A 144,179-nucleotide genomic window follows, 5' to 3' on the forward strand; every position below is an offset into this window, starting at 1 on the left:
TGCCTGCCTCCAGAGAAGGATTTAGACCCGCTCACAAGAAGCTTTGATAAATTAATAAACCTCCTCATTATTTACCACACTTGTCCAGAAACTGATTTCAATTGCAGCTCTTTAATTTTCCAGATAACATCTTTAGAGTTTGAGAAGATTTGCCTAACCAGTGCCTACAGTCAAACTGTGAACTATTATTCCTACTTTTATTAACAAGATGGGTCTGGATTTTGCTGCACTATGAGTTACACAAATATCAGGATGAACCCTCACAGCTCTTGCGACTGCTTGTTGGAGTCATGACTGTGGCTTTGACATTTGTGCCAGTTTGACAATGCAGTGGTGATCCATGCTTTAAGAAAACAGACTTATTTGTGTCTGGTCAATCATGAATTACAAAAAGATAGACAAATATGGGAGTAGTCTGGTCATGTAGGTTGGATCCAAGGGAGCCAAAGATAGAGTCAGTTTGGCATGGAAACCAGGGCAAAGTCCTGTTGAAGCTATTGTCTCCCTTCTGAGAGCTCCTGCTTGCAGTCCCCTCTGATCTGAGATCGTTTAAAAGGCAAATCCTGGTCCCATATAGCTTAAGCTATGCGAAACCCACTGCTCTAGAAACATGCTCCACCTGCATCTGAGACACTACCAGGATGCTGGGGGCATTGATAGGCCTGATCAGCCCCACCTGGCACCCACATCACAACCTGCCAGTGGTCCAGGAGATCTATTTAAAGCTCAGCCTAAGGCAATTGCTCTATTTGCTCAGTTATGGTTCCTCTTTGGCTGGGCTTTGACCTATGAATTGACACTCCTTTCACCGTGGAGGTGCCTGATGGCCTGGGCTGTGAGCAGTGCTAACATGCAGAGTTCTCTCCATGAAAGTTTAGGTAAAGCTGGGAAGATCAAGGTTTGGTTTCAATATCTTGGCTATTTCAGAGCATGGGGAAAGCTGCTCAGCAGCTGCTGTGAATGACAGGGATATGCAAGAGCCTGGGGGCTGGTAATGCTTCCAGTGGGTGAGACAGTGAAGTTGGGATTTCAGCACAACTCCTTTGATGCCTGTTCAGTGCAGCTGTGAGGATGACAGATGTGCTAAAATAGACTTGGCACCCCTGAAAAATCTCACCCTGCTGCATGGAAGAAGGCAAGAAAAGAGGTAAGAAAGGAAGGAGAAAATTGTTCATCTAATGTTTTTTGTACATAGTCTGAGATCCTGTTTGCTTTCATAAAAGCTATTCTTGTGCCTTTTAAAACTCCAAGAAATTTTTTTCTGTCCTCATGTGGCTTGTTGGAAATGCATCAGCATTAATTGATTTGTCAATTTAGTAGGCAGTATCTTCCATTAGTGCAAAGTGGTTAGTGTTAATACTCTATTGCATTTTTATAGAAGCGTGTTCCTAGAAATTATATCTTATCTTGTTTATACAACTGTTAGATTAAAACTTGTACCTGCCTGATTATGAAAATAAGGGAACACTCAACAACATGCAGTGATCATAGTGTGAAACTATTGTAAGATACATCTGAACTGCTGTGAAGCCAACTTAATGTTTTATTGTGTTGGGAATGCTACCACAGGGTATACATGCCAACTTCCCAAGGAAGTGCACAGGAGCTGCAGAGGTGAGTTTGGCCTCAATTTTCAATTCAGGTTCTCATATAAAATGGCACCTCTTTAGTAAACTCACAGGACTGTGTGTGTAATTGAAACTTGCAACTTGGCTCATACTTGGACCATTTTAGCATCATTTCTTACACTGAAGAGCAGTGGATTGCATAAAATGGCAAACACTCGAATTAAAGATACACCAAATGCCTTGTGAGATCCATTTGATCACACTAGTCCAGATCCATCTGTTTCTGTTGTTCTGTGTACTTTGCCAGGTTATTTAGTGTACAGAGAACCTCTGGTGTGAAGTCATGCTAAAAACACCCTCCTGCGGCTGCCTGGCACTGTATGTGTTGGCAGGGAAGGATTTACTCAAGTCTTCCTTCATTGCAGAGATTCCCAGAAGCCATAATAGCTTTTTAAAGACACTGACAGGCAGCATAATGCAGAGCAGCTCCCAGGATGCCCTAAGTTATACCAGAGGGGTAGCCTGGCTGTGGGCCAGGCAAGGAGAAGGCATTTCAGTGCTGGTTTGTTTGCCGTCTCTTGCTACCACTTGGCCTATTCTCAAACACCAGCCATATCACACAAGCAGCCTTCAGAGGTTTCACTCGGTGAAATTGCCATACAGTTCTCTTACAGAGAGAGCCACTCCTAATTGAATCTATGACTGTCAGTGCTCCTCCTGTGTCTTGGAAAGGCCTGACTTGTTAGAGACCTGCTCCATGGAAATGGAGAACAGAGGTCCCCAGTTGTGTGCTGAGAAAGTGCTCTGGTGAGGTCTGTTGAACAGCACGTGGCCCCAGCTGGTTGTCTTGTGATGAATAAGGTCATGACCATATGACAACACAGGAAAACTCTGCAGTGTCCTCTTCCTCCTCCAAAGAGGAATGTCTGCTGTCAGCATTTGGCACACACAACCATTGTATCCACCTTAAATTGGACTTAACCTGCTATGTGCTTAGTGAATGAGAACTGCATGTGACACCTAGCAGAACTCAAATTTAGAGAAACTCATTCAAATGCCTCTGCTTTCTGGCGATTTGCCCAATCTTATGTCCTGCCATACACTTGGCCACCTAGACTGTAATTTGAATGGCCAGCAATAGTGGCTGTGTTAAAAACCAAACAGTTTAAATTAATGCAACAGACTGAAAGTCTTTCATTGCCACTTCCAACTCCTCTTGTGAAAATATTCCTAATAATTCTGTCTGCAAAGGACTTGTACTGCAGGTTTAGGTATCCACTATTGATAGTAATACATTTTATTTAAATATTACCACAGAACAAAAGAACAATACAAATTAAATACATGTTAAGCTGTCTAATATTGAGGGAACTAATAAGAACAGTCTCTTTTTTTTCTAGGCAGGAGATTAATACTATTCAAATTCCATTTTATTTGCAATGGAGCATATGTATATATAGCCTAGTCCTGTTTCTCCAGTGGGCAGTTTAACTGTACTAATTAACACCTTAAATGGTAAAGGCCTCCTCTCTGCACTGAGCACAAGAGTGATGCCTTTTCTCGAAAAGCTGGGAGAGGAGAGAAGCCTATAAAATAAAGGTGAAGGTGGTGATGGAATTGGTTTTACTGGAGATCTTCCTGGAGGCTTTCCTACAAGACACTCTGCTAAAACAGTCCTTTCAGTGGGAGCAGGGAGGAGGACTGGGAATGCTGAAACTAAAACCGCTGTCCTGATCTCCTGTCCCAGAGAAGGGAGCCTGAGCATCTGTGACATGTCAAGGCATGGGCTCAGCTCCACTCAGTTTTCATCCTGTTTGGCAAACAGTTTGGATTTGTCAATGTGTTTCTGTTGGTATGTATTTGTTGATACTTGATGAATTGTTTTCTGATTTCTGTTCCCTGACAGTTTCCATCACCCACCTTAATTTCTGGAGCTGAGCTTTTTGTATCAAACTGACCTCTACAGAGGAACTGTTCTCTTTAATTGGGTGTCAATATGAGGATTTGGCCTGGCTCATACCTAGTTCACTCTCAGCCTTATCAGGGCAACTTTTGCATCATGTCTTGTGTTTTTAGCCTTCTAAGTACTGTTGGTGAAGAAAGAACTCAAACAGGACATACCAGTTTAATTTAGACTGTTGCAATCTCCTAATACAAAGGCACTCAACTTCTTAAGACTGCTCAGTTTCTGTAATTTGGGTGCTATTCAGCTTGCAACTGTAGAAATGTAGCTTTCATCAACATTTGAAAACAATCAGTCTTCTTCCTCACCACTGTTTCAGTCCTTACTCTGTTCCAGTTTATTTACTGTCTCTTCTGCTTTTGCTACTGCTCTAATAGCACACTTAAACTACCAAGTGAAGAATATATTTAATAATTATGCTTACTGATTCAACAGAAAGTGTCACCAGAGGACTTTCATATTCTTTCCAAACATTAACGCATTTCTGTATTTGTTCCCTATCTTCTAGTACTTGCAGGATTTAAGACTTTTACCTTGTGAGAGTGAAATATTGTTATGTTATATCCTTTGCAGTAGATTAAGTCTATTTCATAAAATGGGATAGTCTTAATTCTTACTGAAGTGTCTAAAGAGATGAGGATCAAAAGGCACTGTAGGATAATGGAGTAAGTCTTTCACATATCCACTATCTTCTCTGCAACCTACATATTGGATGCATAATTTTATGTCATTTTTCCAAAGTTTGGATAGCCCTTTTAGAATTAAGACTAAGGAATTAGTGGTTGTTTAAAGGCAAGACGTATGTCTCAAAATGAAGTTTTTCTGAAATATTAACTTGGGGTGAAGAAAAGGCAGCTGTATCATTTACTGAGACCTTTTAGTTATAGCTTTAGTTATAACAGGACACTTTAGGAAGCATTTAGGTACCAGGATGTTGAAAACAAAATATTCAGTATGGTCATTAAAGAAAGCACCTAAGATTCTCAGAACATCCTCCTTTCATTAGGATCATTTTATGATGGATTTGCCTCCTCTCCTCCATCATTCGTGTTTTAAAGGTAAAAAAAAATAAATGGTCCAGCATTGTTCTGAAACAATCCAGGGGAGCAATATATTCCGAAGCTGTATAGCCATAACTAATCACTTTCATTCATGTTTATGTCAGGGAAGAATTTTAACTTGCAATTAACTTGCAATTTCAGGCAGTTAGCGGTTGACCTTTTTCTGCTTTCAGGCTCTAAACCAGATTTAGCTATCTCTTCAGAGAACTAATGTGATTAAACCTTCATGTGTGTCAGAGCTCCACATAGATGAGTGGCAGAGGAACTTAAGATGGCTTGAGTCACCTTTCTTGGGAAACTCTAGAGCTGGTTACAGCATTCCAAACAGCTCTTTCTACATTGAATTAGAAACAACCAAACAAAACACTCAACCACAAAACCAACCCCAAACCAAAAGAACCCCAACAAACCAACCCACAAATCCCCCTGTTGAGATTCCTTCATAAAAAGGAAATGTAAAATAGTGTGAACTTGTGTCTTCAGCTCCTTTAAGATATTGCCTCTACATGTTATGTGGAGCATGTTAAGCTGACTTTCTATCAGTAACAGGGATTCCCTGTGACAGGGGATTTTGAGCCACGGAATTTGTAAATGTTTCTTTTGATGTTGCTCTACTGGTCCAGTGCAACCTTGTCCCTGGATATTGGCCAGTGGTTCTTCCTACCATTCAACAGACAGGAGTTTTGTCTTCACTCGTCTTGTGCTTGTATTTCCAAGTTACGAGAATTACCACACTGTGGCTGAATATACAGTTGGCCTCAGTAACGTTTCCACAGGATGTGGATTCAAAGGGTTTTTCCTCAGACTGGATTGACTGAGAGGAGTAACATGAGGATGGGGACCTTTTGGACTGAGTCCAGAGGAGGGCCATGAAGATGGCCAGATGGCTGGAGCACCTCTCCTATGAAGACAGGATGAGAGAGCTGGGCTTGTTCAGCATGAAGACTCCAGGAAGAGCTGATAGCAGCCTTCCAATACCTAAAGCAGTACAAGAAATCTGACGGGGGATACTTTACATGGGCTTGTAGTGCTAGGACAAAGGCTTTAAACTAGAAGAGACAGATTTAGGTTAGATACAAGAAAGAAATTCTTTACTGGGAGAAGGGTGAAATGCTGGAACAGGTTGTCTAGGAAAGTTGGGGCTGCCCCATCCTTGCCAGTGTTCCAAGATCAGGCTGCACGGGGCTTGGAGCAACCTGGTATAGCTGGATGTGTCCCTGCCTATGGAACTAAACGAGCTTGAACGTCCCTTCCAACCCAAACCATTCCATGAGTGACTCCGCAAAAGCCTCTCTCTACCCGTTAAGCACCGTTTAACCGCGGAAAGCCTGTTTCAAACACGCACAACCAGCAGACACCTGCTCAACGTACCGCTTCCCCGTCCCGCTGACCGGCGCGGGTACGGGGGGGGGGGGGGGGGGGGGGGGGGGGAGCTGGCGCGGGCCCCGCCCCGCGCAGCAGGGGCGGGGCGGGCCCCGGATGCAGTTGCTGTCCCGGCGGCGCGCGCCTAGTTCATGCGCGTGTCGTCGGCCTGCTGCAGCCCGCCGGTCGCGACATGTCGCTGGTGGCGGAGGCCTTTGTGACTCAGCTGGCCGGTGAGGGACGTGCGCGGGCGGGTGATGGCACAGAGAGGGACGCGAGCGAGCTGGGCCCCGCTGCGCACCGGGTCGCGGCCGGAGGGAGGCGGCGGGGCAGGAGACGAACCTTCGCGGCCTCGGTGGCCACGGCCCGGGATGACCCGGGGCTGGGGCGAGGCGGCCTTGTCTTCCTCGGGGAGGGGCGGCCGTGAGGGCTGGCGGCGGTCCGAGAACGTCGTCTGCCTGGCGCTCTGAGGCAAGGACAGGTCACGGCCCGACTCCCCACAGGGCACGGCGGTGCCGGTTCGTCTCGGGGCCCCATTATAGGGTTCCTAGGGCGTAGTTTCACTTTCGTTTAATAACTTCCCTGTCTTTAAAACCATTTACTTTCCCTTAGTGGTCCAAAAACCGGCATCGTATTTATATTTAAGCAGCTGGAGTTGAGTTCCGCAGCATGGGAGAGCGCAGTGCGGTGCCGTCCTCTCCCTGATCCCCATGGCTGAGTCTTGCGTTTCCCATGTTGCTCTTGTGATATACTGAAGCTGGGCCGCGTCCAGCTGGACGTGAGCCTTGTCATGAAACAGAAGTGAGTATCACTGTGGAGTTATGTAGCAAAAAAACTGATGTTAATCTGCTCTGAACAGGAAAAATCCCAACATGCACCTCTGATAATTCCAGGCTAGGAAGTTCAAAATACATTTAGTGTTTCACACTGAAAGTGTGTGCATTGATCAATTTCTCCTTACTTGTTATTCTCTGTTCCTGATTTCTTCCTGCTAAACAAGCAAATTGTAAAATATGGCAATGACAGACCCAAATTAAATACAGTGTGAAGAATATGTGTGTTTGAAGTGCTGGAAACAAGAAGACAAAGTTCTGCAACAACTGGCACTTTTCCCTCCTTGCTGAAGTGTTCTTGGGGAGATTCTTGCCTCCCTTTTGGGGTCGTTGCTCTCTGCTTATACAGTCTCATTCGTGTGTTAACAGTTGTACTATTAAGGTGGTGTTTTGAGGGCACCAGAGCTACTCAAGTACTTCTGGACCCTCCTACAATTTAATAAGCTTGAAACAGTAAGCACCTCGACTTTACCTGTCAGTCACAGGTTAAGTGATGCTCATTTTCTTTTTATAGGTAATTTGTTTGCATGTAATAGAAAAATACTGGCAACACTCCTTTTGCAGAGCAGAAATGGTTGGTGCTTATTTTATTAATCATGTACTTCTGCTGGATATGCAGGTAATTACTGTGACTCAAGGTGCAATACAAATCCTTGTTGCAGACCTGAATCATTCTTCAAAACAAAATTATTGTTTTGAAAGGCATTGTCTTTGCTTTCTCAGAAGCAAATCAGTGTCAAAAGCAGTTACCTGCCTTGAAAATAATAAAAACCCTTTTGCCAGTGGGTCATGTCCTTCCCAGCTTGTCTGTACTGTGTACCAGTCCCAGACTAAAACTAAATAATGGCAAAATCATTCAGTTTGTGCATATGGAAGAATTTTTTTTTTGGAAGGGGAGGAAGTTATTCAGGATATTGGCCAATACCCACCACACTTCTAGTTTTCCTGAGACATTGCACAGACACAGAAATTATTTCATTCTCATACCAAGAAGATATGAATATCCCACAAACGTAGGGATGTTTGTGCGGAAGAAAAATGGTGTATCTGCAATGAAAAAATAGCACTTAAGAGTGACACTTGTTTTAATAGTGTCTTATCTGTGGCTGTGAATACTCCCTTTCTGACATGTATGGACAGAAGTGTAAGATTGAGAATTTTTTCTGTGTCCATAAAAATGAAATTTCATAGGCCTGTCATTGGGGGTCCTGTTCATGAAGACAGCCGCTTTGTCATGGCGGGTAAAATGAACTAGTGCTGCTCTAACACATAACAGCTATGAAGCATGGGTCTTTGCATGCAGGTGTTTGAAGACAATCATCCCAGCATAGTTTGTTTTCTAGAAATGTTTTAAAAGCCAAGGGGAAGGTTTTAGTAGGGAAGAGGATCACAGCTTTGTTTTACACAGTCTTGCTTGTGTATATATTAGAGGTTTTTTTTTTCAAATACTACCTATCTTTACCTTTCCTCCACCTTATGCATTCACTTCTGATATCCCCTATTCACTGTCTTAGTAGAAATTGAAACGCAGAAAATACCATCTGAATATAAGAAAAACTTTTGTTTTACTGTGAGGGTGGGTTAATGTTGGAATGGGTTGCTCAGAGTAGTTGTGGAGTCTCCATCCTTGAAGGTGCTCAGTACCAAACTGGAGGTGGTCCCAGGCAACCTGCTGCAGCTTTTCCAGGACCTCCAAAAGTGCCTTCCAAACTCAGCTCTTCTGTGGCCATCAGTTGTTCAGCCCACTTGTGCTGCTGCAGTAGTTCAGCACCCTGTCTGTGTAACATGCATTCACCTGAACATGCTGAATATTGCCTGCTGCTGTAATGCATTAACAATTAAATACAAAACGATGACTAAATCACTTATGTGGAGTAAAACACCTGCTTTAGTGCCACTCAACTGTTTGCTTATTCAGAAGTATAAAGAGGTTGATGCTGTGACTCAGGGAATAATAAATATTTCTAGGCTTCATGAATTGCAAACATGTAATGTCATATTTTAAATAATCTATTTCTGAACTGTAGAAAATATTAATTAGATAATATGGTAGAGAATTTGTTTAGAGTAGCTCAGCATCAATCATATATTAACAGGATAGGAAATGAGTGTTTATACTGTAAGAAGAATTAGAGTGCCAGCTTTCAAGTGGTCCAGAACATTAATCTTTCTAACTGTACTAGTTTTGAGAAGCTGACTGCTCAAATCATCTATAAAAGATTGTTGAAAAGATGTTTAATTGATCGCTAAATTACTCAATATGCTATACTTTCCCCTCCACCCCCCCAAAAAAACCCAAAACATTAGCTTTAGATTAGTGATCAAAAGAGAGAAAATAATATTCTTGTTTGTCCTTTGATGTCTGGAAAATTACTTCTGTTTATTGCCATTGAGTTACGTCCAAGGATCTTAGGCTAGTTTTAATACTAAAGAAAATGAATGCAGTTTGAAAAACAGATGGCCTTCTGCCTTTAGATATTTTACATTCTTAGTGAGTCTACCTCCAATGTGACATGCCAGAGCACAAATAAATCTCTGACGTGCATGTTTTATGTATTAAGACAAGCTGCAATTTGGCTAAGAACAAATACATAGGGAATGAAACCTGACCACCTAAATTGTTCCTGCCCATAAAGACATAAAATTTAAACTGAGTATGCATTTTGTACATCAAAATGTGCATAGGTAAATGTTAACATTTCCTGCACATGTAAGGTGAAAAAATAAAGCTATTCTTGCTTAATAATAGGTTGTCTGCAGCACAGATTGCTTGAGCCTGCTGCAGAGGTGCTTGTAGTCAAAGAAGTGGTTTGAAAATACCAAGTTTTCAGGCTGTAGAATTTTATCTCAGTGCTCTTTTATGTGGGCTTTTTTTTTGTAATCAAATGAAAAGGAATCCCTTTAACTTTTGTTCAGTTTCAGTAAACAAGTCTCTTACGCTGCTCTTGCCAATTTGTGCTCAGGCCACATACATTTTATGACTTGATTTAAACCAATCCTTTGTGTGAATTGCCTATCTAATTTTTTTTTATTTTTTTGCTCAGGAAAAAAATGATTTTCACAGTTATTATAGTACAGTACATATTTCATTTTGAGGTAGTGTTATTTCTTGGTTTCAAGAAGCAATACAATTACAGTTCGTAATAGAATATGCTTCTGTAGTTGTTTCTGGCTCCATTAAGACTAAGCAGTGTTTCTCTAATCAGCATTTTATTGTTACATATTTTCTGCTAAAGTAATGTCTTCTTTTCTCATGCCAAAAAGAGACTGCTGTAGAGATAATGGTAACAAAATTAGTAAATAAAAAGTCCCATGTATTTTGATGTTGTCCAGTTTGATTTGCAAGTGAGCTTTCATCAGTTGTAGGATGATTCAGATATGAGTGCTGTTTAGGAGCCTAACAGTTCAGCTCACAGGAAGTCATTGGAGAACAACTTTGGAGAATAACCAGATTTTTCTTCTCTTTCTCACTCCTTTTTTTTCTCTCTGGTCCTTGACTGCTCTGTTTTCTGACTGTCCCCAGGCACTAACCTCGCTTTTTCCTGTAGGTTTGGACCCTATGAGCCACTTCCTTTTCAAAACAAGAATGAATGGAAGAGCTTGGTTGCTGTCTTTTGCTCTAGTTGGAAGGTGTTGCATGTTGCTGCGCTGCTGGGCATCTTCAGCTGTCTTTTTTGAAAGTGGGTGACAAACTGCAGGTGCATGCAAGCCATGGGGAGGGCAGAGAGAAAGTCCACACCAGGTTCTGAAATGTTTATTATTATTATTTTTAAATTCTGGCCTTCAGTTATTGAGAAGGTGACATAGATTTCACGTGAAAATGGATATTTTAATACAAACTGGAAGAAGCTACATGTAGTAGTAAAGCCTGTGAAATGCATAGGAAGGACTGGAAAGATCCAAGGGAAAAATTACAGTTATTACAGAGAATGCAGGACAAATTGATACCAGTCTCATTTGGTAGGGGAGGTGGGAACATCCAACCAAAAAATTGGAATATGCATACTGAATTGGAAGGTAAAAATGCTGAGATGGGAATTTTTAACAGTTCTGCCTTCTAGCAGTTTTATAATGAAATTGAAGCCAACGTAATGCTTGCATTCTTAGCAAGAACCTCCAGTGTCCAACATTTTTTTTCTCATTTGAATGCCGTATTGGAGAAACTCTGGATGCATTGGAGGGTGTTCATGGAAAGCCTTGGAAAAGAAAAGAGGAAGGCTGTGAGGATATGATGAAGACAACAGGATAAATGTTTTCAGATTTTGAAGCAGGGAATCTGCAGTGTTTCCTAGAGGTGAGGAAGAGCTATTGCAAGTGCCATAGTTTTGGGCCGTCTTAAAGGTTGAGCTTTAAAGCAGCGTTTTCCTCCTGGCTAGGGGCAGTGCTTGGTTGGCTGACTGCACCAGTGCTGTTTGCATTTCTACCCTGCAGAGTTCTCCTGCCTAGACATCTTGGCTTTTCTTGCCCCTTTGCAAGACTGGCACAGAGACTCTCTGTAGTCATCACTTTGTGTCTCCTGGTACTGCTGTGCTCAGGCTGTGAGCAAGATAAAGAGATAATGAAGGGGAGCCTTAACAAAAGGCCAGAGGGGCCAAGGCTGGGTGAGCAGGAGTTGTGTATGTGGGGAGTAGCTTTTAGAGCAGGTATGGGATACTAGGGTGCTGACTGGTGGGACAGATTTGTAGTATCTCTGTTGTGGATTACAGTAGGGGTGGCTTGGATGAGAAAGCAGGGAGCTAGCTCCTTGAGGCACTTTGCAGAAATGGTGCTAAGACTGCCTGCCAGACATCCTGAGGGGGGGAGGATTTCATACTGTCACAGAGAAGAGGGGATCTCAGTCTAAGAGAGTTTTCAAAAGACTGATTTAAAATATACAGATGTCGATAACATGGCTGAGAAACCTCCCAGTCCAGTAAAGCACTTAAGGCATTCATTAGTATCATACTTCTACCATCCTATTCTTCACAGGTCCTATGCTTGAAGTTTTACTTCTTGAGTAAGGGCCAAAGAGCGCAAGGTTCTTAAGTAGCACAAAGGGAAGGGATTGATTTAGAGATCTATAAAAAGCTATAATTAAGAATTACAGAGCTTTGAGATGGAGCGTTTATGCTGAATAACAGGAATAAGTAAAATAGCTCCAGCCTGTCAGGACTTTATAAATAAGTCTTTTGAGATCATTTAGCTGGCACGCTCTCTGATTTTTCTGAAGAAATCCAGATGTTGATTTAGGAACAAGTCTTATTTATGGATTTGATTTTGCTGAGGTTTTTGGCCTCCTCTCCTGATGGGAGGCATGATTTTGCAAGTGCAGAGCTGCCAAGTGGTCACCCTCCTGTGGCCTCCCTTAGCAGTGAGAATGCTGAGCACCCTGGAGGATTGAATCCACAGATGTGTGTACTCTGGAAAGTCAACTCAAAGACAGTAACAGAATTGGATTAAAGCTTAAATATGTGCAATTAACAGCTTTCTTGGAGGGTGAAGAAGCAGATCGTGTAGTGTTAAATGGCTGTTGCAGTAATGTCACACACTGACTCTCTTAGTGGTGCAGCCACAGGGAACTCAAGTTTGAGAATTGCTGCTGAGATTAAGTCTTTACATTGACAGTCTGCTTGATCAATAATTACCGAGCAGTCATGATTTATCTGAATTGTAATATCTCTACAGAGGAGGCCTGGGATGGATTTAAGCAAATGATGTAATTATTTGATACATGATTTAATGCATACTGTTTAACTTATGTGAAAGTCAGCTTTCATTTGGCAAGGCACTATGAGACGCTTTTTGGTCCCTTGTCAGCAGAGCCTGGGAGTTGCTGATGCTTTCATTTTTTCTTGGCCCTTGTTAGTTTACAGGATCAGGCAAATTACTTGAAATTGATTTGTACTGGTGCGGGTGGGTTGAACCAGTGGGTCTTATGGAAGCTAATTCACAACTTTCTTGTACTTCCTTTATTGATCACTGTTAATGTACAAGATGTATATTTTTAACTGCTTTGGTTCCAAAGTGGCTGCAGCTTCACTGGATTAAACAAAAGATATTCCTCCACATATTTCATGTAATAAGGATATAGAAGCACATAAATTCCTGTCATTTTCTTTTTAAACAATGTATTGGTACTTGAAAATACCACTGATTTGTATTATGAAAAGAAGTGATCATCTGCTCCATTTTGATGCATCTTGACATCAAGTGGCTAATAATCCTTTCTTCTCCTGGAGTCTGTGGGATAGCTTTCTGTGTGGTTTTCTTGACATTACCACATTCTAGAACAGAGTGAGCAGCAGGTTTCCCCAAAGCACCAGTCTTGGGAAACCAAAAAAAAAGGTAACTATTTTCCTGCTGATTGCTGCATAATATTTGGAGATTGTAAGTAATAATGTTGGATGTGGATGTTGCCCAGTTGTACGACTAAATTTCTTTTTAGTGTTTACTCTTGTGAGAAAACAATTTTGAGGTATCTCATTATAACTTAATGAAATTTTTACCTAGGGAGATGCTGAAGGAAACTATGTGGAAATAATGTGTAAGTTAATATGTTCGGTGTAATACTGCATTACAGTGATTCAAATGCCAACTTCTTTTTTTTTTTTTTTTTGTTTTTTAATAGAGGATATCTTGCCTCTTGGCTGTTTTAGCAGGCCTTTAATACCATGTGAACCAAACCGGTAAATACAGATGTTTTAGCTTTCCTCTTTTTTATGCAAGCTTAATATAAAAATGTTTAAGAAGATAGCAGAAAAGAAACTGGGCCATGCAAATTTGATTACTTTACAGAAGAAGTAGTCTTTATTTGTATACAATTTAAACTTCTTAAGATTTCAGGGAATCGCTCTCTCTGAGAAGATCAAGTATTCCCAGACCAGGTCCTAGCCTCACCTACACAACAGTACATAGTGAGCTGCGTGGAAGAGGTTGTTAGTTGACAGAGTGCTATGGTTACAGAAGCAGAAAGAAGATTTCAAAGGATAAATTGCTGGCATACTGAGAATTTAGTAAATTTTGTTTATAAGAGATTTGGGGCAGAAATTGCCTTGATTTACTTCTCACTGTATAGTTTCAGTACTTGAGAAATAATAACAGGATAGTTACATTCAGTGTTAATTTGGTAGCTTCTTATCAGGCATAGGCTAATTTTATAGCAGAAAATTATTTCTCTCTGCACTGCTTTTCAAAAATGTTCTTGCCCCACTGAGTTTCTGTGGTATTGGTAAGAGCTGGGAATAACATAATTGCAAGTTGGGTGTTTTTATACAAAAGCTTTCAACCTGTTGATAACTTCATTTTCTGTGCAGGAGGGAACATCTTGATGCCCAGGCCCAGAGGTCTGGGTAGTTTGACAAGTGTGCTAAACGAGTGTCAGACAAACAGGGCAAACCACACGGCCTACCCTACTGTTTGAAACTGCCTGTTCATACTAGACTGCTGAAATGGCGTAATTGTTGGTTAGCATATTCCACAATTTAACATGCAAAGGATTTAGCATCTTCTCATTTTCACAGTCAGGGTAATATTTTTTTTAAGTAAAGGATTAATGAGTAAGGATTAACGGCATAACTGTAAAGCATTTATTTCATTACATCTTTTTCATCATTGTGAAGCTGCTTGGGGACGGTGGATAAAAATGTCTGTTTCCCCCATCCATCCAGGCAGCACTGACACAGAATAGTTTCCTAGTAATTCAGAGTGTAGGAGGTGGAACTGAGTTTTGTATGCTCATAAAGAGATTCTGAACAGCCTGGACAAGGAATTGGTGGGGCTGAGGCACTGTAGAGCATCTTGGTAATGTGGTACTTTCTGTTGCATAGATTTCACTGGGGGAATGTTATGGCAGGCTCTCATTCTTTGAATTAAAATTCATCATTGTGCAAGTATAGTATGTCCTGTTTTGAGAGCATTAGTTGGAGCTGAGATGTGCGTAGGCCTCTGGTGAGCTGCTGATCCCTTGCTGATAGTGAAGTCCAATGGTCTTAAGTATTTCTTCTTACAGCCTATGTGCATTCTCTTCTCTTGTCCCAAAAGGATTTGAGTGGATAAAGTATTATTATTGAAATGACAGCCTGAAACATCTGGTAATGTTGAAATAAAAATGCTATATGGATATCTGTCTCTGGCCTTAGTGTTGCTAAGTAAAACGTCAAGTAAACGTCAAGTAAAACGTTTCAGCACAAAATCTGAAAATTGTATTTAAGCAGCATATTTTTAGTGGCAAAGAATTGGACACAGTGGTCATGACTCACTACATTTTGGAAGGTTTTTGTGAGAGCAGAAATGATGTATTTTCTAAGTCATTCTTTGACATGACAGGTGAGTAGTCTAGGAATCTCTTTTAATAGATAGTTACAAACCTGAATAATTAAAACTCCACTGGGAACATGCAGCACACCAGTTCACAGAATTTTCTTCTGAAAGTTTAATTTGACACCTAAGAACCCTGTTTATAATTTGAAATCTGCATTTTCTATGCTAAGCTTTAAAACACTTTGACTAACAAACACATTGAGCTTAGTTAAATTTCCACGCATTTTTAGTTATCCACAAAACCAGAGATGTTATGTAGGTGGTCTGCTTACTGGTTGACTTCTCCAGTTGTGATGCTGCATCTGCCAATTTCTCAGTACCTAGGATAACAGGGCTTACACAGTGATGATTTCTGTGTCCTTCTCCCTTTAATTTTCACTTCCCAGTAACTTTTGAACTCAGGCTTATTTCAGGCAAATTTAACAGCGAGGACTGATCCTGTAGATGATTGTTTCCTATAACTGGCATTAAAACAAGCAGCGTGGTAGAGGAGAATTAGGGAAAGATGATAGTATGAGGTTTGCTTGTCCTGATCAAGCAGCAGGCAATCCACATGAAAGACTAAATATCTGAATTTGTTAAGCATGGGAAAAGTTTTCAGTAGGGTGGGAAAACAGCTTTTACTAAAGACTGCAAGCCTGAGAGACAGACCCATTGAAAACCACACAATAGTAATTCGAGGCAGAAGGAAGAACCAGGTAGTTCCTTAAGATATGTAGAGAAGCTGATATGTAGAGAAGCTGTTCCTGTAAGGCATACTTCTAGGCAGTTATTTCATCCTGTGAACAGCTAATGATAAAAATGTCTCTCGCGTAGGGTGTAACACATAAATGTGATTCTGTGTTGAAAACTTCTGAAACTGAATTGACATCACATTTGTTAATTTTCTCTTTATATACCTAGAGTCACAGTAGCCGTGGTTAGCAGGGAAATGAACATTTAAAGACCAGAAGATTATAGTTGCCAAAGGATAAACTGGATTTGACTTCATTAGTGCACAAATGATAAGTTTGTGAGGAGTTATTATCGCATTAATCAACTTGATGGATTGGAAATATGACAGAACTGAAGCAGCGTGTAATATTAGTGCCTATTATTCTACAAATTATGTCTTCACCTACATTCATAAGGCAAGAGTCATTGCCGTACATTAAAGATGTTACACATTTTCTCCTCTTGTGGAGGCATGTGACATCCGTTCAGTGATTCCTCCTCCTCTCTTCCCCAGCAGAGTTCTGGTCTTCCTTAACTGCATGTTTTGACCTTTCAACTAATCGAAGCAGCTTGGGAGCTGATACTTGAATTTAGTGTACACCTTACGAACCTGGACCTCTCATGTAGCAGTGCCTATTTAAACTTCTTGCTCCATCAGAATAAAAGTATTTCATACTCCAGACATCTTGGAGAGGGAAAGTGAGTAGAAATTGGAAGATATGGAACAGATAATTAGTAGGTATTTAATGATTTGATTTCCAGAGGATAGCACAATCTTTGTGTCGTGCCTCCAGTGTCACTGAACATGATCTGCATGCAGTTCTGAATGCATGCTGCAGAATATTTTTTTCTAAGATATGAGTAATAAAACATGAATCATCATGTGAAGCTGATTGTTTTAAAATCCAGTCTGTGGAGTGATAGCAAAATCAGTTATCTTTTGTCTGGTCTGTAAGAACTGAAGGCCTCACTTCAAGGCTTATGAGCATGTACTCACCTCATCCAGACAGGGTCAGAATTGTGACCTCCCTCTGGAGACTATCAGGTGCCAATGGCAAGGGGGTATTATTCACTCATTTTCTTAGAACTGATGAAATTTTAAGTTTAAGATGTGCTAATAATGAAGGCTTAAATTTATATGTGGCTGTTTGTTCTCATTTCATTATTTGTCAGAAGACATATGTTAGTACACAACTAAACTGTCAATGAGTGAATGCAAAGATTTAAAGCTCCTTGCCTTCCCTCAAGTTAGGTGTGTGCTGCTGTGTACTAAGACTGTGGGATAAAGACTTCATATAATGACTAATGAAGTTATGGTCAGCAGATATGGATCATGGAAATCTGTTGTGTAGTTTTGGATTCTGTGTGCCAAGAAGTCTTTATATGTACCTATGTATGCATACCTATCTTCACAGCTGCATATAGCATAGTGCCAAGATCAGACTGGAACTAGTATTTGAATTTCTTGAAATATACCTAGCTTTTTTGTTGGAAAAAGAAAAGTCCACTTGACTTTTGTGTGTCTGAAATATTTCAGCCCCATGCTTGTGTAAAAATAGGCCACTTCCAGTTTGGGCTAGAATTCAAGAAGTAGATGTAAATCTGTCATTTCAGTCTGAAGAGGGGTAGGCAAAAAAAAATCAGTTGAAATGGGCACATGCGATTTGAAGTTCTCTGTACTCTTTTCGGCATGTAAAAAGGATGTTTTCCCTGGCTGGTTGCAGTATTTATGAGATTGATGTACATTCATGACTTATTTACTTCTGTAAGTATCTCGGAGTCCAACACTGGGAAGTTTGCTAAAGTATAGTAATAACGTTCTTAATTTCCTCATTCTGTTTGTTCTTGCAAGACTTCAGTGGACCTGAAGAAATGTATGTTAGATAAAATACTTTAAACAGTTAAGGCTGTAGTACTGCAGGCACTATTTTAGTCCTGTTTAAAGAAGTAAATGTACTTCCACCTGAAGAATTTTTACTCCAGGGCAAAACTTTAATGGAGAAACCATTAAAACCAATAACTGCTACAATAAAACATAAAACATTTTTTGATGACACTTAAATGTGATTAGTTGCTTTCTCATGCCCATACTAGTATAGCTTTGATAGGCTCTGTGCCTGAATGTTAGAAGCAGTGACCTTTGCAAAACTGTGTACAGTGTTAGAAGCTTTACAGTTCTATGTGACTTACATAAAACCCAATACTTCATGAATATCCAAAAAGAATGATAGTTAGGAAATTGTGTAGTCTTTTTTTTTCTTTGAGTTCTGAGGACAAAGACAAAAAGCATGACCTTACTGAAGCCAGTGGTGTATTTCTATTTGAACTACAGTTATTTATACACATCATTTCTTTGAAAAGAATAATTTATGTGATTAACACATCAATTTTGTTTACAAATAGCTAGTTTGCATAGAACACAAGGTTTGAATTGCTATTTAAAAATAAATTGTTAATCAGACATGAAGAAGGAATGTAATGGAGACAAAACAGTGTGATAAGGTGTTACCTTAATGCTGCCATTAGCAGTAAATCAGTACTGATTATATTTTTGCCTTCCCATAAATTCAAGTCCTGTATGATTGATATAGTGCAGTGGTTCTCAACTGGAAGATGTTATTGTCTTTTATTTCCTTGCCTATTTTTGTAACAACTGCTCAACTGTTTTGAGCAACTGATGATGCATTTTTTTAAATGCATATTGACATTCCCATTTTAGGGTTCACCATCATTTAAAGCAATAGGTAGTCCCGGTCGTTGTGGTGGGTAAGTTTCTGACATGCCCAAGTACTTGGTTTGGTGGGTATTACATAGGACCAGTGAGGACACAACTTTAAAAGGCAGAAAGCTTCTCCATTTCCCAAATGCATTCTTCACGCTTCGTTTAGAGGTTTGTGCTTCTCTCCTGTGCCTTGTTCTGTTCTTTCCAGAATTCTTTGTTTAGTACCTTAATGAATAGTTGCTCTTGAAAGTGGCTGGAATTATGATGGGAAAGTGCACAAGGATGTCTTTATGGTGGAGGTAAAAGAGCTGCTTTAGGTGTTTGAGAACTACAAGACCATTCTGTAATGTAGCATGTAGCTTGAATTCTAGCTTTTCTTGCAGCATTAAATTTTGGGACTTGGTTTTCTGCTCTGTATTGTCCCTCTGTGAGCAGGAGAGAAGTATGGGAGAAGAGAGTGACAGTGGGATATTTTTAGGGCAGGTAAAATCTTGCATCAGCATCTTTGCAGTTTGAGTTCCTGCTCTAGGTAGCATTCATGTTCAGTTAGCATCCGTGAACATGTTGTTTGTCTTGCTTAATTAATTCCTCCTCTTCCCACAGCTGCAGAGCCTTGGCCTGAAAATGCTGCATTGTATCAGCAACTAAAGGGTGGGTACACTGTTCTTTTGCAATTAATAAATACTTTATTTTTAGAAAACACATTAAATATGCACTAAGACAATTAACTGAAAGGAAACACAGAAACTGTAAAAGAGTCCTTTGTATTGTTTGTCTGGTCAGAGGTTTTAGCTATGCTTGCATCTGCCGATATAAACCAGCTATTCATGGCCTATAAGGTCCTTGGTTTATTATTGACTCATTATATTGGCTGCTGTAGGCAGTGTAAAATGATGTGGTTGCAGGCGCAGTTGGCAGATTTACTGCACCAATAGCTGAGGCAGCAGATTTTTGAAGTCTTGTGGTAAAGTGGGCTCTCAGTAAAAAGGAACTGTTAAAATGTATAGGCTAGGATGGTTCAGGCTCCCTTTAGCAGCTCTTCATATATCATCAGATCACATTATGGCCCCCATTTGGGGCTCAGCAGCCTGCTACAGTTGTCAGAAGACTGCAAAGTAATGAAGACTAATAGGTAGCAGCCCTAGTCTTCTAAGCATGGAATTTTTATTGCAGTGAACTTGTCATCTTTCTTTTGTGTGACAGACCTAGACACAGTGTGCAATATTAACTGCAAGCTGCTTTTATAGGTTTCTGAATACTTATACTTTTTAGCCAGAGGAGTTATGAAGATGCGGTTTTATTTAACTTTGATTAGAAGAAGAGTAATTGGCATAAAACTCAAGCATTTGGCTTTTAGTTGTGAACATTTTTTTAATTGTACTTTGAGGTAATGTATGATAAGTGCGATTGCATTTGCTGGAGAAATATTCCTGGTATTCTGGAATTCCTTTTTTTTTTAATTCTTCTTTCTTTTTTTAATATTCACATCACAGGTTTTCTAGTCCAGCTGCATAATAATTATATAAGTGCTCCTTTTTTTATGCATAAGAAATGCAACCCAGAATGGCTTACGGTTACAGGTCAGTGGCTAAATAGGTACTGTTGTTTGTAATTTTGTTTGTTTTTCTTTCAACAGAGGAACAAATTTTGCTTTCTGATAATGCATCTTCCCTTGCTGTTCAGGTAAAACGTCATCTTTTCTAAACTAAAGATGTTAATTCCATTTTATTTTTTTTTAATAATCACCTAGCTAAAGTAACTGTACTTAGCTAAATGAATAATATAAGCATTATTTCTATCAAAACCAATTACTTATTTCTTGCATCTGATGTGCTTTACATTGTCATTGAAGTGCCAGAGCTTAAAGGACATGAGGATTTTGAAAGACCCATGTAGAGTGCTGCTGCTTGTACTCATATTTATATTGGTCTATGTTTGTACAGTATCTGCTTGTCTACCTATTCTGGGGACTGTGCATGGTTTCTGTCTTTTGTCTCTTGGTATGCTAGTTTGTCTTGTAACATCTTGCATGAAGCTTATGGTTATTAATAGTATGATATAATAGTATAATAGCCAGAAGTTACTAATTCTCAAACCTCACACTGCCCCAGACTCAAAGCGTGTTTGCTTCATGCTGTGGGCATCAAATCTTTGTATGTCTCTGATAGGTTTTTCTTCATTTCATCATGTATACAGAGTTGAGATCCAATGTGGTTTTTAGAAATAGTCCATATAATTGACAAAGTTGCATCTTGAATTGACATAAAAGCACCTCTGTGGCTGTGAAGTCCTCATAAACTACATTAACCTGTTAGGTTCAGTAACCCCAAGTCTCGAGGGGATGTTTTGCCCATTAGTAGAGAGGGCCTGGCTGTCAGAAGTGGTGGTGAGCAGGATGTCTATAAGGTTCCTGTTCTTCAAAGCAACTTTGCTGCTGATGTGCTTAGTAGGGAGTTGTACTGTTCCCCTGCTTTTTGCTTTTTTGTGCGTGGTCTGGCTCAGAGCACCTAGAGCAGGCAGTCTTCGGTGGCTGTCCAGAAAGGTTGGATCTCATTTAGCCAAAGTGGGACACTTGGAGACTGTAACTGACATTATTGGTAGAAAGGTTAGAATCATTTGATCGTGGTAACTACTTTCAGGATCTCAAACTTTTTTCCTTCAAGCTAGCAATCTGGGAGATACCTCTAAGAGTAAACTGTCACAGCAAGAAGACACCTTTATCCTTTGCTGGAATGGGGAGTCATCTTTGATACACCAAATAAACGGCCAGTGTTTATTTATTTGGGCAGTGTGTTTTATGTTGTGCCTCACAGCAGTGCAAATAAGTGTTTTTGTTGTTCACTGTGCTCCTTTTAACTCCAAAACCTATATTTTTTGTGGTTCTCATGAATTTTTGCGCTAACAATATATATAGGTGTGGTTTGTATTTAAAATACACAGAAAAGAAACAACATAATTTTAACATTTCCTTTTCTAATGCATCATTTTGCTTTACTGTTTCCAGTCCATTGTTATCCTACACATGTCACTTAGATGATAAATTAACTATAATATATTAAAAATGCTTCTTTTTCTTCAATATTCTCTAGCTGGACAGCTGATAGTAGCCATGGCTATAAATATGGCTCTGGTAGATATCTGATCTTAAACTTTATAGAACAATTTTGTATTGGAGAATCATATCTATTTTGAAGAATCTCCATAACATGGTTGTGACTGCGAAAGAATAGCTATCCCTTGTGTCCTTGGTCCATTTTGAAATGATACTAGGATCTGTAGATCTGTAGTTATGTATTACTAGCTTAGTGATCAGAAAGCTTTAAATGTACCAGTGTGTTTCGCATAAGGGAATTGCTGAGTTCCTTTAGAATTTATCTTTTATTCTGATGTGAGCCTGTTTATCTTTTTACTGTTTTTTTGCTTGTTTGTTTGCATTTTTTTTCCCCTGGTACTAAATTGGGGGATAGCAGATACATATCTTGTTCATCACTGTTGAACTTCCATCTGGTGAAAACGCTCTTTTGATCAACTGGGACTGGGACTCCAAATCCTGATGCATATGGAGTCAGCCACCATCAAATCTTTAAGAAACACAGTTCGCAACAAAGACTGTAAATGTGCTGCATCTGGTCTTTCTGATCTTTCTCAAAATCTCCTTGGAGCACCTTTTCATAATACTGCTGCAATAGATTTCATAGGACATATATGCAGATATCTACATATAAAATAAAGAATAAAATCCAATGCCACAGTAAGTAATTAGAGTAAAAGCTGACTATTTTAAACTTGATGACCCTGCAATAGAGATGACATTTCATGTACATCTTGTCAACAGAGAAGATCAAGCAGACAGCAGAGCAAGTTACTCTCAGAGTAGGTGTAACAGATTGTTCTAGGCATTATGTTTGAATTAATGAGTGGTGAGAGCTGCAGACTCAACACAGGAAGTTGGTTGAGTCTTGCTGTTTTAATAATGATTTGACTTATGACTTCTCATTGCGCAGTGAAATCTGGGCTCCCGATTATAGCTACATGTCAGATCAGAGAGGGGGATTGCAAAGTAACTGTGGTAGTGTTCAGTAGTTAAAAACCGGTCAAACCAACAGCAAAAAAAAAAAAAAAAAAAGGAATTCCCTTTCATCTTGTGGAACCTCTCTGCTGATTCTGGTAGTTGTCTTTTGTTGTTGTTTTTTAATTCCTCTTCTGCCCATTGTTATTGGTGTCGTGGTTTAAACCCGGTCAGGTAACTCGTTAACTCACCCCCCCCCCCCCCCCTTCTTTCCCTCCCCCTACTCCCGGAGGAACGGAGAGTAGAATCGAAAAGAATGCAACTCCCACAGATTGAGATAAGAACAGTGTAGTAACTAAGGTATAACACAAATCACTACTGCTACCACCACCAATAATAATGATAAAGGAAATAACAAGGGAAGAGAATACATCACCTCACCACCAGCCGACCGATAACTCGGTCCCCCAGCCCGACCAAGCTCTGATCCATACCTCCTCCAACCCCGCAGTCTCAGCCCTTCTGGCTAACTCCCAGTTACATCCTGGGCATGACGTGCTGTGGTATGGAATACCTCTTTGGCTAGTTTGGGTCAGGTGTCCTGTCTCTGCTTCCTTCCGGCTTCCCCTCCTCCCTGGCAGAGCATGAGGCTCACAAAGTCCTTGGCCAAACCAAAACATCATTGTTATCAGCTTGTTCCGGAGCTAAAAGTCAAAACACTGCACTGCACCAGCTACCAAGGAGAAAAATGACTGCTACTGCTGAACCCAGGACATTATCCACCCCTTATTCCATACCATTCACGTCATGCTCAGTTCCCACATTTTCAATATACCATCACTCTTATCTTAGTGCATGGACCAGTCCCTGTAAAGCTGCTAAATCCATCTGGTCCATGATGTCAGGCTCCATCTCTTGTAACAGTCTTCCAGAGCAGGAGAGACTGTGTGCAGTGTTCACACTCGTGAATAATCTGCGCAATAGCATCCATTGCTGAGTCGACCGCTTGATCATGAGTCCATCTCTATGTTGCATCTCTGCTTTGATGGCCTGAAGTGCCATGGGCCCACCAGGCTCAAAATAATTCACTGTCCCCTTCAGCAGTTTCTGCAGCTTGTTGCTGGGGACTCCATACAGCTGCCTTCCATCTCCGATGCTTCCAAAGCACTGGAGGGGCCCAGTGGACTAGATACTTGCCCATACTGTCCCACACACCCTGCCACTCATGACTGTCCTTTGGGGAAAATCTCCTGGTCCTCCTATATCCTTGTCTAACCGCAGACAAGGCCCAAACCCGACTGCTTAACTTCTGAGATCAGACAAAATGGTCGTGGGTAAAATACAGTCTGTGTGTGTGCCAACATGCTGATCCCCATCACAATCAGCAGGCAGGTCCCAGGGATACTCAAAGGCCATTCAAAACCTTCAGAACTCTCAGTTGATGCTGCTGTACTTGTCACTGGGGCTGGTGTAGCTGCTGTGCTTGCCGGCTCTCCCACCACCAGCTTCTCTTTTCCTGAGTCCAGCTCTTCCTCCTCGGCCTTGCTGGGAAATGCTGCGTGGTCTCCTGCATCCTCCTGGGGCTCGGCGGGCGGCTGCCGGGGAATGCTCTCGGTCGTCGCAGGGGTCGGTTCCTCCTCGGGCCTCGGCTCCTCCGCCGCCTTCTCCCGCTGCTCAGCAGTCGTCTCCTTCCGCTCCTTGACCGCCCCGACCTCCTCCACCAGCAGCTGTGCCCTCGCGGCCTCCGGCCCCGCTCCCGCTGCCGTTTGGTCCCCGGGGCCGCTCTCCCGGGCCGCTTCAGCAGCCGCCGGCTCCCGGAGCCATTCCCCCTCGGCTCCCCGCGGCCTCACGAAGACGGAGGCGAGGACGAGGGCCAGGGCGGTGAAGAGCAGCCGGACGGCCAGGTACAAGTCCACGGCCACGTACAAGTCCACGGCCACGTCCGTCCCGCCCTGCTGCTGGAGCCTGCCCGTGTTACAAGTTATTGCCATAAAGCACAGTGAGACAAGAACCTTAGCCCAAGCCCCACACTTGATAAACACTAACACAGCAAATACCGGCTCTAAGTAATGTACTACATTCTGAAACTGTGAGATCAAGAGGAACAACTCTGAGAGCCAATAAATCAGCATTGTGACGAGTGACTATTAATCCGGTCAGATCTGTCGTTATCTCAATCCTTCGTGCCCCACGTTGGGAGCCAAAAAGAACTGTCGTGGTTTAAACCCAGTCAGGTAACTCGTTAACTCACCCCCCCTCCCCCCTTCTTTCCTCTCCCCCTGCTCTCGGAGGGACGGAGAGGAGAATCGAAAAGAATGCAACTCCCACGGGTTGAGATAAGAAGAGTTTAGTAACTAAGGTATAACACAAATCACTACTGCTACCACCAATAATAACTGATAAAGGAAATAACAGGGGAAGAGAATACATCACCTCAGCACCAACCGACTGATAACACGTCCCCCCCCAGCCCGACCAAGCACCGACCCATACCTCCTCCAACCCTGCAGTCTACCAGCCCTTCTGGCTAACTCCCAGTTACATCCTGGGCATGACGTGCTTTGGTATGGAATACATCTTTGGTCAGTTTGGGTCAGGTGTCCTGTCTCTGCTTCCTCCCGGCTTCCCCTCCTCCCTGGCAGAGCATGAGGCTCACAAAGTCCTTGGCCAAACCAAAACATCATTGTTATCAGCTCTGTTCCCGAGCTGAAAGTCAAAACACAGCACTGCACCAGCTACCAAGAAGGAGAAAAATGACTGCTACTGCTGAACCCAGGACAATTGGAAACAGAATAAATTAACAATTCCTTTATCTTTCACCGGGTTCAGATTCTTTGCATTTGTTGAAAATGCAACATAACTTCAAATGAGTTAGTGCATTATCTCTGGTACCTCTTGGTGTTTGCACTTCTTGTTTGTTAACTGGAAGTAGTGTATTATGCAGTTGTGTTGAAAGTGAAGCCCATTTGATCTTAGGCTGTAAAATCTTGATACTGAATGAAGTTTTATTTTCACTGCAAATGAAGTAAAATAAAATACCAATCAGTAACGATGATCCGGCTGCAGGAAAGATAACATTTTATGTAGAATGAAGGCTCTGTTCTTGTGAGATGTTTAGACCTCTTCCCATTAAAGTTAATGAAAACACATACACCTCCTGGGTAAAGCAACTCATGGTTAAAACCGTTGTCTGCTTATTTATTGTACAGCTTCCATTATACAGCATTCTTGCTTATCAGCCTTATCGTAGTAAAAAAGCCACCAAACCCCAGAAACGAATGTACAACTGTATTCCAATAAGAAAACAACTCCACAACTTCCAGAAGAGGAAAAATGGAGTTTTAAATAGTATTTCAGTCTGAAGCAGAGAGCCTGTCTAGGCTATTAATGCTTGGTACAGGTAAGTTTAGTGCCTAGGTGGAAGTGCTGTGGCTGAGTAGGAGGGAGTGGGTTAATACAACTGTGCTGTGCCAAGCCTTTTGCCGCAAATGGAGCATCTCTGTGCACTGTTCCAACTTGTCAGGAGGAGGAATGTGGATGTTGAGACTGTTATTACAGGGTCTTCTGAAATCCTTATGCAGGTAGTCTCAGAGTCTTGCTTAAAAGGCTGTCTAAAATGTTCAGGATTGTGAAATTGTCATCGCTGTCCTGAGATTCTAAAGCCTGTAGCTCATTGTGTTAGGATATGTATTAATTGCTCATGCAATTCATGTTGTTGTAAATGGTCTTAGTGTATTTCAGAAAAGTGCATTTAGAATTGTCTGTCTTAGTCCTGAATGACAGAAGGGTGTTTGGACAATTTAAAATTGTGTTACACAGACCAACTGCTTATTTACTTCAACAAATAATCAAATAAATATGTAAATCTTGTGTGATTAATTGGCCTCCACAGATTTATGATTTTTTTTTGGTGTGTACATGAACTGTGGTTTGTTTTTTCTCTAGACAAAACATTAGCAGAAATTTGAACTTGTTGCTGAGGCTTGAACAAAGGCTTAGTACTGAAATGAAAATCTGATGGTCCCTTTTTTAAAGAGAATAAAAGCTGGAATTCTTCATGATGAGAAATGCAGTATCAACATAATCAATCTAGCAGCATTGTGTTGTAGCTGAAAACGTGCTTAAATCCCAAGCCATACAGGTGCTGTTTGTGAGTGAAACATCTTTCATATAGTTCTAAGATGAAATTACCCCTGAATGAATAGCATCTTCATTTATCTTCAAAACCTCTGTGCTACCTGCGAATCTACTCTTTCTGCATTCTACAAGAATTACATTATACCATTAAAGCAGTGTTGTGCTGCAGTGTAAAATAGATTGTTTTGGAGAATGAATGTGGCTTTGCTATAAATTACGTTCACAGGTACAAAGGAATTTGTTATTTTGTTTAAAATAGTCACAAATATAATTAAGCTCTTAATTTATGTTAAACTACACATGTGGCCATTACCATAACTGGATTAGGAATTTAATGTGTCACTCAAAGAGTGATACTGAACAGTTTTCATTTATAACCTTAGACACACTATTTCAGTTACAGGGTCTGCAGCTGTTTGATATGAAAACTGAATTATTCTGTAGATTTGTTCATGGTTTTTAATTTTAAAATGTGTTCCTACAATAAAGTAGAGAATAACTCTTTAGTTGTCATCACATATTTTCCTTTGTATGCTCATGAAATAATGTAAAAATGAAAACAGAAAATGCCTTTCACTCATTCTTACAGCAGTATTGTGTGAGTGCTTTTAGAAGTGCTGCTGAGTCAGACATGGCTTGGAATGGCTCACCCTTTATTAAAAACTAAGCATGAATATATCTGCTTCAAATGAAGCCTGGAGTGTGCCATCTGAAAATAGTGTTCCTCATGTGGGAACGTAAGTTGTGAGCTATTTGAGTCTTGGCATAAGTAATTTCATTCTTGCCTCTGATCTCAGATACTGCAATGTGGATATGATTTGCATTAAGTTGTAACTAATTTTTAATAAGTATACGTGTTTGCTCATATGTATTATTCTGAGAGGGAACTGGAGGGGAAGAGGAGAGCATTGTGGTGGAACTCTGACAGGGTGATTCACTGCCCACTGTCTGTTACGTTTCCTATTGATGGTGTCCAAACAGGGAGGGGAGGGCAAAGGGGAAGAGAAAGCAAGAGTAAAAATGGCATCTAAAACAATTAACTGTAGGAAAAAATAGAAAACTCCTCCCTCCCTTTTCTTACTCCTTTCCATTGTATTTCATGCATAGTAATTTTCCATCCTTGTCATCATAGAAAGACACAATGGCATCCTTTTCTTGTATTGTTTCAAGGGCGGCAGCAGCAGCAGAGATGAGAATGTCAGTTGCGTGAGAAGAGGATGGGGAGGGTGCCATTTATTGAGAAGAGGATGGGGAGTTGTCCTGTGCCTGGCTGGGGTTTCTGGGCTTTGGGCTTTTGAACTGTGCTAAAGCAGCACAAAGATGATTGCTGTGATTATTTTTTTTTTTTTAGGTAATTGGAATCTAACCTATTACCTACATTTTGAATTTGAAATTGGGCAGGCTATAGGAAGACGAACAAGCCTTAAGCTGATATTGTCCTTTAAGCAATGCTGTTGTAAATGTATTCTCTATCTCTGGCAGGTGTCACCTGCAATGATTGAAGTGAATGATAGGTGTATGATTGTTGATTAATTTTATAACTAGTGTCACCTCAAAGCTTCCTATCAACCCTTTCATATAGCTTCTGATACTTCATTTTCACAGAGCAAAACATATGAACTGGTTTGTTCTGCACTGACTTTGAGAACAGAGTGGCTCATGCTACTCGCTGGGAGGAGAAGGCAGGGCAGTGCAAGACATAGGCATGTGTGGATCAATGTGCAGTCGGACAGAAAAGGCACCGAGAAGCGTCTCCATGCTTTTTCTTCAGTTTGTTTTTCTTCCTCCATGGCTCTTTCTGTCGTAGTCTGTAATGGTAAATATTGGGAGGGCAGGGAAGGGCAGGCATAATTCATGTGGCACATACTTTTTGCCCTCTGTTCTGTTTTTCCTCATGGACTTGCAGCAACTCTCCACCTCCCTGTTAGAGGAAGGTCTTCCATTAAAAACAAGATGTACAAAGGCAGTAGCAACTTTTTAGACTTGATGCTTTCAGTCTTGAAGAAGAGAAGTTCACTTCACAAGTGCCAGAAGTGTAGGTAATGATACAGGTAGAGAGGCTGGAAGAGTGTGAGAGGGAAGACAGCCTGCAGGGAAACAAGACAGCATAAGTGGGAGAGAAGCTGACAGACCCTACTAAGCAGAATCTTTATTTTTAATGCCTTTATCTGTTTCTTACATTAACCTCATCCAAAGAAAGGACACACTTTGTTCCAGAAATAACTTAGAGAAAAGTATTTGTAGCAGACATGATATTAAACAGAAGTTACTAAATGGACAGTTTTCCAGGCATCTGCTTCAGTCATTGACTGGTGCTGATACTGCACAAGAGATTAGGACCCTGTTTTCAAAATGACAGAAACGCAAATAATCAGTGGAATGTATAGATAAAGGAAGCACTCCTGCTGATGCGAGGGGAATAAACTCAGTTCTTCACAATCTGAGATTTCATTAACCTTGTTTTATGCTGCATTAACTAGTATAAGCCATGAAATTACGTATTCCATTTAAAAGCCTAAGCGTTTTGGTTTGATGTCCTTCAGTTGTAGTGAATTCTGTATATTTACGCTTGAACTGAGTTTTCTTTATTTGTGTAAAGTCTGTTGGGCAGTCATCTCTTGATCTTCTGTAACAGGGACAAGGGGAAAGAAGAATGTTAATCCCTTCTCTTTATGAATTGATACATATAGTTAACTCTTTGGGTAGGTGGTAAGCATACCCCCCCCCAAGTTTATGCTTTCCTGAAGGAATTTAGTTCTTTCCCTGCTTCGAGTTTATTTGAAAGAGTTGTTTTCAGAGTATCAATAAACATTTTCAGTGAGCATCCTTACAGTTACCTTGGACAAAGGAACTTTATCTAAAGTAATGTGTACCAGTTTTACTACAGGCATGAGAGCCAATACCCTCCACCCCCATTCTGAAGAACTGCAACTGCCGTAGTATTATTGCGTGAGAATCCCAGGTGCTGGAATGGATCCAAGTTGTGGCTGGCTAAAGTCACCCTGTTCATTCTCTGGTAGTACATTTTTATTTCCAGAGGAGAAAGAGCAGGAAGTTTAATACTGTTCTTTGGAATGAAAAGCACCTTTGAAAGGCTGTGCTCAGTTAAGTGTTTTATTTGTAATTTTCCTGTTACTGTCTTTCTTATCATTTTTAAGTGAATTTTCACAAGGGTTTGATTTTGTGTCACTTGGAATTCAGTTGGCCCCTTTCAGTCCCTTTTTAAGTTGATCAGCCAGATTTATGATGTTAACAATAATCTCTGATGTGCAAGAATAAGCCTGGATTTATTCTTTCAGATCTTTCAGATTGCTCAGCTTTTGATGCTGTGTCTTTGAAGGGGTGTTGATATCTTAATAAATTTCAGCAGAACTGCACTGGGGTGGTTTCAGCCTTCAATCTCTCACCCTGCACTCCAAAAGCACTCAGAGGAACTGAGCTCACTCCCTTTAGCTTATGGTTTCTCTCACAAGAAAAGCAAGGGTTTACTTGTCTGCTGAAATTATGTGTGTGAGGTACCCAAAGGGAAATGAGATGCTCTGAGCTGGAATAATCAGTGTTCCACCACATCTTTTGGCAGAGTCGGAAGCCACTGCGGTCTGATACCATCTGCACACCAAATGTGCTGGTTCCTTACATTCTACATGAGAATTCAAAAAGAGAACAAATCCTCCCTTGATCATTAGACTAAAGCATTAAATGAGATAGACTCACAAAAATTGCTGTTTTGGCCTGTTATCTCTAATATTGCTTTGATCTGTGCCAATTTCAACTATTTTGGTAATAGTTCATGCCACTTTCTGTTGAACATCAGTTATCTAAAATCTAATTTATGTAGTTTGAATGTATCAGAAAATAAGATACAAGTTTTCTGGTGCTAGATGTTTTTAAGAATGCATTGGTCATGATTCTTGTCTATCTCTTTTCCTAAAAGAAACCGTAATTTCCATAAATGTGAAATGCATTCACTGTGCTCTAAAACTCAAATACCTGTGTTGTTAATACTGATAATTGCCAAAGCCTGTTAGTTCAGTGAAAGCATGTAAGCTCTCTCATAGCAATGCAAATTGTAAGGCTTATTTCTTAGGCTGAGCCCTTGTGGTTTGAGGTAGTACTGTCTCCTTTTGTCAGTTGACATGTATTTTTAGCTAACTTGAAGGCTATACAGTGGACTATTAGCTTAAGCTGAATCAAGAAATTGATACTGGCCTACTTCTCTAGGTAAGGATTAGTTCAGCAGTGTGGATCCAATAAGGGCTGAACTTCTCTCATACTGTGGAGCTTTCCTTTGTTTTTCTGCAGAATGATATGTAAGGAGCACTTAAAATTTAATAGGATACAAATTACAGCGTGACGTATTGGTCTTTTAATTCCCTGGGCTTCTGTCTTTTTAAACATGTGATAGCAGGATTGTATTTTTTTTGAAAAAAGGTTTATTGTATAGCATTACATGATTTTTGTCTTCAACTCTTTCATTATTCAGTTTCCTCTTGTTTTTGAATTTCATTACTATTTCACTACTCATCTTAAAGTCAATCCTAAATATGGACAAAGTCTGAAGTGGAATAGGTGTTCGCATGTTGAAGGGAGTTCCTGGAACAGGCCTCATAAGGCTGCTGCAGAGGCAGCTGCAATGGTCAGTGTTTGTGAACCTTGCGGGACTGCTGGTGTGAATGCAGAACTGGATGGACATGCTCAGTTTTAATCTTGAATCACTCTTCAGTTTCTCAAGCTCAGCCCTGGTCATCAGTTTCATTAGAACTGAAGATGACTATTCCAAGGAAGTTTCCTCAGGTTTTTGGTTTGGTGTTTACTTCAGGGTCTGTATTTTTTTAATATTTTTTTTAACCCCACTGAAGGTAGAATGGCTTATTTCTAAGCTTACCAGAATCTGCACTTTATTATACAGAGTAGTGAGCATTTTTATTTAGTTAATATTTGTTCCCACATTAGAGCTCAATTCTAGTTCAGACTTCTCTCTCCTCTTTTTATTACAAAGTGCAAAAAAGGCACATGGACACAGTGTGTTTGCATTTCTGAGATGCCAAAATGGCAACGTATTCTCAATCCTCTTTGCACTAGGCCAGAGGCTGAAGTGGAATTTTCCTGCCAAGTGTAATAAAGGTTCATATTCATTGGTCTGTGGATATTTACTGAGAAGAAGGAGGGAGATAAAGTTCAGATTCAGATTTTTGATGGAAACTTGGCCGAACTCTTTACACTGAAAAGATTATAGTTCAGTCTCTATGCTGAGGACTGTTTTTGGTAGAAACCTTGTACTGTGTAGGAGCCAATATATGATGTGATGTACAGTAGGCAACAATTTGCTCAAGCAGCTCATGTAACTTCAGTTTTCTGTGCCAGTGTGTCTTATTTCTGATATGTTGATATGAAAAAGTAAAAATTGTGATCTGACTCACCTCCTTTTGCTTAACTGTGTCTCTGCACTTCCAAGCTTTTCAGTTATTTGTGTGTTGCCCTAACTCCAGTGCAGTTCAGACTTCTGAACTTGCAGTGAGAATAGTACATGACAATTAAAAATTCATCTCTAGCTTAATGCAGAATTTCAGAGTTAATTTAGTGCCTTACTGTGAAAGAAATTCACTCAGTCTAGACCAAATGGAATTTCACATATTTTTGAGATGAAATCGAACAGCTAAATATTAAGTAGTATGGTAGAATTTTGCTGTACTCCTCTTACCCAAAGGTGAGATTCTTAAGACCTGTTGTTTGATGCCATCAGTTCCACAGCACAGTACTGTTGAGATGATTCTGTTAGCTACTGGTGGAGCCTTCAGAAGAACAGTCTTTGTACTAGTTGAATTAGGGTGTATATTTTTGGTGGGTTAGATTGTGTCCAGGAATGTCAAGGGAGCATTTACTCTAAACCAAGTTTCTGCATTTTTGTCCATCTATTTCTAAAGAAGTTGCGTATGAAGCCCCAGTTTGGGCAGAAGACATGATGGAACAGCCTGGACATTGTTAGGTCTGGAGGCCATCAGACAAAGGAAGACATATAAGACTGACAGACCAATTCCTTAAATTCCATTAAAGAATTAGTCTTTTGGGTACTACTACAGTTTGCATGGACTTTGGGATGCTAAGACAGGAAGAGCCTCAATTTTTGGTGGACTCTCATGGGCTCTCAAACTTAAAATGCATGGTGATGTCCAATCTGGCTAGTGCCTTGTATTTTCTTTAGGTGATAGTTGCACCTTTAAGCAGTAATAGAGGTTCTAGTTGGGGTGAAGCATACTAGAGACCAATTTATTGGTAAATAGTGCAGGACCTGCAATATATGGCTTATGTTGACCGTGACTGGTACCCTCTCTTTGTGTGTCTGTCTATATGTCTCTCTGTCTGCATGTATATGTAAAGTAATTGGCTCTTAAAGTTAGGCTAAGGAAATCAAAAGCTGTATAAATCCAGGTTTCCAGGGGATTTTGCAGAGCCTCCACAGTTCTGAGGTGGCCTCTTGTCAGCCATCATCAGTGTCTTGTGTAGTAGCTTGTCATCCTAGTTCCTTGCTTTAAACTGGGATTTGGATTTGAGTTAGGTCATCTAAACCTGCAAGAGCCAATTTTGTAAAGCACAGTGCAGTTCTTGGATTTTTTTTGGAAAAGGAACAAAGCTTCTGGCTTTTTTGCCCAGATTGGGTTGAGGTTTGGGTACAAATGACTTGGAGAGCAGGAGAGAGGAGAGGGCTGTTTGGGTTATTTTTGTTTGTTTGATGGATACTGCAGAAGCCCCAAAGTTAGGAACAGGGCTGATATCAGTGTTAGTTCTTGCCTTATGGTCTCATTTAGTGCAGAGGTAAGCAGTCTCAAGGTTAAGGTTTAGGTTTCTTTGATGTCTCTGATTAGGGTCTGAGCATCTAAAACTGAGAGAGTGCAATTTACTGCCAGGTCCAGCAATCAGAAGAGGTAGGAGGAGGCTCAAGTAGAAAGTGCTGTGTTGCAGCAGCATTTTTCTTCATGATGGTAGCCTTCTTGGTTTCGGCTTTTTTCACCTCAAGCCACTGTGGATAAACAGGTATAATTTTGGAATCTGGAATTGTGACCTGTCTAATCGCAAAGAAAAAATGATTGCTAGGACTTAGCCGAGATGACCTGTGAGAGACTCGAGAAATTAAGAGGTTCCTTATTTGCCATGTTCTGCCCAAATTACAAATATTTTTCTTGATATTTTGGTATTCAACAGAAACATACTAAGGATTTTGTGGTGGTGGCAGGTGCTGACAAAAATTGGTATCCTACTGAGAATGCTTTGAATCTAAGTTTACAGGTAGAAACAGTAAATTGATCACTTATGCTGTCTGTGATTCACATAAGTTAAAGATAGTAAATACTTCCTCCCAAAGCAGACTTGTGCTCTCACAGTAGAGCATGTAGAGCAAAACCTCTGCTAGCAACTGTAAATACAATCATAGAATGGTTTGTGATGGAAGGGACCTTAAAGGTCACCCGATTCCAACCCCCCTGCCATGGGCAGGGACACCTTCCACTAGACCAGGTTGCTCAAAGTCCCATCCCAGCCTTCCAGGGGTGGGGCATTCACAACTTCTCTGGGCAACCTGTTCCAGTGCCTCACCTCCCTCACAGTAAAGATTTTTTTTCCCTCATGTCTAAATCTGCCCTTTTCTAGTTTAAAGCTATTACCCCTTGCCCTGCCATGTAATGTTGGATGGTGCTGTATGTGCTTGCTGTTACAGAACATGAACTTTGTTAGCCAGCTTTAGCCAGGAGAAATAACTATTATTCTTTTCAGGAGGGTTAAAATATCACTTAATTTTATACAGCCACAGCATCTGATTGTGTCTGTCAGATACCGGTTCTTTGCTCATCTTGAAAAAAAACAGTAACAGTAGATGAAACTTCATTTGAAGAATTCCAGTCAATGACTGGATAAGAAACAGTGGTCTAAGAAAGTCAAAAAAACCCCTTGTTTTTATTTTACCTGCCCTTTTTTCTTCCTAAAAGTAGTATGCAAGGATCTATACTTTGTAAGTGTGTGCTAAGAACTAGCTAAAACTAAGAGAAATATATTGAGAACACATTTGTTTGTCACTGGTGTATTAGTGCTTTTTAAATGCGACTCTTTGTTTCCAGGCCTTTTTACAAATGTGCAATCTGCCAATCCGGGTGGTTTGCAGGGCAAATGCCGAGTACATGTCCCCATCTGGTAAGTATGGCCTTCATTTAGATTACTATGTTATACCTCCATTTTGATACCATGGCAACTACGCCTTGTCTTGCTGATAACAGTCGGTCAGTGCTCCTGTGTGTGGGTTGCCTTCCCCCCCTCCTCTCCAGTGCGGTTTCTCCTCTGCAAACAGTTAAACCAGTCAAATGCAAAGTAACGCTGGCACAATGTATAACTGCCCTGTGGATGCAGTACCTATATAGAATGCTTGGACAGTTCAAATGCCTGGTGGAAACCTCTCAAGTGCCTGAGGGTGGTTGAATTCTAAAGCAGAAAAACATATGTTTCCAAAAGTGGCTTTATTCTGCATCCAGGGAATATTCCAGTAAATGCTGTTATGTCTTCCCATTGCTGGGGTGAGACAACGTTATAGAAAGATGATCTTTTTCTACCCTCTCTGGGAGATGATTGCCAGGATGTTGATACAGAAGAAGACTGAAGGGTGCACTGTCATTGTTAGGGGTGACAGGCAATTTTAAATCATCCGCTGATCCATGAGACTCTGGAAAAAATCCAAACCCACCAACAGTAAATTATTAGAAAGGTGACTGGTTGCCTGAAAACATCAGAGGCTGGCCTCGGAATGTTGCCTGATAATCAGAGTTGCTGAATGCAGGGCAAAATGTCTGGCAATCCTTGCACCCTGTCCTGGATTTTTGTTGTCTGAGAGAGGTTTTTATTTACCTGGTACCTGGCTTTGGCTGATGACTGCCACATGGAAGTGCCTGTCAGTATATGCCTCCCAGCTGCATGGGTTCTGTTGCTGCTACTGATACTTTGATCAAAGCAGTGAAATTATGCGATTTATAAAAAAACCCAAGTTGGTTGGTAGCAGTGAAAAACCAGCAAAATATGGAGATACATGAATTGTTCGTTAGTAAATAAAGGTAGCTTTGAAACACTGAATCCATGCATAGAGGAGCCTCTTATGTGCACAGAGGAGTGTCTTGCATGTGCAGGAGGACTGGTGACAGTTGCATGCTATTACTTCTCTGCCACTTGCACCCTTGTCCGCACTTGCTGGTATCTGATGTAATTTGGGTCTGAACACTTCCTTCTTCTGCTGAAAACAAGGAGCACAAGAGGGAAAACGATGCTGCTTCAGGTTTAAATGCAGGTAGAAATACATGTGTTCTTTTTGCCCTTATTCCTGCAGTCATTATTTTTATTACTATTTTTATTCACTTGCCCCATTTGCTTTCTTTATATTGGTCCTTTAACGATAATTCAGACATGATTTTAATTTGTTCCCTTCTCCCTCCCTAGTACCCTGTCTCACAGCAGCAGCAGAGAGAGATCTGCATCTCACCGTTTTGTGGGGGAAGGTTATTTATGTCATAGTCATTGTAATGACAAAACCCATTCTGAGGGATTTAGGAGTATGATCTTGGTGTGTGAAGCACAGTCTGGTTTAAAACACTGAATTCTGAAGCACAAAGGGGTCTGTGTTTCCTTCTGCAACATGCAGCATGTGCATGCAGATGAAGCCTTTGTTGGTGTGATGAACTTCATTTATTGCCCTTAGGCTGATAGAGCCAGTGAGAAGTGAATCTCGTGATTAAGACCATGACTGAATCTGCTATTAACATGAACAGTGTTTGAGCTAAGCTGAGCAGTAGGTTGTGTTTCAGTGAAAAGAGTGAATGTATTGATAATAACATATTTGGAGTCAGGTGGGTGCTGATCTTGTTCTTTGGGCTGCCTCTTGAGGCAGTTTGCCCACAGTGAGAGGTGGGCAAAGTAAAGTAAAAGGGTTTTCTGCCCCACTGCACTGTGCAGACTTATTTACTGCTTTTGGGCTTGGGGATTTTTTCAGTAATATAAAACATCCAACATTTTATGGATTATTTCAGGCATGTAAATAATCGTAAAGGATTTAGTCTTAAATATAAGGTTGATGTTTATCAATTGCACTTGGATGAAGATTTGCAGGACAGATAACCTGGTTAGGGTGGATTGGAGCAGGAGCCCTCAGCTTCACACCCTGAGAGCTGGGAAAAGGGGTATGAGGCAGCTTCTGTCATGCTTCTGGGCTTGCTGTGTGTAACAGGGCCTCTTCCTCTTGTATCTCTGCTTGCCTTAAAGCTTTAGCTCAGTTCTGCATGTAGGGAAGGTTACTAGGCATACAGACTTGGGAGCCCTTCACACCCTGACAGGTTCCATCAGTGATACAATTATTTCCCAGTCTCCTTTTCAGGACTGGCCATTTTTAGCCCTGCTCCATGCTGGACCCTGTGGGCTAAGCTTCATAGTCTGAATGTTGAGCCTTACTAGGGTTAAGTTTTAACCCCATTTTACTTCCATGATGGTGAAGCACCTCCTTACCCCTCCCAGCTCCCCAGATTGTGAAGCTGTGGGTGTCATACTGAGAACCTCTTCCTGACCGCAGGACCATGGGGCTAGAAAATGCCAGCTCACAACTGGAGAGTGAAGATTAGGGCAGCGAGTAGGAGCCAGCTGGCCCAGTTGTTGGAAATCTGAAGGACTGGAGGAGGGAGAGTCAAGACCCTTCCTTGCTGAGTGTGTGCTTGCACTTCCCCCTGCTTGCATTCCTGGGCACAGTGCCACATCTCCCGTGATCTTTTCAGCAGCCTTTTCCCCTCAAGTGGGTTAGAAGGGAGGGTGGGAACGTGTTGTGTCGTAAAGCTAGCCAAAGGCTCTGTCTGCTTTCCTGGGATTTCCCAGCTGTACTTCAGAGAAACATTGAATTAAGTCTTTCCAGCAAAGCAAAATCCATTATTAAAATACAAGTAGATAGATCTCACTCAATAACTTTGAAATACACAATTGCAAGTATTATGTGTAGAAGAGGTTCAGAAAGAAGAGGATGTTTGTTATTACAATGTTCTCTGGGTGAGCTATGCATGCTAGAGCTTTGCATGTGCTCATCTGAAAGAAACAAAACCCTGCTGATGTTCAGGGGTACCTACAATATTTAATTGCTTTGAAAATTGTAAATGATGTTTTACAGGTATAAAAGGCTCTTACTTAAAATACATTTCTCATTTTACAGGCAAAGTACCCTTTATTCATGTGGGAAATCAAGTAGTATCTGAACTTGGGCCCATAGTCCAGTTTGTAAAAGCCAAGGTAATAGTATGTTGTTTTTATCAATTAGTGAATAGCATGTTAATCCTGTTTAGCTTTGTGCTGATTTGGTGGTCTCTTCTGTAATGCTTCTTAAAAGAAAGATGTGCTGGAATAGGAGTTTGTTAAGGTGGAAATGTTTTTCTTTGTCATTTACTCAAATTCTGGAAGTAAATTCTATGCAGCATAGCTGTATACCAGTGCTGGTCTCTGGGACTGTTCTGTCCCTGGGTCGTGGAGCTCGTAAGCCCAGAGCTGACTGGTTTAGATCCTGAAATGTCAGATACCTGTCCAGATTTGCCTTCCCCTATATTTTAAAAACTACTGTATTTTCACTGAGCAGTTGGTAAAGCTGTATCATGGATATGAGTTTGGGTTTACTCCTTGCCACAGATACACACTAACGAGGAAGCTGTGTGCTCAAACTGTTTTCACCTATAACTGATGATAGGCTATATTTCTTGCAGATTAGCTATGTTATGTTATGTTATGATGATTTCTTTTTAATTCTTAAGGATGTGTGTAAAAATTGCATATGTAATTTGTTACTGAACTACGTAAGAGATCGGGTTCTGAGCCAAAGCTCATTGACTTAAGAAGTCCTTGGGTCAGGCATTGCTGAATATACCAATATCCTTTCTTCCATGTGTGTCTTTTTTTTTTTTTCCTCTTTTCCCCATTAGGGCCATTCTCTCAGTGATGGATTGGATGAAGTCCAGAAAGCCGAGATGAAAGCCTACATGGAATTAGTCAATAATATGCTCTTGACAGCAGAGGTACAGCAAACCATAGTAACTCCACATGCTTACATAAGTAACTATAGGCGAGAAAGCTTTAGGACGTTTTCCTATATTAGAAATACTTCTTGTTCTTAGATTAGGTTGTTAACTTTTGAGGAGAAAGGAGGCAGGAATAAATTATCTGTGTGCTATGGGTTGCTTGCTGAATGAAATGTTCTTGTAGACACAAGCCAAATGTATGATCTCCTCACCTAACTGAAGTGTGTCGTAGCAAAAGTAGTAACCAACTGGAAAATGCCAGTGGTTCCTGCGAACCCACCCAACCCACAGCTGGCCAGGCACCCTGCTATCACCTTCCACAGTGTATGTGCTCACGTGCCTAGTGGGAAGCTGGATTTGTGTCCATGGCCAATTAACATGATGAAAGTCCAGCATGGGAACAGTGTTGAAAATGCTGGGAACCTGCAGGTGGCAGGTGAGCCGAGGGCTGGTAACCTGTGCACTAAGTGAAGCTTGGGCAGTGGGAATGGGTCTATGGTTGTGGTTTGGATCTGGTATTGGTAGAGTAAGCACTAGGAACTGGGCTTTTGTCTTCCAGTTTTAAATTCTTTTCTACATTCAGAGGTCTAACAGAAGGAATGAAATGGACATTTAATCTAATATAGAAAAGAAAATTCTAGTTGTGAGAAATGATTGTCTCTGTATTCTCCTTTATTAAGAAGTTGTGGTAAGTGTTCTTTCTGTTCCTAGCTCTATCTCCAGTGGTGTGATGATGTTACAGTAGAGGAGGTGAGTGGTTCTGTGGCATTTATCATAATTAAAATTTAATGAGAAAACACTTTTGCTCACAATTGCAAGTCCCTACTCATAAATGAAACATTGAGGTTTATACCAGTAATGATACAGTCTTTTCACTTTAATTTCGCTTGCATATACATTTTAGGGAAGTTGTGTCATTACTGAAGGTAGCCAACTGCATAATAGATAGGGCTTTTGTATATGTTTCTGAAGCAATAGTTTTAAATGGTTGTGCTCTAAATTCTGCGCAAATAATTACAGCATATGACACAACTCCCTTTATCTTCTACAGCTCCCTTTCTGATAGAAATTTTTGAACATTAGCTGTTTTGTGCTTAGAGATATCTGTGTTTTCTTGTATGATAACACAGTACCTCTCTGTTTTTAAACAAAGATTACTCACCCAAGGTATGGCTCCCCTTACCCGTGGCCTCTTAACCGCATTTTGTCCTATCAGAAGCAATGGGAGGTAAGGCGAAAGATGAAAGCCATTGGATGGGCTGGGAAGACGCTTCAACAGGTCAGTATGAAAAGTGAAGCTTATTTCTTTACTATGTTTTCTTTTTCTTTTTTTTTTTTATTAGCAGCAATAAATCTTAAATTATGTGCAACCTGATGGGGTGGGAAGAAGTATGTTTTGCTATGAGCGTACATCTATGGAGATGTTAGTTTTTTAGACTATAGTCCTGAAAATAGGTTGTTAAGTTACAGCCCCCACTTCCTGTATGATGTTAATAGGCACACTTTGCAGGACTGCGGCTTCCCTTGTTAGAGGTCTGAAAAAAAACCCTCCACAAAGCAGTTTTGAGGTGCAAGTTAGTATCTTTAATTAAGCTAAGTTATAAATGTTATGGGAAGCACTTAATCAGAATTGCCTTATATCAAATGTTAGATTAAGTAACACTTAGCTACCTGCCTACTGTATAGGTCTGACTGATTTTAACAGCTTTTGATGTTACAACATTATATGTTCCATGTTCCCACAATCAGTGCAAATAGAGTAAGGAGGTTATTTTTTGCAGTGTTGGTATTTCCTGACAATACAGATTTCTTCTCTTTTGTGTCTTTTGATAGGTGCTTGAAGATGTAGATCAGTGTTGTCAGGCTCTCTCTCAGCGACTAGGAACACAACCATATTTCTTCAATAAGCAGTAAGTTACTGAAATATTACATACAGAAATGTGAGATACAGATATGTATCTATTCACACACACACGTATACATGGAAAACTCCTAGTTTATTTTAATGTTACATGATTAGTTGTGGAAATACGAATGTGTGACTGGAATATACGCGTGACATTCCAGAAATAAGTAATTAAAGGTCTTAAAAGAAAAGTTTCTGCAAGTTTCTGGTGCTTCTTTTTTTTTGTGGGTGGTGGGATTTTTCTTTCTTTTTTTTGTATTTATGGTTACTTTTGCTCCTGCTTGTCTTCTTTACCATTTACCACAACTTATGTAGGCTACAAATGTACACTGTTAGTTTCTCACTTAAAAATTATACATTTAAAGCCCTACTTGTATTTCTTGGATAATCTCTACTAGGAATGAATGTACATCGTGCTGTCCAGGACAGCTTGTCTTGTCCCTGTTAACACCGGGGCAGTTCTTAATGAACTAAATTAATGTGAGGGTGCCTGTGATTTTTAAGTTCTGGGGGAGAAGCTAGCCCTCTGTCAGTAAAGGATTGGTTGCAAGCAAAAGCTGAGGTTCGCATTCCCAGGGGAGAGAAAAGGAACAACTTGGTCTTCATGGATGTCCTCTGCTTTCACCAGTTTCTGCCAATTGCAAAACATTTTTTTTCCGCCCTTCCCTCCCCCCGATAATTCAATATTCTTGAAATGTTACGGATTCAGACATCATTGCATTAGTTCCATATTGTCTCCTGTGCATAGACTGGACTAGAACTGCTTGGGTCTGGATTTCAGTTAATGGTATTTGGATAGGTGGACGTCTTCAAAAGGCAGTATATTGTCTTGGTTGCTTTTCTGTGCATGTGAGTTTGCCCCTTAATCTCTTCCAAGTTGAAACTAGGTGGGTGGTATAAATTGAGTGGATACAGAAATATGCATTATAGAAGACAAGTTTGAATTGCATCTTCTCAAATAATTCTTGAACGTAGTATATACTAAATTTTCTTCCTGTATTTCTACAGAATTGTAGCTTGGGTATTTTGTTTTTGTTGTTTGTTAACCAGGTTTCAGTTACAACCAGTTTCAACCTTTAAGTTCTTTAGCACTCTGAAATACTACAAACAAATTGTGTGGTTTTTGTCCAGTATTTTTCAGTCTGTGACTTCTGGGAGCCTGTAGGAGGTAAATAAGAAAAGCAGCCTGTTGCTGACGTATTTAAGTTATTACACAAGGGTCCATATCTCCACTGGAAAGTTCTTAGTGATCCACAAATAGAAAGGCAAAAATTTGTCAGTTAGAAAACCCTTGTTCTGCTTACCTTGAACACTGGTATTGAACGACTTGAAGTTACAAATGTATTTTGAAAAAAAAGAGCGCACATGGGCTAGTTATATACAAAGGTCCAAGATGGCTATTCAGAAGGCTTATACTTAAGGTAGGACTGAAAGCATTCAATAGACAGCTGTTTCCCAAAATACCTGTTTTCTTCTGTGTAGTCCCCCTTCAAAAAAGAGATGTTGTCAGCTGCTGTCATCCTGGAGCTCCTTTTACTATTGGTTGAACAGTTCCTCACTATGTAAAAGCACAAAAAGACAAAAAGGGAATTGGGCATTTATGCTTCCCCCCCTTCTATATTTTTTTCCCTTTGTGAGATAATATTTGGGGCTTTTGGATATACACCTGCAGAAGAAAACCTCTTAAAATAGACATAATGATCATTTCCCCTTGTTACAGAACTGAAAGGTGGAGCATGATTTAAAGTTGGGTCAGTAACTCTGTCCAATTTTAAAAGTGTTATTTCCACATTTTGAAAGCAAAGAATGATGCCATAGTGAGAACAAGCAGTATACTTTTATGCTGTATGCACAGTTTTAATGTATTTGGTAAGCTCAGTGTTGCCTGATTCTTTACCAATTCTTAGATTGTGTAGCCATCAAAAAGTTATTCAGAACAGCAGGGTTTCTCTTGAGGACTTGCCTTCCAAAATACCTGTTCTTTTTTTGTGTTTGTTTTTACAGACCAACTGAATTAGATGCTCTGGTATTCGGACATCTGTTCACAATCCTTACTACTCAACTAACCACTGATGAACTCTCTGAAAAAGTAAAACACTACAGTAACCTCACAGCCTTCTGTCGACGAATAGAGCAGCAGTACTTTGAGGGTAATGATAAAGAGAGCTCCTCAACTGCTGCAGCCCGATCTGCTAAGAAGTCCTTACTGAAATAAGCATGTTGTTTGGCAGCTGTGTGAATTGCATTTCAGTTTTGGGGTTTGTTGTTCAATGGATTGATTTTGAGAATGGAAATGTGTGTTAGCTTTTTAAAGCTGCCAAATCATTCTGGAGCAAGAAAAACCTCTAAATGCGGGTTTTGTGTTGTAGAATATGCTGTGCACATTTAACCTGAAACAACTGTGTGGGCACTTCCATTTTAGAAACCTGTTTGCCACTTACCCTAAAGTGACCTCGGAAAATGTTGTATCTGTATTAAAAAAAAATAAAATACTTCAAAAAGTTTCTCTCTCATCTTTTCAAATACCTTTCTTACGAAGTTTTATGTCTATGTAGTTAATGAGTGGGATCCTACTGGCAGGAAGATCCTGTTGTTACCTAGTAGACTACAGTAAACTAGTTAGAATTACTAAGATGGGAATGAAAGGACTCTTAAAGATCTTAAATTTGTCTGCCTCAGCCAAAATTCATTCAGAAATTGGGTGAAAAAAATGTCTTGGAGCTCTGGAGCACACAAGTGATGTGATTTTATTCAGTCAGTTCTTACTTTGTGTCAAAAGTAGCTCCTGGCTGTAATTACTACTTCTTATGTGTGTCCTGTTTCTGCTTTTATTTCTTGTTCATCTTTGGATTTACATTTTTCTTTCTTTCCTGTGATCTCCCAGTTTTAATCCTCAGCTTGTCTTGCTCTAAGAAATGAATTTGCTGGGTAAGATCTGTCTCACTGTTCCGATTTCCAGTATGTTAATGTTGCTTCTGAACTTTGAAGTACTTGCTGAGGTGGTTCTCTTAGCAAAAGCACTTTGTACGAGCCTGTGGGTGGCATGTCTTGGTCCCTCTGTCTCCATGTTATCCTATGGTACATATAGGCACAATAATGAACAGTAAACAAAGAAATATAATTGTGGTGCTCCAAGACCCCTGGCAATGTGGAACTTTTCAAGAGAGATGTCCTGTGTGTAGGCAAGGACTTGATCTGACTAGTATTTCTTTGAATGCATTAAGTGGTAATTTTCTGTTCTGCTTTGTCAGTTGTCCTTGATGCTTTTTCCCAAAGCACCAACCACCCCAGGAATGTGCCGGTGGCAAAAACAGCCCTTGTGAAGTCCTAGGCACAACTGGGAACCAGCTCAGGCTGTTTGGCTAGTTGGAACTGCTGAGTTTTCTTACTATGAAATATATTCTTTTGACTGTAGTACTCTATGTCAGAATACTTAACAGCTTGAACTGGTTATGCAGTGGTCATGAGATTTTTGGCCATTTACTTCTGTCCTAAAATCTGAACAGAAAGCAGCTGTGTATCTTGGGCTGGCTGAGTCTCCCTTGACTGTGCCTCATGAACCATTACTGCTTACCATATCCTTACTGCAGGGGACCACTTGTCAGCTCAACGGGAAAATGGAGCTGAATTCTTACTTCTTTTCATCAATTTTCATTAAAAAAAAAAATAAAATCAATTACTGCTTTTTGTTGCAGAATTCCTACTGGAGTCAAATTCACATAAGCATCAAAGTGTAAGAGGGTCTTTGCCTTTTATCAAATCACTCTTGCCAGGAGAAGAAAACTGCGCTTGTCCTGCATTTCAGTCTTAAAATTTCACTTGTGTATGTTGAATACCTCTTCAAACTAAACCCCATTAACTTTTGACTGCTTATTGATAATTTCTGCCCTCAAAGTGGTCTGTAGCTATGAACCCAGCTATTTCTGTTGAACCTGCTTTTCTACACTAATGCAACTTTTGGAAAAACTGGAAAAGAATTTGTTGTGGCTTTTCTTCTTAGTTTGGGAAAAATATAATGATATACACTACTTTGAGAGAACATTCTCTAATAATTTCTAAAGCTAGCAATGCCATGGTGGTGGGGAAATCCTGTGTGAAAGCTGAAGTATCTTAATCCAGAGCAATTAAACTTGCCTTTTACCTCCTGCTGTTTCCAGAGGACCATTCATGAGTACATTTATAACCTAGATTCTGTAGTTTTGGCAGTTGTTCTTTTACCAGTAGGCAGAACTCCAGGAGTAGTTTACTCACTGGATTTCTAAACCCACCTATGCACAGGTATTAACTTACATGCAGTCTGAAAAAGGGCAGATGGGGATGTATTCCTCTTCTTTTCAGGCTGTAGTGGCCATGAGCTGCCTTGTAACCTTTTTTTAGCAATTGCTTTAGAACAGCATTGAATTAAACCATGCTTTTATATTTTGGCAAGGCTTCCTTGAGGCAGAGCGAGCTCTGGTAATACAACATTTTGAATGTTGAACAGCTCATTATTGCAAATGTTGTTTGGTAACATAGAGCAAGCTTTGTAGCTTCAGAGGATAAAAAAATCCCACTGAGGTAGCCATATGCATTAACCCACTTTGAATGTCTCATCTAATATATACACTCAAATGCTGTGGAAGTGGTTTGGCAAAAGACAGATACTCATCTGTTACAAACAAATTTTGTGTAAATCCACCTGAGCTGCTCAGACTGCACTTAAGGATACAGAGACAGGCAAATTACTGGCATTTTCAATATTGAAGTGTTGGGACAAGCAGAGACTGAGCTCTGGAAGCTAAACTGAATAGTTTCTGAAAGTTTAACCACCCCTTGTTCCTTGTGTGTGACTTTGATAACTTAATTAGTAAAACAAAATTAAATGGGGAAAAAACATTCCTTACTTCCTTGGCTGAAGAGCATACTTTATGTGGCGTGTTTGCCACAGGCTGCACCTCATTCTAAGCAATACCTAAACTTAAAACTACATGGAAAATCTTGGCTTTGCTACCAGTGTTGAAAATAGCTATTAAAATCCTAGCTGAAGGAGGTACTTTGTACTTCATAAATACAAAAAAGCATTATGCTTTTTTTAAATGACACTGCTAGCATGACTAGTGCTACAGAGCAGACTTGAGCTTGGAAGTGCAAGGGCCAAAGCTTGTACTCCAGGCTATAACTCCAGTAAGCTGCAATCCTACACAAGACACGAGTGCTGAAAGGACACAGATGCTGATTGCCCCAAAATGCTGTGAATAAACTGGTGAAGAAATCAGCTGAAACTTCTGAAGTTTCCCAAAATTAAGAAAAGAAGTAGATTTCTAACAGAAAGAATGGCAGGAGCAGCTGCACCATGGCTTAACATACATCCTCTGAGTATGCCCCACCAGGAACTAGGGGAGTCACTCAACCAAAACAGTACAGAGAGTCCTAAAAGTGCTCAAAACTACAAGTGGATGGACATTACTGAGTCTGAACAAAGTATAAATCACTTGCCCCTTGTGGTTTGCTTCTCTCAGTCTTTTGTTTCACATAACAGTAGTTTCATAGGGTTGAGCTAAATGTTAGTTGGAAAGTAGCAGACACTTTCCTTGCCTGATGGAACTAAAACAATTGGGAAAGTCCTGGTGAACACAGAGCTACTCCTCCACTCCTAAAATGCTTCTTTGGGGTTCTGGAAGAGACTGATCCCACTCAGCACAGTTACCTGGTTGTGTCCTTGCTGCATTTTGGTGTCCGGGTCCTAGCTGAAACACACATGGTGCCTGTTCAGATGTGGAGGTCTCATTGTCCTGACCAGCACAGCAGTGTATGCATGGCTAAACTGTAGATCCTGCATACCCTGCAGCATGGCATATACAGCACAGAAAATGGAGCAACATCTTGCTCCACCACAGGCTGTAACAAACTAGCTTGGATTTGAAAAGGGCCGGGATTTCAGCCACAGGCTAATTTATAGTTCATTGTTTCCAGCTGATGGCCCTCCCTGAGCACCTGGTTTTCTGTCCCTCTGCAGAAAGCTCTCTGACTGGGGAGTCTCTGATGCTACATTGTATGATGAGATTTCAAGACATGTGAAGGAGCTTTGGTGGTAGCAGCTTTTGCTAGGACCTATCACTCTTCACGTATCAGTAAAACATATAATACTGAGTGGTGTTAATGAGATTCTAATCTGCTATTTTTCTCTGCCTTTTATTTTGTTTCTCCTCCTTCTCCCCAAGGAAAGAAAAAAACCTGGCAATCTCCTGCCTCTTAGATGTACTTCAAGCTCAGTGTTGTGGTAAAAAAGGAGCCTAGCAGAGCCCTGCACATGGAGAACGCTGCTGAGCTGCACTTAATGATGCCTCTTAGGATCAGCTGTGCTGCTAGAAAACACTTCATTTCCTGTGGCTTTCTTTCTTTATAAGCAAAGTGCAGCTCCAATGGCTCTCCCAACAATTAGCACCCACTTGTTCTGCAGGTTTGAAGTTTTTTGCATTAGTCAGGTTGAGAAATTCATGGTATTAATCATGACTGAAGTTGTTATTTATCACCTGCTGGGTGAGAAATAATAATTTTGGCACTACTGGGGCAGCAGGCCAGAAGTACCAAATTAAGTAAAACATCTAAACACTAGCAAGGATCATTTCTCTGATTAATGAATTGTTACAAAGAAAAAGTGCTACTCGTTATCTGATCTTAGGATAAAAGTGGGAGTTGGAGGTAGGAAGCATTAGCAAAGTCAGGCTGTACCCTGGTGTAGTTTGGAACTTTCCTGGCTGATCTCTCTTCTGTCGTTCACTAACTGCGAACATGCACCCATCTGCGTTGCAGGGTTGCGGTACTTGGCTCACACACCCAATGCCAGCTTCTTAAAGTAGTATTTGGCAGGGAGCTCAAGGCCTGTTGTGTAATCGCCTCGAAAGAACTGTTGAAATGACTTTAACCTTCTAGGGCTTGTCCAGGCTGGAAGTTTTGCCATAGGAACAGTTGCCAGCCTGGCAAAATACCACTGTCTGAAGGCAGTAATGGTGCAGGAAACAAAACCAGTGACACCAACAGAATTGTATTTACGCCCAGGTAAGTGTATCCATACTGGGGCTGTCAGTCACCTATGGGATTAAAAGAGCCCACAGATTCCAGCTGCGTGATCAGAAACATTTCACATGTAAATACAAAAAGGGTTGGCCTATACAGAAGTGGTTACATTGAGATAAGGCCTGTGTGTGCTGCTACAACCCTAAGCTACCATGTCACCATGACATATCACATCGTCTCCCTGCAAGACCATTGCGGGGAGCTGAGGACCTGACCTCATAGCAATACCCACAGAAAGGCTATTTTCTGTGTTCATAAATAAGATGTAAAAACTGACTGTTAGCCTTGAATTGGTTGAAGAACCCAGCCTGCAAAAGAAGTGCCACAGTGAAACTTCAAGGGTAATTCTGTTTGCTTGTTGAAAACACAAGAAAAAAGTACAATTTTGACCAGGTTTTCTTGACTTCAAAGCTCTCTTCAGTGGCTGGCCACGCCATTCTCTCACTGCTAAGATCAACAGTTTTTGTCACCGATACACAGGATTATTGCCCGAGATTATCTTGTGAAAATTATCTTGTGAAAATTATCTCAGATGTTATCTCTTGGGCTGTTACATTAACAGCTGCCCACTTTCTTTTCTTGTCAAGACAATAAAAACTTCCCTTTAGGTCCACTGCTGTTTCTAGCCTGATTCCTGCAAATTCCTTTGCAGTTTTTATTGGCTCCTTTCCTTAGAAGTGTGTAGCATCTTGATCTACAATGCCTTCTAGCCAAAAAGTGTATAGCTGAGATTGCCGACTATCTGCATGATCTTTTTCATTTGCAGTTTTAAGTCTGTGTTGTGGCATGTTTAAGGAACCAGTTGATGAAGATGAGCAATTTGGGGCATTATGGGAAGGGTACGTTTTTATCTACTTAAATAAACTTCTCTCCAGCATATTTTTTGTAGGTTATAACATTTTGTAGAAGGCAGGCAGGCTGCTGGGGGGGCGTGTGTGTGTAAACATCACATACCTGACTTTGACATGTGTATTGCGTACAAACGTTGAGTGCAAAGGTCTTGCTTTTATGCCAAAGCACACTTGTAGCAAAACCTAAACACACCACTGTGGAAAATGCTACCTGTCATCTGATGGAAATGGTTTTGACACACAGCGGACAGCTCCTGCAGACCTGTTTCTATGGAGGCGCTTTCATTTGGTTCAGTGCATCTTCCTGGGGCCTGTCCTGCTGCCCCTTCTCTCTGACATCTATTTGTGATCCCCCTGCTTTTGCTGCTGCTTCAGGCTTTTCCTGCACCGGGGAAAGGAGGGTCATCCTTAGGAAAGGTTTTCATGCCTGTGGACTGTATTCCTCCCTCTGATTTGAAAGAGATTCCTTGTGCCAGTAAAATCACTCCAGCGTGAACAGAGAAACCAGCAAGCTTTCTAGGAGTTGTTTAGGCAGACAGCAACATCCTGCAAGCCTTCTGCTCTGTGTATCTATAGCGAGTCCAAATGCTACTGCCACAGGAAACACATGGTGTTTCCATGAATGATGATGCTGAAAATCTGCTTTTCTAAGTTACTAATCACAAACAATTCCAATGAAAGGTAATTTGTGTTACTTTTTAAACAAGGTCCGACAAAATTCAACATTGGAAAAATGGAAAGTAAGATCAAAACTCATTTGGATAATGCGGTTTTCTCCAATTTGTTTGGGATTTTGGTATTATAATACTAAGAAATTATCAATGTAGTCATAAACTGTAATTTACTGAGAAGCAGGCCCTGAAAAGCTTGGAAGCGCAAGGAACAGAATCCTCACTCCCGAGGGGGTTAAAACTGCAAAATGCTTAAACGAAGCTTCCAAAAGAGGGTAAAACTGATAGTGAGAAGAGAATGGCATTGCCTTTCAATCCTTAAATCAGCTCAGTGAGTTCCTCAGTATATCGTCCTCCTCACTGCAGCGAATTGGAGCCATCTCTTGCACCAAAGCCAACAGAAATTGTTTGATGCATCCCATTTGAAACGTCATTGATCTGTAATTGAACGAGTGATTTCTAGCCAAAGATTACAAAATACTTGGCAAACTTCTCCAAGTGGGTGAGTCAGAGAGAAAAACCTGCCTGACAGAAGAGCAAGTCAAGCTACAGCAGTTGCAAGTAATTTGTCCCAAATGTGAACAGGACAAAATCTAGAGCAGGAGGCTGGGTCGCCAGCTCCATGCTCCAACCACCACACTGCATTCTTTGATGCTTTTTTAACCACAACAGCCTCTAAAAATCACCCTTTCAAAGGCATTTCTTGGTAGTAATAAATGAACCATCCAAACCTAAATAAAGAACCCAGCAGTTGAGATTATGCAATTTAACAAATAGAAATGATTAAGATTGCCTTGTCCTCTGCTTATTTCCAAAAGAATAAAGCCCAGGTCATTTGTAAAGCCTTTCCCCTTCCCCTCTCCTTTGCAGCCCCTTGGGAGTTACCCAGGAGACAGCACCACTTTCCTCTGCTTCCCCATCTTTAAAATATATTCATTCCAGTTTTCAAATTGCTATTTTGTAGTGCTAAATCTTTACCCGCACTAATTTCTCCAGGTCAGAATCTCACCCTGATTTGAACAAAATCTGGAGTCAAATATTCACATCAGAATGCTTTTGCCTTGCTGTGTGTCAGATGCCATCTCCCTGCAAATGTTTCACACACCTTGGAGTGCAGCTTGTGGAACTGATGAGGTGAAGAGCACTGCAGAGCAGCTCTGTGCTGGTAATCACAGGATTGAAGAAACACATACATCATCTGCCACATAGGTTGGCATTTCAAGTAAAAAACCTTCACAATGTGTAAGATGTTGGACAAATGATGGCCATATGCATGTTTGTCTCTGCGCAGATGTCTTTGCATTCTCAGCTAGGAAAAAGCTGAGGTAGGCTTTTTTTTGCCAACAGTTTAATATTAGTGACACAGTTTATGTCCTCCGCAAAAACAATAATGGAGGATAAGGTGACATAAATTATTTGCAAATCGTTTGACATATGCAGGGCATTGTCCTTGCAATAATCACCATCAGTCTGTCAGTTTAAGATATGAACCGTGCCACTGCCATTTTATATCATTGTGTTAAGCTTTCACATGTTGTAATTTTACAGATTTGTTCTTTGGAGAACGCTGCAACACAAATCAAGTCGTATTATGTTTAGTCATACGCCGTGTGGAGCACCTCCCTGCAATTAGGGGCGCAGGGAGATGAGGAGCAAACAAACAGTCCTAGATAAGAAGCAGCTCCTCAAAAGTTAGGATATTTCCTAGATACCATTACTCAGCTTTCATGGTCATTATTCAAGGCAAGAGGAATTATTTAAATTCATGCTAACATCAGTTGCTGGCTGCACGAACAAAGTGAGCACTGGAAAGCACCATACTGACAGATTAATTTAAAACACCCTTGTCTGTTTTGTTTCTCTATAACAGTCAGGCAGAACATTTGATTCTTATGAATAATGTGGGGTTTTCTAAAGTAAATATACAGTTTTCTTTTCAGCTCACAAAAGATCCCTTCAAGACCCGATAGGTGCCTGTAGTATTAACCCTGCTGTCCCATAGACACACAGAATGGTTCTGGAATAACAATGAACTCAGCATTGTCTCTTTTATTCCAGGCAATTTAATTCCCGTGTTATAGCTTAAAAAAAAAGCCTGAACTGCCTATTTTTTAGTTTTTTTTTTTTTTTTAATTTGAATCGCAGGTTACTGTGGGAGTCATTCACAAGTACATTGTATGTGTATTCAGTGCCAGGTACTTTACATAAACTGTTTGAGAAATGCATTAGTCTGCAAGTGTATTTAATTGGTAAAGGAATCAGTAGGAAATACTGCAATATACATTCTGGAGAATCACTTTTCAGAGACTTTTAACTGTATTTTGAATACAGAAACATTATTTGTTTTCCCCTGGGAAAGTTCCCCACATTCAGTTGTCAGCAGAACAGAATCTTTCTGCTTCCAGTGAGCCCTTAAACTAGAAAGATTTATTGCACTTACACCCTTGAAAGAACATATCTTTTTCTTTGAAGGCAGCCATTATCACCATCCCATTTTATATCTTTTCTGATAAGTGCAGGCAGTAAAGCAGATAAACTCCTTGCATACCAATTAAAGACACATACACACTAAGACACTGTATACTATCAGAGATGCTCAGAGTAATATTCTTCCTAGCACAGTAGATATATCTAAGGAGTTTGACTTTTATTATTCTCAGCTTTACACCTCTGACATTTCTAAAACCAGGGAGGAAATTAATGAATTCTCACCCAAGACTCCATTGTCTAATCTTGCCCCAGTGCTCATGAATTATGGAAAATGACAGATCAGCTGATGACGTACAACAGGCTATTTTAAAACAACCCTTTCTAACAAAACCCGGACCATGAAATGCTCACCACTGAATTTCATGCCATCACCTGACAAAACATTGGCCTCTTGCTAATTGAGACCTTAAATAACTGTCTCGCTTCCTCGCATAGAAGACGTTGTGCTCATGTTTTATGCACAAATGGTATGAAAGCCAGACTGCTGAACCTCAGAAAGCCTCTATTTTTTATTCTCAGATAGGATGCTGAAGTGCAGACCTAGCTCCATTTTGAGATTGAGCTCAATAACTTTTTAAGGTTTGTAAACACAACCTCTTCCACCTACCTGTGTAACTACTTATTCTTCTAGTACATTTTCCCAGGCAGATAAAAGGTCTCAGCTCATCCTCAATGGTGAGACCAAGAGGATTTTTATGAGAAGGGCCCACTCAGCTGAGATAATTTCAAGGATCTGGCTTTAACAACTGAGCCTTAGCAGCAGCTGTGCAAGCCCAAGGGTTGTTTGACCCATAATGCTTGGGCAGCCTATGAAGCCTTTGGCTAGGACATCTCCCATACCTTCTCTGTCCCAGTTAGTGTGCAAATTCAGTGGGCTAGGAGCCACCCTGGTGCATTTCTTTCCCAATAAATAAAAGCCCCTGAGCACTACCAAAGGCAGTAATGCCAGTGAGGGTCTGCCCTGCTCTCCCCTCACAGCTGGGACCACTGAAAGCTTTAACCTGCTCCCCAACAACCCCACAACCAAGAAGTCCCACACACCCACCTCCTTTCTTCTTCTGCACTCCAATTTAAGATATTTTAGTATATTTACTCACAACATTATTGTCAGGTGGACAATCAGCTGTGTGCAGTGTTATCTGTGAACTTATTTTTACCTCTCCAAGAATCTCACCCAGGGTTTTTCCTGAAGCACAGCATCTGAGCACATCAGTGACTGCCTTGTGTACAGTGGCTGAGATACCAGTTTTCTGTCAGGGTTCCCTTTAGATAAGAAACTATGGAAAGCCATACATCTCATTCAAAACACCTGAAAGAGCTGAAGATGCAGAAGGCACTAATCAGTAATTAATACAAATAAAAGAAACAATCTTTCATGTAGGTGGTAATAATAACACTCTGGAGTTTGTTCTAATCCATCTTTTTGTCAAATGAAGCACCAGGGAATTTGTCTGCAGCAATCGGAGTATTTTCAGAGCCTCTGCTTTGATTTGCAATATGTGGTTTAGTCCTGTGTTAACAGAATGAATAATCAAAGGGAATGGTTTAAAAACTGATAAGCTAGGCTTCAATATGCAGAGGAATTCTTCTATGCCTTTATACCCAGCTTACAAGTCAGTTATCCAATTTAAGAAACCCCCTGTTCACCTTATGCAGAAATTGAAAAAGTGCAACAGTACCCATTGCACAAATTCTGATAGCTCCCTTTCTTCTGCATTAAATCACTGAAAGCAGCTGGAATAAGGGGCTTCTACCCTCCCTCTCCAGAGAAACAGTGTCTTCCAGAACATCAGACAATCCTGAAATCCTTTCAATAGCCCTGTATTCATTATATTTAGTGACAATTACACAAGTGGCTTCCTGACTGCAAATATGATTCATTACTCTGCAGCAGAAGTAATACCTCTAAGAGACTATGCATTGAGTTGACCCAAAATAGCTGTTGAAGAACAGTTGTTCCTGAACTACTCCATGGATAGATGTTTTTAAGTGATTATAACCATATATAAGAAGAACAGATTATCCTGCTGTGTAATTGTTTAGCACTACCCCCAAATCTTTATGTAAACTAAATTTCAAATATGGACAACAATAAGCAGTGTTTAACAAGGACTTTTTTAGGAGCAATTTCCCTGGAACATGCTGGGAGGTTTTAAGCCCTATTTTAAATTAAACAATTTGCAGTCAGTGTTTAGTCAACCCTTAGCTCCACTATTACCATCGCTCTTCAAGTTAAAAAAAAAGAAGAAGAGAAATATAACAGTAATTCTTTCTTCAGAGAAAAGGGAGTAGAAATTGAATATTTCAACCTTGATAGACCTGAGGATGCAGTTCCAGCTCCCTCTCCGCTCTGGAATAATGCAGACAGCTTAACCTTGCTTGGGACAGCACTACCCCAGCGCCTGCAAGCCTGGCTTCAATGCGGTGGTGCTGCCCTGTTATTGAGTTTGAAACCTACACAGTGCTGAGCAGCAGGGTTTCACTGCATGCACAAATTAGGAAGCCTGGAAATGATCTCAAAAGGTTACTCCCCTACTGCAGAGCCCTACACCGTGAAGACAAGCCTATTTTGCTTGTGCACTACCACTGTCCTCCTAGGAAGGGATAGCTCACAGGCCTGCACTGAGCACCTTCAGGTCACCCTCAATGTCCAAAGCAGACCTCAACAATGCTGTGTGCCACCCTGGCTCCATCTCCCTTACACAGAGCTCCTCAGCACATCCATTTCCTAAATTCACTACCCCAGAGCAAGGCAGGCAGCAGGTGGCCAAGGGGATTTTTGACATAGCCAGACTCATGCCCTTGCTCTTAGGACAGGCAGAAAGTAAGGACTAGGGGAAAATCGGGGCCTCACATCCTCCCTCTCAGTGATGCCAACTGCAGTTATCCGTGAACTTCAGAGAGGCCAAATTTTCGTCTGCATTTTCCAGGATTTCTGTGGGCACAGCAGGCATGCCCAAGGGGAAACCCAATCTACCAGCTTTCAAAAGAAGCCAAAGAAATACTCCATTGCTTTTACATGGATGATACTGAACACTTGTGCCATAATCTTCTTTCAGCTCCTTTTGTATTCGTTTTCATAGCAGTCGCTCAGAGTAGCCTTCCGGACTACAGCTACTGCCAAAGAGGAAGGCTGGGAGGCCTGAGCTCAGTATGAAATGATCCAGGTGGGTGCTCTCAGCTCAGCTTTAAAATCTTTATTAGTTTTTCAGCTTCCTGTCCAAGTGTTGTGCCTGCTCCCTTGATCAGAGCAATGGCAATTTAAACCAAACCTCACCACATGCAATGGCTGGTGCTATTGCTGAGCACCTCACTGATGAGGTCTCATCGTATTCCCAGTGTCCCATCTTGCTGCTCGTCTCTCTGATCTAGCTTGTAAAACAGCATTCTACAATGCTGGTATGTAATTTAAAAAACATAAGAAGTAATAATTAAACATTAAATCAGATTAATTTGAGGCTCCTTTGCCCTGGATAATAATACTATTAATTCTGTAGAGACAAAAGTAAGACAATTGTGTGAAAAGAAAGCACAAATAAAGTCCATAAAATGCAGAGGAAATATTTAATTTTGTTTTGTTTTAATTTTGTAATGCCGAGTATTCATGTTGTAATGTGGTGGTGACATAAATTATGCAACAGCAACAAACAGAGGAAAGCTGATAGACTGTTTCTCCTTAAAGCGCACATTGCTCTGGAACAGTTGAGTTTGGTCCTGAGATGAGACTGCCTACACAGGCATTTTCAAAGGGCTCTTTCAAGGCCGTTGTGCCACTTTCAGCTCTGACATGGGATCAAAATTAAAGCTGGGGAATCACATGAAACCACAGCCAGGCTGTGTGGGCCAGCTTCAGAGAGGACAGCTATAAGAGCTAATTTTTTGTGTTCTTGTGGGTGTTCCCATGCTTGCTGTCTTCATATCAAAGGTGCTCTGTTTATAGACAGCAATCTGTTGGTGCCAGGCAGTGATGGCTGTGTGATATGAGGGAGGTGAGGCACTGGAACAGTGCCAGAGAAACTGTGGATGCCCTATCCTTGCCAGTGCTCAAGGCCAGGTTGGATGGAGCAACCTGGTCTGGTGGAAGGTGTCCCTGCCTATGGCAGGGGGTTGGAACTAGATGAGCTTTAAGGTCCCTTCCAATCCAAACCAGTCTGTGAATCCATGATTCTATGATATATGGCCATGGCAAAATGAGCCCTTCCATGGGTTATCACTGGCTCTAATTAAAGGAAGACACAGAGGTCTCTTTCATTGGAGCTGAGAGGACAGCAATCTCCAGAGGAGCTGCAAAAGAGCACAGATTCATTTGACTGACTGCATGATGTCTGAATTAATGGCCAGGAAAAGAGCTATTATTGTGCCCTTGCTGGTAGGCTGCTTCAGAGAGCTCTTGCTGCACTATCTGCTTAAGTGTGCAGGCAAAAACTACGCGCTCCTCTACACTACTAAGCAAGGCAGGAGCCAAGCTGATGTGTCGAGCATTTCCTGGATCAATTTTACAAGGCTGAGTGTCTGATACATAATGAATGTTCAATAAGCTGAAATACAAATACTCTGCAAGCAGCAGGCTGTTAGTCAAACCAATGCTGCTCTAACTTTTAAAACAGATTTTTTGTTTTATTGACAATGCAGGCAGCAGAGACAAAGCAAAGCAGCATTAACCACAGCTCCAAGCAACTTTGGCTGCTGGTCTTCTTTGTGTCTCCTGGTTTCTGAGGCTGGGAAAAAAAGTCACTAATTAAGTCAATGTAGCTAATCTGGAGCTGCTGGGAGGAAAGGGGTGGGGTGTAATTGCTATCAAATAGCAATGGCTGTTGTGGTTTAATCTCAGCCAGCAACTAAGCCTGCCCCAGCCACTTGCTCACTCCCCCTTGGTGGGATGGGTGAGAGAATGAGAAGAGTAAAAGAAAGCTCATGGGTTGAGATGAAGACAGTTTAATGTGTAAAGCAAAAGCTGTGAGTGCAGGCAAAGCAACACAAGGTATTCACTCACCACTATATCCAGGAAAGCATTGCTTCATCATATGTAACGGAAACTTGGGAAGACAATGGCATTGCTCTGAAAATTTCCCCTTCCTTCTTCTCCCCTCTGCTTTATATGCTGAGTATGACATCATATGGTATGGAATATCCTTCTGGTTAGCTGGGGTCAGTTATCCCGGCTGTGTCCCCTCCTAACTCCTTGTGCAGCCCAGCCTGCTTGATGGTGGGGTGAGAAGCAGAAAAGGCCTTGATGCTGTAAAAGCGCTGTTCAGCAATGACTAAACCATCCCTGAATTATCAACACTGTTTTCAGCACAAACCCAAAACACAGCCCCATACAAGCTATGAAGAATATTAACTCTCTCCCAGCCAGCCAAACCCAGCACAGTTGTCCAGCACGCTTTTGACAGGTGGGAAACCCTTCTTCAAGCCCTTGGTATTGGGGGCCACTTCTTTGGGGGGAGGGCTTAATTCTTAAGAAAGCACTGTCAAGTTATTCTTGGTGTGTGTAAGCAATCTGCCTTCTCTCAGCATTTCAGTAACCTTACAAAACTGGAGCAATTTCCAGACCTAAAATTAAATACACAAGCTGTAGCAGGCTTGCAGGCTGGAACAAACTTGCAAGCAACAACCTGCTTCCAACATCGCATTTGAATGTAATACTTACATTTCTAAGCTCTTCAGGATCACAACAGACTTCTGGCTGAATGGAATTAACTCCAGACTAGAGTCTGCACTACATGGCTGGCATCATCTCTCACCAGGAGATGCTGGATCAAGGTGTGGAGGTACTTTAGTGTGACCCGTTAATACAAGTGAGACTCATGAGTCCCACCCCACCCCAAGTACAGTATCTAGGTTTGCTTTTGTGGCAAACTTTTCTGCTTTCAGGAAACCCCTTCTAGTAAGTGAAAGCTGCAGAAAAGGAAAAACTAAGGCATCAGAAATGACAAGAGTCTGGTCCTGGTTTCTGATTGCCACTTATCTTTGGGAGCCAGTAGACAATTTGAATATAAACAAATTACAAACCTCCATGAAAACCACCTGGCAGTGACCTCCTTGGGCCTTCTGCTCTAGCTGAGCACATTGCTGAACACCAGCACTGCTACATGGCCCCTGGAGGTGGTGCAGCACCAGAGCAGGTCAGCCAGGAGGATGTCAGATCTTCATCCTTGGAGGTCTTGAAACTTGTATGTAAAAGCCATGGCTGGCCTGGTCTGGAGACAGCCATAGTTCTGATCTGAGGACTGGAGGCTGGATTAGACATCACAGTGGTAGCCATCTGCCAGCAGCTCTGATGCTATGGCTCTGTTAGTCCTTCTTTCCTTCAGCTGTTTGGAACTTCAGAAGGCAAATGTTTTGGTCACGCATCTCTTCAGCACTTCTTCCTAGGGTATACATGCACTTCTACGATTCCCCAGGAAGAAACATGGCCACTTAGCCAACAAAAGAAGCCCCTCACTGAGATCTTGTTTTCAGGAATTCAGCCTTTGTAAATGGGTATGTGAGAGCTGATACAGAGAAGCGCACTGAAGAACTTTATCATATTTCTGTGGGATCAAGATAACTTATATTAAACTGTTAGTAGCCATCTAAATATTTAAACCAGTAGATCATGCAAAGAAACAGGAAAGATAAAGTTTAATCATGTAGCTCAGTTCTATTAAATATATCTGTGAAGTGGTATTTCTGGTTATTTGTGAGTGGAAAAACATTTACTTACTAAATTGTTTCTCATTTATAGTCATCATAGGTTTAGGACTCAGTGATTTGTATGGCCAAAACCATTAGATAATCTGTCCAACCGTGTAATGTGCAGAGAATCTCAACTACCAAACATTTTCTCAAGCCCATGGGATACATCTTGCTGTCATGGATCATTGCAATTGCAGGAATGGTACCTGTGTATATAACTTGAAAGTAATTGCTTTGTTTCTATTTAAGGAAACACAAGCAAACTTGCCTGAAGTACTCCTTGGGTATATATTAATAGTTGGCAAAACTTTCAAAGTAACCTTTTAAAAATTCCCTTTAACTTCTATGGAAGCTACTTACACACTTGAAATTAAGCACATATTGTAGTGCTGTGCTCCAAGATGATGATACATATACACAATTCTGAGCAGGAGTAAACCATCAGGAGTATGACATTGTGTTCCTCAGTTCTGAGAATGAAGTTTAAAAATCCCTAAATTATGTTAACAAAAATTTTTCTCTGTTAAAAGAGGCACTTTTCTAAACAATTTAGAGCTGGTATAAAACACAGCAACACCACAGGGTCTGGGGCCCATGGTCACTGTGCAGGAGATCCTTTCTTGTGTCCTGGAGGTGATGCTTTTGTCAGGCACCGTGAGTGACTAGTGGAGTGGCATCTGCAGAGACCGAATTACTAAACATGACTGAATCTCTAAGCTGATGCAAACCGAATTTGCCTCCTGGTTTACTGCAGAGGGCTTTTTTTACCCTGATTTTAAAGGCTTTGCTGGGTGTGGTATATTTTTCTCACAAGAATAGGAGCAGAACCCTGCCAACTCTCCTGGGACAATGCACGGAAAAGCTTTTCAACACCTGTTAAACTTATTTTTTTAACAGGAACACACCAACCAATTTTTCTCGCAGCTTGTTATCGGAGATGGTTAAACATTTTTAACATTTTTATTTGATTAAAAAAATTATTTTGAGCCATAGCAAATCTCAGCTGTTCTGATTAAGATTTTGGAGAACAAGAAACAATTCAAACCACAGTCTCATAATCAAAAATGTGAGTGATTTTAACCAGGCCAACACCTATATGAGAAAAGCAGGAATAAGATGACGTATCTTGCTGTGTGTTAGAAACAGTATAAAAATGCTCTAAGTTCACTATACTCATTTCTGAAATGTCCCTTCTTATGAAAATCTAAAAGAATCCATAATTGTTTAACAAATTAGGAAATATTTAATAAGAAACTTCCTCCGTTTTCATAGTGTGCCTTTACTTAGTCCTACCAAGATACTTACTCATGAGCCAAAGTTATTCAAATCAGCTTAAGGATAGTATGTGTGTATGTGCATGCTTGTACACAGACTCAGTCAGTATATGAGGAGCTCATACTGCTATAATAAGCTGGAATAGCAAGAAGAAAACACAATGAACAACACTTTAGAAGAAAGAGGTAAATAGGGAGGAATTACATAAATATAACATGCTACAAAATGTATTTCTTCTTTATTCACTTAGTGCTGATTCATTCTCATTAAACGATGAAATCAGCTTTGATATCACTATGCAAAAATAGCTTGATATTACAGCTAAATGCTACTTAGATATTACAGCTAAATGCCACTTATAATAACAGTTATCTGTTATAAAATGAACTTTTATATTAGAATATTCAAATATTTATATTGGAGTAAGGGCATATTGATTTGGCTTTTCCATGAATACAAATGCCTTCCTAGCAAGTGGGGACACTATGTTACAGTGATGAAACGTTTAAGGCTGTTTATTTACAGCATTTATTTTAGTGGCTTCTGGAAAAGAATATTACATGTTTAAACTGTCAGCAGTAGGACATGGAATTTATTTTCTCTGCACCAATTTAAAAGTCTTTTAAAACTTTTTTAATATGTCATGGCTCCAGGGCTCTTCACAGCTGGGCTCTCGAGAGTCAGAAACAAATCACCATTGCAGTCAGTATATTCAGAGGTCTTATTCCTATTAACTCTGGCTTAAGAACAATGTCCAATTCCAGAGCTGCATTTTGATCATCTTTCTCTTTCAGATAGTGCTCTAAGACCATGTGAGGCTCGCTACAATCACTGTATACCCCCTGTTTTAGACTGTTAACTTCATAACGATAGAGAGCTGATGCTGACCCTCCTTTCACTCCCAGACACCCTCTTTGCATGCTCCCTTGGCTGCAGAAAGTTCGTGCATACTTTAAAGCAATCTGGGGCTGATTTATTCAGTGCACCTGCACGAGGCTTGAGGGAACATACTGCACCACCCATCGCCTCCCAGGCATATGCATTCCCTCTAATTCTTGGTCATGACCCTGTCTCCTTCTCCCTCAGCTCGGCATTGCATATCTGAAATGCTTCACAGAGAAACATGTCCAAAGGGTGTTGGTTGAGCAGTGGGGAGATGGGGCCAGGACACGTGTGCTGAGTCTGGTGAAATCTGCTGCTGTTTGCGCTGGCTGTCCCCTTGGTGTGCTTTTCTGACCCGGGCACTGTGCAGAGAGTGGGTGAAGGAGTCTTACGAGTTTCACATCACATTAGAAGATAGATATTGTGGTAAGTCTTCAGGGAGGAAGCTTTGAGGAGAAGCAGGAATATGGCAGTCGTTACAGTTCCCTGAAATGGAAGCTGCTCTTTCCATGGTGCCTTCACAAAAGCAGAAGTGCCCTGGAAATCTTACAGGTCCAGCATCTGGCCCTCGGTGCTCTTTCTTTCCTCCAGTAGGAATTTTGTCTGTCTGAATGAGTCAGAGAGGAAGTCTCTTTGAGTTACACAGCAAGCCATACAAAATGAGAGACCGATGGTCTCCCGGAACGGGTAGCACTTTAGCTAATGTACACATGCACAAGGTCAGTGCTCCAACAAAGGAAGCTAGCAGATCTCCCAGCCCTTCTTTGGACAACCTGTTTGAGGATTAATCATATCAATGCTTGCTCCATGAGGTTGTGTGCATTCAGGCACTGTTCTCTCCTCCAACTCTTTAAACAAGGAAACACTTCCTTTCTAGGATACAGGGGTCAAGTTTGGTCCCCTTTTGACACCTCAAATCCTTTCAATTTGCCTGCTGCTGCTGAGCTAAATGGTGGCATGAGGTAATTTATTTGGGATCAGGGTTAAAGTGTTAATGAGAACACCACATTTCTCTGAAGCTCAGCAGAACTGAGAGCAGCATTCTCAGCCAAGAGAAAAAGAAATCCTCAGCACAAGAGGCATATGGAGCCATTTTAGTCCACAGTTGCATAGCTTCTTCTCAGGTTTCAATCTGAGATTGAAAGACTGTAAACCTGAAGGGCAGTTTGAATCCTCATATATGTGCAGGAAGTCCACGCATTCGGAATTACTATAAAAGCTGGCTAATTAGAGCCCTTCAGCTCCACTTGGAGTTGAGAGGACTGGTACGTTTAGCACCTTGAAGGATTAAGCTTCTAAATGTTCCTACTGCTGATAGCACATTTGCTAGGAGGATTGATTTGACAAGGGTAGCGATGTATGGCCATTAAATTGTTTGCAGATTTGACCTATCTGTCCATAATAAGAAATAACATCTGAAGTGCCATAACTCTGTCAAACATTTCAAAGGAATACTTGTTTAAAGATCGAATGAATTATGTAATCTCATAATGTCAGATTAGGACATAAAGCTATGGAACATGACACAGAGCAGCATTACAAGGCACTGTGTCAGAACTTTTATAAACAATTTCTTCTGGACCTCTCACGTGTTATCAGTTTGAGCAGTGACTATGACGCATTTCATGTTCCTTCTGGCAGCTGGAGACAAAATGATGTGGCAAAAAAGCGACTGGAAATATCGTCCAGGGGCTCTTAAAAGAGAATTTTTTCCATAGCAGAACAGTACAGACCTGCGGATTTTGTCCTGGTGTGAGAGAACCAGTGGGGAGAAGGGGAAAAGAGAAAGGAGAGCAGAACAATCATAATCAAGGAAAGCTGGATCAGAGTTACCCAATGCTTATGCCTACGTTTTCATGAGCATAATGGATTTATTTTTATTGCATATTGTTTGCCTGAGCATGAGACTACCTAGGCAAGATAAATATCTTTTACCTTGGAAAGATCTAACTGTTTTCTTTTCAGAATAAAACAGTTTGGAATTTGGGGACATAGAAATGCAAAATAAATTCCCACAAACTAAATATAACATCAAGACAGGTATGAAAAAACAGAGCTGAGAGAAGAAAAGGAAATAAATAGCAATGAAATAAACAGTGATCATTTTCTCTGAGACTCAATAAAGAAAAATTATTTCAACGTTCTTTAAGTGACAACTAGTGGAAAAATAAGAAGCAGCTAAAAAGCAACATTGAGAGTGCTTGGCTAGTGAACATCAGCTGGAGTTGCCTTTTCTGTCACTTTCATTTTATGTGTAATCATCATTTTTATGACCTTATTCAATTCGAAGTATCTATAAATGTATATACTTATATAGAAGTATATAGAAATGCCATATATAGCATTTTTGTGAATTGAAATTTAATCAAATAGAAGCATATGGTGGGGCACTTCAGCAATATCTACCTTACGCAGTGCAGAATAACAAAGCCCCCAGACCAGTGCTGTGATTGCAAAGGTCATGATTTTCATTACCATATACCACCTCTGCTACTGGCAAGACATGAGGGGTCAAAATGAAGCTATACAAGGGTGGGGGCCAGCTCCCATTCAGCTCCTGTTTTTCTACTGCAAAGCAGTGTGTGGTGAAGGGACTGCAGCCCTGCAAAAGATCTCAGGAATTGAGAGTTCAGGTCCATCAAAGCAGCACTAATGCTCTCTGGGATGTGCCACCCCTTCCTGGGGAAGCCTGGAGTGCAGCAGGGAAGTGGCGCTCCAGATACTGCCTCTCTTGCCTTGCTATATTGCTGTGCCTTGAGGAAAGGGTGGCAAAAAGATATCAAGATAGAGCTTGGATGGTGACCAGCTGAGCAGACTCTGGGTTTTTGTCTTGCTTGCCTTGGCACTGTGACTGGTCCTGCACTTCAGGAGTCAAGAGTTTTAGGGAGAAATGCACAAGTGCTGCCCTGATTAGCACAGTGGGTTTCAAATGAGCTTGTCTTCCTCTTTGAGCCATGGAGCAGCATGGGTACACATCATGCACAACGAGAGGAGGAGCTGGGAGCTCTCTGTGCTTCTCTACTGTTAGCATGAGTTTTGCCCAGTAGCTGCTCTTGCCCTAGCAGGATGGCAAGCCCACACCCTTGCTCTTTGCATAGGCAGCATCTTGCAGCCTGACCTTTGCTTCTGCCCTAGGACAAACTGTAGACAACTTCTCCTGAGACAATAAACAGGCTACTAACCTGGGACCAACACTTCTCTCAAAGGCCAGATGATCCCCTCCACCTTTCCCTATCTGCATCTCTCCATGCCGGAATCATGCAGAGCAGGGCTGTGTGGAAGCTGGGATCAAACTATGTTGAGCAGCACTAGCCTTGGTAGCAACTTCCAGGATGTACACTGGCCAGAAACATTGGTGCTCGGTGACTCCCCACGGATGGCTGCTCTCTGACACCTGTCAGCCAGCACCTTCACATTAGTAGATGCTAACTGGGTCAGTATTACTTTGTGTTAGATGTAATAGCACTTTGTTCCCTCCTTCTTCTTGCTAATAAGTAACTACTTCCTTACACCCTTTCTGGTCAGCCCTGCCTGCCAAATGACATGTCTGTCAAAATACACATTATTCAGAAACGGACCTGTTGCCAGCTCTGTGGGGCTGGGGGATGGGCTCATGTATCGTATCACTCTTCCCTTCCATACATCTCAATTTCCTGCTTTCTCCATGATTAATGCACATTTGATTCCCTCTACATAATGTAGACAGCGAAGAATGAATTATGCTGCTTCATTACGTTAACTAGTAACATGTCTTACCATACCTATATATGCTAATTACTGCTTTCTTGTGCCTTATGTTTGCAAATGAACTAGATAGAAAGAGTAAATACAGAATAATGGCATGTTATGCTCCCTTAATGTGTAACAGAAATCAAAGAGGTGGCCGAGAAAGTGTTTCTCGTACTACAGAGTTAGTCTAGTAAGTTTTCATAATTTTAAAGTCATCACTGTCCTTGTAACACATTTGATCTTTAATGCTGACTTTCAGTAGTTTTTACTGAATTTGAGGCATAAAAGATAGACCTGTCCTGCCATTGACAGAAAATAGATACCAGTGACTGAAAATAATTAACACATGCATTGGAAACACAGACTACAAGATATTGTTTGCACACTGAGTGGTTAATCTCTGCCTAAACGTTATACTAAATAAAACAAGCCAATATTGGCACTCTCCAGTATTGCATCTGGAAATAACAATATTATGCAGACTTGAACATATTAGTAGCTTGAAAACAGAGAGCAATAGCAGATGCTATAAAATACACAGAATCAATCCTGCTTGGACATTTATTGCATTAATACTATTTTCAATTTATTTAGCAGCAAAATGCTTTTATTACTGACTACTGACTATGTATGAGTGAGAATGTGTGTGGGTGCTTTACACACAAACATGCGCATGTTAGCCGCTCTGCCTGGCATAAACAATCTCTAAGAGGACAGCAATAAAATGTTTTGCATCATACAATATGGCATAAGGACAGAACACAAGAGAATATTGATGCCACAGATCCTGTCGTAGCTTAGAGACAGGGGATAAAAACATTACCAAACAAACAAACAGAATTTGACTAGAAAATTAGCACTATCAGCTTATCATTGAGAAATGCCATGGGATCTTTAACTACACACAAGAAACGAGCTGTTGGTTGTTGTTTGCCTTTTTTCCCCTGTTACTTCACAGAGCCTCCAGAAGCTTATGTAGAAAGAAAATCAATTAAATAAAAATGGACAATGATGAAGAAGTCAAGAGAGCAATTTTAAAATCAATATATTTCTTCAAAAAAGGCTCACAAGGTGGTTGCAGAATATGGAGTATAAGCCTGACATACCAAGCAGATACAATGTGAAGAACCAAAGGAAGATCCCACAATACTTTTGCATTTATCAGCAAGGATGGCATGGAAAGATTTGTAGTAACCCAAGGTTGTGCTAGTATAAACACATCAAACCAATCCTCTATTGCCTCTCCTGACTCCTAGAGGATAGCCAGTGAAGTTTCAGACACCAGGCTGTTTTTAAGTTGACAGTTTGGGTTTCAAAAACCCAAAACTCCAAGAGTCAGCCAAGAATGAGCTTTTGTAGTAGCAAACATCAGCACAAATATCACCAACTTCTGCTCTAAGTACAAAACATAATTCTTCAATTTGCAAATAAACACATGCCACACACTTCTTATAAAAGGCAACAATTAAACAATAAGACTCCGCCAAAGCAAAATATTCCATTGTGCACGCAATTTTCTCCCCAAGGAGAGGACTGAAGAAAGAACGAAACCCACATGTGAAATGTTAGTTATTTGTTTGACGCACTTTCGTGTGGTTCGCGAATACTGTGGTAAGGACAATACAAGAGAAATCATGGAAAAAAAACCCAACAAACAAATGAACTTCATCTTAATGCTTGCTTACAAGCTGATGTGGGCAACTTTATGAAACCATCAGCGATAAAAGTCACCTAAGTTGCCATAAAGTATGGTGATCTCAAACTATTTCACTGGATACATGATTGGCAGAAAAGGATCTGTGAATAGTGAATTGCTACAGTTAGCTGTATTTCAGTGCTGGCAGATTTGCCAACTGTAAAACTCAGTCCAGAAAATTTCTTGACCTTTTTTTGCTGCAAAAGGCAGAATTAAATATGACTCAAGTAGGCGGAGTATTGAGTCAAAAAATTCTTAGCCATATTCACTTTCACTTCAAACCCATTTCTGTTTTATTGCAAGTCTGATTCTGAAAACACAGTTCAAAAAGATGACTTTAAAGAAATTCCTTTTTTTTCTTTTTGTACAAAACATCTGTGTAGTGATAAACCACGATGAGCATGAGGCGTGCAAATACAACTCAGAGCAACTGGCACTTCTGTCAACACAGCACTGAAAACACTGATGTCATTTAGTATTTGTGGTAAGCCCCAAATATTCCTCTTGCAACAGAACATTAGTTGTCTTCTTCCTACGGAATTTCTGAGCTGGAATCAGGTCCAGCTATATTGTATTTTATTTCTTCCCTTACTCAAGGTTTTCTTTTTTGAATTCTTCAGTATCAGATGCACACAAGTTCACATCTGAACTTATACGTCAGGAAGTCCAACCTCTCCTTGAAAACAGACTTGTTGGTTCTTCTTTCAGCTGTTATTCTTTGCAGGTTTCTCATCCTTTCTCATGTTGATGAAACAAAACAATGTCGAGTCTTCCCTTCAACCAGTACAGCATTTTCATTGATTTTAGTCACAAAAAAATTGTAATGAGTTTTTAAATTAAATTCTTATTTGTCTCTAAGGTGTGCTTATAGATCATTAACACTAAATCTTTAATACTGCCACTGTGCTTTTTAACATCACCAGCATCGAGCATTTTTCCATAGGTACTGGCCAAATTCATGGCAGAGACAGCACCTGTGATACTCTGCCATCAACTGCCGTGAAGGGTGATACTGTACTGTACCTCCAGCTCTCCTGTGGTTAAGGTCCTAGGATCCTCAGGGATTATCATAAGAGCAGTGGCAGTGGCTGAAGGACAAATCCACAGTCTGTTTTCTGTCACTGCTACCCTGAGGTTGAGGTACTGTTCAGGTCTGTGCTGGTTGCCTCTGGACCAGGACTGGAAAACTGGGGGTAAAACCAAATATGAGTGGTATAGGTGAGATGCCTGGCTTGGGTTCAGAGGAGGAATTTGCTACTGGGTAGGCATCGTAAGTGTGTTAAACTGGCAGCATCACTACTAGAAAAACTCAAAACCACCTGACTTACTCCACAGCAGCCACACACTGAATGGTGACTTACTGCTGCTGAAATCACACAAGGCTCATGATGGTCACAGCCAGTGCTGTCACCCTTCACGCCGCTCCCCCTTGCGGCCTTCACAGAGCTCCATATTACTTTCTATGGGGACATAGTAAAGGATAATCAAGCAGCTAATTTGTCATATACTGCCTGTTTTGAAATAAATACTAGTAGCTAGGGTGCCATGCAATATGGAGCCCCAAGTGAGTACCTGCAAACACTGTATCTCTGCTTTGAAGAGCTAATCTGGGAAAACAGTCTCACAGACCTGGAGATCAAGCAAAATACAAAACCTACACAACACACTGGGTTGCAATTTATCTCCACACATCAGCCCTGCCTTCTAACCCAAATTCATCGTAATCTACCGAAGGCCCTGTTCTAGCAATGGGCTCTGCTACAATGACCCCACAGACACACGTGAGGCAAAGCTGAAACAGCTTTTTGGGATACTCTTTTGTCTATAACTTTGGTAAGCATCACACATTTGGAAGTATAATGATTATATCAAATGTAGCTTCATAAGGTACTGCAAGTCTTTACTGGCTACTTGACAGCTGAAGTCCTGTCAGGACTTAAGTTCACAGCACTAAAACCCCCTAAATATTTTCCATAAAATATCATGCTTTTTTGGAGTTAATTTTGTATAACTTCCTCTGTTTTTAAAAAGTGCTGTCTGATTTATCAGGAATGAACATCAGAGATGATCGTGATCTGCTCATGCCAGCAGTGGTGTCTGGGATCAGGAAACTGACACCAACAGACAGCACTCAAAAAAAGCAAAAAATCCCCCAAACCGAGTGCTACATTTCAGTATTCACATTTCAACATGTATGTTTCAGATACTTCAAACTAATATTCCCTGGCCTTTCACATATGCATCTGTGATTTGTTTATGGAAAACCTTGAAAATCAACAAAAGGAACCAGAACAAAATTAATAATCCCCTCCTTCAGCAAATTAAACTTCACTCTGCTAAATTAGTTGACCTTCAAAGTTTGCCCCAGGGGAACCACAGAAGATTGGAGGGTTTATCTGAAGAAATAAAGATGGAAATGGGGATGAAGAATGTGAGGTGGCCAGTGGAGTGGATGGTCCTGGAAAGGTTTGTTTAGTTACCTTAGAAAAAGTTCATTGATAGGGGGAACTGCCACCACCTCTGCATAAAGGTACATTTTTCTGCGACTTACTTACTCAAAGGGACTTATTTACCTTCACGAGAATGTGTGTAGAGTGGAGAAAGAAGTATATTTCACAACTGAGCACAAAGTGTGCTGCACCAGCTCAGACAGGGAACCGAAAGAGAAGACACTACAGAAAGATGCTATTTTTTTCAGTAGTCCAAGTTGAGGTACAGTGAGAGTGTTACTCAGCTAACACAAGTGGTTTTCAGAGTGGATATTATTCAAACCACTCCAGACACATCAACTGAGATGACGTAGATGTCTAAGAATTGTAACTCAGCTCTAGGGTATCTTCCCTCTGGTATTTCAACACATTGGGTTTCAGTTGCAATGAACTCATACAGCTGAACATCTAATAATAAAAGAACTGGAACGAGTAGAAAAGACAAGTGATTGTGTGGCCACTTTAAAACATTAAATATGGAGCATTCACCTGTTTCTGCAGACTTACGGTCTTATCCCCTTGCCAGAAGGGATTCAGTGCCACACCATATGGACACTTTTGGGACAAACATGCATTTCTGCTTATTTTGTAGGTTTTTTTAACAGGGGCTATTGATACACAATTTTCTAAAACTGATGATACAGGCTACCTGTGTGATGGTTGATGATGGCAACTGTGTGAGTAGGCATAGGTACATCAAAAAGACCCCCACAGTTTCTCAGACTACTTAAGTGTATCGTTAGTCCTGACTACTAGGGAGACTTGGACACATCTTGATACAGCTGTGGTTTTGCTAACTGTTACAGGCAGATTGTCACTAGTATGGTTCTTGCAAAGAGGTGATCTGACTAATATCTGAAAACACTTACATGCTGGTCGCATTGATGGAGAGCAGGAAGCGTAACCTTTGACCAGAGAAGTAATAACAGTGTAAACTTCTCTAAAAACAAAACCTAGAGGAATTAGTGTCCAGTATCAGTCACAAAGTGCATTTGGGCTCTCTATAAATCTTGCTGAAGCATTTAATGAAATGGTCATCTTCCTGTGTAATTTGAAACAGATGTAAGAGTTTTGCAATGAGGATGTTTAAACTTCCAGAGGACTAGGGCAAGAACCACAGGAGCGTATGACACTGAGGAGTGGGGGGATTTCATGGGCTCTGACCTGGTACCTCATACCCCTATACAGGACTTTGATGTCTGGAAAAGCAAGTAAGAGTCAGCTACCCCAACATGGGATTTTCAGCATCAGTATGCTGAGCAGGGGCCACCTACCTCCAATTGCTTGGAAACACGGAGGAAAGCAGGCATAAACGTAGGTGCTCCTATTTTGCGCATCCCTTTGTTTTTAACACTCCCCACATATATCACAGTTCATGGGTCAGAAGATTTTTCTGGAATGTGGAAAGTTTAGACTCAGTTGCCTCTATCCCTTTGTGATCCGACTGATTCAAATCTATCTGCTCCATTTCCAATAGAGTCTCTCCAAAGAGCATTAGATAAGGACTTCATCCTAACAACACTGAGGCATCCTCACTGGCTACTACAGCTCATGGGAATGGCTGGTCTTTTTCTTCCACTGCACGTACTGGTACCAGGCATTACCGTCATAAGAAATCAGCTTGTAGGCACAAGTCTATAAATATTAGTAAACAAGTGATGGACCAACAAACACATTTTAAATTGGCTTCCATTAAGTAATTAAAGAAGGTTTATTCTAATATGGTGTTTGGCATCAGCTAGGCTGCTTCTTTCTTCATCTGAGAAAGATTAATTGGGCTGTTTTCTACTTAACTTTCATCATGATAGTATATTTTTACTGTGATTTTCTATTTAATGTGCTTTTACCATGATTTTTTTTTAATCATCATATCTCGGCTCCCCTACTGTGAATCTTTTTCATGACCTTGACAAAGATTTCTTTTTGATGTCAGAACCCCTGTGTGAGCAGGTGTTACATGCTTTGGCAGTGATAGAATTATTCTTTCATAGTCTATAGAAGCTCTTAAGCTGCCTTCATCCCCATAGCATCTAAACTCCATTGAATAGCACATTAACTGGCAAGACTAACATCCATCATCTTTCCTTTGTTATCCTCTCTTGAGGAAGTGTGTATGTAGGAGAGCATATGGTTTGGGTGGTGTTTTCACTGTGTTTTATTTGTAAATGTCCATGCTGCTAGGTGTGTAGCTCAGAAAATTCCTCCCCTCACATGGAGCTGAGGCTGCAGAGAAGGTTCTAAAAGTCTTTCTCTCCTGCCATTTTTTACACTCGTGCCTTCAGTCAGTCTCTATCTTGTCCAGAAATGAGATTTATCGTGACAAACGATCTAGTCCAAGTGTTAAAAAAAGGGATCCTTTATTAGAGCATTTTATACCAATAAAGTGTTTTGCATCTATAATAGAGGTTTCCAAACTAAGAGTTTTTTTTTTAATATGGTCTCCCAAGTGAGCAGTAACACTGGCAGCTACAACCGTTACTCTTTACATACATAGCTACCAATAAAAAGACATTCAGTTGGAGTTTTGCCACGGAGTAAAGCTGATGATTGCTATTAAAGTCCATACTTAACATTATGGTTTACTTGTTCTTTTACTCATTCAGCTTCATATTCTAGGAACATCTCCAGGATAAGGGGATCCTAATATTGATGATACTAGAGTATTCTACTGAGAGGGTACTTAACCTTGGAGAGACGGACAGTCACTCTTTTATTAAGAGATGCCACGAAATCAAAATATACTTGACAGTGTTACCATGCTGACATCAAAACATTGTATAGGTATCACTCCTTTACCACACTTTAACGATGGATTAGGAGAGCGGTATTGCTACCCATCCAGGACATGACGATCCTGTGATTGTATTGCTTCACCTCATTCATGGTCTCACTTCTGTGGTGCTCCTCAGTCTTGGCTCACTGTCACTCCTCCTCAGGGAGAGGAGCTGCCAAGTCCTCTGGCACCGTCATTTACCCTTGTAGTAAGATACAGCAGCAGATTAAACAGGAAACAGACTCACTTCAGCGTGCCATCAAATACGTACATGATAAAATGCTCCTGGACCACAAAGAGTTCTCATCTAACCTAATGTGGCCAGTGTTAGTGCAGTGAAATACCAGCTCATATGATTTTGTTATCAACTGTGGTGAATTTATAAAGCTTCAGTTCTCAAACCGGTGATTTTTTGAGAAACATAACTTTTTACATTACTTTTTAGCCCCATGAATTCAAATATATAAGGCACCAAAACCATAAAGAAAACCAAAAATGTATTACTTTAAAGAAAGTGTCATTGTCTGGGGAGGGCTACAGTTGTGATTTTTGAACTCTCAGGTTTGATACTGCTAACGTTGCCAAGGATGAAATAGCCGTTGCTGGCAGACCTATATGGAAAACTGGAACTCTCTGAAATTGCTGTACCTCCCAATTTTCCCTGCTTTGTTTCCTATTTCACAAGAAATCTCCATTAATTATTCTTCTTACTCTTGCCACAAAGCCACTTATACCATTTCCTGTTGGATTTCATCCTCCACCTCCTGCACAATTAGCAAAGGAGTTCTTATTTGTGCTCAGATTTCTTTCCACTGTTCTGCTCTCTCCCCATCTCTCCCAGCTCTTTCCTTTTCTTCTGCTGATTTTTCTCCATCCCCTCACTCCTGACGTTAGCCCTCCTCTACACCTTCTGCGCTCTCCCTCTCCCATCGCACCCCTCCATTTTGTTTCCCTGTCAGTGCAGCAGCAGAAATCAAACTGACGAGCATCCCAGTCCCTTGTTGGTATTTCAGAGCTCAGGAGCCAGATCAATTTTGTGTGCTGCTAGCGGAGGCAAGGGAGAGGTGGAACGCAGCCTCCGCCAAAGGGGAGGGAGCAGGGAGGCAGCACAAAGGGCACAGCGAGGAGGCAGGCAGAGCGAGGCTGCATGGCGAGCAGGAACATGGCTCCGACATGGAGACATGCGGCTCCATCCATCGATCACCATGCTTCATCTCCCCTCTTGCAAAGGCTGTGAGCAAACGGCAGTGAGGGGATACCTGCAGCTGAAATGCCTACGTGCCTGCGGAGGCTGCACAGGCAGGTCTCCGTGAATTCTCATCGAGAGCTAGGAATGACTTCAGGATTTCCCCCGTAGGGGACTTCTGGAAGGAACTGAAACGTGTGAGTGTTTCAAGGCTTGACTGACATTTCAGATTGACACAACACAGATTGCTCCCAGGTCTGGGGAGCGCAGAGTGGCCAATTCCTTTTTCTGTGAACATAGCATCGAACTTGCTACCTTGCCAATGTTGGGATATCCTGAAGATGGAAGGAGCAATGTACACTACATCTACAGTCTTATTATTAGCAGTTGGCACCAGAGAAATTGTTACTGACCCAGTAATCCAAAGAAAACAACTTTTAACTTCCCATGTGCTGTGGTGGTGGAGCTCGCTGTTACCCTCCTGTGTTCTGGGGTTCTTCTTGTAGGGTCTGTTCGCCCTGGCACTGGGTGTATTTCCAAAACTTCCTCTTTCTTTGGTAAAGAGATCACATTATGCTGAACAGCCTTGGTATGCAGCAGCAAAAATACACACTCCTGAGCATGAATATCTCGTATCCTGCTGTGGGGAATACTGACTTGATATTTCACTGGCATGAAAACCCCATACTGTAATTTACCATATCGAAGGCCATACACCCCATACATCCCACAGTCTGTTGTTTGTGCACTGACTCATCTACAGCAACCCCTGTGTTGTTTCAACCCCATTCAGTATGATGCTGAGCTGCCATTCACAGCTACACACATTCTTCCCATCACCCCATTCAAGTATCCTGCCTACTGGACCCCTAGAGCAAAGACATATCAGGAAAAAGATCCTGAAAACAAAAATGAGTTAGAGGAGGTAACCAAATGCTTTCATTTATATCTTTGCTCCGCTAGATGTGCACAAAACTGAAACACAGCAGCCTCAATAAAGAGAAGAGGAAATGACTTCTGGCCAATACCAAATTAATCTGTAGCTCTTGCTGTCACAGAAGTCACACAGTGTATTCTGTGATAATTCTGAATAGGTGCTGCAGAATTTGCATTCAATGAATTATGATATATATTTAGTTTACATATTATTTTCCATAGAATTCTCTGTCCTTGTGTTTTCTGCAGGGAATCTAGGCAGTAAAAATATCAGAATTGATTATTCATATAGGCCAATCCCAGCAAACAACCTAAACTCCTCTTAAACCAGTTTCGAGCTTCAAGGTTGCTTGGCCAGGCTTTCTGAAGACCAGCACTCAACTGTTATGGACAATATCAGTCCTACTTTACATGAGTAGTCCTTCAGAACTGAACCCTGGAATGAGCAAGGCAACCTGTTATGGTGCTTCTGGATCAGTATGGAAAGGAAAAACTGCAGACGCCTTTAGATGTTTCCATGCATTTCCAAATAGGAAACATTCCCTACTACCTGAAAAGTCTGTGTGGCCAGGGAGACTTGACACAGGTCTTGCGTTCTCTCCATCCTAAGCTAACCCACGTTTGCAATAGATTTCCTTCTCTTTCTTCATTGAAACCTACAGTCCTGGGGAAGTAATTCACTTTCTGCAGGCAAAAAGGAGCACTGCACTAGTTGAAAGTACGTAGCCTCTGGTAAACAGCAGCTTTTGCAACATGCAAATGTGAAGGCATAGAGATGTACCAACACTGTAACATCTCTGCAGGGACTCAGTACAAAATCACAAAGGAAGGGACTCTGCCACAATTTAAAGCTCATACAAAATAACTTGTCAACCCACAATACCCGGGCTTTATCAAATAGATATTTTAAGAAGAAGTCTGGAATTCTGATTAATGCTCATGGTGTTGATGGGTTGTTCTCACTGCAGAGCAGTCTTGTTCTGCTTTGACCGGAGAAATATTTTAGGCCCAATTCATCCTCACTGTCTCTAGCAAAATTAAAGTAACAGCTAGAGCCTGTTCTTGGCCTATATTTTTTCCATCCTCATTTTAAATAATATACTGTATTTTAGACATAGCTACTTCCTCTAAGACACAGTCTGATAATGAATGCATCATTAATCTATAGTATGGAGACAGATAGATATTTGACAAAATACCTTGTAAATGGCTCTAACAGAGTAATATTGACTGATTCTGTCAATACTTAGCAAGGCATTTGTTGCAATATCACAGAATCATAGAACAGTTTAGGTTGGAGGGGACCTCTGGGATGTTATCTGCTCCAGCCTCATCCTTAAAACAACTCCAACTAGATGGGGCTGCTCAGAGCCTTGTCCAGTCATGTTCCGACTGTCTCCAGGGATGGAGGCTTCACCTTTCTGGGCCCCTGCTCCAGCATTTAACCATCCTCGCGGTGAATTCTTTTTTCTTACATCTAATAAAAATATCCTGTGTCACAACTTGCAGTTGTTGCCTTTTGCCATATCGCAGTGCCTTCGAGAAGAGTCTGTCTTCTCTACAGCCTCTGATCATTGCAGACATCAATAAGATCCCCTCTCACCTTCTTTTCATAAGGCTGAATAAGACCAGTTCCCTCAGCCTCTGTTTGTATGTCAGGTGCTCAGAGGCCATCTTGGTGGCCATTGCTGGATTTTTTCCAGTGCACCAACATTCCTTTGGTGACAGAAAGCATTAGACAATATCCCAGATGTGGTGGGAATAATTGCTGCCCCTGTCTACATGGCTACTATCATGCTATTATGGTACAGTATGCTGTTGTCCTTATTTGCCACAAAACCACACTGCTGTCTCTTTTCAGCTTCTTGTCCACTGGGACCTTTATGTCTTTTTCTGCAACACTGCTTCCATTGTCCAGTCTGTATGGTTGCACAGGATTATTTTGTCCAAGTTGGAAGAGACTGCACTTGCCTTCCCAGAGACTCATGAAGTCCCTGTCAGCCCATTGCTTCAATCTGTCAGGGTCTCTCAGAATAGCATCCCTTCCTTCCAGCATATTGACTGCTCCCCATAACTTCGTGTTGTGCACAAACTTGCAGATTATGCTCTTCGTCCCATTGTCTGGGCTGTTAATAAAGAGGTTGAATGCTCTGGCCACAGTGTCGATGTAACACGGAACCGCCTGCTAGCTGGACTTTGTACCTCTGAACACAATCCTTTGAGCCTGATAGGCCAGCCAGCTTTCTTCTTGCCTTAACATCCACTTATCCAAGACAAATCTACCAGTTTACCTACAAGGATAGTATGGAAGACTTTGACACAGGCCTTACTAAAGTCAAAGTAAACAAAATCCACTACTGTCCCCATGTTCATATAGGCAGTCATCCTATCAGGCTGGTCAGACTTCCTGCAAATCAGAGTATATTCTTGTGCTTTGAAGAGATTGTCCTTGCAGATAAAATATTAATGTAAATTAAATATATGTATGCACTTTGAACACTGCTTAAGAGTGTACACTTTCATTTAATGTATTTAAATAATTAAGAATTGGAAAGCATACCTGAAGGAAGGTTTCCTTGGTGCTGGGTATTTGGCATGCCTGGTACTATATACTGGTTTCTCATTCCTGAAACAGAGAAGTGGCACAAACAAAATCAATGCAAGCTTGTCACCAAATACCTGCAGATTCATGTTGTCTGCACAGGCAGTTTCTGTTGGGGACATTTCAGCAGCATCACAGGTGCTGACAGCCACTTGGAAAACGGAATGATGGTACAAGCTTTGAGCAGTACGAATTGCAACAGGAATGAATTGCAACGAGAATGAATTGCAAATCCTCAGCTCTTCTCCATAAAAGGGTGACTACACAGGTGAGATGAGTTGAATGACAAGCACTGTGAACTATATCCAAATGCAGCTGGAATATACTTTTGCTTTTATCCCCCCTCTCTAATGTAAATTACCTGCAAAGTTCTTCAGAGGTCTGGTTTTTCCTCTGTGTTGAGACCTCATCATTACAAAGCAGGTATTGGTCTGAATGTAAGCTTTCAGGAAATCATTTATTTACAGAAGTATTTATATGGTGTTAGAGACTCCTATGAAAGAAAGATCTTTTTAGGAAGTGACTTGTGCTCAGTGTGAGAATACAGTTAAAACCTTTGGGCTACTGTGTCCCACCTACGGAACACCTGTTGCTTCATTAGAGTGACATAGAAGAATTTGTTAATTCTGCTGTGAGCTACATTATTTCCAGTTGTGATAGAAATCATGGACTGCTTCAGGCAATAACTACGCTCTGAAAAATTTGCCTTGTGGCAGGACTGTGCTTCTGCTGAGCCCCTGGCCACCTGGGCAGAGCTGCAGAACCAGTCCCCTGCAGCACATCCAGCTGATCCATGGGTCAGAGTGCGATAGCCCATGGGGGCCCTATCTGAAAGCTGGACTCGAGTTCTTAACAGAGTACAGGTTATTTGAAGCACTTCACGTGTGTACTGTGCATATAAATAAAACATGAAGCATGCTATGCTAGCTCCAATTAGGAGCAGCAGCACACTTGTGTGAAATGGAACTGCATTACCATACAAACCGCAGGAATTTTCAGAAGCATCTAAGAAAGACTTTTCCAAATATTTGCAGACAAACCAAAGGGGAGACTAAACAACATGGGGTGAGAGTAGTAAAATGATGTTCCTCCTCTTTTTCCTAGAGAAAGAAAGGCTTAGAAGGAGCTGCAGCTGTGATTACATATAGAGGAAAATTCCAACAGTGTGGTAAATTATTAATTAATATTGATGCACTATCAATCAGTGTAGTGCATTTATGGAGTATTCAAAATTAGAGAGAGGCTGATTAGCAGTCTAGAGGGAAGGCCATTTGAGAAAGCATGGCAGAAACTTCGGCTTAGATTTGCAGTGGTATTTATCTACAGATTTCATGGGCGGCATTGAATCTGTGCATCCAGTGGTTTCATAAAGTTACTTACTAGGTACTTCATAGTGGAAAAGTAAATCTGACTAGATATAATATGTTTTTTCCAAATTAAATGTAATGGAAATGCATACACTGGACAGGGAGAGGAGTTCCCGCAGACCAATCCATCACACCAGTTCCAGAATTACTCATTTGATATAAGAAAATCCATACTTCAGTTATTTAGCCAAGTGAATATTGAATTTCTATTCACCCCAATAAAACATATTTCTCTGTCAGGGAAATATAAAAATACAGCTACTATGACAGTTAAAGACTACAGTGATTTTGGATATTATGTGAACAGGGATGCACATGTATACCAATTTTCTCCTGACATAACATCTATTGAACAACAATATAGATTAATTAAAATTGTTTCAGGAGGTTTTCTGCAGCATTTATGGTACTGAGATTCAACTTCATACTTATTAAAATCTATAACTTTCAAGACTATTTAGAACAGTAGTGCCTAAGTTTCAAAACTGCATTTTTGGATTGAGAAGACTGAACCACAGATGAAATTTTACTTATGATTTCATAATTTCAAGCAATAAATCAATCTCTTGTTGTTTTTGTTAAAACAGTGCCTGCTGACAGCCACTTTTATGGAGTGGTTTGTTTTATATTGTTTCAAGGCCAGTCGTCAAAATCAACTTTGATTCTTCTCTTTAGGATTGCTGTAAGGGTTAATGCCTGCATGATGTCGATTCATTCACATTTCCTATTCAATCTCATTGAGAAGTTAAAAAAAAAAAGCAGATTTGAAACTGTAATTCAGATTTCATTTTAAACTGCTTATCTCTGTTCACCTTCTGATTAAACATAATTTTTTTTGGAACCAAAATGTCACATTATCTTTATGACCACGCTCTCCATCAAAGCTGTAAAATCTTGATGGTTTACTGCAAGAAGGGTTCCCCTTACTGGTGACTCCGAGTACTACAGCACTCGACTCCCCAGTACGGTTTAAACCTCTAGGATGATTTAACCCGAAGCAGCTGAGGGTTTTACATCTTGATTTGAGAACCCCTCACGCAGTCTTTCTTCAAGGCTTATGCATATGTTTTGCAAACACATGCCAAATCATCTTCAGTGTCTTTTCCAACCTAGTTGATTCTATGATTCTAAAAACTGGCTACTAGTTACTGGATTTGCAAGTGTTCTGATGATGTTTGGATACTTTTCAAAACGAGGGACGTATCTGTGCATGTGAGTAGCCAAACATTATGTGCTAAGATACCAATCACATTATTTACAGCTATATTACGTAGACATGATAATTATATAGGATGGTTGGAAGATGTTACTGGCAGCTACCAAGATGAGACAGTGACAATCATGTAAGTCATCCTGTAAGTACTGCTGAAACCGTTTTCCCCTGCTAGTGTACAGAGAGAATACAGAAACCTCATGGCTTCAGAGAGAGGGGGCTTGCAAGTACAGAGGAGGGCAACACTTCAGCAGTGCATTTTCACACCATCACACAAAGAACCCCATGGGAGAGAGCTCAGGAGATGAAGCTGTACAGCTCATCCCCCAAGGGTATCTATCTACTCCTCTGCTTTTCATTTGGAACATTGGAAGAAATGTTTTTTCATTTCCCATGGATGCAACTAGGCACTTCACACTGAAATTTCTTCTGCTGGTATACACACATCTATAGCATACAAAGAACACAAGGTGAGAAGGTCTGTAGTTGTACTTCCTCACACTTAACATAAAGAACTAACCTTAATTTGGAAGGCTGTTTTAAATGGCTGCTGCAGCCAGGTCAGGGGCTTAGGAAACATTTCAGGTGCCTAAGCTAGCCAGGCTCCTCTGCTGGGTGGTTCTTACTGTTACACAGTTAGGATCAGCTCTGACAGAGCTGGGGGCTGCACTGCAGCATAAGATGAAGTATGTTCAACATCCATCAGCACTGAAGGACAGAGCTGCAGCCTTTCCCACTCTTCCTGTCACATATATTTTTTGCATATGCCCCTATACTTATTCCCTGCTACAGGCAGATGGGCTGTCAGAAAGCTGACTTGGCAGAGAAGGCTCCTTCCCTTACCGGAGCTCTCCTGTGGCTGGATTGCTGGACTGCAAAAATCAAACAAAAAATCCCATAGCCTTCACTATCCCCTGCATTCAACTCACACACAGGTACATGCCTCAATTCAAGCTCAAGTCAACTGCCAACACCTTCCCAAGACAAAAAGCTCCCCATACAGTAAAGAAAAGTGAAAAAGTATAGCAGCAATGAGCATGCTAAAACCCAAATCACCAGCATCACAGCTAAGCTTGATTCTGGCTAAGCAGTGAATGACTGTTCCAATCCTAATTGCATCCCATGCCACAGCCCCAGTGAGGCCACAAGGCTTCCTGGGACTCGACTGTCACATCAGGCAAAGGCAGACCGATCCAGGAAACCCCTGCTGCCAGGACATCCCTGACCAATAACCACTGCTTCCATGGCTCATTTTGTAATACCCCTTGCTGTGGTGGGTTTCTTCCTTTTAAGTCCCACCTTCAGGTTTTTAAGACGTTCAGCTGTGGGGGTTGGGTTCAGAGGCTGTATTTTTTTAACCATTTCCAGTCTTAATGGAAAAAAGACATTCCACAATGTCTGAGGTTGGAATAGCTTTTATTCTCGTGCACTAGAGGCAGACTCGGTGAGTATAGTACCCCATTAACTACCAAGCTGGAATTCAGAAAAATACATGAACTTCTCAGTTACACAACATCCCAAAGTCACATTCTTAGGGGAAGTTACTAAACTATAGATTCCCACTCATTTCTGAGGATTTCCTCTTCATTGTATGTGATAGCAACAGCACTGGAAATCTACACTGGATTTCCAATGAACTCTGAGCCTAAAAGCTGTGAAAGCAAGTCAGAACACTGGAATGCTGCTATGAAATAAAACAAAGCACAACAGCCTGATGCTTCCTTTTCCGTAGTCATTACTGTCATCACTTTTTTGCCTGTGTTCTCAGGCAAAAAGATTAAACTTCTAACGTTTCTTAAGTATCCCGTATCCTCTGCTCCAAGCACCAATCTATACAGGAGTGCTGAAAGCTGACACAGGAACCTCCTGACAAGAGAATCAAGCTCCAATGAAGTAACTTTTAATTTAAAGCTGAAAAATCTTATATGATGGTTGGTAGAAAACCATAAAGTGTTACTGTGCTCTGGCTTCCTTTCAAAGGAAAGAGAATCTATCCTACAAATGGCTAAGCATCTGAAGTGTCTGTCTGGCCAGGTTGTATGTTGCAGCTAATTTAGGCATCTGCTTTTGATGGTGCCTTTCTGGGCTGTTGTAGGAAGTAGCCTGTGCTAATAGTCATGCATGCCATTTTTGGCAAGGGGCCTGTTTCCTTAATTAAAGTAATTTCATTCATAGAATCAATAAACACACATTTCCTTCCTAAATATATCTTGAAAAAACATTAATTTAGATAAAGTGTAATATAGTATTTGGCCCTGCTATAATAATATTAAATAAATATTTGAAGGAGATTAGGGAACATCTTTGAGAATATCAGTACCTTCACTATGGGATTAATAGTTTGTCACATACTTAATTTAAAAAAAATATTTAAGCCATGTCAGAACAAGTAACAAGAAAAGTCTGGATTAAGGCTGCTTCTTTGGTCCCAAATTTAACACCACCTCCTCCCCCCATACAAGCAAAATGACATAAATTAATTGGTGCTTAGGATTTCCTGACTCAATGTCAGCTTCTTAACATTGTTTGAAGCATATTTATGTCCTGAACAGCTTTTTTAAAACAACCAACCAACCAACCAACCAACCAACCCACCAACCCCCCTACTTTTAGATGTAAGTTACCTACTTTGACACCTAAGAAGTTTAACTAGGCTTGAATAACAGACAGAATTTTGAGAACTGATGAATTTTAGGTTAGATGCCCCTTCCCCCAATTCTGCTCCAAAGAGAAGTTTGCTCTAAGCAGAGTCAAAGGTGCATATTGGTTTTCTCCTATTTATCTTTTCCTGGCAGCACTGAAGCCTTTCCACCATTTGATGAACCAGCAAAAGCTGTGTGTGTTTGGGACAGGCAGGCTACCCAGAGCAACCAGTGTGCTATCACAGGATGGTCAGGTGGATAGAGCTGCTCTCTAAACCTCCATTCTACCAGCATCTATATCAGAGGTGATTGCTTGCCTCCCCACCCAGGAAAGCCATATATCTTCACAGCAGAGATTTGAAGGCATAAAAAACAGCCTGTTGAGGCTGTGCTTTGCGCACAGCTCTGCCTTTCACTCCTCCACAGCAGAGAAACTCTGAGATGTCTTTCACCACATCAACCAGGGTGGAGACAGACTTGCAAGGTCAGGGAGTAAAGGGAAAAAAGCTTTAGCCCCCAGCTAAAAGGAGGGAAAGCTTTAGCCTCCAACTGCCAAGAGGTGACGAGAAGTCCAGTGCAGAACTGTACCTCTGCATAACGAAATCTCTTCCTGCCTTCTCCACTTTCACTGAGCAAACACAACAAGACATGATGTAAAGCAGGCATCACGCTGTCTCTCCTTGCCTGGTCCTTACCATCTCCTTAACTTCTCTCTGCACACATACACTGTAAGCTCCCTGCACCCTAAGTTGCACTCTAGCTATGTGTTTGCATAGTTTTGTTCTCTGTGTAGTGATGGCCGTGAGACTGGATCACAAGGAACTTTTAAAAACTGAACTGCAATGACCACAAAATGCCTGATCATGCTGAGTGATGCTTGGATACTCTCACCTGAAAGGTGAAAATGCAAGTTGCTACAGGGAAGAGGCTAACCCAAATTGCTGTGCTAGAGCAAACGATAATATACAGCTCAGAGCAGAAAAAGCACAAAAGATGCCCAAGGCATTTATCCTGTCGCTAAGAGCCGAAGTTCATCATGCATCTGTGCCCTAAGTCTGTGATAACTGTGTCGTGTGAATGAACAGATCCTGACAATCATCTTCGGCATGTTCGCGAACTCAAAAGAATGATGGTTTTCCTAAATGCACGGCTATATTAAGGAAGAAGAATCACGCATGCTCAGCATTAGAGTCCCAGTTGTCTGAATAAAAGACATTAATCACGTAACAGGACACACTTTTTCAAGCTGTAAGAAAATACTTATTTCCAAGAGAAATTCCCTGAATTCAGATACATCCTGGGATTTACTGAGAATTGACCGTTTCACATGCATTCCAAGGGACAGAGCATTTTTGGTTTCATGGCCTAGAAATCAGATGAAAAATAAAACTATAATTTGAATGCCAATGTTAAGTCCAAGTTAAATAGGAACTTAGGCCGCTCCAGCTTCTTGTTAACTTGGCTCTGTGTTGCATAATCCATCAGCCAGCAGACACATTATTTGTGGGATTTTATTTGTGAGAGCAGCTTCGCTCAAACCACTGCACTTACTTGCAACAGTAACCGACCATCTCTGGGAGAGAAAAGCAAAATCTAGTTTTTGATGTGTAGAAAAGCAGTTTGGCAAAATACATTTCAACAAAAGGCCTCTGTCTATGTTGAAGCATCCCTTTTCCCAACTGCACCAGGTACGATCCCAGGTAGTTGATTTTCCTTTATTGAAGTGGTTTTTGTTGTCTGGTGGTTCATGTTATTTTTCTTTAATTATTATTATTGTTTTCTGCTTTGCTTTGTTTGTTTTTTAAATGGGGGCTGGAGAGGGCATTAACTCTTCCACTCAGGACAAGATCCAGACATGATGGCTTCAACCAGTGTGAACAGTTGGTCTCCTTTTGAGATTCACTCAGCAATAGTTTCCTAAATAGACAAGTTAGCGAATGACCAGGGATAAGCAAAGTTCTTGTGCTGTGCTGTAGTTATTGTAATTTTGGCTGGCTATAGAAAACACCCTGTTTTAGAGTGTTTATAGGAAGCTGTCAGAATTCCTTGTTGTATATATTTTATATTTACTTGGAAATTAATATAGCTCACAGCGTATATAAATTTCACAGACTTATAGGTGGCAAATACATAGCACAGGCTCTTAAGAAATACTGTAAAAGTCTCCCAAGGTTTGTTTCTTCCCCATCTAAAATCTGCATTGAATGAAGCATCTGGTTGCCATTCTTAATTCCCTGCAAAATGGCTCAGAAAAGACCCATTTCTCATTTCCAGAAAGACCACTTAATTCTATCTGTGTGGTACTATAAAGTGAACATAAATTACCCATTCTCTTCCTACTTATATTATTGTAAGTCAAGAGACTTCAGTGCAACTAATCCTGATTTACATCAGCATAAGCCAGCAGAGACATAAGGGCTCTAAATTTCCTCAGTGTTTGTTTTCATACAGTATTTTCTCCTTCTGATGATTATCCATTAGCCTATAAATCTTGGTAGACCCAAACTCATACAGCTCATTAATTTTTGCAGTGGTTTGGCCTACTCTGGTATATACTTGAGCCAACTCTGGCAGTTATATCTCCTGATCCAATTTCCTGATCCCACAAGAAGGTGCTAGTCTGAGGAACTTAGTCTCAGCTTTATAGCCATACAGGAGCATCACTGTCCTGACTGAATGTCTTAGGGGTGCCCTAGGACACTTTCTCAGCAGATGCAGTAGTTGAATATTTACATACACTACTTCTGTAACTTCTGCCATTAACCAAAGGCACCAACTCAAAAGCCTGTCTTTAGCACTTGCAAACATGGACACCAGTGACAGTAATGGTACCTATAACCATTCCCAAGGGAAAGGATGAACCCCATAGGTTTCCAAGGTGTTCATCTCCCTCCTCACTGCTCTTTAGATAACATTTTGACACCTGCTGAGTGGAACAGATATCAGATTGAGTCTGGACAAACAATGTTAATCAATTAAGATAGCAGTTAAGAAATTGTTCTAAGCACTACAGAATTTTAGGACTTTTCATCCACACTGTACCTTAGGAAACAAATGACATACTCCTGAAACAAAACATTAGAACCATGATATCATCAGAATGATCCTTCCCTGCCTCATCAAGCCTTTAAGCTATGACTTGTTCAAGGGTTTTAGAAAGTTGATAACTCTTCAATTGTTACAGGGCACTGGGCTTGCATCGAATAGTTTTTCATTAAAGGGTGATATCACTAGAGATTTAGTGGTTTAAAAATACTTGTTACTTTGATCAATTAATGAGCATAACACCCCTGGTTAGTCTTCCCGTTCATATGAGCCCTCCTAAAGTGACAATTGCTGGAAATAACTCTATTCTTGTATAAGAAACTAAAATTATTGCGTAACAAAACATCAATCACATCTCCCTGCTTACAAATTCCTAAATCCTATAGTACTTTGTATTTACACAGTTTACATGTTTTTCCACCTGAATGATTTCAAGTAATTTTACAGATCACACTTAGAGATATATTACTTCAGCCTTCCCAAATGCCAAGATACAATTCCTCTAAGAAACAAGTCACTACGTCGTTCTTTTGCTACCAGCATGCCATCACTGAAGTTAGACAACATTATTCCCTTCCATAGTGAAGCAAAAAAAATTAAGTGACTTGTCTCAAACCGTACACCAAGTAGCAGTGCAGTTAGGAATGGATTTTGGATTTCTTCATTCCTTGTTTTTCTAACACAAGCAGTGTAGTATGATGAGGACACATGCTTTAGCAATGTAACCTTTCCATCCATGCTATTTTACTTAAAAAAATTGTTCATTTTGTCTTTGCATAGGGCTGCTATTGAATAACGAATACTGCATTTCCACTCCAGAGATACTTGCCTATCACCTGGCACGACAGGAAATTAAGATTGTACTTATAATTTGCAAAGTGCTTTGGGGCTTCTGTGGAGCAAAGGTACCTCAGAAAATCAAAGTATTTCATAAATTTAACTGAAAAGCTTAGCTTCAGAGTTGTTTCTCTGTGAGTAATAAATTAGCATTTCCTCTTCTAGTTGCTGTCTTTTGGTCTCTGCTATCTTTAATGTGAATTTGCAGCTGTCAAAATGAATAATATGCAGCATCAATTTAAACCCTGCTTTTCGATAAGTTCAGTGTAATAGTTTCACTTTGTCTCGATTCTGTTGATTGCTATTAAATTCTAGATTGTTTTAAATTCCTTGAGAATATCTTGGAAGTATCAGTTACAAACTGTACGCATTTGTAAGAATTCAGTTTGAGACAGAGCCCTCTCATTTGGCTGGAAAACATTTCTTTCTGCACTTTGCACTTAAGACAGAAGAGGTCATGGAAATATAATTTGCCACTTAAGAAAGTAGACTGTTTAAAGAGAAATGTTATAAATTATTGTAGAGATTAGAAAAAAAGAAAATAGCCTTCATAAAGAGCATGGACCAAGTTGAAGAACCATACATAACTTGCTTTTTGTTCATCTACAGAGTTCACGGCTGGTCAAAGTCATTGGAAGAGAATCAATCTGAAAACACGAAGCTCCCGATTCTCCCCATTCACAAAGTAAAATTCCCTCAACTTGGAAATGGAAAATGAGGTCATCAATTTTTGCAGGTGGTAAGATTTCTAAAATTATATGGCTTACAACACACTCCCTAAGAAACACGTTATTTCTGCACAACTAGATGTTTTAGCGCATCACAGCTATGTATGCCATTTGACAGTAAAATCCTGCAGAAGGTGTCCCCCCCGCCTTTTTTTTTCTTTTCGCAATATTTGTTATTCCAAATGCTTGTTGATACTCAAAATAAACAGCAACATTCACATTTTTTCTCCACTGAACACAGCTGACATGTAGGCACTTTTCACAGCCTCAGCTATTTATACAATATTTGTGTAAGAAATACCCTTGTCCCTCTGCTTTACAACAAATAAAATGCCTGTATAACAGAGATCAGTATTAGAAATGGGCTGAGAAAACAATGCCTAGGAATAGATTAGGGTTGGTCTTAAAATGGAGACTGGAGTTAAAATTCAGACTGGATGAGACTGAGATCTTGCTGGCTGGTCTTTTGAATTTTTTTCAAGAGCATGGATGATCTCATAAGGTTATCTGGAGGGTGTTCATAGTGTGCTTGACAAATACATTCAGGTTTTTACATCTTATTTGTTACTTTACATGTTCTTTAACTACAAACCATCCAATATGTGAATTTTCATCTGACTTGTATGCAAATATTGAGCAACCATTATTTAGGTTAGATGAGGATATTAATTCTTTCCTTTTTAATCTACATCCTGCTTTTAAATTATTCTTTGACTTTTTATACTTAAATCTGAACACCATATTTTCTGTTAATTATTCTGACTGAGGTCATCACTAATGTTGATACACTAAGTCATCTTGATTAAAGCTCAAATGGCAACCAAATTGCTACCAAATGTGTACTGGTTTCCATTTTTAATTTTTGTTTCAAGGATGCTGACAATTTCAACCAGAAAGATTCACTAACAAACAGTTCCTTACTGCTAATACGAGTCTTCGGTATCTTACTTCCCTGATCTGGAGCAATACTGTTTATTTTGTCCAGACCAACAAAATATATAGGGCGCAGCCTTGGCTCTTGGCCAGCTTCACCTAGGTCTTGACTCTAGTGTTGCAGGTGAAACTTCATTATATATGTGAACAGTTATTTGTGCTTGAAATTACATGTCTAAATTATCAGGCAGAATCACTGATGCAACCTTTGGCAGAGGTGCAATCCCAGCATGAATCAGTCAACCTTAGCATGATTAAAATGTACATACCTGAACACTGATTCTTAATTCCTCATATTGTTTCCAAATAAACAATGCAGTGCGAGAGAAAAGGAAATTTCCACACCAATGAGCTATGTCAGTTTAAGGAATTGCATACATATGAAATTTAATTTAATTGAAAAAAAGTGGCAAAAGATTATTACACTTTCAGATCCCCAAAGCCCATGAGATGAAATGGATAACAAATAAATACTATATAATTATAGGTATAAAGAGAGATGTAGAGAGGGAGAGTGATAGAGAAGCAGCTAAAAGTACAAGGTAGACAATACAGCTTTGCACAAAACACTACATAAGCATCTCTGCTCTTATTATTCATAGTCACTTACTTTTCCTATTGTATTTCTTTTTTTCATCTCAGTTTGCCATTTTTTCTCCCCATTTCCTTTCTTATGTTTTTAACCTGTAGCCCACATTGTCTACTGTGGTGTCTATCTCCTCTTTTCTAAATTCTTTCTGTTTAAAAAAAGTCTTTCAGAAAACTAGCACTGAGATCCCTTTTAGAACAATGAGCTGATCTGGCAGAAGACTTCTGGAGAGCTATTATTTCATTATTAAATGAAGCCAACTACCTTAGATGGTAAGTGGATAAGTAAAAATAGATGATTCATAGATAGCCGTGCATGCACACAATTCACATCTGGGGCTTCCCACAGTGATGGTACTTGTTGTTCTCAAATCTAGGCATTCATGCAAAGGGTAGTGAATCCAGGAAACTGAGCTTAAAATGTCATTTTAGATTTGTCGACTTGTTTGCCAGACACAAACTTGAATTCTGTTTGGAGCATTTGTGCATGGTGGTAAGAGGCAACTGCCTTCCCTTTTGCTTTTCATCTCTCCCTCCTCACCCAAGCACAGCAAATAACCAAGCAATTGGGTAGAAATGAACAAGAGTGGTCAAAGCAGGAGGGTTTCCTGAAGAGACAGGGAAAAGAGGTTGGGATTTCTGCTTCCCTTGCTAGTAAACTACATTCTAAAACCACTGTGAAATCTCTCACCTCTTTGTGAAGTGAGAAACTGCCCTGTACTCTGCCTGACGCTAGTGCTAGCCTCAGCCCAGCCTCAACACCTTTGAGATGCAGCTTACTCTTGTTTTCGAGCTTATCGAGGGTTGGTGAACTCCTTTCACCAGGAACTGGACTGAGACCATGTCTGGTTGCAGCAAATGTCAGGACATTCATGCTGCTTATGTTCCCCACAATGCTGACGGGAAACAGAAAAACTGCATGTCATCAGGGCCGTTCAGCCGCAGAAGAAGTGTGTTGCTTTATTCAGTGCCCAGAAATCCAGATTTACACTGACGTCAGAACTGCAGTGAATCCCAGCACGCTCCTGGAAGCTGTGAGGGCTTATAAAGCCACCAGACTCACAAGAGCCAGACTGCTTCCCCAGACTCTGCTGGGCACAGACACAACTGGGGAAGCAGAGCAGAAGCCTCCTTCCAGGGCTCCTGGCATCTGTGTGCCCCTGCCAGGTCAGATAAAGCTTTATGCCACTGGGAACATTTTGTGGGTAAATGTTGGGTTATTTGGGTTGATGTGACACAGGCAGCTCTGTTTTCCATAGCAAAGACAGCAACTGAAACCTGAACAGAGTATTACACAGAGCTGCAATGACTGTGTACGCTATACGACATTCATCATTGCTATTGAAGACTGACTTGGACCATAATAAATACATAACTATTTGATATATGTCCTCAAAAAGGTCATCCAGAAGCATATCCTGGGAAGCCCCCCCTGGCATGAAGTGCACGACCAGCCAAATTGTTTTAACTTGCCAGTGTATTTTTGGAGTTCATTTAAAACATTTTGTCATGTATATTCTCTTTTAAAGAATGATACATCACCACTGACAGGCAGTGCATACTGTTTTCATAGCCTCGCTTTCATAAATATTATGAACAAATATCACAGTGGTATTGTTATAATGAATTACAGTATGTGTTTCTTGAGAGTGCGCCAAAGACTGGTTTATATCCTCCATGAGGTTAGTGTCATAAGAAACGTGGCACAAATCTTTTCCCAAGGTTCACCAGTGTCTTTAGGCCAATAATGCTACACTTCTTTAGCAGTTTCCGCTGAACATTGATGTACAGCCATCTAAAATTCAGTTTTAATATGGTCAGTGATCTAGCAACACTTACCATGTTTGAAGTTCCTTTACTGTAATCTGGAAATAATTTTCATTTGACTCTCACCAACAGCCAAACATAATAAAACATGTATAAGCCAAGTAATGTTACATAGAGGCTCTCGGGACTACATGAGGTTCCCATACAGTCCCGCAGCATCACAGTTACAGAGTACTGCAGTGCAAGCAGAAAAGGATGCACTGAACTCTTCCCATCTACCCGTAGTTTATCTGGGAGGGAAAGAACATTTAGCAATGGTGCAGAGAAACCCCACCAGATTCTTATTCACACACTTGACCATTAGAGGCTGGGACAAGCTCTGAGCTTCCCCTGAGGATGCCTGGCTCCTAGTCACTGTGCACTGTCTCTGCACTAGAGAGAGACTGCCAGTCCCTTCACAACCTTCCCAGATGGACAGCTTCCTTCAGGAATGATGAGCCAGCAGGCACCCATAGAAGGACATGGCTGGATGAATGTGAAATTCATTTTTGTAAGATCTTGGGGTGGGGGGGTGGGGGGGGTGGAGGTGGGGAATGTCATATGTTTGTTTGCCAGCTGCTTATCTGGAGATAGGCTTGTAGCTGGAGCCATTAAAAAAAAACCCAGGATTTTAAGATTCTTTCTTTTTCCTGTTTTTTAATCTAGCCTACACTGCGAGAACAATAGTTCATTTAACTCCAGCTGTGTTCCACCACATTCATTTCAATAATATTTGGTCTACTGAACACACAGAATTAAGTACCTGTGTGTTCTGAAGTGGCATGGATATTTTGTCTTTAGGCTCTCGGAAAAAGTTCTCCACAAAAATATACTAAGGAGCAATTATATGCAAATATATAGCTGGCCGTGGCTGAAATGGCAACATTTGCTATCAGATACACCACACAGTCTGGTAAGCATGTTTTAAACATACAGAATAAGATATAACAGCAATTACCTTTGCGTCTTTGCTAGTCTACCTAACATATTAAATGCTGCCTTCACAATAGTAACCATCCGTAAGAAATTCTAAATGCCCTGACTCTTTCAGTATCCCAAGGAGTTTGGGATTTCACAATGCTCCTTTTGCTTCCCACACAAAGATATTGCTCTCATTACAAAAAGAAACCCACCCCCCACTAATGAAACCCAAGCAAGAAAATTTCCCAAATGATAAGGAGATAAAAGTAGTGAGTGAAAACAAAAAAAGTCTTTGCCTAAAAGAAGGAAAAACCCTGAGGGGCCCAGAGCTGCATTTTTTTAATTTGACAGGCATTTAGAAGTGTAATTGATGGGGCAGTTAACATGGTTCTTGACCAAACCAGTTCATATACGATAGCAATGTCACATTTATAACATGCCAAGAATCATGCTAATACGTATCCCATGAAAACACAACTACTTCATAAAACATAAAAAAGATCTTGTTCATTAATATATTAGAAGTTTCAAGCTGGAAGTGCTATACTGTCATATCATATTATCTCTGCAAATAAACACAAGGAAGACATTTTCACAAGCTCCCTCTTCCCTCTGTTCCATTAGGCTGTACTACCTTTGCTACAAATATGATGAAGCAAATTGTCTGCAGCCCAGGTTTACAGTGGAAACCAATTGCCTCCCACGCTGGGGAGAGGGAAGACCAGGTCATTTATCAAAAATCACTAATGCCTAAAGCCATGGGTCACTTTTCAACCTAAAGGATAATAGTTTTTCCTTTCAGCTACAAAATCTAGTCTAGACGTGCTTTCTGATACCTTTTGAAATGCCTTTTTGCCTAAAGTGTGCTCCAGTGTCAGTTACCCTTGTCTGAGGCTTCTTTATGTGAAGCCAGAGCCACCTGCCTTTCAGGCAGTAGGAAAGCCTGAAACAGATAGGCAGAAGAGTCCCTCAGTGCATGGTGTTGTTTTTTTTTGCAGGCTGGTGTTCACAGACTGCCTTTCTGAGTATATATATTATACTCACCTATATTATATATACTCACACTATATATATTATATAGGCACCTACTGAGTATAATATATATATGCACTTAAGAGTAAAATACATATATATACGCACACATGTAATTTGGCATTATTTTACCCTGTAAATATTTGTTACTATAGTAAGTTATGTGCATAATGAAGCAGAGAAACAAAGAGACACTCATAATGGAGGTGTGCCTCTACAGGTATTCTGTTTTGCACTAACAGGGTGTGGTAAGCTCCAGAAAAAATGTATGGAAAGACAGTTGCTGCCCCAAGGATCCAAGTCTAGCTCTGTCATCAGGCCAGACAAGCCATAACTTGATAGTCTCTACTGACAACATTAACTGGTTGCCTTATATTACACAAGAACTTTCTGCACACCACAGTGAAAATTAATCTTAGTATACCTGTAGCCCTCTGAGACAGCTTGCTACTAATTACAAAGCTTACATTTATTGCAGGTGCATGGGGTCACTGTTGACATCTCAGCTCTTAATGGCCTTTCTTCAAGTACACACCAGAGCACAGCATGTCTCTGTTGTTAAGTGCCGTACAGGTCTCAAACCACCAGTGGAGCCAGCCGTCAGCGAGTAATGACAAATTCACTAGTTGCATTTAAAATTCCTACTGTATATTATGAATTGCTATAGAGAAAAGATCAGAAATGAGTACTCGGTTGTCCTCTACCAAATGACTTCAGAAAGTTAAAACACTGCACCATTCTACCTGCTACATGACAGCAGTTTGAAGTGACTAAGTTCAAGTAACCTGAAGGCTGTGCATTCCCCTCAACCCTGCAAAGCACAGATGAGATACAAGACACAACACAAGCTCCCTCTGCCCTACTTTTCTTCCCTATTCTGTAGATCAAGGACTGTGATCTGCAGGAGCTGTCAGTCCTGCAATTTGCACAAACATTAATTTCCCTGAAAGATAGCAATTCTAGCATAGAGTGGGTCACCTCTCCATGCCAGTTAAATTAGATGTCCATGAAAAAAAGGAAAAGCTCCTGGATACCACCACATGATAGCTGTAAATGTTAATTTACGAATCATGGCTAACTTGAAAAACATGAATAAAGATGAAAGTGAAAACAGTGACTGAAAACTTTATGACTGAACATGCTGAATTTGAGTAGTTATGATTAATGGGGGTCACATTTTGTTCCCTTTAAATAGCTGAGTAATTGCTGTAAATCCATGAAAACATTAACAAAAAGTGAAAGGTTTTAGCAAACATCAACCCACACAGGAAATGTGTAATGCATTACTACAGGGCTGTACCAAACCTAAATTCTTTATAGCTTGTGATATTACAGCCAGTTTTCCCTTCAGTTTCTGGCATCATTGTCCATTTCTTCACCCAAATATGATCACAAAACATCTCTGTTTTGTGATCCAAATACAAATCCAGTTATGTGAAAATTATCATTAAAACCCCCCAAACATTCACACATCATTGGCTAGTTTGAATCTTTACTTTAAAAAAAGTACAATCACTGTGTTCATGGATCTGATAACGTCACTAATGTAACAGCTAAAAATAGCTGGGGCCAAAATGCGGATGTGTCAAGAGGCAGATCTCGAACGCTGATACAAATATCTGCACTGAGTTTCACTTGGTTAGAGAAAGCAGGAGACAACTTAGAGACTCACTTTTGTCAGAGAAATCTCTATGATGTTACATTCAAAACATGATCAAACAGTCGGCAGAGGGGAGAAATGAAAGGTCCTGTTTGGTCTGTCCCTAGAGCTTGGACACTCTGCCCATCACCCACCAAGCTGCCCACCAGCATGATGGCCCTCAGACAGGAAACCTTGCGTGGCTTGTCATAGATCTAGTACTCATGAAAAATACCTGTTTATGCTAAAAAAGCGTTACACTTTTCAGAGCAGAAAATCTCTGAATTCTCATCTCCTGCACCTTACCTAAAGAAACCTTACAGGCACTTCAGGCAGACTTTACAGTTAAAACTGTTTTAACTGTCTCCAGCAACAGACATCTTATCCAGAGCTCCAGTGGTGATTTAACACCCTCCCAGAAGCCTACACTTGAGTTCTTCAAACTTAAAATGTAACATGACTGCTGCTAAAAACTGAACATGCAGCAAGGTGTATTTATCAAAGTCATTTCCGTATTTGATGAATACTGCCAAGCCGTGCAAGTTACATTATCGAACTGTATCTGACTTAAGCTAAAAATATCAGCCAGCAAATGCCAGACACGGAGTATAAGAATGTTCCTTGTTGGTGCATATTTACTCAATCAACTCTGCAGACAGGAGCACAAATGACCCACAGGGAATATCTTTCACCTGTCAGGCAAAGCTTGGGTTGGTTTACTGAAGCACCAAAGGTGTTTATGTTCTGAAAGCCCTAATGTCTGCAGAGACTCTCTTCTCTAATGAAAATCTGAAACATTTGCATCATCTTTAAATTTCTTCAGGTTTTGTGTTCTCTGCTTCCGGTATGGCTAATGACGTAGGTTCATAGGAGCTAAAATTTCCTTTGTTAGCAATGAAAATACATCCTAATTCCAAGTACGTTTCTATCTTTTTTCTCTCAATAACAAATGTCCAGCTTCATCCCACGACTTTTGTTTTCTTCATCTGTCTTGCACAGATATGCCATAATTTTACCAAAAATACTCCTTTCCATACTGAAAATGAAGACATTTTCCCTTTTTCCTTGTTCTTTGAAGCATTTTTTTTTAAACTCTTTCCTCCTCAGTATCCTTTGGCAGTGGTGAATCTCTGCTTTCCTGCAGAGATCCCTTGAATATGTCTTTCCTTCAAGCCTGGTATTGCTGCTGCTTGTACCAGCCAGGACAGGCTGGATAGTAACTAACTTCATGTGCCCCAGTCAGCGAGTCCTTTGCAACTGTCAAGCCCAGAGCCTGGGTTTATTGGAAGGCACTGCTCAAGGCTAATGCCTGGCAATCTGGGTATGAGGCTTTTTTGGAAGTGCAAACATAAACTACTATTATTGGTGGTGTCGCAGTATTAGCTGAACTGAGCAGCTTATACAGGATGCTTCCGAAATTAATGATTGTAGAATTGACCTTCATTTTACCTTCATGAAACTGATACAAGGATTCAGTGTTGTCTTCTCAATCCACAGTGTAAGTCTTTGCCACTGTCCTCTCATGCTCAAGATGTTTCTGTACCAGAAGGAAATTGTCAAAGCTAGTTCAAAGTAGGAGATTATTTTCAACCCCAGATATGTGGGTTTCTGATGTCTGAGAAGATTCTATGCCAATGTCTATCAGGTGAAAAGGTAGGAATTTTCACAAAGTACCCAGGTTGCAGGGGAAAAGCCTATAGTCACTGGCCACTTTGGTACTGTGACACAAAAGGGTGGTTGTGAAGGTTAAAATCAGACTACTGAAAAGGAGCTGGGCAGGACTTCCACAGTAATAGCCTCTAAAAAAGCCGTGTACGAGGCCCAAAGGACAAAAGATCCAGAGTGCCAGGGCATGGAAGAGATGATGATGTAGACAGCAGGAATTTAGCTATGCTGGGAACCAGGGACCCATATAAAACAGAGGAAACCTGTGTAGGTTGCATGGGCTGCCTGTTCATCGTGAAAACCAGCACATCACTATGAAGAACTAAAACAGCAGACAAGCCAATAGAGGCAGGAATACTCAATTCAGACTGATGCAACCTATGAGGTGGTCCTAACTAAAGTGCAATGCATTTCTGAGAATCAGGAGAAAAACAAGGAGCAGATTCTGTGTGAATAAGGAAGGGTAAATTAGACTGCCACCATGCTTACTGAATTGCATGGGCAACAGTAAGCAGTGGTGTAAAAACAATACCTGGAAGTATTTCTACATTAATTCAAGAAGCCTAAAAAGTTAAGAGAGGGAGCTAAAAGGCTTGGCACAAAAAAACAACCTGCTAGAAGAGGTTTCTTGAAGTGTGAGGGAAAGAGGATAACTAATGAGATGTGGTACTACCTATTTGATAGGAAAGACGGAATAGGACACACAGGTCAGGGAGAGGCACTGTATGTAAAGGATATTATACAGTGGGACAGCAGAAAAATATTAGGGGAGGAAAAGAAATGCAGTGGAATCCTTGTGGGTGAAAAGCATGGACATTAATAATAGCATAGCTGTACCATCAACCCTCTGAAGAGGGCCATGCCAGAATCACTGGCTCAGGAAAAGCTTCAAGAAATTAGAGAAGCTGCAAATGTAGGTGAGGTACAAATTCAAAGAGACTGCAATTAACCTCACCAGACCGAGTTAATGCTTTATTAAGATACAGAAATCTACTTTTTTTGACACACAAATGCCTGCTACTTAAAAAATGTATTGGAGTTGGTCTCAGCTGATGCACAGGACAGCAGCTAGTAATGGGAGAGGTGTTCTGTATTGGTGATCATCATACAATATTGCTTAAAACTAGGAAAAGAGAGAAGGCCAAATAAATCTAGTCCGTGGCTATTCAATTTCAAGAAAAAAAACCATATGCTGAAAAAATTAGTTATTATAAAAAAGTAAACCCCAACACCACCTCTCCCCTCCAAAAACTCTGAAAGGCTTAGTTCAAAGGCCAGTAAGTATATGAAAGCCTGATAGGGATGAAATACACTGTACTAGAAGACGAGGTAATGTGTGACACAAACCATGAAAAAAACAAAGCAATCCAAACCACCTCTGCATGGATGGCTTAATAGGAAAGCAAAGGAAACTTTCAACATTCACTATCAGAATGAAAAAAACCCAAACAAAAGAAGTCAAGAAACATCAAAACAAAGCAGAAAGCTTTCTGAAGTAAGGACAGAAAAATCCCATAAAATAAAGCAGCTCAAATGTAAACAGGACATAAAGAGAGTTAAACCAGAATTTTAAGAGCGACTTGTAAATGATGCCTAAACTGATAGTAAAGCATTCTTTGAACATCAAAAGCAGGCAGCTATCCTGCGATTAGTGGGACCAGTTGATGACAAAGGCATAAAAAGGAAAGGGAAGGAACAGCTATCTCATCTATGTAGTGTCTCCTACACTACACAGTCTAGGAGCATTCCACTGAGAGGGGAAAGCTAAAAAGGAGGTATGAACACAGTTTATAGTATCAGAAAAAAAAGTGGATAGCGGAATGCAAGCAGGATCAAACAGAATGAAGTCCTGGAATGCTAGGAAAAGTAGTAGGGGACACTGTGAAACTGTGTCTGAAACAGGAGACTGATTTAATTCAGATCAAAGTACTTTCCACCAGTGAATAGTGAATCTCTGGAAATTGCTGCTAGAAGCAGAGTATCAACAGTTTCAAGTAAGAAACGTGACAAATTTATAGGAAAAGGACCCTTGAACACTAGAAATAATATACATGGCCTCTAACATCCCTAATGCACAAACTGTTATGCTGAGAGCATGAGAATGTACCCTGGAAGTGGCCAAATTTGCATGCTTAAGACTTAAACAGTCTCTCCTACTGCCTCTGCTGGAGACAGAAGCAGGCTACACCGATCATTGGTCTCATGTAGTCAGGCATCTTCTAATGAACTTTTGACAGCTTCTTTATCTCAGCTTGTGTTATGTTGCCTTTTTCATCTCCCAGCTGGACAGCCCATCCCATAACAGTCTGTGTCATTCTTTTACCATTTCTGATAGATTGCCATTAGTCCTACAACTCAGATACAGATGTTCTTCTGGGGCTGATGTATGAAAGAAATCTGAATCATCCATGAGTTGAATACCCAAAGCCAAGGGGACACCATTCCACAGCAGCAGTTATAGAGAAATAAAAAAACCTAACTCTTAGCATGTTGCAGATTTAATTCTCAATATCAAATACTTTTTTTTTTTTTTTTATAAAAGAGCAAGAAACTGAATTGGGAAACATGTTCAGAAAATTGTATTAGCATTTATTAACCAGTACATTGCAGAAGTTAGTATCCTAGTGAGACCTATTCTAAGAGTAATAAGTAAAAAAAGTAAAGGAAAAGTTGGGGAACATCAGATCCCAGTTAAAAGGAGGAAATACACTCTTCTGCTGAGTAATTTCTGCAGCTTTTAATCTACAGTGTTGCAAAGCATACCACAGCAGTAACAGTTAGTGAAAACATGAATAGTCTATCCCAAAAGAATTGTAAATTACAGCACATTAACAGAAGCCATTTGGATATGGTCATTAGTACAAAAAATAATGAAATAAGGAGCAGCACCCCCACTGTCCTTCACTAACAATCAGAGGAAACACGAACAGATTCCTCAGCGCACATGTACCAGACTCCCATCTGGAATATCCTGTATTTTCTTTCTCCTCAGAGTTTGACGAAAGGTGATAACAGATACTACAAATCATCAGCACAAGCTCACTCATTGGCTCGATGGAAATTCTGAGCAAAAAGATGTTGACAACAGTATCCCAACCATCTCTTTTTCTGATTTGTTGGTGCAGTACAACACACAATCATCACAGAGAGAGTTTTACAACCATTGCAATAGTGTTTTCTATTTATAACTATTGGAATGTGAATTTATGGTCTGTGAAAGGCTTTACAGTTCTGACTGACAGCCTGGGAGTCTTTTATTTCATAAACACTACATGATTTAATAAGCAAGAGATCAGGAAGCTGATTCTAAGAAATGAACCTACAGAAAGTATTTTTCAATCTGAAGACAACCATGCTAGTAAGTCTGAGGTTATGTTCTTCATGTTGTTACACACAGATGCACATGTCTTGCTGTACAGAAACACAGCAAATTACATGGTTTATACAAACTCCTAGAAGGAAGAAAACGTTAAACCAGCATGCTGGGGAGACAGCTGAATCAGAAACCCACCATAAGAAATAAGTCACTTTTCAAAGGAAGTGTAATACATGCTTTTTCCAAGGACCATTTATTCGGAACTAACACATCGTTTATTTTGAGTGCAGCTTTGGAAAAGAATTTGCAAGGGCCATTATAGTTAAATCCAAAGATTAAATTTCTAGTTCAGAATTTTCAAAACATTCTTTGCTAGTTTAACTTTGCTCCCCTTAAAGTCAAGAACAGGTTTTTCCGAGGATTTTAACGGGAAAGGAACCGAAGCAAACAGAGCAATTCCAAGATTTCTTCCATGCAGTACTTCAGTTTTCCTCTTTAGAGCAGTATTAGTTACATTCTTATGTAGCTATGTAGGCAACCTGGGCTGCAAGAGCTGGCTGAAGAGATAAAGTTCTTATTAGCGCAATCGGTCTAGGAGTTCAATCAAACTGTTAAATGTTTTGTTGAATTAACTTCATACAAGAATTTACTGATGGGTCACATCTTTCTAAATGTGAAAGCTGTTGGCAGAACTACATTGTCCAACTTCAGAAGCTCTCAGTGAACACTACAATAGGTGCCAAAGTTTATACTTTCACAGGTTTTCCAACTGTCTTAAAAGCACTGATAATCTTAGCCTAAAACATCCTTGTGAAGTGGACTATACCCATGATTGCCCACCTCCTCTTTTTTAGTACAGATGAGGAAGATAAAATATAGAGGCTGTAGCAGAGAAGAACCTACGTGGAAATTTGCGGCTTCAGGCCATTCTTATGCACAGAAAAGGAGAATTGCTGATGGGGAAAATATTGACCAGCACAGTTAGCTGCTAAAAGATAACTTCCTGCCTGAAGGCCCATGGGCTCCAGGAGGCTGGAAGTTGCACAATAAGACAGCCAAGTAATCATTAAAGTATTGAATGGAAAGGGGAAAGCAATCAGTCCTTGAAGGCAGGAAGGGTCTAAAACAAGCTGGACACTTGGAAAAAAAAAAAAGGTGAGCATGAAAAATACTGTGAGTCTGGTCCCCTTTTACCAGGACAGGGTGAGGTTCACCTAATTTCAGCTGTCTAACAGTTACAGAAGTCCCACCTGAGCTGACTGTCCATCCTCCCTTTAGCATTAATGGAGAGATCAAGCACTGCTGGGGTTCATCCCTCCACTTCAGAACGAGTTCCAGCACAATAAGCTGCAGGCAGCTGAAGCTGATGACATGAAACCCACCTTGGGAGTGTCAGCTAACAATTATTTTAAGATGGGGCAAATTTTCAATGAGTAATAGATCTTCAGCTACTCAGGACTGCATGTGGTCCCAGGCAGCAGAAAGCTGTACAGCCTGCAACTGCATTGGGCAAACATGCAGCCCTGGCTATATTAACTAATTAACAATTAACTGGTTTCATCCCATCTGCACAGAACCTAATGCAGTAGATGTCTAGCTAGTGCCCCAGTTTGTGATTTGTGCTCACATACACCATAGCATTTGATAAAACAATGCTGTGTTTCATAAACTGCACACAGATCCAAGGTTGGAAATTACTAAAGGACATAAAAAGCTTGCATTATTACAATCAGATTTAGCTGCTTCAGTGAATAGCATCACCAGATATAACTTGTCCTTGAATTTGCATAGACAAACCCTGCTTCCTCTCTTCAAATTTCTTCTTGTATATGTCCTTATAATATGAATGTCCACCACTATTCATAATCAATTGAACAATTGCTTCCTCACCTTTAACTTTACTCCTTTAGTTGCAGAAGTCAGTAACTGAGATGACAACTTTAAGTGTTATACTTATTTTCAAAGAGGAAACTGCTACAATTTGCAATGGAAAAATTACTTTGAACATTTTCCAAAATAGCAAAAAAAAATTACATCTGTCAGCAGCTGGAACAGATCCTACATTTACTTCTTAGGTACAGCTTCCTTTTGATATTATGGAGATTGAAGGGCTTATTTTCTCAGCAGCAATTTAGAAATGTCATCTAGAAGCTTCAGGAAGATAACCCTTAAAGGTACTGTAATCACACCTCAAAAAGAAAACTGATTTAAAAATCATCACTGACCTACACTTCTCCCTCTGGGCACACTACACACCAGGCTAACATCTGCACATCTGTTCTTCATACCTGAGTGTATCTCAAATGCAGAAATACAGAAAATAAACTACTGTCTAAATCAACAAGATATTGTATTACACTTTGTGGTTCCCATTAACTTAAAGCCATCACAAAGTCTTGGAAAGAAAACCACACCATTAATCATGTGCATTTAAAATTACAATTAAGAACCACCTAGACACAACTGATTGGTATCAAAACCTGGAAATTTATTCAGATTCTGATTTGTGCAAGCCTGGCCTGCAAAACACAAAAGTAAGTGATATTCAAAATGGCTGCTACCATATGGTAGTAGCACTTTTCTTTCCAGCTAAAGCAACCTATTCTGCTGCCCAGTCTGTCTCTGAACTTCTCTTTATCCTACCAAATTCCCTTTTCTTTCTGTCTTTTTGATCCCCTAGATAGCCAGCACTGCTAATTTAGCATCTTGAAAATACATGTCAGCTCATTTGCTATGCCTGGCTGCATGCAGATTTCACTGTTATTACCTTTTTTATTTTCCTTTTCCTTTTTTCCTACAATGATATGCTGTCTGTAATAATAAGGTCACAAAAGCTTCTGCAAAAACAGTCTAATGACATTCATTAGCATGTATGATTTCACACAAGCATAATCAACAGGTCAATATGCAATATATATGTTCTTCCAGCTGTTGCTAGATGTGATCACCACTAAGATACGAAAGAAAGGAGGAGAGGAAGAATAATTCTAAAAAACAACCCAGAATAAAAAATATTTCATATAGAAAATAAATGCATAGCAAGCACTAGTCTTCCATGCTGAACCTATCCACATTTAGTGGTAGGTCATTGTTCCTACCCCTCAGTGACATGAATGCATTCTTCTCTGGCCCTACAAGCATCACTAAATTGGGAGAGGCAATGATCTTTCATGGCCTTTCAAAACCCTATTTGGAAGCAGATGTCTGATGAAATCCTGTGCCACTGCACTTGTGAAAGAGACAATTCGAATACTTTGCCTAAGACAACGTCATAAAGTATCACATCAAACCAAAATGTTTCACACTGAAAATCAAGCATCTCCTTCAAACTCCTTTTATAACACAAACTAACACATTCAAAGGCATCTAAGTGCTTTTTGCATATCCTTGCACAGCTCTGCCTGCAAACCAACTGTTTTGTACCTACTGATACTAGTACATGGACAGTGTAAGTAATGCAGGTGATTGGGGTATGCCCTATAAAGGGTAAGTAACAGTAAGAAAAAGACCTATTAGGGCCTATTGTGATAATGCGGTCAAGAGTCAAAGCAAAGAAAGAACAGCCATCAAAATTTCTATGCGAATTATTCACACAGTATCTGTGGAAAATCAGTACTGAAATATTTCAGTTTGAAGATGTGATTTCAAAACACACACTTCAGTATTTTGCTGAATTGGATCCTCAGCAAAATAAATGCAGATATTTAGCTCTCACCAGGAACAGAAGTGTTTTTGGAAACCCTCATTCCAGTTCCCAAGACTTTGTAGTTACAACATATAACCACATCAGCCCTGTCGCAAAAGAGTTCACATTCAATAGCAATGGAACAGATATAACACCTTAAATCAAACTAGAGACACTTGTCCTGAAAAATACATGAAACACACCCACAGCTCAGCAATGCTTTTCTCACTCATGTTAATTGGGTCCTTCTTCAGTGCCTGCAAATGCACAGGAACTCAAGCTCACTATTTAACTCTGCTTTCGCAACTCAATTCCTACCATTTCCTGGGACTGTCCACCATAAAACAATTACATGAAGTATTTCTGTTTGATGTTGTCTAATTCTAGAAGTGGCTCATATAAAAAACGAACTCTTAACACATTACACCTAAGATAATTTTTTTTCCAGTACTCATTACCACAAAGTCGCTATTACTTGTCCACCCAGATTGAAGTATTGTGGGGTTTTGGCATAACATTCTTTTCACAGACAGATAAAATAAGATGGCATTGTTGCTCTGCACATGTTTAGCATGCTCCTAGAAGCTAAAGGCACAGAAGACAAACCCTCCAGACACCGTTGTGCACTTCCTAGAATGGCACAAACACTGCTGCATTTCCCTTCAGTTTGAATATTGGTCCAAACCACCCACTGCCTGCACACAGGAACAGTGGAATGACACAAAGTATTAACACGAGAGCTAACAAAAGTGAGAGGAAGTGTCCTCTCCAGTCAAGCCAAATTTATGAATTCATCAGTCAACACTACATTAAATACCTAAAAAGAAAAAAACCCACTTGAACTTCGACTTCCTTTCAACGCACTTGATGCTGTTTACAGTATTTTAGCATGTGACCAGATTTTAATACAATAAATGTTCTCAGCTACTGTTGTAGTACTCAGTGTTTAACCCTGCAACACCCCTGGCCCAGCACACGTGACTGCTGCCAACAGAACGCACGCTCAGGGAGCTTAAATCTCAGCAGCGAACACGCCTGAATGTTTCCCTTCTCAGTACTGCAAATGCTTGCAATAAATTACTTGCAAAATATAGGCCTGACTCACCGCCACATTACACCAATGCACTGTACACAGCTGCCTTCAATAGAGTTACACTAGTGTAAAAGAGAAGTAGGGGAGGGGTGAAGCAAGCCCTGCGTGCAGATAATTAACTATCTTTTTCATTGAACCATAATATACTTTCTCCATAAACTGGCAACAGAACCAATCAGTGTACACGTTTCATTTCAAATACAAAGTAATTTTAGGAGCTAGCATTATTGTACCATTTGAAATATTCTCTGTTACCATCAAATGATTCCCTCTGTAATTGATGTCATAAAGAATATCTGTGTTAAGCTGTCTTCATTTCCACAGTTTTCAATCCTTATGATGATCAATTATTTATATACAGACTAGATGAAAGGCAAGATTGTAATGACTCCAAGAGATTTAAGAGTGATATAATAAATCCTGAAAGCAGAACTCAAGCGGGTGATAGTAACAAAAGCCAGTACTGGACGATCTTATTTTACTATTTTTAGAAGTTCCCTTTCTCCGCACTCCCCAGAAAAGATCACCAGAACAGCACCTCCTCCTGGAGTCCTTCTCCTTTTGTGCTATAGAAATACAGCTTCTGCTTCCCATGAGATCCCTGTCACCCTCACCCTCTCCTTTTTCTTCCTTTAAAAAGAAAACAGAGCCTGTTTGTTGCTGTCCTTATCAGTCCAAACATTTTGGTTGCCAGGATGTCCTCACTGAGTGGCAGGGGAAAGCCCTTGATCTAATTTTTGAAGAAGTGCTTCCGTACAAAGTACATTAACACATCTTCATCACACTAATGATGACTCAGGGCTTCAAAGTTTACATTTGTATCCAAACTTTCCAAAAACATCTGGCTGTCTTTGGTTCAAGGTCACAATAAACATAAGCATTGTCATCAGTCAGTATCCCTGTCATATGTAACTTAAAAAGGACATACACTTCTTCATATAACTTTCATATAACTCTCATCAGCCTTGAAAAAGAAATCTGGCAAAAATACCAATGACTTAGATAAATCAAAGACTTTAACCCATGCTTCCGTCTGCCTCCTTTTATTCCACAGTTCTCTAAAGAAAAGATTCAACAGCTAACAGTCACCAGTCTATTTTCTGTGATCGCATTGAGACATCAGATATGTCTAAGCATGTGGGTTTTGGCTTGCTTCCAAGTGTAGCTTCCATCTGTGTTTAGGGACATATATCCTTATTAATTGTTCAAACAAAGAAACTTACACCAAAGGATATCCTTTGGATTTCTCTCAAAATATAATACATTGCCCTAGTCTTACATGCCTTCATGCTTGCAGTAATTCTTTGTAGTAACTTGAGCACATGCGTTGTTACAATATATATTTATTTGTTGCAGCACTGAGCAGTAATTTGGGCAACTGTAAAGAACTTGATTTTCAAATTTGCTCTTCATTGCATGAACCCCAGGCTCAGTTGGAAGGTTTTCAGTTGGAACAACAAGAACAAAGGATCAATAATTTTTCAGAATCAAGGCCAAAATCTGTGGTTAAATATAGGGCAAATTCCAAACCCTTGAAGTAATAAAAGAAAAATCTCACATTTTATTTCAACAAGCACTTCAGAATTGTTACTTATATTAAAAAGATGTACAGCAGTTACACATTGCAATGTCATCTTACATTTTTAGATTGTACTAAAGACGGTGTTTCCTATAGTGCTAGACAGATGATGTGGTTAAAAGATTACATATTCTAGGACCAAGTTTTGCAGTAAAAAAATTCTGTTTTCCTCAATTAAGACTCACAAAATATGGTCCTAATTGATTTGTATAACAATAAATGTGGTCATGGTTACAATTAGTGCCAAAGTCTTTTGCCAATTTATTTCTCTTTTGCTCCTTCGGGATTTCTCCTTTTCATAATACACTTGCAAGAAACAATAACTCTTCAAAATGTCTGCATGGAGTTCATTCTAAACGATAAAGCAGTCCAGTCCAGAAAGCAGCTAAGATTGAGCTCTTATGTCAACAGGTAGAATTTACAGTCCTGCAAAAAGAAATGTTTAACAGTCAACTATTTAGCTGCAATAAATTAGACTCTCACTGTGTTCTTCTTATCACTGCAATCTATAGATGAAAAGCAGTATATGGTAGCTAATTATTAACTTTATTTATTACCACAGGCAGGATTTTCTAGTAGTACTCTGTTCCTTAATGTGAAACTAGGGATCAGAACTTCATGATGACCTGAAGCTGATTTCTTAACAGTTTTGATTTCCTGCTCTTCATAGTCACCATAAATCTTGTTTTCTTCCTCAAAACTTCAGATGTTTCTAGCTTCTTATCTATCAGCCTCTAAAGTGCTTCCAGACTCCCACAAATGTTTCAGCAGACTCTGCAGGCTTGCCTGCCACTCTGCTAAATGCCAGGCCATATATCTCTTTTGGGGCAGTTCCCCTCTGAAGAAGCCATACCATCCAAAAAACATGTAAGTAAGAAGGACCCAGAGGCATCCCAGTCTTGGCTGTATTTAAAGTCTGAACCCATGCTGTCATCCTAACTTGCCTAGCATACAAACTGATTGGACAAGACTGTGCTTTAGATCACCAGGCTAAAACAAGAGACAAGCTTCAGCAATTCTTACCCAGATCATGGACCGTATCGTCCTCTACTGAAAACTTTGATTGCAGAGCTGTCATCATGCATTGGTAAGTTTCCAGCCTTAAACCTGGTTGTCTTTAACAGGAAGGTGGGGACTGGAGAAGGGCAGCATGGACACTGGCGAGAGTGGTGGTGATGAAGGAAAAGGAGTTTGCAAAGACATAATTCATCACAGCTTAAGCATTTGAGAACTGGAATAAAAATGAAGTATTTTGCTCTTGCCCCATCTATGCTCTTTACAAATCACAGCCACCGGAACAGATCGATAGAACAGACATTTTTCTGTTCAAATCTGACTTAACCACTTGGTTGAATCCCTTGGAAGTGTTCTCAAGGAGCAAAACCAGGACTTCTTCCCAGCTCTACTGTGAGCTGTCAGGAATTGTGACACTTCTAGGAAAAGCATGGGGCAAAGTCAGAAGGAAAGGAAAAGGGGATTTAAAATGCTTACATAGCTGTTAGAACTGCTTCTGTAATACAAAATGCTAACAGCAGTGCAGCTCAGCAAAGCCATTCTTTTGCTCAAAAGTAATCTTTAAAAGAAAGCCACATAATAAAGGATATCCTGGTGCTGAAAAACAAGCAGCGTAACATGGAAGGACAGTGTGGTATGGAGTAAGAAATCTTGTATGACACACTGGCTCCTCGTGTGAAAAATGGTCTAAGATGCCATTTATTACTTTGGTCTGCGGTTCTTAAAAGAATACAAAGTGAATATACAAAAGGCTTCTCTCCTTCGATAGCATTATCCTTTCAAGTGTGGCAGTATGTTTGATTAATGTCTAGCAACTAAGGGATAAGGTGTCGCATTTGTGTCGCATGAAATGTGAAATGACACAGGACTCACTGTCATGTTTCCTGATGGTGCTTTCATGTTCAATTTTGTTGGGTTTTAAGCTGTTTGTTTTGCTTCTGCTGTTTGCATGGGCTCATGTGAATAGTTCAGGATTTGGGTCATGTGGCTTTAGTCACATGTGGCAGAGTTGATAGTATTTTATACATTCTTCTATAAATAGGTGCTGAGAATATCCTGCCTCATGGCTGCATTTGACTGCTAGATGCAGCATTCACAGATGAAACTCCCTTGTGTGAAGCAGAGCTGAATGTTTACAGATGTGTTTGACAGAGCTAGCTTTTCTGCTGAGAACTCTTTCCAAATCATGTTTCTCTTACTAAAATGAGGGAGAGTTCATAAAATGAGAATCTATGTTTGATGGAAAACATGCTGCTAGGAAATAGTATGTTCATGTTGTGAAATATAGGCTATAAAAATGTGAAGAACAGTTGTATGATGTAGGTAGGCCATATTTCTCTAATTTTGTGGAGGTAAACAAATCAGCTGCAACCCTATTTATTCAGCTTTACCCACACCTAGGACACCCTGTCTTGGCTGGATGCTTCATAGGTGCAAGAATAAATGACTACTCTCCCCAAGAAAAACTCTGTGCTCTTCTATAAGCTTTTAAATTATTATTTTTTTTTTTAAGTGACAATTTTGTTCTACCTTCTCCACTGCCTGCAGCTGCCAGAGCTTCCTTCTCTCTGCCCCATTTGCAGCCTCAGGCAATGGGAGTCTGCTGGGAAGTACAGGAATGAAACAGCGTTCCCAGGATTCCTTCTTTCCCCACATACCCTAACATGGACCTCCACTGCCAATGTAATTTGTTGCCCTGACAGTTATAAAATTACCCTTCTGATTCTAATTACTTTTCCAGACAGATGTCGCTAGGTTGCTTTGTTATATTTTGGATGCATTCTTTTTACTACTTACTAATTCACATTTCTAAAGGACAAGGCTTGCCTAGGATCAGCAAAAGGCAGAGAAGTCCACATATACTCTCAAGCACCTCTCTCTGTTGCTGCTCGCTCCCTCCCTCCTCCTCTCCGAACTCTTCTGTGCCTCAACATTTCTGTCCACTTTGCCAAGTCCCTCAAACATCTGCTTCCTCCACCCCGCTCTTGCACTCAAGAATGTCTCTGGCAAAAGCCTGTGACCAGATTGACCTTCCCCACCAGAAACCTATTCTTCCCTCATTTGGTCTCGCCCCAGCAGAACACCTCTTCCAGCACAAATAAGCCTCTAGACTGCAGTTTCTAGGGACCTCAATTCAGATCATCTTTGCCTTTTTCTACTTCCCTTTTCACTGCACAGTATCCAGAAAGAAGTTTGACAGAGCATGACTTGGGTTTCCTCTTATTAGCTTGCCTTTGGTGACTACCCAAGTCTCTTCCATATAGTGTCTACTGCAGATGCACAGGCTTCTCAGCTTTTTCCTCCAGCCAGTCAATGACCATCGCCCAAACTTCCCCCTCAGGCTCCAAAACACAACAGAAACACAACTGATTTCTTTCATCTCTAAGATCATCCTGTGTTGTCAATATTGTTACACAGAGGTGGAGCTTGTTTTCATCCTGCTTCCTGCTAAGATCCTCTCTAGTACAGGTTTTCTCTTCACATTTCAATAAAAATGTCATTAGAGTTTCAAGTGATGGTTTCCTAGACAAATCTCACAGCCACTTATTCCATTTTCATTCCCTTCATGCATCATTATTCTTAACATTCTCCAGTGCATATGTTCAAATAAATATTTACCTCCTTGTACCCCAAATATCACTGACATCATCATATCCCAACTGCCTTATTTCTTGAACTGATGCTTTAGAAGGACTCTCCTTCTCTCTCCTCCATTTTTTTCTGTGGGATTTCTGCACATCAGAATTAACTTATCTTTTAACATACCTCAGCCTCTTTTCAAAACTAAAGACTTGTTTGACTCCCCATGTTCAAGGAAGGAATCTTTATTGGCATCACTGAAACCTAACAGATATGTGGCCACCAGCTAAAACTCAGCACAGCTTCAGTACAGTCTTCCTTCTTACTCTATTTTAAGCACTTGCCACTATCTATTTCAATAGTCATAGTGAACTACCCCACATAAATACTAGCCCCTATGGTCATAAACTTGAGAAGATTCTCTTTGCCTTGACCTCCCTAGTGTTCACATTCAGACTGGGTCTAGTTTTCATAGAGGAATTGCCCATAGCTCTCATCCTTTTGCAGCTTGGCTGAAAACCTTTTGTCATCTAGCTGAAGTAGCTTTGCCTCACTCTAAACCCAAGCAAGTCACAAAGAACCTCCTGCTAGCTTCAGCTCTGGAACTTCTCTCTAAGTATCTCTTGAGTTACTGCTCCTTCCTTACTGTATTTTCTTCTTATTCTTCCCATGGAACAAATATAGCACTAATTTGATTTCTGAGAGGCTTAAAACATTGAGACTAAAACAGCCATAGGAAAAAAAAAAAAACCCAAAAAAACCAACCAACAAACCAAACCCAAAATTACTCACCTCCCTCCTTTTCCCCTAAATTGAGCAGAGCTCTTGCAACAGGCAGGAAGGGGTAAAAAAGCCTGGGAGACCAAAGCAGCTGGTCTCATCGGACAACCACACCCAGCTGTTTTATATATGGGACAGGAAGAGGAAATTAGAAGATGGAGTAGGAGGATAATTCCCCGTTAGAAGCTTAATGTGTAAAAGACTGTTGTATTAAAGGCCATATTTGTTTGTACTCCAGAAAGATTTGAACAAATAGGAAGTATCGCCACTACTGCAGAAAAAAAAAAGGGAAAGCATTTTTATTTATTTATCCTGTGGTTTGTGTATTTTTTTATCTTTCCTATGACACTTTTGCCTTGAGTATGTTTTACCAGGATGCCAAAAATTGAAACTGTTTTTTTTGATTTACCTTTCCGATTTTTACATGTTTTTGCTTTACACAGTCATTTGTCATAAACTGCAAGTTATGAAAATTATTATCTTCTTTAATTTCTATGAAGGTTTTAGTCTTGACTCCATGCCAATTTAAATAATTCTTCCAACCAAAACTTTACCCAGAGGATCACATAGCATGCTTGGTGTCCAAAATGCTTGTATTAAATTTTTATGTCCTATCAAACAGCCGGTTTGGACTATCCAAAAGGTCACTAGAGCAAGCAGCTATGTCCCTTTTAGTTTGTAAAGCATTGTTGGAAAATACTGTAGCTAGATTGAACTTTTAAACTCAGTCAGTAACAGAAGCAGCAACAAGAAGGAAATACCTGTTCTCCCCCTGCTCCTACTCTGTGAATAATGTATCAGTTTCTCTGTTACAGTGCTAACTTTGTTAATACCTAACTAAATTCCCTAGTTCATAGGAAGAAGCCTCCTCTCATACGGAAAGAGAGAAATACTGAGTCTCCCATCTTTCTACAGTTTTTGATTACATCATTTTTTCATTAGGCATAGTTTGTATTACAAGCTACACACTGTTTAGAATTGCCAATCTTGTCAGAATCTGCAGAACTGCTATAAGATGAAGCAAATTCATTTCTAAACCTCATTACACTCTATAACTTCATTCTTGTTTTTTCTTTCATTAATAAAAAGACACAGTCCATGATATATTTTCTATGAGTCACTGAAGACTAATGGAATCATACTTCACACACATGAAATGAGAACTAAGTAAAAAATGAATATGGAAATTAGTACGATGCATTTACAAATTTACCGTGATGGCACTAAAAATTACAGCAACATAAAAAAAGTGCATAGTGACTGCAGATCTATTTCATGGACTCATAGTTCCTCTTTTTATCACAGAATATAACTTTTAAAAATGTTTGAAAAGTTTAATTTTTTACATTTAGTTTCTAAACTCTTGCAAAATATGTCTACTGTATAATGAGAAAGTTTTAATGTAAAGATCACCTGGCGTATGTGAAAAACAGACATCATCATTTTAACCTGGTTCTTATAATCATTACCCGTTCAGCAGGTGTATAGTGCTGTATTTTTTCTTTGCATTTTATCATCCTTAAAGCTCAGTGTGAAAAAAAAACCCACAATAAATTATTGCTGTTGATACATCTCAGGTTGATAGGGAATGCTGTTAGAACGTCTTCTGTTCCATGACATTCATGGAATGGAGTTTTCTTCAGTTGCACATGTCATCTGTAATGATGATGCTTCTTTCAAGTCTGGGAATAACAAACAGAAGTGGTTCTGCATGAACTAGTTGTCTAGAGAAGCCACTTGTTGTAATCATCTCACAGTAGCTGCACACCAACTGAGTTTTGATGGTGTTCCACCTTCTATAGGAAGATTCAGGCATATGGTAAATTCCCAGATTTAATCTAAACCTGTCTCAAAGCAAAATGAGCCTTGTGCTTGCAATCCAAATCCTGTCAGTGCCATGTATTGTTATTTACAGCTATGCCAATGCTATTTTTTTACTAGGATTTTTTTTTATTATTATTACTTTTACTTTTACTTTTGACAACATCACTACAGTTCCAATGAAATGCATTACTTCCAAGTATTTGGCATCCCTGGAGTAGAAATGGAGTATGTGAGCTGCAAATGAGGTTTTCTTCACATACACAGGATTGACTTCTGTGAGTAACCCTACTGAAATCACTTGATTGACTTGCTTTTTAAGAAGTCTGGCGGCTTACATACATAGTAGAATCTCATATGAAATATTCTTCAGATTATTTATCTTTGATGAATACATACTGAATATGGGAGGAGGAAGCAAAATGTTTACACTCATTTTAGCCATAGCTGCTAACTGATGATATGATATTAAAATAGATATTTGCATTTATTTGTATATGCTTAAATATGAAGACTGAAAACCTGAACCAGCGTTCTTAAGTATGTCTTTATGGACCACCTAGTGGACAACCTTTATATGGCAGTTTCATACAAGCTACATCTGCAGCATGACACACTCCTCTTTTGGAAAAAACCCTATGAATCTCTATAGGGGTGTAAAGGACAGGGGAAGAAATGCACTCAGTTACAGCTTTGTTGCAGACTTCCAATAATATTTATCTTCTCTTGATAAAAGTGTAGAAAGAAAAATGTGTTGCCCAAATAGATATATTAACAAAATTAGTATGTTGAATTTGTTATGTTGCTTTTCTTACATAGAAAAACACTGGAACAAATGGACTGTTCAATGAAACGTAGAAAACTGTTTTTTTTTCCTACTAGATATATGTATAAAATTCAGTAAAATACCTGCATAGTTCTAACAGAACCTGCATAGTTCTAACAGAACCTGCATTCCACGCAACTACATGTTGCATCTTCAGTCTCCAAACCAGAGTAAATTGTAAAGTGGAAGCAAACAACATCTATATTAAAAACTAATGATGTAAAAAATGTCTTCAGTAATAATAATCTAAAATGTGAGTAACCTCAGATATGCTGCCTTCCTCCATTATGGAAATTTAAGAATACATTTTCTCAATTCAACTGTATTCCACATAATTAGCAATACATATCCACCCTATTACATAAAGCATACCTTGTCATGTGCAGTGTGGAGCTATTGCCTATGTTATAAAGAATAAAGATGTATTTGTTTGTCTTTGTAACAGGATTTCCTCAATTTATCTTCATTCAGATTTGTTAAATATTCATTTATTCATTGCAGAATTGTGCATATTTCCTTATTCTGCACTCAGACAAAGTGTTAATAAGGGACCTTAACTACAAACCATATTTTTCTGTCATTTGGTTGTTTCTAAATATACCAGGAAGCACTTGAATGTACACTAAATACACCAGGAAGCACAGCTTGATGGAGGTATTTTTTTCCTCTTGCCCTTCCTATTACTGACACAAACCAGCATATTTTGTAAAATGTAAAAAAGGGTTTGATGTTTTGTGCTAATTGTTCTGCTGTCTTACAGGTGCTGGAAATAAGGCAATTACTGTGCAGCAGGAGTGTAAATGAATTTTTACATTGCATTCTCTATGGCATTTAATTGTTGTTTCTCATTATCTTATAAACCAAACTCTTCCTATCTCAGGGACCCCCTCTATACCCTTTTTATGGTCCAGGGCCAACTAGTTCTGGGAAAGTTTTTGGGTTCACAAGTAATACGATGTCATGGAAATTCCCATGGACCAAGTAATTTCTGTGGATCATTCTACTGCTGGAGACACAGAAGAGAGAGGGGAAAAGAAAGAAGTGCACATCAGGTTTGAAGCTGAAGTGTGAGTAGAAAATACATGCTTTAGCAGCTACCTCTTTGTAGAAGCTGAAGTGGGTCAGTTCCAGCTGGCTAGCAGCAATTTACAATTTGAACATACTTGCTAATGAAAGGACAAGTTTTCAAAAAATTTATGTAAATGGGTGAGGTCAGAACTGAGCTACAAACACATCTCATCAGATTTTAGACATGGTAACGATTCATATCAAAATCCTAGTACTCCTCTGCTGTCTTAGATATGGCCAGAGTCCTCTACGGAGGTCTCTCTTGGCCTGAGTGCTGTTTTCATGCCACATAAACAGGACTAATCAGAGTTACTGATTAATCTGAACTCCCAGTAATGGGAGGGAGGGAATGGCCCAGCCTATTTGAACCCTAAACTACAATGGACCAGTAGGACATCTGGGACCTCTTGCCACCTGCCACTTCTGAACTTCATCATGAGTTCATGAGTTCATCTCCCCTTTGCCCGTGTGGTCTCGGCTCTATGCAGATTTGGGTAGGTGGGTCTGAGGTTAAGGGAGGTTGAGCAGCTGCATTCCTAGAGGCTGGATTTTACCTGTGGGATTAGAAAAAGATACGTCACACTCTAAATATTGGAAAAAAAATCTTCAAAACAACACATAGAATATATTCCCACTCACTTCAAACAGAGCTACTAGATGAGAACCAGGAATGAAAACAGTTATAAATAGCTCAGAGTAGCTGCACTGAACATAAACTGAATGAAGTGGAAAACCAAGGAAGCAACACAGCTCATTTAAAGTCTACTTGATGCTGAGAGGTTTTCTGCATGAATGAGTTAGAATTGCTTCAGGAATATGGGTGATGTGAAGATCCTTTTCATCTTTAATATATATGAAATTATTGCGAGGGGATTAGAAAGTTAGGTTTAAAGTGTCTTTAAAAGACTTTCCTGGCATCCAGAGCCTGAGTTATTCTGAAGCCTCTAGTAAGACTGTGAAGTTACTGTAGTCATGCAGAGGACTATCTGAATTACACAGGTGCCCCCCAGTGATTGTAGGGGCCAGGACGCTGCTTGGACATCACAGCACCTCCATCTAGAACCCCTTCTCCTCAGCACACAGTGTACTGGAGTTCAGAAGACCTCTACAAAACTTTTTCCACATTCTCTATACAGCTTATTCCACATTCTCTACATCAAAGGAATCCTTTTGCTGCAGAACTGAGACTTTTATGACTCCTTTCTGCTACATTAAAGGGACTGGATTGAGGATCTTCGCCATTTGTGCAAAAGACTTCCTTCTTCTCTGCTTACTTGGGGCTAAACAAACAACTTATTTTTATATGGCCCTCAAAACCAGCTTGAAAGCACCAGAAAATCAGCTGCAGCAAGTCGTGTTCTGCTACCAGCAGCAAAACAGAGGAAGACTTCAACATCTGTGATTTTATTCAGAACAACTGTGCCTGGGACAATTACTACAACTGCTGGTTGACAGGCAAAGAAAACTCGCTTGCCTGTTCAAACTCAGTTCAGCAGCCTGAAAGGACTGGTAAGTGTGATCATCTGATGGTCACCCATATAAAAGAAGTTTGCAGCTCTAATGGAGATTCTCTTTGATAAAGACTGCTGTCACCAGTACGTCTTACTGGCTATATTAGAAGAAGATAGCATTTCTGCCATAGGTTTTTTGGTTTTGTTTTTTTTTGTTTTGGTTCAGGATGGTCAGACACACCTTGGGTGAATACTCACATTACCTCTGCTGTTCATGTTTTATTTATTCTATGGATAAATCCACAAATGAGCTTGGAATTAACACTCGTAAGGAAGAGAACTCCCTAATGAACTTAATTCTGATCTGTCTAGTAGAGAAAGAGTTACACATTCTTGGGGGTGGGGATTGGCTTCAACATGTCCAATTTTGCAGTAGCTGCAAGATGCTCTTTTATGTCTTTATTGATGTTAGGCCATGATATGAACTGTGCACAGCAGGTTTTGGGACCCTGACACTTTTCCTACAGCATGGTTTAGAATGCCCATAAACTATGGAATTGCTCATTCATAAAAACACGGTTAGTAGACCTGTTAAATGTGGTGGATTAGCCAAAACATAAAAATGAAAGAAAACTGTTCTATTAATGAATTCTTTTGGTACTCATCTGACGCTTTCTCCAAGACTTGTTGTAGCTATCTGTCCTTTCTGATTTGGATGAAGCAGCAGACACACTCAGCCTAGGTGCAAAATGCTTTTACCAAAGGTCAGCAGGCTGGTGGCCACCAACTCCATCTTAACAGGTTGGTTGGTTTGTTTTATAAAGACATTTTCAACTTGAGGACATTCTAGCTAAACTCTAGCCGGAACTGGCAAATTTAATTCTTTTAACGATCATGAGAAATGCATGGGTAAAAACCATGAGGGATGATTTATGCCTGTCTAGAAATGCTTGCTGTTACACACTTGTTAGCTATTTGCTGTCAGAATAGACCAGTGTGTGTGTGCTTCTGTGTGTGTATGAGGAGGAAAAACCAAACAAAACATGACTGGCTCCCAATCTGTCTCTGCTGCTACTGTGAGATGTCTTCTCATAGACTGCCAATGCTTCTGGCATCAGTGCTGCTGGTGTTGATGAATGTAGATTTGTCATTTGAACTGCAAAACGTTAAAGCTGAATTTACACAGCAGTTTGCTGTGATGAGAAGAATTCCAAAGTTCCCCTCTGTTCAAAGTGGATTTGCAGCGCTCTCCAAATGTGTCATTTTATCAGAGAGATACATAACACCTCTCCCTGTAAACCCAGGTTAAGAGCCATAGTCAGGCCTTAGAAAGTTCATGGGCAAAGGAGGGAAGGAGATGGGCAGAAGAACATATTCTTGTTCATATTGTAGTAACAAACTGCCACTGCCACTGTAACAAACTTCTACAACTTGCTAAGGCATCATAGACCAGAAGCCCTGCAGTGTCTGGCTGGTGACAGCTGTGGCTGTGTAAAGACCTACCAGGGTATGAATGAAGGGCTGCATTCTGCCCCTCTCCACCTCAGTTTTGGAAGGAGGAAAGGTGTAAAATCCACAGACATCTCCCATTCCTGCTCTCTTAACTGTGGCAATGTGGAGAGAAAATCCCACACAGTAGAGGTAAGAGCCTGCCTCTAAAATGCTGCTTGAGCTGAACTATGTGCTTTAGCTGTTCTGTCATTCTGAGCAATTCAGAAACAGACATCTAATTCTTCAACATCTTCTCATTCAGGCTGAGTAGGGTTACTGTAACAGTTAAAAAGCTTGATTCTGTACTGGTTTGCACTGAGTCTACCTTTTTAAATCAATGGCTTATGTCAGGGTAGAATTGGGCCCTTTACTTGCCTGAGGCACTGAGCATCTTTCACCTCTGCACACAGCTGTCATGACAAATCATTCATACTACAAGCTTCTCATCTCCTCATTTCCATTTTTCTTCACGTTGTTTTTTTCTATTGAGTGCTCAGAATACCCCTGCACACACAAGTGGTTGCAAGCAGCAGCGCCGTAGGGATCCATCTAAATGTGTTCTGTTGTTGAACTGTGGCCCTAGCCAGAAAGGCCCCTTTCATTATACTACTGAGATATTCCTGACCAGGGCTTGCCAAGTATGACACACAGTTGTGTGACAAACCTACCCCTGCATTGCTGCAGGCACTGTCCTTGCCTCCCCTTCAGTGGAGGGTCACTGGCAGGGGAATGTCACTCTGTCACTCCGGACTGCCTTGGGGATGGGAAATCACCTTCCACTCGGGACCAGGCAACGCCATCAAATGTGCTCATGAACAGCACAGCCTAAACTACCCTCCAGGGACCAAATTAAAGTGGAGGAAGGGGTAAGTTACATGATGAAGAACGGCTCTCAACGGAATCTTCCCACGGAGGGACAAGGAAAGGGTGTAAATTTCCCCAGCTCTGACTCCACTGTAAATCCGACTCCAGGCGTGTGAGAGAGACAAACCCCCAGAGCACCTGCTGGGCATTTACACCTCACAGCATCTCCCCATGTCCTCCCGCTTCTGAACGTCAGACAGCTCAGCGTGTCCAGCGTTTCCACAGCAGCAAAACATGTCTTCATCTGCTATTTCAGGGACAAGCCCTTGTTCAGCATTCTTATCACTTTTCTGTCCCTGATTTGATTTTCCCTTTGCCTCAAAATTCAATTTTCCAGCAAATTATCCCAGCTGCTCGCGAAGCCTCCCCCGAGCGCAGGCAGCAGGCTGCGCTCCTTTGTGGCGTCTGCACTGACCCAGCCACCGCCGCTCGCCTCCTCCCTCAACGAGGCCCTCCTCCTGCCCCTCCGTGACGGCGCTGCCATGCCGGGCTTTCCGGCAACCGACAGAGAGGGGAGCGGTGCGGGCGGCCCCTCCTGAGGGCGAGAGCCCCGCTTGGTACCGCCCCGTCCCCACTCACACACGACGGGACACCACCCCACGAGACAAGATGGCGGCGGGCACTCACTCACAGCGCCGCCTCGCCTTTTGTGTTGTTGTCCCCTCTCCCCATCCCTGGCCCGCGCCGCCGCCGCCCGGCAACAGCGACACCCAGCGGCGCCTTGCGCGCTGAGGGGCCCGCCGCCGAGCTCCCGCCCCTACTTGTTGTGATGCTGTGACGTCAGAAGGATGCCCACCCTGGCGGTTGTTACTGTCTATGACGTCAGAGGATGCCGCGTAGCACGTGTGGCTGGCACGGATTTCCCCGCGATTCCGCCGTGGGAAATTTTGCCGGTGGGGCCGGCAGGGGCTGGCACCGGTTCCCGGTTCCCTCCGTTCCTGCCCTGTGCCAGGTGGCGGAGGCCACGAGCAGTTTGTCTCTCCCAGCCTTCCACTCACGCGCTTACGGAACATCCCGCTTTGGGGTCGGGGGAGCAGAAGATCCGAGCTGAACGGGAGCATGGAGGGGATGGACAGTGCTGACTTACCTGACAGCTACTGGGGATTGCCCCTGGGTGCAGTGGACGAGTGGGGGTGATGAGTGGGAAAACAGCTTGTACTTTTGAGCCCCTTTGCATTTAAGCAGTTAGTGCGGCTTGCAGTAGTCATCTGCCAAGAGTCAGATTCCTGAATCTTACCAAAGAGGAGCAACAGATTTGTCCCTGAGTCATTGAGCACTGCAGAAGGTCTCATCCACTGCAAACAAAAATACGTTTACAGTTGGATATTTCTAGGAATAAACCTCCTTATGATCTAGACAAAACCATGGTATTTGTTGAACCTTCCAATTAGGTGCTCATTTTCATAACAAAAACTCCACTGAAATTGTACATGAAAAAATAATAAGACCTGCTGTATTTAAATCAAATACATATACAGATTCATATATATAATGATTCATATACATAATGAGCTTCATATTCCAAACACACCATTTTGCATAAATGTAATACCTGCAAGGGCCCTGAAGCAGGGTACACTACAGGTTTGTGTTACATGTGTGACTGACCCTATTTGCGTGATATACAAGAAAATCATTGTTTTGCATGCATAACAAACAGCAGTGCTGTAATACCAGTCGACAGATTGGATTGGGTGAGGGATGACAGCCAGCAAATGCTGATGGTCTGCAGAAGGGATGGAGAGGATGTGTGGACGAAAATAAAGGGTTACTTCTATGGCAGTTAGACACAATTCCTGCAATTGCTAGGAAGCTCAAAATCCCTGTGAAGTTCAACACCAGCCCTCACCTTTACTCTGGGAGGAGGTGGATTTGAGATCATTGAGTGTAACTGAGGAGTTTCCTTTGCTATCTCATCCTCCATTTCTACAAGACTCCTGTGTCTAATAATGCAGCTAGCCTTGGTTTCAGTTTTCTGTAGGAAAAAATGTCCTCAGGTGACAGCGCCATGCATGCTCCGGAACTCGCTTGTTCTAAATAGGGTTCAGACTCTGACTCTGGGTGCTTTTCAATAAGCGCTTAATTAATCTGGCACCATTTCCTGCCAAAGTATTAGGGTGGGAACTGTTCCATTGGCAAGATTATGTCTAAGTCTATATTTAACTTCAAACGACTTTAAATAATGTGGCTGTCAGTTATAGTTGTGTCAGTTGCATCACAACTAATTCAGTGCTTTTGACACATACACTCATCTGTAACATCTTCTCTTTGGGCTAACTCAAGAAGAAGGAAAAATAGCATAGGGTATATAGTTTTTTTTTCCAGCCTACGCCTACTTAGCTTTTTAGGAATCATTGCTTTATGTGATTTTGCTTGGTTTAGTTTGATTTTGGCACGTGTGATGAGTCTTAGATTTTCCCCAGTGTCACTTCTCATTTTCAGGCAGCGTAGGACATCTTCAGTCCTTCTTACAGATTCGTCCATGCCTAACTAATCTTCACATGTTCTTTGCAGTAATTTTACTCAATACAGCAGAAAACATCTTTCTGGTGCCTTTAAACAAAATCCCAGATATATTTCTCCTTTATACTGGCAACAGGTGCTGGGAATATGCACCACCAGCCACCTTGTGCTAAGAGCCAGTTGTACGTTTTCACTGACACTCAGGGTAAATGGGGAAAGATAAATATGTACCACTGAGCCTTTCCTTATTGGAGATATAGGTAATAAATAACAAACTGGAAAAGGTGCAATTCGTCACCATGCTATGGAAAGTATCCTGAGATTTTTCTTAAACTGTTTTTTTGTTCTTTTTTTCTTCAGTCACAATGTTTTCCTGAGGAAGTCACAGAACTGACATACTTTTACCCACTAACAGACTTTTATCCCCTTCCTTTGGCTTCACTGTTACTGTGAATAATTTAGATTCCTGTACTGCCTTGCTCTGTGCATCACTGTCCAACCTGAAGAAGCACATACTGCCTTTCTGTCTGGTAAACACTTTCATTGCCATCAGCTGCAATACTGTCTAATGTTCTGCTGAAGAGTTCACTTGAACTTCCAGATTTGTCTTCCCGTGCATGCCCTGACAATGGCTCCATGCACATGTTTCCCCCTTGCACCTCCCTTGCTTCCTGCTGCCTGTGTCAGAACAACCATGCCTGTAAAATTGCCTTTGGACAAGGTGTTGGTTGGTTGGTTTTTTTTTTCCTCCTTCATCACAAATTATAATTACTAAAAAAACCCAAATAAATAGAATTAACTCTTGTACTGTTTCCTTGAGGTTTTTGTTCCAGTTCACAACCCCTAAGCCTTACCAGTGGCCCACCCCAAATGGCTCCATAGCAAATCGTCACAAACATTTGCAAGAAACTCTTTTGTCATTCCCCTTCACCCAAAGAGAACAAGTTTGCCCTCCCAGCTAGTGATAGGACCTTATATAGACAGATCTCTGGCATATGTTTGGTTTTTGCTGCACCCCGTTCTCTCCAGGCAGAATCCTGAGTTGAGGAACTAAAAAGGACCCATGACATGCGCTGAAGAGGAAACTTCCAGAACTGCAGAGAAGGATGCAGGATAGGGGTTAATGGAGGGAGGTTATGGAGGCCATCATTACACATGCTGAATCCATGACTATTTTTTTCTAGCGCTTTCTTCTTATAGTGTCAGCCTGAAAGACTGTAGCCTGTATCTTGGTCACTTGGTGGGGTGTGTAGTCATCACAGTCTCTCTGTGTGGTTCATAATCATCTGTCTTCAGCTAGAGTTAAAATAAGCTGTTAAGAGTATAGAAAACTCAAAGCAAGAAATAAAACCAGCTTGTCTTCCTTTTACTTGCACATAGAATTCTCTGTCAGTGAATTTGCATGTGGGGGAGGCTGAACACTTTCTTAATTCCCTTTTACTCTCGTGATCAAGAGTTATTCAAGCCCAGACAACAATGGCCTTCACACACCTTGGTGTCACTGGGAGTAAGGTACCCATTGCCATTAGAAGATCTCAGATCTGACACTGAGTGGCATTTGCTGCAGCCCCACTCTGTTCAGTCTGCTTCAGCCTTGGTGTTGACACTAATAGTTAAAGTGTTTAGGTCTAGGTAACTGGCATTAGCTTTTAAAAAACTATTATAGTACTATGGGACTTGAGTGCCTAGATGCTAATGTAACTTATAGCAATAGAAAACAGTGATACATTTGAGTGTTTGAATTATAGGAATTATTTCAGAACAGTAGGACAGAAATGGTGCTCTTCTCAGCCCTTCCAGCTTATTGAAATGGGTTGTCTTGTCTTGCTTTTCTTGGTACACAATAACTGCTATTTGCATCTAATTTATTATAAGCACATGTTGAGTAATAAACCATCAAGCTTTTGGAGCTTCTATTTTCAGTTACATTGTGTACTGCTGCTGAATAAGAAATGCAATTGCTGAAATTTCTTTTCAATGGCATGTTGATTAAAAGCTGCTTGAGTTTAAAATTTCCAACCATCTAAAATGAAAACCCTTCGTATGCTTCATATCCCTGGCCAGCAAGTGAATTTATTTTCCTACAGTGTATAAATAATGGATTTTTCTGTTTATATGTATAAATCATCAAACTAGGTTGAATTCTCAATTGGCAGTGTGAATTGTCTTGCAGTGAAGCTAACTAGCTGGAACTAATTTTGAAATGGGTATAGTGTGTAATTATGGTAACCTAGTGTACAGGGATGGATCCACCTGAATTAGTCATATCTGATGTAGAAAAACATGAGCAAAAATGACACTGAAAACATAGCTGCCTGGTTGTAAACTAAATCCGTTTTTGTTCAGTGATTTGAATCCCTTGGCAAGTGTTAATGTTGAATATAAATATTTCACAGTAGCTTTCTCAGTGAATGCTTTAAGCATAACTATTGGCCACGGTTATGGATAACCTTGCCTCTGGAGAGGGGGGAAAAGATGTCCACAGAAATGGTAAAACAATTCAAACAAGCTTCCTGGTATTAAATCTTACTTTGCTGTTATTTTTTTTTTTTTTTAGGTGTTTTGGGCCAGGGTGGTTCAGAAATGAATGTAGAAGGAAAAAAGAAAGTAGCAATGCTGATTCCCATGATGGAAAGTTTTTGGTCAAAGGGAAGTTGCCAGCAGAAGGATTCAGCAAGGATGAACTGAGCAGGTGAAGTGTTGGAAGGAAACTGGTGGAAGATATAGAAGGAAGTATGAAGGGAGAGATAATTTAAGGAGATTAATGCAGATACTTGCCAGTTGTGCTGGAGTCTGAGGATATCTGAACTAGAGAGAGACTGGGGGATGGGATGGAGCCTTTGAACACACAGAAATTTATGGACTTCTGAAAGCAGAGATAAAGATAAGGCCTTTCAGAGATGGCTGAAGATGAAAGACTCACAATTAATCTAACTTTGGGAGATATATCTAGCTAAGGGAGCTGTAAGATTTAAAACTTAAGTTGCTGCTGCATGACACGTGTTATGGTGTTGTGTCTCCCTGGATAACACCCTGTGGCTGGATGAAGGAGGATTCCGGTTTCCTTCCAGCTCCATGCCTTGCTAAGCTTGTACCACTTCTCTGGTGCCGTTAGCCAACCGTGAGCTTCCTGACATAACCACAATAGTTGGGCTTTGCTATGCAGTTATTTTTTTTTCCCCTTAAAAAGAAGGAAGGTGCACTTGCATCTAATATTTACCTTGAATGTAGCTCATCATAACCCAACTGACTCACTGAAAGGCTCTGTGGATGTCAGACCGCTGATTTGTTGTCTGCATGCAGTCGTAAGACAGGTGCTGAGATTTTCACCACAACCCTCAAGTAATAAAACTAATTCTCTAACAGCAGCTACTGTTTATTTTGGCTTGATGAATGACAACGTAGCAAACAGCACAGGGAGAAACACAAGTAAGAATGTAGCATCTTTACAAGTACAGTCATTTCTCCTATACCTAATGCACCTGATGGGGTGGATTGGAGAGGTCACTGAGTCCAGACTTTTGCAGTTGTGGACACATATGTTTCCTAAGGGGTTTTTCAAGTCTGTGTTTGAAAGCCACAAGTAAAAGCTCCCTGTCCTCTCCACCAGGGAAATTATTCCACATATAATTTACGTTCAAGAAGCACTTCTTGATACTCAGAACATGTTTTTGCTTCTCAGTCACTCTCTGGGCTCCTCGCTGTTCCCTTTGGATCCTTCTGGAAAACGCCTTTCCTTCACTGGTGCTCTTCAAATATTCGTAGGCTGTTATCATGTCTCCCATTAATCATTTCTTAGCCAAGCAATTTATGTATTTAACTCTTCTAATCTCTTCTCATAAATCAGTCCTGCAAGTCTTTGGATCATGTTTGGTGCTCTTCTCTGAACTCCCTAACTTGTCAATATCCAGAAATGCATATAATATTCCAGATTGAGCTGTACTAGCATCCTATAGAAAGTGGCTATTTCTTCTTCTCCTGTTGATGTGATACTGCTTACTCTGTCCGGTATTGTACTGGCCTTTTCACATCAGATCATGTTGACAATTCATGTCATTTAGCATGAGCTATCCCCTTTGATCTCTTTCATCATTATCGCATCCCAGATTTCTCCTTCCTGTTATTCCTTCTCAGACGCTCTTCCAGCCTGCATTTTTTTCCAAAGGTGAATCTCATTTAGCTATTTTTCTTTCTTCTTCTATCTTCTCTAGGAAATTCTCTGTTATTTTCTTTGTACACTGATCTTTCTGTCTTACATACTTGTATCTCTGAGTTTCATCAAAGTGCTGTGTACTTTCTTTTCTAGACCATTAATAATTTCAACAAAGACTGCTCCTAGCAGTCATCCACCTGGTAGCCAGGAGACAATTCCCACCACCTTGTTACATTGCAGCTTATTTCCTGTAATTCCATTACTTCAGCAACTTGAAAGCCACATGGAAATGGCCAAGCCAATGTGAATTACTTCTTCAGCTAAGATCCTGTGAGATACAACATCATACCTCTATTAAAGCTCATCGGTGCTTGCAATAGTTCTCTGTTCTTGCTAAAGGCTCTGTACCTAAGGCTTACTGCGATCAGAAGTGACTGTTAGGAACAGAAAATGGATTTACCTGAGAGTGGCTGCCTGCAGTACCCTTGCTGTTGTTAAAGTTGGTAATGTTAAGCTTTCCCTCTGCTCTAATTTTTCTGTTATTTGGTTTATGCATAGAGGACATAAAGGAGTTTAGGTAATTCTTTAAAGACCTGTAGGATGCCCGTTGCCCAGCTTTTTTAAATTTGTTCACATTTCCCTAATGTGTTTCCTTATGTGTCCTTTCTCAATTGTTGCAGTTTCTTTCACAGGATCCTTATCCCACCCTCCCTCTCTGTGCTCCAGGCATTTCTTCCCGTTTTTTCCCACTGAGGAAATACTTGAAAAGGAACTCAGTGTCAGAGCCATTTTTGAGTCTTTCATTTATTCTTCTCATGTGTGAAAGGATCTGTTCTCACTAGCATTTCTTTTCTTCAAAGAATACTTATAAAAGCTCTTGAAAGAGTCAAGGTCAACCTCCCTGAACTCTTTAGCTACCATGAAATTTTGCAATATGTTTTTTCCAGTTGGTTTGGGAGGGTTGGAGGTTCCAGGGTCTTTTGGTTTGGGGATTGTTTTTTAGGTGTGTTTATATTTAACTTGCAATTCTTGATTGACCAAATAGTCAGAAGAGAATATATGTATATTTTTATACATATAGCTCCATGATCTGTGCAAGGAAAATGAAATCTTCATTGTGAACAAACTTTTGCACCATATTTCAATTCCAGTCTTTCTGTCCTGAAGCACTGGTGAACTTACACTGTTTGAAATAAGCATAACTGACCTGGATTTCTTATGCTAGACCCCAAAAGTGTATATCTAGATTTTCTTCATTTCATCATTTCCCTGTACAATTACGGTTAGTGATCTCCAGAATAAGATGAAATAGAGTGATTTTATACCCTTTAAATTATACAACTAAAAAAATAATTAGAAACGTAACCTTGGATGACAGTAACTTCTTCAAATAATTGATGAGAGAAGGAGCAGAACATGATAGCTATCAGAAACGAGTCTTGGCTCTCAACACAAAAAGGAAGTAAGAAACACAGTGAAAGACCAAATTATGTCTCATATTGACTCTGTGACACTTCTTTCAGTTTGAAAGATTTTGGCAAGTGATAAGTAATCAGCACAGCTGTCTTGGGGAATAGAGAGCTATTACATCCTCTCATTAAAGATGAAGAATCAAAGGGGCGACAGGGAGGAGAATCAACCATGTGGCACGAACCAGACCTATAGCAAAGTACAGTAAAAAGAATCTCTTCATTACTCTGTTTAAAAGTAACAACCACAGAAAAGCACTATGAAGTGTTTAATTGTTAGGAAAAAGGCATGAAGTCTGATCTAATAATTCTTTCACATTTCTAATACTTGCCATGTTGAGCTGTATTAAAGGATAGTGCAAATTTTTGAGATGCTGGCCAGTTCTATCAACATCTAAGTTTATTTTATTTGGGATATTTTTAAGGTGCTTAATTTGATTAAAGGTAAGGCTCACTTTCAGAAAAGAAGTTCCTCTGGAATATGCTATAATGATTGTAGTTCCCTCAGGTATGTTAGCAGTGCACTACAGATGGGTTAATTGACAGAAGCATTGTTTCACCCCACTGTATGTTGTTCTTTTTCCATACTGCTGGATGCAGCTAAAGTTCCATACTGCCTATGCAAAGTCTGCTATTGATTTCAGTGTGCTATGATTCCATCATGCTTATGCTGAATGGACTCAAAGCAACATGTATTTATTCTGCATGTGTCAAATGACATTCTGCCACAGCTTTGGGCCTTACACATGGATCTTATGAAAGAAATGGATAAAAATGGTGAAAAGTACCACATTAAGAAGGCCAGGTGTCTGGCTTTCATTTGATTTTATCCTTTAAATGGAGGAATGTCTAATTTTATATGGAATGCAGTAAATGTCAATGTTGAGTTAGAAACAGAATAATAATAATAAAAGTATTTTGGGCTTCCTCGGAGATGAGGAGGAAAGACATGTCAATTAATAGTATTGGCTGTTGAGAGCCTACATGTAATGAACAGCTAGTTTAAGTCATGTTGTTAGAAAATAGATGACTTCTTTATAAACCTTTATCATAGTTGGCATTATTTCTTGAATTGAAAAGAAACAAAAGACTGATCTGGCATGAAGCCTATGCTACATTTTACCTTTAATGGAGATCTCTTCAGATCTAAGATTTAGGCAGACTCATGGGTTATATTGCAGTAAACTTCCATCTTTATTGCTTGTTATGAATGTGAGCTTTATGGAAAACAGGACTACCAAGCCAACAGCTTTGTGTGCTTATTAAAACTTAAAGTTGGTTTTGTTTTTCTTTAAACTGGGACTAGCTCAGTATGGTTTCCGCACTGTGTGCAAGCTCAAGAAATGAAAGCACCTGGAAAGTAGCATGCATTTGGGTGACTAACAGCAAATGTGTGGGGTCTAAAGATGGAGCAGTCAACACTGAAGTGCTGGTTGTTTTGCCGGCTGCCTTTGCTCAAAATAGGTGTTGTGTGGGGCTCCTTCCCTCTTCCCTTGCACAGCTGCTCAGGACATGCTGTTGGTGCATCGTGGTGGAGGCATAAAGGTTTAATGCTTCCCAGTTGTGGATTGCTTGAGCCTGGTGGCTGATCAGTGCCAGTGGCAGTACTTCAGAGCCAGCCCTTGCTCTGTGCTGGGATGGGGCTGTGGGCACTGGGAGCAGCTGGGGTGAAAGTGAGGGGGTTCTGCCTGACCTCAGCCCAACAGCATGGCTCTCCTGCATGCAGGCGTCTCCAAACTGCTTTTGTAGGTCCTGCTGGTCTTTGTAAAAAACTGAGTTTTCTGAATTTATTCTTAGAAAAACCATTCTGTTACTTGAATCTTGTTCTTTGTGTTTTCTGATGTTTATTCATTACGCTGGAGAGGAATGCAGTTATATTAACATTTGATTATCTCTTGTATTTCTGTTCCACTGTTGCATTTCTGTAAGCCTGTGTTTCCCTTTTTTGGGCTGAAATGCTTTTCCCCATGTTGTGCGGCCTTGGTCCCTCGCTGTGTGCGCAGTAACCCCTGGCAACACCCGCACCTTGGCACAAACATGATGGATGGATGGCAGTTCCCTGCATATGAGCGCAAGTCTCTGGCGCCCACCAGGCTGTGGACATCACCCTGGGTGGCTGCAGTGTCCCAGCACGCTCCCCTGATTGCTGCCAGCCAGAGCCCTTAACCCCAGCTGGTTATTGTTCGTTAGCAGCAGTGCAGCTAATGAAGTTGCCATGAACTTCTTCGTGGTTTACAGCATGTGTGATTTTCAGACTCGTCCATCACTGGGTTCATTTTGTTTCAGCGGGTTTTGCTGACATCAATAGAGACAGAATGAGGTCAGCACTGAATTCTTCTGAAAATCTGTCCTCTAAGGAATTTGTTTTTCCCTAGTAAACCAGTAAATAAATAAATCTGGTGCTCTATAACAATTTAGATTCTTGGGAAACTTAAACTCAGCAGGGGTCTGTGACTTCCAGAGAAGACCTGATTTTGCCCAGTTGTCTTGCTTGTCTGGCAGAGGAGCAGCAAGGTCGGGTCATCTGTCCAAGGGCTTCACCAGGAGAAGGATGGATCTGGGTTGTATCCAGGCATGTCCTGGATCTGTGGATCCTCTTCAGCTAGAAGCGTTCTATTGTGCTTTCTCTCATGCTTCTGCATCCAAAATGCACTGAATAGCAACACTGGTTTCAAATAGCCCCTCTCATAAGGAGAAACAAGGAAAAGTGTGGATGGGCAGCTATTTCTGTTGTTGTCTGTACGGAGACAACTCAAATTAATGGAAACCCCTGGGAACATTTGAACACAAAAGTTGACCCACTGAGTATTTTGCCATCTGCTTTCTTTTGGAAGAAATGTTCTAGAGAAAGTTGGGAAAAAGTCATGAGTGCTTTAGAGCTAGTATTGTGATATTATTTCCTGAAGATTTATTGCCTTTTGATGGCAGTCTTTCAGCAGAAACTCATGAGTAGTTATGTTGTGAAGGAATTAGGAACTTCTGTGGCTTGCCTTTTATTTACAAATCAGCAAGAGTGTATCTCTCTGAGGTGACACGTGATCTTGAGTAATTTACATTGTATGACACAACAACTTTCTCATATACACAAATTGCCCTCCAGGAATGTGACAAAGTGGCAGTGATTCACATTTAAATGTGAAAAAATTTAGATCCAACTCAAAAGTTTTTTAGAGTTGTGAATGGTCCCATTGGTAGAGATCAAAAAGCTGAATTCAAATCAAACTGCAGTATTGCCTGTAACTTCAATTTGTTTGGATATAGGATTTCATTTGGCTCATCTTGTCTTTCAAGACAACTTCAATTTTGATAGCCCTTTTAGTGTTCAGTATCTCATTGTTTAGAAAAACCCTTCACACATTTAAATCTTTCCATATGTCTATGGACTTTTAATTTTTGTTCTTTTTTAATCTTATTTTCTTTTGCTTCAGGAGCTGGATAGTACACTAAGTATGCGTATTTGTGTTGGTTGTCTTCACCCTTATTGCCTAATTAGTAGAATATTTTCCTATTTGTGCCTGGGAATAGCAGATTTCTAAAGCAATTCCATAGATCTAGGCTTACTGTGAGGTTTTATTTTGGAAGGAGTTATTGTCCTGATGAAAATACAGCCATTATGTCAATTTAATATTAGGTCTAACTCCCTGAATCCTATGTTTATGGTAAGGGATCAAGTCAATAAGGCTTTATGACTTTGTCACAGTAGAGTCCTTTCCTCATTCAAGGAATAAATCCCAGGCCACACAGAAACCCATTATGTATTCTTGATATGTAGACCATTCCAGACTAAAATTTCATAACAGTAATGCGACTAAATCCACATGACAAATTTCAAACAATGCAGTGGAACCATTTTTTTTTAGTTTTTTATTTTAAATCCTCCAGCTGTTAAGACTAACTGAAATGGCAGATTCATGATGTGCAAAGTCCTGCAGAATAATGCTATGGGTTTTGCTGCTGCAACAAGACACAACCTTTATCAAAAAAAATCTGCTGAGTTCCCTTTGCAATCACTGGCAGCTGAGGCACAGTAAATTAGTCTCTCTGTTCCATCAGCCCTCTTCTTTATTCGTCTGGTACAGCATACGTTGCAAAATGGTAGTTACAATACTTGTGCTGTGTGTATGCTTGCTCTTATATTTATAAATAAAGGGGTAAAAAACAATAGGGCAAAGCCCACATACATAAGGTTTCTTTTCAGGGCTTTTGCCACCTATGTATGTTTAAAAGGAGACGAAAACTAGATTTAGAGACCTTAATCTCATCTTAATCCAAAAGGTAACCTGCTTCAGATTCTATGTCAGGGAACATTATCTGGGTAATAAATATGATTGGCCAGATTTTTTATTGATTCAAATTGGTGTATAGTGTGGACCTGGCCGAGTTTTTGCTAAGCTCCTTCTTGCTATTGTTGGAACAATTCTGAAAGTTGTAATTTCTATCAGTTTATGCTACTGGAGAGCTTGAAACAAAGTCTATGTTAACTAAGAAATCACCTCCCCAGAACTGTGGTGGTTGCTGACATGATGGATGGTGCTGCAACATCAGGTAGGGCCCTACTTGGCTCCCACCCCCCAGGGGCTCATGAGACTTCAGAAGGCCTCATGCATTGGTTGCATGTCAGGACTTCCCATGGAGAAGGAAAGTCAATCCCGGTTTGCAAGGCCCAAGAAAAAGAGCAAAATAAATTCACAGCTTTCCACTGTGCAGTCACATAGCTGCTTCTTATCAAGCCTGTCTGCACCAGTTCTTCATTTACTCTGTCCCATGACACCCAGTCCTGCAGCTGGTAATCTTCCCTCAATGAAGTAACAGCAGTCACTCTAGCCCTAAACAGTGCAGGAGGGAGAGGTTTGTGGTATGATTTGGGGGAAATAACCAAATCTGTATTTTTAATGTGCTGCCAAAAGAAGCAGTTAACACCTTGATCCAAGAAGGCTTCCTGATAAGAATTTAGTTGTGTTATGGGTGAAAACCTTGAAGTATTGAAGGGCTGTTGCAGAGGGCTAGCATGTTTGTTTGGGTTTGCACCACCTGTGGACACTGTGGAGAGTATGGAGAAGCCATACTCTCTGAAAATAGAGCAGTCAGGGTCTAGATAATGGTCTAATAAGTAAATAAGTGAATGTGTCCAGCCTGTGCCCATCACTCTGCCAGCTCCAGCGCCTCTGAAGACTACAGAAGACAAGAGCAGCGTGGGGCCAGGCTGCCAAGGCAGGTTGTGCTCGTAGACCTGCAGCTGTAGGAAGGGGACACATGGCTTACGTGCTTTTCGGAGGGGTAACAGAAGTCAGCTTCTTCCTTGAGGGGAAGTGGGGAAGGTGGGCCTGCCTCATGGGGGTTTGTGCATGTGGAACAGGCTGTTCCCCTTGTGTCTGTACCCTTCCTGTTTATGCATTACTCCCATCAGTATGATAGTTAAAACCCACTCAGATCCTGATAGTATTTTTAATATATATGGTCTGCAAATGTAAAGGGCTATTCCCTATTTATATCATTCAGTATTTTTTAATTACTTGATGTACTTTCACCTCTGTGGAAAGCTTGTTGTGCTTGTAGAGCTATTTACAGTTTGCCTTGTCCTGGGACTACTTTCAGACCAGTTGGTATTCAACCTTTCTGAAGAAAAGTCTTTAAGCTCTGGAAGGAGGCAATAAAAACTAGAATGCACACAATGCAACAAATAATACCAGTTGCACCAAATCCTATTAATTATTTTTAAATGTCCTTCAGCTCAATTACAGGGGAAACTATTCACCTCTTGGCTTAGAATAAAAGCACAGAGGCTGCATGATGGGCTGTGGTCATAAGCGTTCCCCTGAGCTCTAGCAGGAATGGAGAACAGGCCTGTGTTCACTGCCCTCACTGTGTACTTAAGGTCAATGTATCAGAAAATATCCAGTTGAGCAGCTAGTTTCAAGAACTTTCATGCACTGATTGCAAATCTTATTTTATTATTAATGTTCCTTCTAAGCTTGACATTAGTCTCCTTATTACATTATGCACACGATACGGTGAATTATTTTTTGGATGTATAAAAGAAGATTAAAAATACTGTACCCAAAAATATTAAGCAACAGACTGAATGTGTGACAAGATGGGAATCCTCACCCTCTGGGATTTCATAAGGGAATAGGGAGTCACATGAAGTCTGGTCTGGAGCTTTGCATGAGAAAACAATGGTATGTTTTCTCATAAAACCAGTGAGTCATTGCAACCAAAATGATTTAAAGGAAGGGTCAGTTTCAAAATTGCTTAATTCAGAAAGTACTGGGAAATTTTGTTAATTTTTAAAGGACTTGTGTCAACATTTTCTTATTGGAAAACAAAAATGGTTCAAAGTCATCTTTTCCTTTGAAACTCAGGCTAACTCGATGCAAACTTAAATGGTCAGAAGGGAAATACTTTAAAATGAATATTTTAAAATCAATAAGGACACGTTTGATTCACTGTCACACATATTTATTTTCAATATAATGAGTTTTGATTTTTCGTATTTTTCTTGACTTGTCGCTCATGGTTATATAGATTATGAGACAAATTTATTTGGAGTAAGTATACAAAATCTTATTAACCTGACAGTGCTTTTGAGTGAGGTCTCCTTTGACTGACCACAAGGTAATGGTTTGTTACTCACATGTCTGCCTTTTTCCTGCTTTGCTCTGAGGTAGCCCATGTTTTGTAAGCGCATGTTACCCATCCCTGAATGAATTTAAAAGTGATCAGTTTGGGGTGTTCAGAACACCCAGCACTTGTGATACTGTCTCTTGGTTAGGAGAACCTGAGAAGATGATGTCCTGCTCACCTGCTTTCACTAGATAAATATCTATTTTGTGGGATGAAAGAGGTAATAGCTGGTGCAGTGTCTATAGGGTAGTTGGTAATCTGAGTATAAGAAAAGGTTTTTTAACTCTCTCGAAACAGACATACATCTTCAAAAATGTGTTTAAAATGAGAAAAAAAAAAACTAAACCAAGAAGTATCTATTGTATGTCAGTGCTGTCACAGTCTAACCTGCCAATTTTTTAAGTTCTGATTCCCTGCTCGCTGGTTACAGTTTTGCTCAAGTTCATCTTGCAGTCCAATTCAAACAGCATATGTACAGGTATAGTGATAAAATTGGTTACTGGTATTCTGTATAAACACGTTTGTGAGCTGGGCAATATGAAATTTCCTTGTATATTTTGCAGTCCCTTATATAGCCCATCACTTTGTTTACACTAATCTCATTTTGATTTCCATGCCATAAATACACAGGAAGACAGGGCCATGTTTTCAAGAGGTTGCCTGAGAGCTTTCCCATGCAACAGGAACTGCCAAACCCCTGACCCAGTTACAGCATGTTTGCGGTGGGAGCTGTCTATAACTGTGGTTTGTGACCAGGACAAAACTTTCCCAGAGTCCCTCAGTCAGCTTAAACTGCAGGGTATTTCATTTGGTTTTGGCCAACTCTCATTGCAATCTGGATTTCCAAAGAGGGAGAACAGCAAAGGTGAAAGGTGTCATGGGGCAGAGGGTAGCTCTCTCACTGGTCTAACATCCAGCCTGGATGGGCTGCTTCATTCCAAGAAGGACCATGTCCAAAAATAAATGTTCTCAAGCATTTGTGTAGCTATGAACTGTGAGGACTGCTTAGCCAGGCATTGATTCCTGGACTTGTCCATCTCTCTTCTGTAGAATGTGTAGGTTTGACTTTAAAATTAACATTATCTCTAAGTGCTGTGCTGAAATAGGGCCTCCCAATTACTGAAGAGCAAGAGATGTTTTATAATTTGCAGTAAAAGTTGTGACAGTTAGAACCTTCATTTATTTTCCTTTTACATGTGTGCGTAATAAAGGTTAAAATAATCCTTGTTATCTGAATTCTTTGAACACCACAGTTTTATTAATTTCCCTATGAGTATATTTGGGTAAAAGTCCCCCTCTTGTGACAGCCACTACTAAGAGGACTGGTTTGCTGCAATGTGTGAGCTATTTTGCAGGTATCATAACAAACCAGGCTAATTAAGCAGGGTCTGGTAATATTCAGCCTTTCCTTCACTGACTCTCTGGAGATAATCAGGATTTCTGACTACATGTTCTCATGTTTGAAAAATCCAAATTAACAAACAGTTGTTAGTTAAAAAAAAATAATTCCCCAAACGTTGTTACTCATGTTAAAATATTCATTAAAGAATGGCTTGAGGTTTTTCTTAATTATGCTGCTGTTAATCTTTGAACTGTTTTGCATGGATGTGGCTTTACTGTTCTCTAACCAACTGAGTTTATAATTCTATTGCTATATTTGTGGCTGGCCAGGCATGACACATTGTACCACAGTAACTTTTAAATTTTTTCATCATTTTGTTATTAACAGTTTGGTGATTTGTTTTTCTTTTTTCCTAAATAAGCAGGAACCCTATATAACCTGACTTAGTCGTATCTTGAAGTACAGAGGAGAATTAGCATGTGGCAATAAAGATCTAACCTCTTGCAAGAAGAGGAATATGAAATTATGAAGCCAAACCAGAATTTGCTATTGTCAGCCTTCTAAAACAAGGCAAAACCATAAATCTTAAGTGAATAATTTTGTGGTTGGCTTTTGAATACAGTTGCCTAAGAAATTAATATATGCCATTAAATGTAATTATATTAATTATAACTAATTTTTCTATTATTGCCATAATGGCAGTACACATGCTAAAGTGGGCTGAAGTTCTGAATAACTTTCTTTTGCTAGTTTTGCTTTAGAGAACACTAACACTAGTGTAGCAGTCAGATTTGCAGCAGTGATGATGCAGCTGGATATTTTCAGCATTAGTGTAAATGCACCTCACTCCTTTTCTGTATCTCTGATAACCTGGTTTTAGGTGCTCTTAAATCGTGGGGTTCTGCAGTCACACACAAACCCCTAGAGGCAGTTGAACAAATCATCAAGGGTGGTGGTAGGTGCTTAAAAAATCAGTTGCTTCCAACTGTCGTAAGAATTTAACATCCTGTTTTTGTCTTTCTACAACCTCGGCCCTCTCAGTAGTTCCAAAGCTACATTCCTGAATGTTTTTAACAGGATGCAACAGCCATTTCCTTATTTTGTATGGCTATTTTTATTAGATTACAATTACTTTACATTATGATTAATTGAGGGCTAACACTCAGCTATTCATTTGATGTACATATAGTAAAAAATATTTCTTTGAAGTTACAGTTAAGACAATATTTTTCCTCAATTTTGTATACAGTTTGCTGAATTAATGGACATGCTATAGTACAGAGGAGTGCATATCATCTGTGTTCTGTGGTTGCACAGTCTTTATTGCTTTGCATGAATTGAGCTAATGTTAGAAAGGGATGAAATAATTCAAACTGTGTAAAAAAATTTGTTTTGTTAAGAAGACATGCTTGCTTTAAAGACTACATAATGCACTGTATGCACACCTCATTTATTACTCTATGCTGTTCTGCTGCTGTAAAACTGCTGTCAAAATAGATCATGCCAGCAAAAATATCCTCAAGTTTCTTGGTAAAGCTAAATGAAATCAAATATAAAGTTTGTGATACATTAAATCACAAATATAAATATATTCTTTACAGCCAGCTGTTATGTCTAAATGTGCACATTTTAAAATGGAAATATTTATCCAACATGCTGATTAGCAATTTCAGTTCTGAAAAGCCTGATTACATTTAAGATGCAAAAGATTAAAATGACTAAATTGATAATGTTAGTAGCTCATCTTCCTTGATGTTTTTATATGTTTAAAATCACAAAAGTTACACCAGAACTTCCTGCATAGTTAACTCACCAGAAATAGTATGGTTGTAATGTATCTTACTGCAAGTTGTAATCTCTTATGGCCAGTGTTTGAAAGAAAGATTCTTGCTGAGAATGCCTCTCTGTGCTTCCTTTACAATATTTACACATACATGTCTAATTTAATCCACAAAACTACACAATAGATGGGTCGTGTTAAAATGCCCCAAAAGAATAATGAAGAGTTAGCCTAATTAGTAGTAGAATATAACTTGTGTGAAAATTCATGTATGTTGTTAATAATTTTTCAAATGTTCTTTGTCTCTGTGAATAAAATTAACTAAAAAAGTCTGGGTTTACATTTCGTCTAAAATCCAGTCCTGTGTTACAGCTTAATTCTCCCATATTTTTAAATCTATTTCGTATACATTTGAACATGTAAATTCAGAGGTAAGAATATTACTAGTCTTTTTTATACATTAGCAATCAGTAGTTCAAAAGTTCATGCAATACCATATGTCCTAATAATATTTATCTAAATCTAAAATAATATGGAACTGTCAAATAGGATCCCACATGGTAACAAATGATGGAATGCAGGGGAACTCTTAGATTTAGCCTTTTCTTTTTTGTTCAACAAGCTAATGCAATAAGACTAATAATAAAAGGTTGTGTAGTAGGCCAAAAGTCTGTGACAGATAAAAAAGAAATGTTGGAAACCGATGAAGCTTTTGCACAATTAGATTTTTTGAGGCAGTGCTGTAAGGACTGTCCAGGGCCTGTTCAGTTCTGATTGATGGTAAAATTATAACTACATCATATTAGCTGTAGAGTTCACTGACAGGTTACTGCAGATTAATATTGCTACTGCTGTTCACTTACCATCAAACTGGTGGAAATATGAATTGAGCTGCTCCTACAACAAACCCTGCATATTAAAAGGTTGAGTGTTTTACTGAACTATCTCCATTCTGTCGTTAGGGAAGGAGATGCAAACAACATTTATCTCCAAGGTATGTAGGTACACAGTAACATACTAATTGGTTTTTCCAGGGGACCTTGATGATGCTGACCAGTTAGCAATCATGCACACTTAGTGTTGCTTTGAGGTTTAGTCTATCATTAAAATGACACTTGCAAATGATAATGAGCAATATTTTTCTCTGATTTAAATATTTAATCTCAGGCAATGAATACATGTTTGTTCTGGAAGATAAAATGAGAGACATTTTTAGGGCCCAGGCTGAGTGAAGGAGGTGCTGCACCCCTTCAGTCCTGGCTGGAGGTACAGGGTTGGGTATGCTGGAAGTCAGCCTGGGGTGCTCGGCATCCACGGCCAGCACATGCAGCTTTTTGTGACATGGAGAAGCCTGGGACTGCACCTCGCTAATCGCAATGGTAGAGGCGATATTGTATGTGTTTGAAGTCACAGAAAGTCCTGTGGTTTTTGTTTGTTTCTTGGTTGATGTTGGGACTTTGCTCTGCCAGGATATCCTCTTACCCAGCATCTCTGGCACCCTCCAAGTACTGGCTGGTATTTACCCTCTGCCCTGCAATCCTTAAGAGATTAACTTTCTTGGAGGAAAACAGCTCTGGCTATACCCTCCTGGGCACCCTGTAGCTATTTTCTTCCCTTTCCCACTGCCAATGACTGTGATAAGTAGCATTTCTCACCATTCCTAGCTATGACAAAAGCATAACAACACCCCATGGTGGGTACCTGTTCCCTTCCCCTGCCCCAGACTTATTTCACCAAAGTCTGCCTAAAACCTCCTGTCTCTTTCCTTGGTAACCCACACCATACCAGACTGTCTTTGGCTAGGGAAAAATATGTGCTTCCATAATAAACAAAAAGTCTAAAAAAACCTTTTTAATCCAAAAAAGGGCATCTAGAGGAAAGGTACTGCTGGTGGGTAGTTAGAGTGGAAGCAACGTTCTTGTTGCTGGAATTGGCAACAGGCGCAAGTTGCCTAAAGCAGCATTTACTCCTGCACTCTGCTTTGAGCTTCACCTCTCTCCTGGTCACCTTCGTGTGCTTCTCTGCCTCAGTTTTTCCATCTGTAAAATGAGAATAATCCTTCCAGGAACATGGCAAGAAGCAATTCATTAGTGCTTTCTGGGACTCACAACAGGAAATGTACTATTGAAGTGCACAGGTTTACGAAAACAGTTCCCCAAGTGTAACATAAAAGCATTTGTGATTTTAAAAATGCAGGCATGAATCTTTACTGCAAATCTCAGCTGAGCTAAATGTATTTTTTGTCAGGGAGACATTGTTTTTTTTATGATAGCTACTCTGTGATTCATGAGTCAACATGCTATACAAATACCAGAAGGCATATGTGAGTTATAGACATTTCTCAGGAGTGGCACAGCAGTTCTCCATTACCCAATTCAGTTAAAATATCCTATTTATCATGCCTCTTTTTTTCTTTTAATACATGAATTCTGCAATTTTTAGTTAAGTGAAAAATCCATGTGAGGGAACACGCTCTTTGCTGGAAATTAATTTGGATAAGAATTACAACGTATTTATTGCTATAAAAACAATATAAGAAAAATTACATACAATAGTCCTGCTGTAAATTAAACATCTTCAGTGGCATTTAAGAGCCTTTCATTTCTATCAGTTGCTCATTTATTTTACAAGATGCCTATATTCTTGTATCGAGGTGGTTTTGGATATTATTTCCCTTTGACACAAGTAATATTTAAATTAAAGTGTATCACCCTTTTATAAAAGTTCTGAATGTGTTTGAGGATGTAGGAGGTCAGCAATTTGTGGTTGTACTCTGTTCATTGAAAAAAGCCTTTCTGCCAATATGCAGAAGGTTTCAATGAGAAAAGTCAGGTTCAGAGTTTTGCTTCAGTCTGTACACTGGTGTATCTACCTATGACATGTGGAAGACCCAGGTTCAAGTCCTTCCAGGAGTTTGAACCTGGGCTTTCTGCTTGCAGATGAGTACCCTGGCAATGGGGCATGGTTAGACCACGACCTGGTGGGTTTTGGAAGAACTCAGAATATTTTGCTTTTCGTTCCAGGGCAAGAAGAGAATTCTCTGGGGACTTCTGGCATTTTCCAGGACAGATAAAGCTGTTTCTTTGACATCACTTCTCTGCAGCCCATGTTTTTGGAAATTTTTAGGAGACTGGATAAGCTTAGAGTTGCTTAGAAGTTAAATGGATCACAGAGGGGCAAATTCATCCATGACATAAACTTGCTGATTTCCAAAATGCTCTTATTACCAGCAGGATTGAATTTGGCCAGTTGACAGCATTTATGCAGAAAAGCAACATATTTAGCAAGGAGAGGATCAAATGCTCATGGGGAGCAGGGGAGAGGAGGACATATGGGGGTGAGCTGGAGAGAATTGAGGGGAAAACAGAAAGGAGAAGGTCATAGCGTGAAAGGGTGCTGTGAGTTCCAAAAGTGTCTAATTAGGTTTCTGGCTGTGGAATTTGCCTTTGCCCCAAGCCAAGAAGCCCAGCTGTTTTACAACAGGGCTTTTGCCTCCTAGCAATGACTGCAGACAATGTGTGATCTAAACTGCAAGTGTATTTATAAGGACAACTTCCTTCACTCTTCACAACAGATTCCATAAAATATGTTCAAATATTATTAAAAATGTTTCATGACTGCTTCAGTTTTTAATGCACTTTCCTTGCTTTTGTTAGGTGTTTAAGAACAATTTGGAAAAGTCCTAAAAAGAGGGGAATGAATGTCATTAAAGTTACTCCTCTGAACTTGTATTCCATTGGATTAGTTTTTAAAAGTGTCAGTCTTCAAAATGAAATGTTTGATGGAATATTAAATTTGATGAATCATTGCCAGTTTCCATGTTTGTTAGCTTTTATATACCACATTAAAGCAATTCATTAATAGTGTCACACAACACTGCTTTGATTGAGTCCTAAAAGGTTAATGACTTGATACAGGCTGGTATTCTGAGCTTTACTGTTTGCAGGCGGTTTGTGGTGAATGTGAAGTGCTTTGAAATTGTAACAAAGAGAAATCTTTTATTTTCCTTTATTTCATGTCCAGAAAGTGTTCTCAACCGATCTGGATGTGCAAGGTGAACCAGACTTATCACCACCAAACTACATTCATTAAACAACAGGAGGTAAAGCCGTGAGAAGCAGGGATTTTGTCTGTTTTGTTTAGTTTGTTTTTCTTTTTTTCCTTACAGGACTCACTCAAATTTACCAGTAAAAAGCCTCATGTTCATACAGCTCCTCAGAGTAGGGTGGATTAAGATACATACAAACCTCATGTTTGCTCTCCACCTACTCCTCTTTGTATCTTTAAGCTTCCCTGTCAACTGATTCTGGGGGCTGCAACTATGTCTCCCCCATTTTGAAAGTGATTAACCAGTCCAGAATTATTCCCTATTTTGAGATATGCCAAATATTTTTCAAATTGCCAGGAGCTCTCAAAAGTGCCTTTTAAGTGTAACTGCTGTGGATACATCCATAACGTTAGGGTTTGAAGAAGTCAGAATGTGGGTCAGAGATGGAACCAGTATTTTGCCCACTGCCCTCTTGGTAATGGCAGAGCTGGGTAGCCTGGTCAAGTACAGGCATTTTTATATGCTGAGAAAGTGTTGTATTTATGTTGCCTGGTGAATGGGCAGTATGGGCAGCACAAGGAAAGGAAATAACATTCCTAAAGTCTAACTACGCTGTGTCAAGATTTTATGGAATTTGAAGTCTCCTGAGATGGAAAGAAGCTTCTTGACAAAGTCATGCGTGAAGTTAATTTTGTTTTAAGATAGTATTGAGGTTCTGCTCTGAGGGGAGCTGTTAGTAAAACAAATGACTTTAACTGTTTTAGTATGGAAGACAAATCAAAGCATTTCCATGAAGTAACAGGGGTGACCTGCTGTAACTTAACCATTTCCTGAGCAAATACAAGCTGCTCTATTGGATGGGGAAAGCTCCCATGTTAGCCATTGTACAGAGAAAAATAAAAGTTCATATAAAAGAGCCCACCAAGGGTTATATGGCTGCAATTGTTTCCAAACTGAAACAACTTAGTATCTGTTTATGATTGTCACTATCATGCTATATTGTTCTTGTAGAATCCATAAAACCTAAAAGTCTGCAGTATTACCTCTAAACATTCAGCGTCTGCAGCTGGGAGATTTCAGAGCCAATGTGTTCAACCAGAGGGGAGGTAAAACCCAAAAGTTAATAAAAAGTTGACCTTGATTTTATTTACCATCTTAATCTAATTTTGATGAGGTGCTTCATTTCAACATAGAAGAACAAAAAAGCCAAGCTCAAGCTGATAAGCTTAAGGTACTTAAACTTGCATCCTATAAATGTTTCTTTCTTTTATTCAGGGATTGGAGACGAGAAGGAAGAAGCAGTAAATCTGAAATCCAACTTTCTCACCATAGCTTATGTTTCCACAGTTCAGAATGGTGCCCATGAGTTTTCTGAGGTATTCAGATGTACAGCGTGCTATCATATTAGCAGTGCTTTGACAAGGATATTCATTTGCATTTCACAGTCACTTCCTTTGCATTGTGTATGACAAGTGAGGCAGAAAACAAGTGGGCAAAGATGTGGTTCTCCACTCAACAATACTGTCCCTTGGAAGAAGCTACAAAGCAATTCAGTGTCTCAGATGACAGAGATGTTGTCACTCAATACAAATATAAACTATTCTCTTTTCCAGACAATGCCAAAGTGGTCTTGCTAATTAAAATGTGTTTCAAAAGCTAATGATTGAAAAACAATGCATACTTGGACTTGAAAGCAAGCTGATGGAAAGATAGATAGAGCAGTCATTTGTTGGTAAATCAGACCTATTGTCAAGTACTTGTAGTGGCTAATTGCAATGGCTTTTTAATGTCTGATTTTAGCAGTTTCAGATTTCTGTGTTACTTCTAGCAGTTCAAACAGTAATATGGCTCAGGTAAGATACAGATAATCTGCTCACAAGATATACATATACCACAAGGGTAACTGCAGTCCACAAACTTTTCTGTATGAATAGGAACATGATGATGACAAGAACAATGAGAAAGAAAGAAGGAAAGAGGGAGAGAAAAAAAAAGAGCATATCATCTGGTTAATCCCATTTTAAAGATACTTCAAAGCAAATTGTGCAAAGTAGCTCTTATCAACTGCAGCTGCTTAGTAGGAGTCATCTGAGCAACACAGTTTGGAAGATAATGGATTTATGTCTAGCAGGAAGTCAAATGTGTGATGACTTCGTGCAGATTCTGTTAGGAATCATGTTGCTAATATTTTTTCCTGTCCCAACAATGTCATATAAAAACAATGAAAATTTTATATTTGAAGCCTGTATCAGATGGCACAGGGAATGCAGATGAAAGGGAGTTTTATTTCAAGGACAGATTGCATTAGGAATGATTCCTTTTAGAGTTGTCCTTGCCAGAAGCAAAGCTCTTGGCTTTCCTGATTCAAAAATAAGAGTCACATCCTCATATGGTGTAAGTGGTGTTGTTCTCTTAAACCCAACAGTGAGATGGCAATTTATGATTTGGACCATGTTCTGATTAGTCTGGTAGATGAGTTTATATTTCTTGCTCATAAACATACCCAATTTGTTCCAGTTCTCAAATTAGGATTCTATATACTTACAGACAGGCACTCAGAAAATGAAAGAGAAAAATCAGCACTTCCTATTTTAAACCAGTTGTTATGTTTCTCATAATAATTTCGTGTTTTATTATCCTTGCTTACAGTGGTCTTTTACCATGTCTATATAAACCTCATTTCTATTGGTCTCAAAGGACATACTTGGTATTTCCAGAACAAAACAAAATTAAAACATACACCCAGAAACCACACACATGCACACACAGTCCCAAAGTACTATAATGCCTAAGGCTAGATTCAAATCCTATGGAGGTTTCAGTGTGGAATCTGGGCTGTGATGACTGACAGATTGGGCTAACAGTGCTGTGACATGCGGAACAGCAGCTGAGCCTATTGCCTTCTCGCTGGTTTCTCTAGTCAGCAGCATTTGTGGGGTAATGCAGAGAGATGTTCATCCTCCGTGGAGATGGTGTTTTGTGTCACCCTGAAACAGCCTCATCTGGCTACCATCACTGGTGAAACATAGACCCCAGGGGGTAAAAATGCTGCTCAGCCCAACAGCAGGCTTCAGAAAAAGGAAGGCTAAAATAGCCTGTGCGGGGAGAAAAGCCCTTGAAATTTTCTTAACTAATTGTTTGTTTTCGTAAGCTTATGGAAAGAGCAGAAGTGATCCAACAATATAAATGGTAAAATATGTGAAATGGCTAATGAATTTAAGGACTCAACAGTAGGAACTCTACTGAACCGTTGCCACTGATTCTTGCTTGCAGGTTTTCCAGGAATAGTACATGCATAAAGCACTCAACAAGGCTTCCAACTTCAATTTGAGCTCCTGTCTTGATCCAGCAGGGGGGGGGATGGTGTACCCATGCAGCATGCACACACACAGAGCACGCATGTGCAGCTGTGCAGCACTGGCATGCAGATAACATGCAGATAGCAGGTATATCCTTATGCATTTTCATTTCCTCATATACTATCTCGAGCCATGCTACAGGTATTACATATGCTTAGGTCACAGAAGGGTTAGGGATATAACTACTGGATCCCAAGGGACAGATGGAGCAAAGCCAGCATAAGCTCTGAATCCAGCTCTTTACTGTTACTCTCTGATCATGAAAAGCCCAGTGAACTTGGAACAGACACTTTCATCCAGCAGCTCTTTGCATATCAGCAGCTAAAACCCTGAATAAAATCAGAGAGAAAGATTTTCCACGGAGGCTCAATGCAGATGGGAAACCAGAGTCCCTTTTCTGCCATGGCAGCAGCAGTGAAAGTCCTGCTTAAAGTTTCTGTGCAGACTGCTAGAGGCTTTGGGGTACACTGCTTTCCCAGAGCATGGACTGTCCTCTTCCCATGTCCTACTGTCTTTTTCCTGTGTGCAGCTCCCAGTACAAAGAAGGTTCTATCGAAGCAGAGTACTAGAATTATACAAATGTTTAGTGCTATTACTATAAAAAGTAACAAATATCCTCATATACCCCTGCCCCTCCCCATGGGAGTTCTGGCTATCAACTTTGGCGGTCTGAACTCAAAAGTACAACTGTGGAATTGCACCCTATGCATTGGCTCTTTTTGACATAAGGCTGGTTTCTTCCTTTTTTCTCTGTAGGAAACTCAAACTGTTTCTGTTTTACAGATCTCTTTCAGGCATGATTAAATTGGCCTCAAAGGAATGGGATTTAACTGAAAGAAGGCCAACTGGTATTTTTTAACCATGCCCAAGAACCCATGCTTCATCAGTAACAACTGGAGAGACCGTCACCATGAGCAGTCAGAACTCCACCAGATGAACTTCAAGCAGAAAGCGTGTCTTTATCACACTGTGCTTAAAGGACAGAAGACACATATTTTAGAACTAATACCTTTTTCCTTTCCCTCTTTGCTTCTTTCCCATAAGTTTGTTCTTGCAAATAGGTGCATGTTTTAGTAACAGCCACATGGATCTGTTATGCTGCCCTATAACATCCCACTTGTTTGACTTTACTATTTTTTTCCACTGAGCTGTTTTTCTTTAATAGATTTTAAGGATTTTCACCTCAATCCTTGAGCAATTAAGGGTGTAAAACCCAAAAAAAGCAGTTTCTGCATCAGATGCAGATTTTCTGTTTGAGAGAGGAAATTTCTTTTGTAAAGATGCAGTCTTGATTTAAAGACTTCAAATGATCTACCACATCCTGCGGTAGGTTGTTCCAGTGATTAATGGCCCATGCTAGAGAAAGTACAGCAGCCTCCAACCACTGGATCTTATTGTGCCTTTTTCAGTTTGACTAAATAGCTATTTGTTATCAGAAATCTCCTCCTTATGTAGATACCTGCAGACTTTGATTAAGTCACTTTTTAACTCCTTCTTGGATAACCTGAACAGATTAAGGCACATTTTCCTGACTCTTTTTTAATTTGATTTTTTTTTCAAACGTTTTTCTGTTTTTTATGAAAAAAATAAAGAACTTCAAGAACTGACACAATATACCCACAAGCATTTTCACTAATGCTATGTGCATGTATAAGAGCACCTTCTGAAATCTAGTTAATGCTTTGTATCTTCTTGTCTTCACATCCTCCTCTGCATATTGTACTGAAAGTCTGTATTGCATTGTTTAGCTACTATTATTCCCAAATCCATTCTGAGGACCTGAGTTGCTCTGCAGGGTCTCCCCCCCCAGACCTGCCATGGCTTTATGGCTTTGGCTGCCTGTGTGCCAGAGCTGCTCTAACATGGCGAAGTTGTGTAACCCTGGACTGAGCTCCCATGAAAGCAGCTAAGCTGTGAGAAAGAGTTGGAGGGAGCCTCATGTGTGGCTTTTGTCCACTGGCTTGGAAGCGGCATTTAAGCTCAGGCTTTTGCACTTGATCCTAGCCCAAGTTACATTTTAGGTGTGTCTTTATCAGCTTTGTCCTGTGCTAAACCTGAGGTAGCTTTGCAGACCGGATGTCTCAATTTAACCTCAGATCTGCCTTGACACTGTGGACTGGTCTGAGTGGACTTTTGGCTGACTGTGGTTACTGCTGCTGGTCCTACTCTGCTCTTGTCTGGGTGGTGTGTCCCTGCCCCTGCCTCGTTGTCACCCTCAGCTACGGAATAGGAGTGGAATAAGGGTCAGTGACTGTGGGGCTTCAACAGAGGGTGATGGGTTTCAGTTCCCAGTCACTCAATATCATCTGTAGGGTTGGTTTAGTCCATTTAATGTATGTTGCTTTGTTGGAGTTTCTAACTTTACCAGTAGAACTTGCTGTTTTGTAAAAAAGACTAAGATCACACTTTTCTGACAAAACTTCCCTGAAAATGTGCTGAGACAAATGTTCTGTTGTTGTCATTTAATTATTTACTGATTGTCTCCAATGTGAAGCCTCTAAGACCAGGACAATGTCTCTTTTCAGCTTAATGGGTTGAGTGTCTGTTAGTCATCACGTTTGCCATCTTAAAACAGTTGTGTGACCTTAGCTTCTTTTACAGTCCTCTCTGACTCTTCCAGCTTTCTAAAAAGTCAGTGTTTGTAGATCAGAGTGTTCCCTGGCAAGATGTTTTTATATCCCTGAGTAGCAGTTGGCCAATGCCATTTATTTGCTGCTGGGTAATATTTATCTGCTGGCTGATGGGACAAGAGGAGGCTCCACAGCTACCTCAGGATCTATGAGCCCTCCCATACACAGAAGTGCTGGTTGGAGTATGAATAAATGCTATCATTAGGAGCACTATAAAAAAAGTTAAAATATTTGCAGAAAGATTAAAAGATCGGATTTTCCATTATTCTGCTCTGGAATGGAGACAGAAGAGTAGCCCTGGCTGTAGCCCTCCCTGTATTATGTATATTACATGCTGCCTGCCTTGAACTTGTCTAATTTATGCCTTGCTTC

General features: G+C 40.4%; 1 protein-coding gene and 2 long non-coding RNA genes across 4 annotated transcripts; 2 read left to right on the forward strand and 1 right to left on the reverse strand.

Annotated features, from left to right (window-relative positions):
• The first annotated feature begins 849 nt into the window (after positions 1–849).
• LOC133266691 (uncharacterized) lies at positions 850–3,818 on the forward strand. The gene is made up of 3 exons (XR_009742492.1): positions 850–1,147; positions 1,570–1,614; positions 3,475–3,818. It is a non-coding gene; the product is annotated as an uncharacterized LOC133266691 (long non-coding RNA).
• Positions 3,819–6,030: 2,212 nt separating this feature from the next.
• MTX2 (metaxin 2) lies at positions 6,031–43,145 on the forward strand. 2 transcript variants are annotated; one of them, XM_061454217.1, is made up of 10 exons: positions 6,031–6,187; positions 19,125–19,172; positions 20,158–20,204; positions 34,776–34,848; positions 37,883–37,959; positions 38,640–38,732; positions 39,447–39,485; positions 39,889–40,014; positions 40,569–40,645; positions 42,646–43,145. In XM_061454217.1, the coding sequence occupies exons 1-10, from the start codon at positions 6,148–6,150 to the stop codon at positions 42,854–42,856; spliced, it is 831 nt and encodes a 276-aa protein (XP_061310201.1). In that variant the 5' UTR covers positions 6,031–6,147; the 3' UTR covers positions 42,857–43,145. The 2 variants fall into 2 exon arrangements, with proteins under 2 accessions (XP_061310201.1, XP_061310210.1); XM_061454226.1 differs by lacking the exons at positions 19,125–19,172; positions 20,158–20,204 and having other exon boundaries at positions 6,074–6,187.
• A 6,230-nt stretch (positions 43,146–49,375) lies between these two features.
• On the reverse strand, positions 49,376–52,453 carry LOC133266732 (uncharacterized). Its single transcript, XR_009742502.1, has 2 exons — positions 52,317–52,453; positions 49,376–49,657 (listed from the first exon to the last, which is right to left on the reverse strand). It is a non-coding gene; the product is annotated as an uncharacterized LOC133266732 (long non-coding RNA).
• Positions 52,454–144,179: the final 91,726 nt, after the last annotated feature.

Source organism: Pezoporus flaviventris, unplaced genomic scaffold (genome assembly GCF_033815535.1).
Source record: "Pezoporus flaviventris isolate CSIRO_AGI_PZ_B2104156 unplaced genomic scaffold, CSIRO_AGI_Pfla_v1 ptg000001l, whole genome shotgun sequence".
Classification (NCBI taxonomy): Eukaryota; Metazoa; Chordata; class Aves; order Psittaciformes; family Psittacidae; genus Pezoporus; species Pezoporus flaviventris.

Bases quoted from the DNA above. Each gene is read 5' to 3' on its own strand.
- MTX2 (XM_061454217.1), top strand. From the start codon at position 6,148: ATGTCGCTGGTGGCGGAGGCCTTTGTGACTCAGCTGGCCG. The intron at 39,486-39,888 runs GTGAGTGGTTCT...TTTTAAACAAAG, and splicing joins ATGATGTTACAGTAGAGGAG to ATTACTCACCCAAGGTATGG. The intron at 40,015-40,568 runs GTCAGTATGAAA...GTCTTTTGATAG, and splicing joins CTGGGAAGACGCTTCAACAG to GTGCTTGAAGATGTAGATCA.